General features: G+C 41.9%; 7 protein-coding genes across 7 annotated transcripts in view; 3 read left to right on the top strand and 4 right to left on the bottom strand.

Annotated features, from left to right (window-relative positions):
* The window catches only part of stxbp1b (syntaxin binding protein 1b), a 28,077-nt gene extending 3,740 nt beyond the window's left edge, over window positions 1-24,337 (bottom strand). The window contains exons 1-16 of the mRNA XM_086169914.1: window positions 24,247-24,337; window positions 13,037-13,086; window positions 12,884-12,965; window positions 12,223-12,299; window positions 12,009-12,087; window positions 10,928-11,031; window positions 7,934-8,082; window positions 7,143-7,227; window positions 6,860-6,990; window positions 4,687-4,794; window positions 4,488-4,548; window positions 3,375-3,440; window positions 3,217-3,297; window positions 2,831-2,969; window positions 2,582-2,691; window positions 874-975 (exon numbers count right to left, since the gene is read on the bottom strand). Coding sequence (XP_086026040.1) covers window positions 874-975; window positions 2,582-2,691; window positions 2,831-2,969; window positions 3,217-3,297; window positions 3,375-3,440; window positions 4,488-4,548; window positions 4,687-4,794; window positions 6,860-6,990; window positions 7,143-7,227; window positions 7,934-8,082; window positions 10,928-11,031; window positions 12,009-12,087; window positions 12,223-12,299; window positions 12,884-12,965; window positions 13,037-13,086; window positions 24,247-24,283 — 1,461 coding nt within the window. The 5' untranslated portion in view covers window positions 24,284-24,337. The remainder of the gene's footprint in view (window positions 1-873; window positions 976-2,581; window positions 2,692-2,830; window positions 2,970-3,216; window positions 3,298-3,374; window positions 3,441-4,487; window positions 4,549-4,686; window positions 4,795-6,859; window positions 6,991-7,142; window positions 7,228-7,933; window positions 8,083-10,927; window positions 11,032-12,008; window positions 12,088-12,222; window positions 12,300-12,883; window positions 12,966-13,036; window positions 13,087-24,246) is intronic.
* A 2,474-nt stretch (window positions 24,338-26,811) lies between these two features.
* On the top strand, window positions 26,812-52,267 carry niban2b (niban apoptosis regulator 2b). The gene is made up of 14 exons (XM_086169701.1): window positions 26,812-26,995; window positions 35,750-35,880; window positions 36,868-36,996; window positions 37,081-37,186; window positions 38,607-38,774; window positions 43,729-43,844; window positions 44,590-44,694; window positions 44,888-45,050; window positions 45,157-45,344; window positions 45,448-45,603; window positions 47,789-47,902; window positions 48,524-48,631; window positions 49,735-49,846; window positions 50,774-52,267. Exons 1-14 carry the CDS (start codon window positions 26,941-26,943, stop codon window positions 51,640-51,642), a joined length of 2,520 nt encoding a protein of 839 aa, XP_086025827.1. The 5' UTR covers window positions 26,812-26,940; the 3' UTR covers window positions 51,643-52,267.
* A 1,737-nt stretch (window positions 52,268-54,004) lies between these two features.
* Window positions 54,005-71,431, top strand: npdc1b (neural proliferation, differentiation and control, 1b). Its single transcript, XM_086169585.1, has 9 exons — window positions 54,005-54,321; window positions 62,760-62,927; window positions 64,307-64,390; window positions 64,483-64,692; window positions 65,831-65,897; window positions 66,836-66,917; window positions 69,203-69,282; window positions 69,388-69,487; window positions 69,836-71,431. Exons 1-9 carry the CDS (start codon window positions 54,252-54,254, stop codon window positions 69,905-69,907), a joined length of 933 nt encoding a protein of 310 aa, XP_086025711.1. The 5' UTR covers window positions 54,005-54,251; the 3' UTR covers window positions 69,908-71,431.
* A 2,605-nt stretch (window positions 71,432-74,036) lies between these two features.
* dhfr (dihydrofolate reductase) lies at window positions 74,037-79,999 on the bottom strand. Its single transcript, XM_086169912.1, has 6 exons — window positions 79,800-79,999; window positions 79,667-79,716; window positions 76,578-76,683; window positions 75,042-75,165; window positions 74,762-74,877; window positions 74,037-74,357 (listed from the first exon to the last, which is right to left on the bottom strand). The coding sequence occupies exons 1-6, from the start codon at window positions 79,889-79,891 to the stop codon at window positions 74,279-74,281; spliced, it is 567 nt and encodes a 188-aa protein (XP_086026038.1). The 5' UTR covers window positions 79,892-79,999; the 3' UTR covers window positions 74,037-74,278.
* Window positions 80,000-80,054: 55 nt separating this feature from the next.
* gtf2h2 (general transcription factor IIH, polypeptide 2) lies at window positions 80,055-87,777 on the bottom strand. The gene is made up of 15 exons (XM_086169911.1): window positions 87,758-87,777; window positions 87,294-87,378; window positions 87,126-87,203; window positions 85,707-85,743; window positions 85,191-85,277; window positions 84,932-84,982; window positions 84,739-84,793; window positions 83,841-83,946; window positions 83,654-83,744; window positions 83,199-83,394; window positions 82,857-82,920; window positions 82,674-82,777; window positions 82,483-82,585; window positions 82,369-82,408; window positions 80,055-81,911 (listed from the first exon to the last, which is right to left on the bottom strand). Exons 2-15 carry the CDS (start codon window positions 87,347-87,349, stop codon window positions 81,801-81,803), a joined length of 1,179 nt encoding a protein of 392 aa, XP_086026037.1. The 5' UTR covers window positions 87,350-87,378; window positions 87,758-87,777; the 3' UTR covers window positions 80,055-81,800.
* Window positions 87,778-89,251: 1,474 nt separating this feature from the next.
* On the bottom strand, window positions 89,252-105,897 carry LOC147221591 (uncharacterized). The gene is made up of 16 exons (XM_086169213.1): window positions 105,711-105,897; window positions 102,622-103,848; window positions 102,479-102,514; window positions 102,218-102,396; window positions 101,352-101,523; window positions 101,220-101,270; window positions 99,415-99,525; window positions 97,116-97,327; window positions 95,843-95,944; window positions 94,118-94,808; window positions 92,840-93,001; window positions 91,763-91,878; window positions 91,139-91,243; window positions 90,850-91,021; window positions 90,116-90,157; window positions 89,252-90,014 (listed from the first exon to the last, which is right to left on the bottom strand). Exons 2-16 carry the CDS (start codon window positions 103,819-103,821, stop codon window positions 89,916-89,918), a joined length of 3,450 nt encoding a protein of 1,149 aa, XP_086025339.1. The 5' UTR covers window positions 103,822-103,848; window positions 105,711-105,897; the 3' UTR covers window positions 89,252-89,915.
* A 4,799-nt stretch (window positions 105,898-110,696) lies between these two features.
* sdf2l1 (stromal cell-derived factor 2-like 1) lies at window positions 110,697-113,781 on the top strand. Its single transcript, XM_086169907.1, has 3 exons — window positions 110,697-110,910; window positions 111,845-112,041; window positions 112,153-113,781. The coding sequence occupies exons 1-3, from the start codon at window positions 110,733-110,735 to the stop codon at window positions 112,429-112,431; spliced, it is 654 nt and encodes a 217-aa protein (XP_086026033.1). The 5' UTR covers window positions 110,697-110,732; the 3' UTR covers window positions 112,432-113,781.
* The last annotated feature ends 30,398 nt before the right edge of the window (window positions 113,782-144,179 follow it).

Below are 144,179 nucleotides of genomic sequence, written 5' to 3'. Positions count from 1 at the left end.
CACAACAAGCAGGTCAAATATTGATGAATCCGATTTTGCGGTTAATCGACCGAATACTACATCAGTTCGTCCTTTCTTGCAAACCTTCCTCATCCTTATGTTTCACATGTCTGTCGGTCTTTGTTACACCAATGCCAAATTTTAATTGTCATTCCTTTATGGCTTTTACCTCAGAAGCTGAGGGGTTTTACCACTCTAAGCATGTCTGCAGTGCCAGAGGCGCAAAAGCCTTAATCCTGACCTTGCTGCACTATTGATGACGGAAGTGCCACAAACTTCTCCTCTAAGACAAGTATTTCAGGCACTGATGCATCCCTTCCTGGGAGTCCCCAGGTGAGGCCACTGTCATCTCTGGGGTCACCAGCAACAGAAACTGTGTTGCTGACCACCTCAGCTGCCTGTGTCTCCAGATCGCCCGACTCAGACCGGTTCTCTCGTGCCGGATTCACCGACAACACAATCCTCGTAATGCTACATTTCTGCTTTGGGTACTCATCTAATTTCGTGTTTTCAGGTGTTATTACTGTTGGGTTCGATTCGAGCAAATTCTTTCAAAAATATTGAAATGCTAGCACCCGGGTCAATAGATACAAACTGTTTAATGGATTGGAAAATACTTTTCTAAAGGTCAATCAAAAAGATTTTCGGCCTTATCCTACTAGTCCAAATACCCCTCCCTAAGGAGCATAAAGTACTTAATTCCCCTCAGATACTGTTGAGCACATCTAAATTGCAATTTAAGCTTTTTGACCTCATGTCTAAATCACCCTCATTTTACTGTGGCTACAGCCTGGGACTTTTAGATGTGAACCAGAGGTCACAATGACAGATATAACAAAACATGGACATTGCAGTAGCACTAAAACTGAGTACCTCTATGAGATCCTTGACAAGAGGAGTCCATCTGGAAAGCTGGTAGGTTTGCTCACTGATTCTTTCCTTACGATCAGGTTTCTTGGCTTTCTTGACAGTCCCCTAAAGAGAACCCATACATACCGTATCATTTATCATTTGTCTTACTTTCCTAAACAAATCATTTCCCCTCTGGAGTATCTTTTTTTAACTGTGATGCTCCCTTTATTAATTTTTCCCTGCTTGCGGAATGCCCCAAGATTCTGTTTGTTATAAGGCTTTATATATCAATAATGTCAAAGATGACTTATTAATACTTAAAAGTGATTGATAGTTTGGCAATCAACAACTGCTGCATGAAGAGATATAATTAGATTGTAACAATTTATATATACATTAGGGCTGCCACAATAGCATGCTGAATCTAGACTAATCAAATTGATTTGCATGATTAAAAGAAATTTAAAAAAATCAAATGCACAAAGACTCAAAATCCTACAATTCCACTCATAGCCACTGATTGGTTGATTGATTGTGGCGCTCCAATGTGATCTGATGGAAGAACCTGCTCAATCAAGACGGACGACGCTTAACAACTTATCAATGGGATGCTTGAGTCCAAAAAATCCACAGAGGGGCAAAATTGACCAACATAGAGTAGTTTGAACATTCTGCAGGAAGGGGTTTTTGTTTCACTGTGTGTATATATATATATATATATTTGTGTATATGTATGTAATTTTCCCCCACAAAATGAAGCACAGTTTATAATTAATTGGTATTTATTGGGAATTGACAGCAGCCCTGTGATCAATTTGATGACCCTCATATTGATTGGAGGAATATCGTGATTATGAACATTTATTTCATCGTAAAGGTTTCCTCATGTAATAATTGTGGAGTCTTAATTGGGTAAATGTAAGTTTTCCTGTAATTGATTTTATTAGAAAGTCACCGTTAGTGAAAGGGGCTAAAAAAAAAAAAAAGCAAAATCTGCAGTGATTGAAATTAAACTTTCGATGCGATGCTGCGCCAAATGTATTCATCCATATAAACTAACAAGGATATGAGCTGCTAAACGGTCAGGGTGACTCTTTTAAAAGTAACTTCTGGCCACAAAAAAGCAGGTTTACGAGCAGTTCTACATCCACCTTAAAACCCTCCGCCTACAATTGCTTTTTTTATTACAACATTAGGTGAAGTAAAAAAGATAAAACTAACTGTCGTAAGGACAGCTGTGGTAAACACTTATGGACCCTTGGGGGGTCACATGTTATTCTCCATTGGCAATGAAGCTAAGCTAATGAGCAAACTCAAAAAGGGAGTACCCTCTCTTTTCCTGTTTGCTAGCTCATGAGCTGACTTAAGGATGTTAACAACTTTTATATCCAGCATTCCTTGTTCCTGCACTCCAAAAATCGACTATAAACTCGCCTTCTTTTCTTTCAGCACAACCTTGATGTCCGATGGCCTCAAACCCTTGCACTTTCCATTATTATCAATCGCAAAGTAATTATTTTCGTTCTCTGTGACTCTTTAGAATGATATGAAGAGCGAGAACAAATTGAACCAGCAATGGTAGGGGTAGTTATAGTTGAGTTAGAAGAGGCAACTATGCTAACAACTACATCTGCTCCACTAACTTTGACTCATTCAGAGCGCGAAGTGCATTTCCCGATGTCACACCCGAGTTAGACGCAGTTTCGGGTTCCCGGCCGCGACGTCTCACCTCAGAGACGATGGGTACACCCATGTGGGCCATGTTGGAAATGATGTCACTGTCTTCTGGTGGGATGTTGGCGTGCTGGAGCAGCTTACAGAGGTTCTCCTCGGTCACACCTGAGACACATCCGTAAAATATTGGGGTGCGTTCGGTATGCAGAAGAACGAGTCAAAAAGGGAACTGGGTACACATTAGTGGTAGGAAAAAAACAACATATCGCATTGTAAATGTGATAAACGTGATGGATAATCTCACCGTTCTTAAGGAAGATATAGAGCAAGATGATGCGGATCTTGTCAGACACACTGACGTTGGCATCCAGTAAAATAGGAACAATCAGCCTCATGGGATCCTTGATCTTCTCTCCCTCGGCGTCCGTGCCCATGGCCAGGTCCTTCAAGGAAGGAGGTCAGACAGGTTGTGCTTTATGTCATCGCAGCTTTTCATCAAGAGGCGGTGAGGGGATTTTAAGTGAGTGCTCAACTCCAAGTACAGTTGAACCAGCATCAATTTTGAAGTTGACACCGCTTGAATCTGTCAATCCAGTGCTAGAGACACAGATGAAAACCTTTCTCTTGTTCTGATAGTGCTGGAGCACAACAGACTCCCAGCTTATGGTGGCAAGGAGAGTTCCGGCGTACCTGTTCTACACGGCAGAGCTTGTCCACAGTGCCCTGGTAGCGGTTCATACAGTCTTCGGCCAGGTGGAGGTGGGTTGAATACTGCGGTCGGAGAAAATTATTTTTCATGTCCGCTTGCAAATGTAAATTGTGAATTTTGCCAGCATGCAAGGTCCTACCTTACTCAGCTCTTTTTGGTACTGAGGCATCTTTTTCAGCATCTGAGACAGTTCCTTCATTGTGGTCTAATGAAGAGGGGAAAGATACACTTAGCAATAGTAGTGATAAATGTATCAGACAGATTGGTTGGTTGGTTGGTTGGTTGGTTGGTGTTTATAAATCTCGAGGATTTTTGAGGATATTTACTTGTTATAACAACCTATTACATTCACACATTATATGAGGTAGCATAATCAGAGTAAACAGAGTGGCATTAGCACAAGAATAAATATATATACAATATTTGATGGATATTATATATCCAGAATGAGATGGAAATGTGTCTATATTGATTCAGATGGATATAATACTTATAGAAGCGGTGTATATAAATATATATATATATATATATATATATATATACACACATAATGAAATGGTTAGATTATGAACAAAAAACAATTTGAAATATATTTGTGAGTTATTATATTTTCATTTTAATGAAAAATAAGAAATGAAAAAATATATATATATTTTTCTGATAACTGATATAAATTCCAATGGCCTGCATCATTTATTTAAACTCTGTCTTCATTTTTTCACATAAAAAATTCAATCATTCTTGTCATACGATCTGTTTTTTTTTTCATACTTGTTTTGAGTGGTTGGAAACAAGGTGCGATGAAACCATATTTTATTAATGCGTTCAGCAGGTATGTGATCTTATCTTGGTTGTGTTTTACAGACTTTTCTGTAATACATAAAAAAGGCTGGTGGCTGTCATACATAATATCAATATTATGTGAAATGATTGGCCAACTACTTAGTTATAAACTATCTGCTCAGCTTTTATAACGTGATTTTCTGCTCAGGGAAACACTTATCCCATATATGTTGTTATTTCACATTAAAATGTTTTTATTTATAGTTCACTGAAATCCTTCCCCGAGAGGTTCATTTTTCAATTTGGACTCAAGCGACCTCAGCTGGTTACTTTATGGGTACATTCAATTGTAATATAGTAGTTTCTCTTTGGAAACCTACTTAGGAACACAGGAACACAGTTCTGTGTGAGCATGTGAATATTGATGAATATTTGGCACACAGTTAAAGAATATGAGCACGTCCCCTACCTTTTCTCCGGTGTTCATCTTTTTACTGGCCGAAAATTCTTTCAGCGAGCGAGTCACAGCCCTGAGCAGACACAGGCAGAGCCAATGAAGTTAAAAACTTTTCAAAGCAGACTGAGTAGGTTTTGTGCATGACTCAGTTTCAGGCGGACAAATTTTTCAGACTTGTTGGCTTACGTGTGTGTGTGTGTGTGCTACTCACGTTGACACCTCAGCGATGTGTTTGTGTCTCAGGGTCAGCCACAGGTCATCGTCCTCATCCAGCAAGACCTCTTTCATCCTGGTCTCGCCCATTCCGCTTGTTTCAAAGCTGGACCGCGGAGGATAAGATAGGAACAAAATCAAATTGGAATTCAGTGGACAGTGATTCAGTGGTTGGCAATTCGTCATCAAAGTATGAAAAGTCCCTGGTTCAGTTCTGACACTACATTACATTACATTACATTACAGTCATTGGCAGACGCTTTTAACCAAAGCGACTTAAAAGAGGTACAATTCAGTCACAGAAGATCCGAAGTACCAGTGATCAGAAGTCAGAAGTGCCCACTCAACCAAAGAGCCGTCTCAGAACAGTAAACATACATATACTCATCTTTTTTTTTTTTTTTTTTTTGGGGGGGGGGGGGGGGGGGGGGGGGTTGTGCGATTAGTAGGGTAGTGCTTGGTGAAGAGGTATGTTTTCAGCTCACGGCGAATGATGGGCAAAGATTCCCCTGATCTGACCTTTTTCGGGAGTTTGTTCCACCACTGAGGAGCCAAGACCGAGAAGAGCCAAGACCGAGAAGAGCCGAGACCGGTTCGATCGGCAGCCTGGGGCTCTGAGTGACGGGGTGGACAGTCGCCAAGAGGTGGCAGATCGGAGGGGACGGGTAGGGACATGTGGCTTGACCATAACTTGGAGATAAGATGGGGCTGTCCCATTCACTGCCCGGTAGGCCAGCACTTGGGACTTGAACTTAATGCGGGCGGCTACCGGGAGCCAGTGTAGGGAGATAAGAAGGGGTGTTGTGTGAGACAATAACAAAAGGCCTTCCTCTGTGGAGACTGCATGTAAGTTGGGGGTACATTGGAATTGTATGTTTCTATATTTGGCCCTATGATGGTGGCGGGTCTGGAGTGTACCCCGCCTCTTGCCCAGCGACAGATGGGATATCGCCAGTCGTCTCGAGGACACGGCGATGCACGGTATGCTCGAGTGCGACCAGCGGGAGGGATAACGAAAAGACAGCACGCCATCGGTGAGAAGAATTCTCCATCCGCAATGTTTTTAATACCCACACAGACCGCCGCTGACTACCGCACCGCCTGTGTCTCATTCTTAGAACATTATCACCAGCTCATACGCCTTTTCCATTTTTATCATTGTGTGAAACAGGGCTCTGCACTGTCCTCTAGTGGATGTCAGTTGCTTAACAGCCAAAGCATTCGTGGGAAGTATTGTGGGAATACACAGTATGTGGGTATATTTGACAAAGTTTGAAAAGGACGTCCCTATTTAAGTACGCAACATGAGCATAAATAGGACCTGAGCGGTATAGATAGTGGATGAATGAATGAATGAATGAGTGAATGTATACATTTGCCTAGGCTTGTCTTCTTTTTCGACCTCATTTCCTGTTGTGATTGCACAATAAATACATCTGAATTGAATCTGAGGAACTTTTGAAAGGTAATTACTAGTAAAGATTGAAACTGAGAGTATTATTTCTGTTAAACAAAGGGTTGTTGAGCCTCCCCGGGACCATCCTGAAATATTTAATTTCAGTTGCAGAGCATGTTTCCGCTATCAGAATGTCAGATCGAATATCCTGCGCTCTACGACAACACCAACAAATTGACCGTTGAGGGAATCGGAATACTGGAAATTGAGCAAAATGAACACTGATATGTGCAGGATAATGAAGGACGGTGTGTTTAATTAGAATTTTTGCCTCCTGACAAAAGTGGTTGACGTCGTAGCAAGATCTTTGTTGATTTTGGACCGGCAGTTTGTTCGTTTGCCTTTGTTAGCTGAATCCCCCTTTGATAAGGCTTGTTATTTCTGACAGTCAGCTGTGACGTAACGTCCGCGTTCGTCGTCCTTGACAACGGAGAGTTCTAAAAATAAGATGCAACGTTATTATTACTGATTGGTGAACAGGGGGGTGACCTGGTTCGTCCTCTATCTGCCTAGATGTTTATCCAGCATGGATGATAAATGAATCAATACAGATCGGAAATGAATCTGTAAAACGACCTGATGCAGCACTTCCAGCTTACGCTCTTTTAAAAGCGTAAATTGTGTCAAATGAAAATATTTATTGTTTCTTCAAAGTCTGTTTACAGAAATGTTGCTTGTGTCCTCATAGAACTCCCGTCCCTTGGGTTTTTTTTACCTGTAGACGTCATTCTCTATCCCCAGCAGGTCGTAGGCCATGGCCTGCAGCGTGAGTTCGTGCAGGATAGGTGACACGGGATCAAACCCTCGGTCCAGGATGATCATTTGAGAGCGGGACTTATCCGGACCCTGGGGGAATAAGACACCAACAGCAACCAAATGCATCCTATGAGATTTTAAGAACAATTCTAATATGACATGGGTTTAAAGTTGCATTTTGTCAACTCATATGTACTAAAAAGCACAACACTCTACTTTGGACATTAGGTTTGGACTCCTACCTCTCCCATGGTAGGGTCATCGGCCTTGTAGCCGTCCAACTTCTCCTGAAGCATCTGGGCCAGGACCGCACAGTCTTTGTACTCCCTTGAGCAAAAAAAAACACACACTCACACGTCTCACTCCAAATGGGAAGTGAAATTGAACAAAACAGCTCCCAGCACTCCACTGCTATTTAATCATAAATTAACCTCAACTTAGATCTTTAGAGCAGATGTTATTATTCAATGTCGCACTCATCTTAGTTTAGTTAATTTTATCAGCACAGAAAAGGAGAGAGAGAATAATAATAATACAAAAATACACATGTTTTTTTGTATAAAATCAAAGTCAGCTTTATCGTCAATTTCTCCGCATGTACATGGGAATCGAGATGACGTTTCTCACAATCCCAAGATAAGTATAAAGTGCAGTTTGGGTTTGCAGTTGTGAGTCAGCAGCTGAAGAGCAGCGGACTGAGCGTGCAGTACTTGGGCGGCCAGGAAATGTAACTCAACCAATAGAAGAAATCCGTAAAACAGTACAAACCAAGAGCCACATTTTGGGATTTCAATGTTAACGAATTGTCATGATTTCTATTTACTGCCGCACATTATGCAGATCCCGTCATCACTTGCCGCTTTAAAAACAGACATTTCAAGCAACGCCGATGCTTCTACTAAAGCAGGTTTTTCCACGTGGTTTTTCTTCAATGATTTCTGAGTGGGGGGGGGGGGTGTTGACAAACTGCGCTATTATTACAGCACAGCCTGATGCGAAGGCGATGCACGCTCCATTAACGGAGGCCCCTCACCCTCTGTATCGGACCCCGGGGTACTCTTTGAGAGTGGCACAGAGGGTGGCGATCTGCTCGGCGCAGGCCTCCAGCATGTTGTTCTTGACGTCAGACTTGAAGGGGCTGTAGAAGTCCTGAAAGGCATCCACTCGGTCAAGGGAGAAGACCTGGACGCAAAGAAACAGCAGATAAGTCCTGTTTAGTAACCCAACCTTCACTAGTCCCCTGAATAACATATGATATTGTGAATATTATATCACACTTAGAATGTCTGTCATATCATATATTTGATATGATATTTGATTTATCATATAATGATATAAAATCTGATCCATGATCCATGTGAGTAATCGATCACAGCCAGATATTTAGATTCCTTTTTATGTTTTTATGATAATCTGCTGGTCATTTCTAGACAGTGTTGTTGAGCGAGACACTGAACCCCTAACTGCTCATGGTTAATCCATGATGGGTTAATTGCAGAGAATGAATGGGATTAATCAAGGATAAATTATTATCATTATTATTATTATTATTATTATTATTATTATTATTATTATTATTGTTGTTGTTGTTGTTATTGTTATTATTATTATCATTATCATATTATTGTCGTTATTTTTTCCTGGTGACTTCTTGTAGCCATGGACATTCATATCACATTTCAAAAACACTTATGTGATTTGCTGAGTCAAAATATGATTTGAAAATTGGCAAAAAAAATGACTCGTAACAATTAGAATTAGTGTTACTTGAAGGGGAAGACTAAGTTGAGAGCTTTATCTAAATACACCTTCACAGAGACCCCTATCCCACACCAGGGATTCTCATTTTTCTCTGTAATCTCTCATTTCGTTGATATTCACTTCACGGGCTCAGGGTTCAGTTTAACAAAGGTTAAATGGAATATCCTGAAAACTATAAAAGTAGATCAGTAGCTCAACGAGAAAACAGAGGTGCAGGGAAAGTGAAACTCAAATGCATTTGATCCAGTTTGCCTACAACCCTTAAGATTTTCATTAATCCAAAAAAAAAAATTGTAATCCCAGATAATCCCAGAAAAGTTAAAGTCTGCATGGCCATTTGGAGAAAGTGTAGGAAAAAAGGTTAAAACATGGAGTCATTGGAGTTTGACCCCTTAGAGGTTTGTCTTTAGATCCTTATTCAGCCTCTGAATATATTATCTTTTCTATACTTCAAAAAGATTATTGCTGGAGTCGACGGAATTACAGATTATTCTATTGTTCCACGGATCCTGCCAACAGGCCCAGTGTTTCCATACTACAGCATGACATGATACTGCGACCTCCATCAACAGGAACGCAGAGTTTACATTGGCTCCAGTAAGATATTCAGCCAGTATAATCCTGTTTTAATGCTGCTGCATTTAAATATTTAGATTTTTTTGCATGCTTTTTGTTGTTGTTTCTGTGACAGAATAGAAACATGCCACTTTGTGTCACAATCTGGAATAAATGATGGTTTCGGCAGTCGTCGCTGTTGACATGAACTTGTTTTATAGGTCTTACATCGAATCCTTTTTCACACGCATGCACTTACTGGTAAACACATACACACACATGCACCCATCTGTTCCCGACCTCCATCACATGATAACAATCCCTGGGCTTTCTCTTGTCGCGGATCTTATCTACGCTCCAATTGGCTGCAGAGTATGAGCATTGCTTCCAGCAGCCATTGAGGTGAGGGGATGAGTCTGGGGCCGCTGTGACGTGATTATGTCCCCTCGGGATTAAAACCCCGGGACAACGGCAGAGGATTGAAGGGCTGATACCACGCTCACAGTCAGCCTTGTTCTGCCCTTTGCCGTCACTCTGTCCTGACCAAAAAAGTTCCCATATGGCAGGAAGGGCGGGGGGGTGGGGAGGGTCAAAGAGTAAACCCATGGAACATATTGCTTCTGTGCAGAAAATAAACCAACTATCGCAAAAAAAAAAAATTAAAAAAGAAAAAAAAAGAAAAATAATATATATATATATATATATATACACTGCTCAAAAAAATAAATGGAACACTTAAAAAACACATCCTAGATCTAAATGAATGAAATATTCTTATGAAATACTTTGCTCTTTACACAGTTGAATGTGCTGACAACAACAAAATCACACAAAAATGATCAATGGAAATCAATTGTATCAACCCATGGAGGTCTGATTAGGAATCACACTCAAAATTAAAGTGTAAAAACAAACTCCAGGCTGATCCAACTTTGATGTAATGTCCTTAAAACAAGTCAAAATGAATCTGTGTTGCTTCCTGAGTGGACACTATGATTTCACAGATGTGTGATTGACTTGGAGTTACATTGTGTTGTTCAAGTGTTCCCTTTATTTTTTTTGAGCAGTATATATACATATATGTATAAAAGAATAAATAACACAGTTTAACGACATAACAGCCTCATCAAAGTGATACAAACCTAAGGGGAAATTAAAAAAAACAACAATATACCATAATGATGGGAAGTCAATGTCCCTTTAAGATTAGTTGTATAAACATGTGTGTTTATGGCTAATGGGGTAAAAACAGAACATGGACTTTCCAAGGCTTTTTGGATGCAAGGTGGTCCACACTGCACCTGCCATTGGGCTCGAGTGAGAAACTCACAGAAATGAGTAAGTAGAGTTTTTTTCTTTTTTCTTTTTTTTTGACAGAACCATAAACTGCCAATGCAAGCACTGATGAATAATTCAGAGTTCAGCCACACTGTGCTTTATTATATGTCAGTGTTTCAGCTGTAGGTTTGCTGCGTTGATCCTTTAGTGTTTCTGACAGTCTGCGGGAAGTTACTAGCATTAAATCTGAAAGGTAATGTTTCAGCTTTCCACATGTCCTTAACTGATTTAATGGATTCTGGCTGTGTATTGACTGTGGAATTCACATGACATTGATGGATTAAAAAAAAAAAAAAAAAAAAATTATATTTTTCACACTCTTCAAGATGACCCCTCTGTTCCAATCTGAAGCAGATGTGATATATGGTCTTACTTGAGATTCGTAGGGCAGAAAGGCGACGTGGATCTCAGTCAAGGCCTTCATGGCTTTGGAGGCGCGGGATTTGGTCAATAAGCCAAACAAAGAGTCTGGGATTGCTGCAGACAAACAGGTAAAAACTAATTTCAGGCAGCATAATGTCAGAATTGTTTTTTTCTCAATGTTCTGTCATGTTTGGAGGGTTTGGAATGCATTTGTAAAGCTGCGCATCATAGACTGGAAAAAAAAATAGAATAAGCTCGCGTTTAGAGATTTTAAACGTTGACTGGAGAACGTTATATTTGTGACATTTCATTTGAAATTTCAGACATATTTCAAACACTGTGAACATGTTTAAAGATCAAGCAAAAAACATCAGTGAGTAAAAAGTTACCAACTTAACCAATAATTTCTGTTAAAACTTATTTCAAACAAATTTCCTCTATGCTTTGTCTGTTAGCTTTCTAACATTTTATTGTTTTATTTTCATACTATTATTTTATTTTATGGTCTTCTTATTTGAATTCATGTACTTTGTCTGGGGTTACTCTGATAAAGATCATTGAAAGTGTTGAGAAAAGTCACATATCGATATAGTAGAATATTTGTGTTTATTATTAAGAATATCATAAAATCAGTCAGCAAAAATGTTCTTGAGGTATCTGATTAACCAATAATTTCTGTTAAAACTTATTTCAAACAAATGTCCTCTATGCTTTGTCTATTAGCTTTCTTAGATTTTATTATTTTATTTTCATACTATTTTATAGTTTTTGTTATTTTGTTTTATGGCCTTCTTATTTTAATTCATGTACTTGTCTGGGGTTACTTTGTCTGATAAAGATCATTGAAAGTGTTGAGAAAAGTCACATATCAATATAGTAGAATATTTGTGTTTATTATTAAGAATATCATAAAATCAGTCAGCAAAAATGTTCTTGAGGTATCTGATTAAAGTAAAGAACATCATCGTCCCGCTGTTACAGCAGGATCATTATTGGCCTTCAGCCTCTTCTCATGTCAAATCGCTCTTTGTGTGCGTCCCTAGATTAATGCGAGGGGGTTTATATATCAACCGTTGTTTGAAATAACTTACTGTCAGTAAAGAAGACATGGGCGGCTCTGTACCTTGGAGCCCGCGGGTCCCTGAAGTCATCAATGAGACCCTCAACAGACTGAGGGGGGGGACGGAGAACAGGGAGTTGAATTCCACAAACACTAAATTATAGCTTGGACTACTTGGACGACACTACTGAGCATAAACAAACGGCAAAATCGACAAATGAGATGATCTGTGTAGGCCGTTCTACCTCATCTGAGGGTGTGATCAGATAGATGGCCTCCATGCTGGGCAGGGGCTCGCGCCGCTTGCTGATGTCTTCTACAACTGGTCAACCAAGGAACAAAGAAATTGATGAGAATCGGGGTTTTGGAAGAACCCAAAATGCATCTTTCGAAATGATACCTCATGCCAGATGTTCCTGTGATTTCTGTGGTATACCATGTTCATACAATACTCTAGTGCCCCTGTAACACTTTGCGCCAAAGTGCGCCACAGAAGCTTGGAAATGCACGCACGTTACGTTTTACGATGAAATCCCATAAAAAGGAGCATAAATCCACTTTAAACATGCACTCTTTTGTCGATTCTGGTCAACTCAAAACTCAGAGAACATGACCTTTTCTGCGCATAAGTGGTGATATACTGTCACTGAGTACTTTTTTGTTAATGACACATATTTAGATATGGTGCTTCAGTGCTTGCTTGGAATGTTGGTATTCTACTTGATTATTTCTATTTTAAACCACAATTTGCTTTTTTGGGGGTTTGGAGTTCAAGGTTTAATGCGATACCTGCGTACATTTCATCCGACTGTATCCCCCTTTGCATATCACTTCCTTGCAGCCATTGCTATGAGTCGTCCGCCTCTCATTCCCCACTAAACTAAAGCGAGGTGACTCTTTACTCACTGGTGATTCCTTCCGACATGATGTCTGTCATCTTGCAGCAGGACGAGATCATCCTCATGCTCAGCTTGTCCACAACCAGCACCTGCCCAAACACAACTCAGGGTTCAAGTAGTCCACTAAAAGCAACAGAGAATAGGAAGTGCGACGCCGTACCTTCCACTTTCCTTTTTCTCTTGCTTTCTTGATGACATTGTTCATTATCTCTGTAAAGATATGCGTATTAGTTCAGCGTACATTATCATGCGTACATTATCTCCATCTTCACATTGTCTAGAATTGTATGACGTTCATTCATTCATTCCTGTCACATAAATTCCCCCTTAAATGAATTTAATTGCATCTCGGTCAGTGGGCTCCAAGGACATTTCCCTTTGTTCTAACACACTTCGTTCTGACTTGAAAGTGAATCTTCTTGTATGAGAGCTGAAACTTAATTAAGATGTAAAACAAAATGCAATGACTACAATAGGAATTATCAGTGACTGACCTGGAATGTATGTATAGTACATGTGGAGAAATTGACAATAAAGCTGACTTTGAACTTTGACCTTTGGAATAAGTTGGCTGAGTTGGCCATGCCTCCCTGTGGACCATCTGGATGTCACTCTTTTGTTATGTGCAGCAATTTTACGCATTCACCAAGGTTGGGCGTATTTTAATGATGGATGGCGCTTCAATTGCTTTGTTTGAGGCCTTGGTTTTTAGGATTCCTCTCAGTGTTGAGGCACTGGAGTGAGCGCAGTAATGTGATTGGCCGCTATCGCCTCTCCCATTTTCCCTCTTTCTTTGATACAACATGCAGCGTCCCTCTGAAGGGACAGTTCGGACACAAACATCCATGTTTGTCTGCAGACCACATAAACATGCGGCTGCATGTTGAGGGGCCAGAAGGCCCCTGGTTCAATTCTTGCTGTTTGCATGTTCTCCCCATGTTTGCACGGGCTCTCCAGTTTCCTCCCACAGTCCGGAAACATGCAGTCGGTTCATTGGAGGCCCAATATAATTCTGTAATACTTCTACTAAACAGGATTGGCGAGATCTGTGAATGACCAAGTTGTTTATCAACAGTTGTATATCTCTACATGAAGTGTGAATGAGTGGGTGAATGGTTGTACATCTCTAAATGCGGCGCTGTGCGACCAACTGGCCGGGGGGGAACCCTGCCTCTCATCCAATGACAGCTGGGATAGGAAACAGCAGTAATGATAATGGATGAGTGAATAGATAGATGGATGGATGGATGGATGGATGGATGGATGGATGGATGGATGGATGGATAGATGGATAGATGGATAGATAGATAGATAGATAGATAGATAGATAGATATTGAATATATTTTATACATATATACATCATAATTTCTGAACTATTAGCCAATACTTTTTTCACACTTCTTCAACACTGCGGCTTAAACAATGATGCGTCAAATTTATGGATTTTTATGGGCTAGCAAGCTTTACTCGTCACGTTTTAGCCTCGTCACATTGGACCGATCAAACTACATATAGACACAGTAGAACACGCATGTGGTTTATACATGTGGCATTGGGAACGACGACAAAAGAGAGACTACTGACGTGAGTGACAGGGATTCTTAGACTGTTTTAATTGTGACACTGAGGAAGACGACTTCAGTGGTTCCAGTGCGCAGGACAAAGATGAAGACAGCAATAAATGACTTTTCCTGGTAGGCTACTGTATTTTTTAGTAGGCGCTGTTCGGAAATAAGCATTTACGGTATGTATCTAATTAAAAGTATTTCTATGCAACGTGTTTCTGTGCAGAAAAACTCATGTTACAAATGGATAGTTACGGGTTATGGACAAGTGCCTATATACATTCTTTTCTTTTCAAATGTATTGGGTGCGGCTTATATTCAGGTGTGCTCAATAGTCCTGGTTAATAGTTATGATATATATACATTTATAAATGTATATATGTGTGTGTGTGTGTGTGTGTGGGTGTATAAGTGTATATGTATAGATATATGAATGCATGTATACGATATATGTATGTGTATCTACTGTAAATGTATGCATACATACATATATATATATATATATATATATATATATATATATATATATATATATACATATTTCCATCCATTCATTCATCCATCCATCCATCATCTGCTGGGAATGCGCAGGGGGTACACCCTAGACTGGTCACAAGTTAATCACAGGGCCACGTATACAGACATACGACCATTTTGCATGCATGTACACGCACACATATATATGTAGGATGTAGGAGCAACTACATGTTTTTTCAAAAATAAAAATAAATACAATATATGAGCATTGTTACAAGGGCTGGAGGGTAGGGGTTATTCTATACATAACTACCAACTGTTGCTGAAAATTGTATGTCTGTAAAGTAGTAAGCTATTGTGGTAGCAGGATAACCAGGCAGGATATGCAAATCTAGATATTTGGCAAGTTTCAAACAAACAAGACTTTAACTTTCCCAGGTTTTATTGTCTCCCTCCGATATATTCAATCTTGTTTGCTGGCAAAAAAGCTGGGAATTGTCCTGAAAATACCCAGAATGTTTTCACTTCACCAGGTAGAAGTTTCTTGTCACGGCGACCTTTGCATTCTCAGAGGAATTAAAGATACCATACACATATCAACATAAAATGGCAATTAAAATTAAAACAACTTAATTATGTAAGTCATGTTAATGATGGGCTATATGTAGCTATGTATCCACTTTCTTTTAGTCAGCTCGGGCCGTAATCAAGACATTAAAATTGTTCGGAAAATAGAGCAAAAAGTACCTTTAGTAAGTGAATCTTACTCTGCATAGGCTTGTTTTCAAAAGTATTAGTTTTAACACTTCAGAAATTTTTGAACACCAATTGCATGTAATCCAGGTAATCCTTTGTCATATTATTGGCAGGATTAATAGATCAAATGTGTGTGTTTATTATTTTCTTCCACCTCCTATGGGGAGTTCTCTATAAATATATATCTATTACTGTATCCTTTCATTCATTCATTCGTTCATCCATTCATTCTCTATAATGCTTATCCTGCAGTCAGGGTCTCTGGGGGTCTGGAGCCGATCCCAGCTGTCATTGCATAAGAAGGAAGGATTCACCCTGGATCGGTTGCCGGCCGATCACCACATATAGAAACATAGAATAATTCACTCTGTCATTCCCTCATTTGGGGTCTTCAAAGAGTCACTCAGGGCAGCGGAGTGGTGAAACAACATATGAATTACATTTTTTGTCTTCCCATATGTTTGGCATTTAACTTGAAATTCAGTCATTCAGTCATTTATTCATGATCTTCTATACCATAGGTGTCAAACTCTGGCCCGCGGGCCAAATTTGGCCCGCACTGTAATTATATTAGGCCCGCAAAGCCATACCAAATGACTATTAGAGCTAGCCCGCCAGTATAATCTACAGTGCATGTACTGCTTATTCTACAAATCACAGAATTTTCTGCAGGTGTTTTGGCACAAAAATCACAACAGGACCCATAAACACCTTCTCCTCTGTTTACAGTAGTCATAGCGACCTTATGCTAATACTGGTACCCTGCTTCTTAGGCAGAAAACAGGATTTTGCATGTGTGCAATATTAAGTTATATACTGTATAGTATTAAGCTATGCTTGTTCCATATTTCGTTTTTCAGAAAAATTTGTTTGGGTTCATTGTAATATCTGGGGGAAGATTTGTTTTCAATAAATATCAATGTTGGGGGTTTACCCTGGACCCGTCACCAGTCAATCAAAGGCCTTACATACAAACGTTTACTCGCTCATACTCACATCATGTAGAGATATGAAAAAAAAACAATAAACATCCTGCATGTTTTTGGCCTTTGGGAGGAAACCGGGGAGCCCACAGCAACCAAAGGTGTCAAACTATTCACTCTCTTGTTGCAAGGTGGAAGCGCCAACCACTGCGTCACCGGGCCGCCTTAATCATTACGTTAGAATTATCCTTTTTTTTTGTCTACTATCTTTTTTCTAAGCTATGTTTTTTAGCATTGTTTATTGGCACTCTTGCACTGTGATGCACAATGTATATGTTCATACACTTGTTATATAATATCCCACTCCATTAGCATTTGTGATGTTATGAATCAAGTAGTTCCGCCTTTTTAAACGAGACATCCAATAGGCTCACGGAAGAGTTTCCCTCTTGGTGGTCATGAGTCGTGTCCCAGTTTCTCTCGCTGGGGGTTTAAGCATCCAGCCCAGGGAGGGATGGGCCCTCTGCAATCAGTGCCACTAATCTGCTCACAATCCTCTTAGCCTGCAGAGCCTTCCACCCCACCCCTTGCCCCACCCTGCCGTTCTATTTCCGTTTTCTGTGTCAGCGGATGTGACGCCGCGGCAAAACAACAACATTCATGCAAAGATTGAAAACACGGGCGTGAACTTGTCTGAAGTGATGCTGGGAAATGGTGCAGTGACCGTTCATCCAATTAGGCCCCCGGGATTACGTGTCTGCGGAAAGCAGTGGACGACAATCCGGGGGCTCGAAACCGGCAGAACTAAGTGGATAAAATAACTGATTTGATTCATCTCTTTATTTAAAAAAAAAGTTTTGATATCAGAAACAATTTCCTGGATTATTTTTCCGATGCTTTTGTTTTTAAAAACCATTAATGCTCATATATCAACGTAGCCGGGTAGCTTCAGGACGAGGGATAGATTCCAAGAGTGGTTTTCTGCTGCAGATATGATAATATTGTGGCATCTGCTTAGGAATAACAAAAATTAAATTCAAAAATCTTCAATTCCCAATTTTCTCCCAAAAAACTCTATCTTGAATTTCTTGCTCATTTTTGCTTAATTTCTGTGCAATTTTCAGATAAAAACTTCAGTGTGTCTTGCTCTATCTTAGGTAGATTAATGATTCCTTGTACTTCTTGTTCACTTTAAAATGACTTGACTCTTGTTTTCAGGTAAATTATTACCGTTTTCTGACATTTTGTGTCCGTTTATCTCAGCTTCTGCTTCGTGTTCAGCTGCACCTGTGCGTTCTACAGCAGAGGGAATGTGATTTAAAGCCACGTCAATCTCATCCATCTCTATCTCGTCACCTGTCATTTATAGCGAGCCCTAGTTTGTGTACAGCACCATCGGTCTTTTCTACAACACCATTTATCTGGTCTTACAGTACAGTGGGGCAAGAAAGTATTTAGTCAGTCACCAATTGTGCAAAACATCCCACTTAAAAAGATGAGAGAGGCCTGTAATTTTTCATCATAGGTACACTTTAACTATGAGAGACAAAATGAGAAAAGAAATCAAGAAAAATCACATGAATTAATTTGCAAATTATGGCGGAAGTATTTGGTCACGAACAAAAGTTCATCTCAATACTTTGTTATATACCCTTTGTTGGCAATGACAGGGGTCAAACATTTTCTGTAAGTCTTCAGAAGGTTTTCACACACTGTTGCTGGATTTTTGGCCCATTCCTCCATGCAGATCTCCTCTAGAGCAGTGATGTTTTTGGTGCTGTCGCTTAGCAACACAGACCTTCAACTCCCTCCAAAGATTTTCTATGGGATTGAGCTCTGAGGACTGGCTAGGCCACTCCAGGACCTTGAAATGCTTCTTACGAAGCCACTCCTTCGCTGCCCGGGCGGTGTGTTTGGGATCATTATTGTGCTGAAAGACCCAGCCACGATCCATCTTCACCGCCCTCGCTGATGGAAGGAGGTTTTCACTCAAAATCTCACAATACATGACCCTATTCTTTCTTTCCTTTACACAGATCAGTCGCCCTGGTCCCTCTGCAGAAAAACAGCGCAAAAGCATGATGTTTCCACCACCATGCTTCACAGTAGGTACAGTGTTATTTGGATGCAACTTCGCATTCTTTCAAAACACGACAAGTTGACTTTGTACCAAAAAGTTCTATTTTGGTTTCATCTGACCATAGGACATTCTCCCAATCCTCTCCTGGATCATCCAAATGCTCTCTTCAGCAAACTTCAGACTGGACATGCACTGGCTTAAGCAGGGGGACACGTCTGGCACTGCAGGATTTGATTCCCTGGCGGTGTAGTGTGCTACTTATAGTAGCCTTTGTAACTTTGGTCCCAGCTCTCTGCAGGTCATTCCCTTGGTCCCTCCGTGTGCTTCTGGGATTTTTGCTCACCGTCCTTGTGATCATTTTGACCCCACGAGGTGAGACCTTGCGTTGAGCCCCAGATCGAGGGAGATTATCAATGGTCTTGTATGTCTTCCATTTTCTAATAATTGCTCCCACAGTTGACTTCTTCACATAAAAAAGCCGCTTAACTATGGGAGATTCAGTCTTCCCAGTGTGGTGCAGGTCTACAATTTTGTTTTTGGTGTTCTTTAACAGCTCTTTAGTCTTGGCCATAGTGGAGTTTGGAGTGTGGCTGTTTGAGGTTGTGGACAGTTTTTATTTTATACTGACAACCAGTTCAAACAGGTGCCATTAATACAGGTAACATGTAGAGGATAGAGGAGCCTCTTAAAGAAGAAGTTACAGGTCTGTGAGAGCCAGAAGTCTTGCTTGTTCGTAGGTAACCAAATACTTACTTTACAGAGAAATCTACCAATTAATTCGTTAAAAAATCCTACAATGTGATTTCCTGGATTCTTTCCCCCCATTCTGTCTCTCATAGTTGAAGTGTATCTATGATGAAAGTTACAGGTCTCTCTCATCTTTTTAAGTGGGAGAACTTGCACAATTGGTGGCTGACTAAATAATTTTTTTTGCCCCTCTATATGTGGCATCTATCTTTACTGTCTATTACAGCATCTGGTTTCATGTCTGCATCCATCTGGCGTAAAGCAGCATCAATCCCATCAAGAAACAACATGTATTTCATCAAAAGCTCTAAACTAGTCTACAGTCACTCTGGTTTGAATGTAGCCCGTTTATAACATTTCTAGCACTGACAATTGTTGCAGCATGTTCTTTATGTATAATGACACCTTTTTTCATCTTTGGCATCGTCAGTTTTGTCTCTTGCAGCATCGATCTCCATTTTCTCTCATCTATAACCACATCTGTCTATACACTTGCTTGTCTTTGGCAGCATCTATTCCATGTAAAGCAGAGTGTGTCTATTCCATGGCAGCTCTTTGTACTTAGAAGTTAGGGTCAACGGTTCAGAGTAATGGCAAGTGTGGAAAAGAGATGAAAAAATACGTTCAAGAAGGTTGGAACGGTTGGAGAAAAAGGTCTGGGGTAATGTGTGATAAAAAAGGATCATCCGGAATGAAGGGAAAGGTATACAAGACAGCGGTGGGACCAGTGATGCTGTTCAGTCCACAGCACTGAGGAAAAGACAGGAAACAGAGCTGGAGGTAGCAGAGATAAAGATGTTGAGGTTCTTTTTGGGAGAGACGAGGATGGACGGGATCGGGAATGAGTTCATCACGGTAGATACTTTGGAGATAAAGTCAGAGAAGCCAGACGGAGATGGTTCGGTCATGTACAGAGGAGGGGTGGCGAATAGATCGGGAGGCGGATGCTGTTTTTCTGAACTTCCAGGCAGGGGGCCTTCGGGAGGACTAATACGATTTATTGACGTAGTGAAAGAGAACATGAAGTTAGATGGTGTGAGAGAAAGGGCTTAGATGGAGAAAGTCGATTCCCTGGGACGACCAGCGAAGGGGAAAAGAAAAAGAGCAGCTCTATACCAAATTCACCATAAAACTAAGAATAATATCTGTCTTTATGAAAACAAAATGAAGGTGCACAGCAGCAACATTAGTCCGATAGTCAGCTCCGGTTCTTGTGAGAGAACAGAGTCCACGTCTGAGCCGGGCAGTTATGTCACCGATATGCCAGACCATCTGTGTAAGAGTGTAACGAGGATCACGGATCGTTCTGCCGCTGATCCAGAAGCAAAAGTCATTACTGTTGCGTGTCAAAATCTGTGTGAAAGGCACAGACGGAGCGGCTCATGATGTTTGTGTGTGTGTGTGTGTGTGTGTGTGTGTGTGGGAGCTAACAAGCTCTCTGCTCAGCCCTTGTTCTCCTGCTCTTTTGTTACCAGTTCATCTGTTCACTTTTCCTGCTTCTCCTAATTTAAGGATTTTGTTGATTAAATTGTTTTCACCAAGGCTTTGTTGGATTATATTTACTTGACATGCTTGTGGTGGTAAATAAACATGGAAAATAACCTGATGCTGTCACCGTTCGGTCTGCTCAACTCACGACCGCCACTCGTAACTGGACTCACGGCTGCTGCTCATCACTGGATGAACAGCTTGCAGACATTAACTAGTCCCACTAGTTAATGCAGACATTAACTAGTGGGACTTCAGTCCCACTAGTTAATGTTCAACTCGCTTGTCTGTCTCTCTTTCTTTTTTCTGTCTTTTCTCCGCCAGTGACAGGATGCCTTCCCTGCAAAGCAATACCCTCTAGCCATTCACCTGCCCGGCCTCCTGGTCCCGACCTTGCCTGTCTTCGAGTCCCCTGCCCCCGTCAGTACTCTTCTATTTCAAAAATATCACCTGCCGCCAGAACCTCTGTAATGCGAACTCTCTCTTTGCTGTTTGCAGAGACTTGATTTTGCATTTGGATCCGTACAACCCCCCCAACAGTCACAGGTACAGCACATCCAAATTTTCCACAATATGCACACAACTTTCACCGGTATTACCATAGAAGCGCTGCATACACAATGTGATAGAAATCATTTCTGGAAAATAAGAGTCATCAAATGAATAATAAAGCTCTTGATCTTTCCTGAGGTATATTTGTGAAAAAGCTGTTTCGGAAAAAAGTGAAGTTGAAACAAATGAGTACCAATCAAGACATTAGAAACATCACGGATACTGTAGATCAGGGGCGTCAAGCTCAAATACACAGTGGGCCAAAATTCAAAACTGGGACAAAGTCGCGGGCCAACGTTGACATTTATTGAAAAAATCTTCCTCCAAATATAACAATGAACCTTTTCATATGGACCCAAACAAGTTTTGCTTAAAAACTAAACATGGAACAAGCATAGCTTAATACTATACAATATATAACTTAATATTGCACACATGCAAAATCCTGTTTTCTGCCTAAGAGGGAGAGTGCCAGTATGGTCGCTTTGACTACCGTCAACAGAGGAGAGGGCATTTATAGGTCCTGTTATGATTTTCGTGCCAAAACACCAGCAGAAAATTCTGGGATTTGTAGAATTAGCAATACATGCACTTTAGACTATACTGGCAGGCCAGCTCTAACAATGGCTGCAATGACAACCGGGATAGACGTTAAACCCTATGTTCTGCTCTTAATATCGGTTCATTTTTAGGGACCAAAATGTACTTGCAGAAATAATGTTGAGCCTTAATTGCTATCCACTTACTAGCTTCTGATGCCAGAGATTGTGCATGTAACATGGAATGTCACTGTCAACTTCTGACCAAGTCGATTTCAAAGATTCACTTCAAATCCACAACATTAGAATAATATTCTGGATTTGAATAGGCTTTCCGAGACCTTATAGAATCACACTTACCATTTGAGGAAAGAGGATGTACAACAAGACTGTGTATGTGTGTATGTCTACATGTATATACAGGACAGTCGCAGAAAATTAGAATATTGTGATAAAGTTCTTTACCTTCTGTAATGCAATTAAAAAAACAAAAATTACTTTTTCATGATATTCTAATATTTTGAGATAGGATTTTTGAGTTTTTTTAAGATGTAAGCCATAATCAGCAATATTAAAATAATAAAAGGCTTGCAATATTTCAGCTGATTTGTAATGAATCCAGAATGTATGACATTTTTGTTTTTGTAATTGCATTACAGAAGATAAAGAACTTTATCACAATATTCTAATTTTCTGAGACAGTCCTGTAGCTGTATAATAAGGCCAAAGCAACTAAGTGAAACAATTTATCTGTTTCACTTGTGTATATTGATTATTTCCTATCTTTATATATTACCACGTGCCACTTACTGCTCTTCCACTATGATTTAAGGTGATATATGTAATGTGCTGTGATCTAAAGAGATGAATCCGCTCGAACAGTGCGACACATCCGGATAAGCGATATTATCTTACTAATTCATCTTTCATGTCCCACCATGACCGAGTCTTCCTTGACCTAGTGAGGTCATCTGACATAACAGGGTCAGCAACATCAGCCAGCAGTTAGTTCTTAGCATCTGCTACCATTTAATCCATTAAAATCAACAATAGCCAGTATATAATATAATATAATATAATATAATATAATATAATATAATATTAATTATAGTAACACAGTACATAACAATTGCTCCTATGCCCGCAGTTTAACTATTCTACACATGCAGTATATATGAATATAGTTGGATTTTTTTTCACCAAATCTAAGCCGAAAAGCCAAAATACATATTATCTTGTTGGTTGTGTTCAAACATTAAATTTGTGTCGCTTGTTCCCCCCCTTTTTCTGTCCCTCTCTCGCTCTTTCTCTCTTTCTATCCTGACCAATTGAGACAGAAGGCCACCCACATCAAGTTTGGATCTGTCTGCGGTCACTGCACTGAGAAAAAAAGGCAGCATTTCTGCGCAGCTGTCGCCAGATGCTTGCTCATGGGGTCATGTTGGGTTTCTGTCAATAACCACAAAGAATGTGGTCCAAACTTACACTACACGGGAAGCGTCAGGACACATCTGTGTAGGGATTTGGCACCATATTAATAACTTTTTGGACAATTTGTTTCTAGATATGCGTGTATGAAATGTCAACGGGCGTGAAATTAAAGGCCCGAGGGGGAGATATATCATCACTGATGCTTTCTTTATCAACCACTGAGCGGGATGTTAGGTTGCTAGGAGACATTTTAGCCATGAATGGAAACTAAGTGTATTAATTGCTGAGGAAAGTGCCTTATTGATAACAAATTGAGTCCTCTGCTATGGCGCCGTAATAACAGGTACTGACCGCTGCGCCTGTGCACCAGGCGCTTAATCCCAAGAGACAGAGATTATCGGCACGGGGTTTAAACCCAAACAGCATCGAATGCTCTTGCAGTTTAAACATTTATCAATAACCGATCGATAAAGGACGCCAACTTTCACAGGACACCCTCAAACCACGGTGCATTCAATTATGCTCAAGTTGTGCAAAAAACAAAACAAAAAAAAACGCGCGCACATCCACTCCTAATGGGATAACCAACCGCGGGTGCGTTTGTGTCAAGCTATTTCACACGAAATAAACTAAAATAAAAATAAAAATGAGAAATGACGGACCGTCGTGCTTATGTTTTGCTTTATGCATCTTATCATTAAATAATTAAATGAGTCTGAAATAAATATCATGTCTTTGCATATGTTAATGAAACACACACACATTACAATAAACAAAAACAAAAATGAAAATATTTTTCTGAGGTTCTTACTCTCTCCAACAATGGCTTTTAGTCCAAGCGGTGCCATAGCGAGCAGTCAGTTGCGCGTCCACTGTTCTTCGGCGATTACCTGGCACTAATGTGCAATACCGTTATCGTCAACACGCACGGGAGGATCATTTCCGGCCGGATTTGATTAAAAATAGAAGCCTCAACGCCGATTATTTCTATATCTCATTTGTAATTGGATGAAAAGCACTTTATAAATTTCTGTCAATAATAATTATATAAATAATGATTACAATGTTATTATGATAATAGCACGATCCAGTAGAATGGAAACAACACTTGAAATGTTTGTTTCGTGATATGCTTTTATTTTGAAAATCAAAACGGAACACACAAACGGCTGGATTCCAGTACGCTTTACAGAGAAAGTCCCACGGCGATATTTTGCACCTTTTGACATTGCATGAATAAAATGTCGCATAATATGACTGGTCTTCCATTGAAAGGAGTTCTATTCAACTAATGTTTGATTCACATTTATTTGAATAAATACAAATAAATGTAATACATTTAAATACATTCACACTATCTATCTATCTATCTATCTATCTATCTATCTATCTATCTATCTATCTATCTATCTATCTATCTATCTATCTATCTATCTATCTATCCATCTATCGTCGATCAAAAAAAAAGTAAACTTCAAATTGGTCTAGGATTATACTAGTGATATGTTACACTAGTCAACCATTAGAGGGCAGAAGACGCGAAGAAACAGAATTTCAGCTCAACAAGTGAGAGTTGGGGGAGGAAGAAAAGGTTTCTCTTTTTGAAAGGAATGCACTTGCACTTTTTAAGGCTCCTGTAATTTGAAACTAGTTTGAGGCACAGATAATTGACATCATTTGACGTGTTTTAGATCTGATATCCAAATGACTACTGCGATAGGAGTAAGGGTTTCCATATGCTTTGTCTACTTTATCCAGTAAATCACGTGATGCACTCAAGAAAAATACAATTAAACTCAATTATTACTGAATATGTTTTAGATTTGAGTTCCATAAAAGTGGTTTTATATTAGATTTGTTGCATTTAAATGCTTTTCAAAGTTATGTTAAATAGAGATTGCTGTCAGTAAAGTAGCTTCAAACATAATAGAATTCAGCAAATAGTCAATTTTTTTTATTGTACAGCTGCACAATGGAGCGTATTATGTCTCCCACAATGGTGCAAATTGGATGGATAAATCAATAAGTACATTTTAACCAGTCAGCACACAAAAAGAGTACACAAATATAAAGCTGTTTGTATCTTATTATTTAATTATCCCCGGCCTGGCTGGAGTGATACGGTCCATCACGTCGCAGTGTCCAAACAAAACCCGGTGGAATCTAGTTGAGAAAGACTTGTCCAGAACGGTCTTGCAGCATGCGAGGAGGGGGCGAAATGAATCTTCATTTAAAAAAACATTAAAACATTTCCATTGATGATAAGTGAGATGATTCTGTGCTTCGTCCCTGGTAAAATAAATAAAATAAAATGTGATTAAATGGAATTGGATTAAGTTTAAAAAATAGATTTATATGATCAAAGCAGGAGAAATGACGTGTGAATTTAACTTTCTTAAACTAATTTACTGGGGGCAGGGTAGATCAATTCAATAAAAGAAGAGGGCGAAGAAAGTTCACTAAAACAAGCAAAACAAGCTGAAAAACTAATCCAGCAAATTCATTCGGGGGGGCGAAGGAAAGAAAAGAAAAAGAGGAACAAGTTTTTTGAGTAAAAATCCCTTTATTCGACGTTGGGATTTGACAACAATACATCAGGGGGGAAAACAAAAAGATACTCAAGTTTAGCTGGCAGGGAGATCAATTTAAAATGAGAAAGTCGGTTCGCAGTTGTTAACAGAACACAAAATACCTTCTACCGTCCAAGAAGAAATAAAGTTCCCCAGGTTGTCGGTTAATAAAAAGAAATCAAACTCCCCCTTTAAAATTAATGCTTTTAAAACTGAGACCGCGTTCTCATTCCCTTTGTCCTGAGCCTTATTTTTCCAGCTAAGTCAAAAAGCAAATTTGGCAGAACCAGACAAAATGTTTACCCTCTTGTTACCCTCTGAATACTTGGGACCAAAAATAAACAAATGGAAAGTAATGATAACCCTCAGACAAAGAAAAACACCCTTCAAGAAACCAAACAGGGTCATTAGATAAACAAATGAGACAACATTTCAGGGTGTGGCCAGAACAAACAGAAAGAAAGAAAGAAATAAAAAAGAAAAAGAATTCCTAGGAAACATCTATGGATACATCTTCTTCCAGCTGACTGACGTTGACAGCAGCGTGGAGTCACGTGATTTGGTGCGTGTGCGCGTGCGCTCATCCCACGTGACTTTTCCGCACCCCGTTGAAAGGTGGGAGTTTTCTAAAGGAGGGCGTGTGTGTATATTTATGTATATATGTGTGCGTGAATGTGTGTGAGTGTGTGTCCGGCTCTTTCGCTTCTTCTCACTTCGCTCCCGAACTTCGCCTCCCTCTCGCCGGACCTTCGCGCTCTCACTCTCCCCCCCGGGCAGCCCCGGTTCTTACGGGAAGGAAAAGAAGGGAGTGGTGAGGCGGGGGGGAGCCCCGCGTTTTCCCCCCGAAGGTAGCGGCAGCGGCAGCGGCAGCGGAGGTCGCCCCGGCTAGGGGAGGTGGGGAGGAAGACGGTGCGGGACGTCGGCTTCCAACCACCATGGGGGACGTCATTTCCAGTCACCTGGATGAAGCCAAGCGGGAGATAGTTACAGGTGAGAGCGGTCGTTTGAGTCACTCGACGGGGTTACCGGGTTCCGTCCGGCACGAGGTCCGGTAAACAGGAAACAAAACCTCCCACTCCACCGACTATTTCTCCGCTTCTGCTACGGTTTTCAGATTCGCCACCCACCAAATCTTTTTTTTTAATTTATTTTTTTATTGAACATAAACAAATATACATATGTACAAATAAACATGGCAAGGTTGAATCGAGTGTCAATGAAACAACCGGGGATGAGGGAGCAAAGGACATAAGGACATTCGTTCTGTATGTAATCAGAAGTTAACAGCGTTAAAGGTTTGTGAGAAATGTTTGATGCTAGACAAAAAGAAAGTAAAAGAAAATAATTAGATAAATAGATGGATAAATAAAATAAAAAATGGATAGATACATTAAAAAAAACACACTTGCAAGGGGAATATAACATATATTTAACTTGGTGGTTCACAAGAAATCTCAGACATCAAACTGTATAGTTTTTGTTTTTTGGATTTTTCTATAAGCTTTAAGGATTTTTTATACAATTCAAAATCGTTTATAAAGAATGATAAGTTAGGGGAACACTTTTGCATTCTGTTTTTGTGAATGAAGAACTTGGCCAGGCCTAAAATAACATTGACACGTAGTTCATCTCTTTTGTTGCTTAAAAGTAAACCAAATATAATGTCATTTCTTGAGAAGGAAACTGGTGACGATGGAAAATTGTCTTTATCCCATTTTTGAGTTTTAGCCCAAAACCCCGGTACTTTTTCGCATGAGAAAAATATACGGTCAGTGGTTTCAATGTTGTCTTCACAAAAGGTGCAAATATTATGTCGCCCACCACATCACATCATATCACAACTCGGTGTGTCGGCAATTCACTTCTGGTTTAGGCAGAAGTTTCTGCTGCAGGAATCGTCACTAATCCTCAAAGGATTTAAGGATTATTATGGTTAATCCCGAGATGATACAGGAGAATTAACTTGAATTAGTTCTACATTTCTGCTGATCCACGTTGCCTTCTTGCTTTAGCAAGTTAAAAAAAAAAAAAAGTTATGTTTAACATTTTGTTTCTTCATAGGCCTGACAGCGTACACCACAGGGCCCCCCGAAGTTGTCCGGTTTATTTTCCTGAATTTGTGGCCAAAAAGACGATTTTTAAAATGATTTACAACCATTTAAGATTTTTTTTTCCACCTTCCACTCATAGCCGTACATCATGATAACAATAGTTTTTTTTTTAAGACTGATGTAAGGGTTTCTCTTGTTCAAGTATCTGATTCTCCCCTGTCATTCAGTGCTTTTGCATACTCCCTTGACAAGGTTGTGTGTTCTGCCTCAAGAAATGTGTCTCTTTATCACATCCAGAACAGGTCTGTCTCGCCTCAGTTGAAACCTTTTATAATGATAATGAAGATACAAACATCAAGTCAAAATCCATTACTCTCAAACGAATCAATGTTCAGAAACCTGTTGAATTCATTTCATATATGACGTCAATTGACAAACTGCTTGAGTTTGAATTTATGGTACCTAAGTCAGACCAATATTTGTGTTTATTTAAATGCTTATGAAAGGCAGTTCCTCCTCCAAAGTATAATTGACATTACCAGGGTGTGGTCCGTATTGCTAGTATAATCAGTTTTTGACTATTTGTATGCGTGGCGATTTTGAATAGTCGATCATTTTCATCCAAAGTTCATTAAATTCCGAGCCCCACCCACCCAAAACGAGGGGTGGGCGCTCTCACTGGGTTTCTCACTTTGGCTTGTCTGACCTGTACTCGACTACAAAAGACTGATGAGTCTACATTGCAAAGGAAAACCATAAATGAATAAATGTGCTGTTTTGGGCTTGACTTCACAGCATAAAGAAAGAAGTGACCGCAAGACACAGAAGTCTTCTTTCCAACGGTCTGCCCACTGCAACAAATTCTAGCTATCAGTTTCTGTCCTGGGAAAGAATGTGGATTTGGCATTGGGTAATATTTACACATTTGTCTGAAGAGTATCAACAGCTCAGCTTGAGCAACCGAACCGTCAGTTTAATCCGATGAATAAAACTAGCCCATCAGTCATTGTGTAACTCAAACTGTAGCCATTCTTTCGGTCTTGGAACCACAGAATAAAAGCCCTCAAGTCCCTGAGCCACCACTCCAAAGGAATAGCATGCAACTCTTTCTTCTTTCCTTTTCTGTGGCCTGCGGCAGCCTGTGTGCAGTTGAGAAGGGAGCAGTGTGTATGAGGATTTTACACAGAAAGAAAAAGACTTTTTGTTCTCGCTGGAGTCCTGTGACAGTACTAAATAGACTGTCACTTCTATTGGCATACCTGCCGTCGCTCCTTTTCTGCGAGCATATCACCTGTGTTTCGAGGCAGTCCCATTAAATTGTTTGTCGTGGGACACTCCCCAAGTTTGCATTTTCAAGGCCTGGAAACTTTGTTTGAAATAGTCACGTCAATCCGGGTATAAGAATTGTTTCAGTGTGTCCTGATATTGGTTACACATCAGTGATTCCTTGGCAGTGCAATTTTGTTGGTAAAGTTGATGTTTAAATATACTTAAAGTAGCATTTGCGGGATCCTACAATGTCTTAATAGGATTGAAAACTCTTCCAAAAGCCCTTCATTGGCAAAGGGTTGATTGTTATTCTCTGGCATTTCCAGTTCCATTTTATAAAGCTGCCAATGATCCCATTACTTTCCTCGCTAGTAAGTCAAGACAATTGCAACAAGGCAAGTTCACCTCTGGTTTCAAAGCTTTGAACCTAGGACTTGACAGATGTTTATTTTGCATGGTTTATGCAATGTTTCTCCCCCATTTTGAACCGAGCACTTTCATACCTAAATATCTGGCTCTTGGCAGTTCTTGGGCTGCCATTAAGAATTTAAACCATAGATTGTGAAATCAATCTTTTTCTTTTCTCCTATTTTTTTTTTCTTAAGGCTTCTCCTTAAGGTCTGGAGAGCAGGGGACTTATTGGTTTAGAGCTGGGGTTAGCGGCCAGAGCCGACCACCAAAATTACTTACGTTTCCACGCAGTTTCTATTCAACAAAGACAGTGTCCTCTGACTCTGAATTGAATGCTTTGCTAAACATTGTATATCAGTGTAGTCTAGACATTTCACATCATTTCCACCTCGAATCTGACTCACCCATTTCAATAAAGGAGGGGTTTTGGAAGATCCCTAACCAATTGCTGGTGTCCAACACACTGCTTGGATCTAGATCAATTTAAGATGACACTGATGCGGTTTGAGGGTTTTTCCAAGTAAAGACCTTCAAAGCTGAGTGCTGTTTAGGTTTCAAACTAATTTATATGTTTTAGGTGATTTAGGACTGCCTGGAACAGTGCCTTTTTTTTTTTTAAAGATCTCCTATCCTATACTCTAGATTCTGTCGTGTTTACTACTACTGCAGTCACCATCACTGCTATTATCCCTTGGATTCAGTGCACAGCTTGGCTGATCTTACGTCCAAACTCCAAAGCTTATTGGAAAACCTTTTTTTTTTTTAAATTAAGGAAGCCATAGTTCACCATACCAGCATGTGTGACCTGAACTTGGAGTGATTTCAGGATTGGACCCATAAAATGAATGGAGCTAATAGCGAAAGGTTTTATTCACAGCGGTCAGCAAAACTTTTATGGATCAAGAAAGTCTAAAAATTGACAATTTTACTATCTGAAAATATTGTGTTCATTTATCACTCCAGTTGACATTTTTCCAACGAGTTTATGCTCAGTGAAGAAGAAGTCGTCTTTGAATTTGCATGTTGTAAATTAAGCAGGGTGTGTTATAGGGAGTGGCTTCGTGGTGTTGAGTCATAAAGGTCTACTACCTCAGCCCATCTTTATCTTCATATTTCTCTTCCAGCCCCACCTTCTTATTTGAAATTGCCCCCATAATGCAAAAAGCCAAGATGCAGGCCATACCTAAGGTTTCAGTGCAGGAGTCTCCAGAAAGCCAATGTTGTGTGTCTGTCTTTAGGAGTCTATACATGCAAGTCAAGTTCTTGAGCTATGTCGTCATCTTTTCGTTTCTGCGGTAAGAGTAGCAAATTCAGAGCAAGGAACACTTGCATATATCTAATGAGGAATCTGAAGAATGCATGAAAAAAGTGCACTCGGCTGGATGGAAAGCCTCCAGTCCTTGGGCTGCACAGCCAGCAACACACACTCTCTGCCAAGACAAGCTTGCTGCCTTCAAGGGAATTGACTCCATTTGTCATGAACCTCAAGCATGAGGTCAGGGTTGGAGGTAGATAAGAGGGCACATAGGGCTGAAAATGACAGAGATTATATGGGTGGCCTTTAATTTCCTCTTTTAAACTGGCAGCTGTACATGTGTCACGCTCTTGTAGACATATGCAAATTGTTTGAAATAGAGAAGCTTTCCTCTAGGAATGGTTTTCACCTCAGTCAGGACTCTACAAAATCCTGTGAAGAGGTCATTTGATCAGGGTGCACAGTTTTCATAAGCGAATTTCAGTCCCACTCATTGGTTTGCTAGTTGAGTTTTCACACTCCTGACCCTGCTGTCTTGAGCCGGGAGTGTCATGATGGTTCACACACCACTCACTGTGCTGTGCTTTCACAGGCAATTGCTATTTCAGAGTAACGGGGAAAAATGGGCTTTGGTATGTAACATGTCAGCAATGTGTTTTCCATTGGAAAATCCCACCAATAACAAGGTCAACCAAAAACTGGACATAGCCTTTTTTTTACTTATATAATTTACAGTTAGACACACACAGTAGGTATGTGATATTGTTGTATATGTACACACATACATTGTGTGTGTGTGTGTGCGTGCGCGCATATTTGCACACATGTACATCATAGTTGCAGGGCAATAAAAAAAAAAAAAAAGTCCCACACAGCCCACATTGAAATTAGAGTCACATTGAAGGAGATAAGCTACTTTTGTTCCATTGTTCCCGAGAAGGGGATGCAATAAACTGGGGGGGGGGGGGGGGGGGGGGGGTGATTCAAATATTAAGTTAAAAATTGGGGTTTAATGTTAAAAGAAGCCAACTCCTTTTTAACAATGCCAAATCTGTACAAAACATGAAAATTGAGAACAATAAAGTTCATAATTCCAAGAAGTTTTCAATACTCTTAGAGAGGCCGCCATAAAAAATTATTGTTGAACTTTGTTTTGTTTTTTTTTAACTCATAGTCAAGTATAATAGCTTTTTGGATCTTTTTGTAGAAAAAAAAAATTGAAATCACTGATTATGTTTTGGACGACCTCAGAAGAAAAAGCTCCTCTAAACATTTTCATTCATATTTTCCCTGCTTTAGATGCCAGACATGTTATTGCACACTTTGCTTATGTATCTTGAATAGTCCTACACACAGTACGGTGAGGAGAGTCTGTTGTGCCAGGAAACAGGAAATCCTAATCTAGAGCTGCTGGAAACGGTTTGGGTGGTGAGAGTAAACCCAAAACATCCAAGCCCAGGGTTGTAAAATACAAACAATTGCCTCTAAGAAGCTCAACAACGGCAAAACTTGCTCCAGAGTTGCTCTTCCCAGGAAATTCTAATGCACATTAGTCATTATTAGTCACATTAGTCAAATTTTAAAATGCAGCATAGCGTCACACAAAGCCTTTCTAAAAATCCCCATTTTTCTCAATAATTGGCCATTTGTTTTTAATAGAATTATGTTGAACACTGAGACCCCCCCTCCCCCCCTCAAATCCAAACATCACTCAGTTTCCCTCTGTTTGACACATTTCTAGTTCTCATGTCTGTGAATCAGTCAGCAAGTGACTGTGTGTCATTTTGGTTAGCCATGCTGTATATTCTATGAATAATGGCCCTTATTATTATTTTTTTTTTTATTTTTATTTTTTTTCAGCAGAAGTCATAGTGCACCCTTTTAATTAACTCTATAAATGGTTAGGCACGCCTGGCTGACTCAGCTGATGTTTATGGTACTGCATCCTGACACAAGCACAGCCGTGGTCTAGGCCCTGATGGGAACACAGTCTAAATTTATGAGTCAGCCTATGGGTCTATCTCCCTGGAATGTTTTTGTTAAGGCACTGTGGAGGAAAGGGGAGGTGCGGGGGAGTGGAGACGTCGGGGGTGGGGGGTCTCTTGTAGGTCTGTCTGTGTTGCTTGAAATGAAAAGACTTTCAGACTAATGCGCCGTTGAATGTGTCATTGGCCGGAGTTGCCCCGCATCTGCGCAAGGGGTTGATGATGCAGGATACAGGATGTGACCCCAGTCACGTGATTGTGATGCTCAAGCGCACCCTTGTTGGTGTACGTAGTATAGAGCGTGTTTCTTTATTAAACGCTCATTGTGTGATGAATTCAATACACAGATTTAGACAAACACGCTTTCTGTCTATGAACGATGTGGCGAAAGCCCTGCTGCGTGGAGATCGGCAGTTACCCAAACTTAGCTGCACAAGGGAGCTCAGAGGCTAAATAACGCTGGACGTCCGATGCGGCCATCTCTGTCTTTTGCCTTCAGACACTCCGCTCTAAAATCTTTAGGTAATTTCCTGTTGACACTGCCTGTGTAAAAGGAGCTTCAGATTTTGCATTAAGATACAGTGGCACCAAAATGTGCGTTGCACTTTTAATATATGTACAGTGATACATTTGTGGTCCTGATATTATGTATGCTCTTTTGTCAAAATAATGGTTATTATAATGATAATAACAATAATGTCATGGTGAATATGTTTAAAATGTCAATTTGATGATGTAACAGTGTCATCTGTACCGTAGAGGTCCAGTTTGTACTTACTGCGCAGAGCAGGGCAAAAGCTATGTTCTTTTTTTGTCTATTTATGAATTTATCAACAGAATACTAGCAGGGCTGCGGATAAACAAGCAAAGCCTGTTTTTAGAAATACTGCCTCCTTGTAGCAGCGGTGACACTGGGCAGTCGCATGCTTTCTTTATGGATCAGTCAGCTCAACAGTGCTTCTGTGGTCCAGTCATAAAAACAATCAGTGCTAGCAGTGTGACACTGTGTACAAATATTTCTGGTTTTAAAGCAGGAAATTGTAGAGTTTCTTGCTCAATAGCTCTTTTTGGAAAAGCTCCACCTCTTGACTGCTGCATACTGCACATGTAGACAAGTTAAAAAAAAAAAAAAAAAACAACTGCACACACGTCTGCAGTGTTTTGTACTTTCACACGTCCGTTTAACACGCTCATTACTATACGGTGTGTGTTAGAGAGAGAGCATGCAGGAAAAAGATCATTATGTTGAAGCTGATGTTGAGGAGGTGCCATGAATAACATCATGCATCAGGCCAGCTCTGGTTGCACTGAGGTCATGTAGAAGGTAAACTCCTCAGCAGCTGGAAAGAGGAAATGAAGAAGCAGCCATGGCTGGCAATAGCCAGGTCCGTTGCTTGGTATTCTGGTGAATTGGTCATAGAATATATTGCACGGCTACCTAAATGTGACTCTACTTACGGGCGACCATGTGCATGGGATTGTTTGAGAGCTTGACTCGGCTTGGTGGGGATAGACCGAGGTTTTTCATACGCAATGAAAGAGCATCTGTAAGAAAGAAAATGGAACTGCTCTTCTCGTTGCCTTTTTGTGGATCTCGAAAGCTCTCAGTAGCCTAAACTAACGCGTTAAGCAAATGCTAGTTCTGAACTTGTGTATCTTTTTCTGTAGATCCAGTTTTTTGGCTTAATGAGTAGAATTCAAAAAGTCTGTAGACAAACTCAAATGAGTGTTTGCAGGCACGGTTTTGCAAGAGAAGAAGCCCATACAGACATTTCCAGGGAAATTAAAGCATAAATGTACCAGTATCATAGTATTAAGGTCTGATTAACCCCGCAGGTTTAAACCCTGCAGGTATAAAACATCGGGAAAACTAGAGATCAATAGAATTTGAGTATATCCGGCCCCCTAATCCGAGGGACTGAGAGATTATTCTCATTTGTCGTTAACTTTGACAGTCCTGTGCAGCTGAACAGCTTATGCGAGTTATTACTGGCAAATTGATACCAGTGGGGGCGTGTTCAAGTAGCATAATTTAAAGAACACCCTCCCTACCCCATTATCTAAAGATTGAATTTGGGGGTCTTTTCTCCCAGGTTTCACCACAATATGAAATATTTGGCATTTTATTAATGAGATCTGCAATAAAAGCAGACCTGAGCTTGGAAAGCTGGCGCTGTGTGTGATGTATGAAGTCAGAGCTGCTCGCTAAAGAGTGGAAAACCTATTGCTGGAGTTTCATTTAAACAAAGGTTCTGAGGTTTATGAGCCTTGTTTTTTTTTTTTTTTTCTTAAACTCCCCATTATCATTATTAAAGTCTAGGTGTCATGTAACCCAACCAGGACAGAAAGCTGAATGTCATAACTTCCAAATTTAAATGTCTTTAATGGACTCTAATGGATTTTTTTTTCCCCAAGGCTTCATGAGAGATGTTTGTAAAGGCTGGCGTATAAAAACTAAAATACTCATTGCATTTTGCTCTAAATGCTCCCGTTGTCTTGACAGGGTGGGTGCACTGCTCTCGTTGCACGTCCTGAACCGTGGGGTTGTACCATTCTTCATTAAATAAAGAACGGTACAACCGTTTAATTCATTAATTCATAAATATTTCATTAATAATTCACTTAATGTCAAGTTTCATTAAATGCTTACGACAGTTGTACATGCAAATCGAGACCCAAAAACTTGGCTTGTGGGGAGAAATAGCCGAAAATTGTCATGCCGAGAAGCTTCTGGAAAAGTGAAATGGCACATATTTGTTTGTGTTTTTTGCAGCTCGAACAGCCCAGGTGACAGGCGAGTTTGGCCGCTTGTATGAGCAGCAGTATGCGGTGGCTCTCTTCAACAAGATTCATTTTGACATCGAGGGAGGCGGGGGTCCACAGCCACAGCTGCTCCACCGCAAGGTTTCCACTAAGCATTTTCTATTAATCCATTTAACATGTCGGTTTCAAACAGAATTGTACCTTTGGATCCATTTTTTTTTTTTTTTCCATCCTTTTTGATTCTGTCAAGTTTTCCAGTCATAGAAGGTGTTTTTGTTGTTTTTTAACTTCACTAATGAATAGATGAATATCATTTGTCGTTGTTAGCTGACCTACTCGGTTCAGACATGGATCATGGTTTGATGAAAAATAGGGATTGGAACCATCCTGCTGAAGTAAATTCTCTGGATTAAACATGTCTTTGCCAATCTTGGCAAAGATGTTAACTGGCAGAGCGCAATAGGGATAATTCTCTCCATGAACTCACCATCAGCCACGCTAACTAACACCGAAGACTGCCGGCCTTCCAGTGCAGCAACACTGCAAGCCATTTTCCACATGGCTTCACGTGACCCTTAAACAAAACTGGAAAAAAAAAAAAATATTATAACGAGAATCCATGAACTGTACAAAGCAGAGATGAGCTCAGGCAGTGTTTTTTGATTGCTGGACATCACAATCAACCACAGCAGGACTTCTGGCCCGTGTTAGCTGCTCTCGCTGCTCTGTTAGAAGTGAGAAACAGACAAGGCGATTTCTTCACTTTCAGTGCAAATTCAAAATGTTTTTAAGTCATTATTTTTACATGTGGATGCCCTTGTGTTTACAATACATTTTCAATGCAAGGACATGATTAGTAATTTTCTTCCTGCTTCAGTACTCCTAAGTAAACGCCAAGAGCACATGGGCAACGTATTACCTTTGAAAAAAAGAAATACTGAAAGCTTTACATTCAAAAGAAAATAATGATAGTTTGTGAGATGAGTTTCATTTAAATGTTTAATTAAGCTTTATTAGTAAGTGGGGATATGGTTTTTCATCCCCCTGGTACTGGTACTTTTCAATGTTTTGATCTTTTATTTTTCTTTATTTTAAGAGTTCAATTTAAAATGTGTTTTTCTCCAACAGATTCCATTGGAGAACAAGTCCATTTTCTCGGGCTCCTTGTTTCAGTACATCGAGGAGAACAAAAAGTGGCGGAACCGCTTCCTTTTCATCCCAGACTCGTACAATATCAACCTGTACGACAACAAAGCGGTGAGTCAAAAAGAACACACTGGCGCTGCTGGAACCCAATTCTGAGTCTCACAGCCACACTCTTCTCCTCATCCTGGCTTCCAGTCCCATGACAGACACCTGAGCCCCAAGGGCACCGTCAACTGTGCCGGATACAAAGTGCTGACATCCATGGAGGACTACCTGGACCTGATCGGACGCAGCTTGCCAGGTGCCTCTTCCATTATTGACATTGAATCTGCATTTGATAATTAACATATTTGATTTGAAAAAGACCATTGCCAAGATTTAAAATTTAGAATCGTCACTGAATTGTGACTCCTGCAATCTGAAATGAGCCCGATATAGCTAGGCACATGATCAACTGCTTTCTGATCAGCAGCTTTCAGATTGGAGACAATATTTAGGGAAATAGTATGCAAATTATGAAATGTTATGAAATAAAATTACGTAATGATATATGCACTGAACTCTGCTCTAAATTAATTTGTGGAACATGAATTCAATAAAACAAAACATACACTTGCAGGCTGACGTACTGAGACCACAATATACGTAAAGGATATTAATAAACCCGGTCAATGCGAGAAAAACCTTGAAATGAAAATGTTTCCCGTCTCCCACCTCCTCACCTAACAGAAATACGCAGAAGCTTCCTGACAGTCAAGAACTGGCACAGTCATAAAGATACAACGACTTGTCACATTTGCGAATTGTAAAAATGTGAAAAACACGTTCCATCTCTTAAGTGACACACCATCATGTCTATAAAATAGCATTTTACGGAAACTCTGCTCCAAGACTTCATATTTCAGTTAATTTTGTGCATTTCGGGTTTGTCCTCGATCCTGAACTCACTTCAAATGAATATTTTCTAACAATGCTATAAAAAAATTTTTTTTGCAGAAGTTGGCGTTTTTGTTTTTTTTGTTTTTTTATGTCCTGTCACGTGTTTACTGACTCAGTGTATTCTTTTATTCTAAATCTCTAAGGAAACACTGTCATGGAGAACTGAAATATTTTGTGCAGTGTGACAAAGGTTAGAATTACGTCAGTCATTTGAGAAGACAGAAAAAAGGTTGCATCTACAACACTTAGTGTATATGATTTTCAGGGGCTGGAGGGAGCCGTCTATAGTGCCATAAAGGAAAAGTGAAACTGGATGTAAATGTTAGATAACATTAGTGAGCATTTAAGAAAATTCATGTCGGCACATTTAAATTAAGGCATGTTTGCACATTGTATTAATTCTATCGTATTTACAACAACGTTCCTGTTGTTTTCTTTTAAATATTGTGTTTGTCGGTCAGTCAGCTTTCAACAAAATCTCTATCTTGGTCTCAACTGAGTTAATCATGTCAAGCAAAGTCGTGGGAAATATGGCCCCAGCTAGTTAATCTGTAAGACATGTAAATATCAAGACTGATGTTATATGATAGCGACACACAAATTAGTGGGACGTTGATCCAAAGTCATTCTTGAGGCAACATTAATGTCAATGAGACTGTCTATTGTGTTATATATATATATATATTTTGTTGGTTTGTGAATGAAACCAGGTACATCTAAAAAACTTTTTACTCTTATCTCGATGAAATAACCATCAAAATAAATTTTTTTTTTTCTTCAAGATCTGAAAGCCAAGGAGGGAAGCTCACCGTTCTTAAAGTGCGCCACCCAGTTTCCCCTCATCCTCTGGCACCCATACGCCCGCCACTACTACTTCTGCGCGGTGACCCAGAACGAGCAGCAGAAATGGCTCGCTGTCCTTCAAGACTGCGTCAGACACGCGAATGACGGTGAGTCCCTAAAATACACGGTGACCCAAGGGGGTTAATCTTTGTGCCTTTTGCACAAAAAACTCCCAAGTCCAGATTCATGCTGAGAATTGGTCTTGGGTAGATTTCTGGTTCATAGTGACCTAATCCTGCCAACGTGGGTTAAGCTTGAGGAATAAGGAAATGAGCAGAAAAGAGCCCTTCATGATGAAATCTGTCGCAACGAAAAAAAAAAACTGCCTTATGATCAATGCCACTCACCTCCTTTATGAACGTGTCTGCTTTTTCAGAACTTAACTCAGCATACAGTGTGTGTCATTGTGGATTCATGGCAATTTGGTTTGTTTTTTCTATTGAGGTCGACCACTCAGTCCCCAGTCAAGTGAGTCAGGATATTGTTTCAGAACTCCGAGTTATGACAAAGCCAGGAAGTGTGTGTGTGTGTGTGTGTGTGTGCGCGCATGTGGATGGGTGGGGAGGGGGGGGCATTGGTGACGGACCTGAACTATTAGTCATACCAGTGGCAGGAAGTCTGAAGTCCTTCCCCAAGAGAGGTTATTATCTTGAGTGAGCCATGCAAAGATTTCAAATAAACCCCAAAATATAATTTCCACTTTCTCAATCCTCTTCCAGCAACTGTTGATCACACACATATTCTAGATTTAGTGGGACCATCTTCAAATAGTGTCTTAAGGTGACATTAACCTGCATTCATGTGCCAGCTGTGTTAGATTTATTTGTCAGCTACTCCTAGCTTCCAACGGATAAACAAATGAGTTCACACTCATTGCACTAAAATGCTCTTGTGTGCCTTACAATCAGGAAATAAAATTGCACTGTCAATACCAGACACTAAACTGTATTTTTCTAACATCGACAAACTGCATTCTCAGTGCGCTGAGGTGCGTTTCCTCAGAAATTAGAATAAATTAAAGCCAAACAAAGTTCACGACAAATAAGATAGGACTTGCTGTAATTCATAGCAAAACAATAGACCGCATATGAAAATACATGTGGTTGTTTCCTTCATGTTCCTGAAGTTGGAGGTTCACAGCAGAACAATATTGCATTCAATAGATGAGCTTTTGGAATTTTTTTCTTTGTCGTGTGTGTGTGTGTGTGATTACGTGTTAATGATTAACAGTCATAATTGTGACATTTTGCAGTGGAAAAATCTAGATGTGTTTCATTTTAATTCCCTTTAAACATTATAAAAATGTGTAATCTTTGCACATTTTTAGTGGTGTTTGTTCCTGGCCCGGTGTGATATGCAAGTGTCAGTCACATGTTTTGGGTTTTCATTTGTTCATTTGCACAACCACCTTGCAGGCGACTCACATTTCAGTACGAATCAGTAAAAGTGGTATTTAGACTAATAAGCCACATGAGACCATCTTTTCTATGGCAAGGCTTCGCTTTTTGTGATAAGGGTGCTATCAGAGAGTCTTTTGTTTTCAGATTAATCAGTGACACATTATACACAGCAAGCGCCAATCACACCCCTTACCGCAATAAGCTTTTTTATTTCTCCACCCGGACTCTCACCAGACCTCCTTTCTAGAAACATTTAAGCTGAGACGAGGAGATCCTTCAGGATTCCCAAATGTTCAGTCACGAGCGCTGAAAAATTGAGCTGATGGTGAAGACAAAAGGAAGGACTAAACCTAAACCTTTTTTTATTGTTTTGTAAAGTGTTTTGCAAGCACTTTAAAACAAATGCCAAAAAGATTACTGGCATATGAGGCTACTTGGTCAGAGCATTTAATTTAGTAAATGTTCAGGTCAGACCCACAAGGGGAACAAATAAGAGACTTAATTCACAAAGAGGAGGTGGTGGAATATGGTAGGGGGTCATCCAGCTTTCCCAGAGCTTTGAGTAGAGCCATTCATTACACTGGCACAGAACCCTCCTTGTGGAGAATATCTGGTTAGCTGGCTGAAATGAGGGATCCCCCCACCCCACCCTGCTTTTACAGTAGCCGCTGTTTCGGATCTGTAGTTCCTTCTCCGGGGAGGGTGAGGAGGTGAACACTGCCTCCAACCTTATCAAATTGTCAGGTTTTTTTTCTGTTTGTTTTTGTTTTTTTCCCTAGGAAACTGGCATGCGTGGTGGGCAAACAAGGAGCGCGGTACCCACTTAAAGTGCAGCTCTGACTCACTGCCAAAACCTCTACACGCTTTACACTTTGTTTGAGCCACACACTTGATTTATGAACCGCAGATGATGAAGTCCTGCCGTAGGTTAACAAAGGACTGAAGTAGTTGGCCTTAAAACCCAATTCGTCAGCAGGGAGTCTTTTGGCCCCAGGCGGGGCAAAGCCGATGTTGTCTGCTGCTTCTTTTTCACTTTCTCAAGAACGCATCTTTTGCATTCCATCTATTTTCAGAATGTTTGAAACTCCACCGAGCTCCCGTTCGTCATCATCCAGGCTGTATTCTCCGTTGTATCCACCGAATGCAAACTTGCCCATTCACAGAAAGCCAACCTTAATTTTATAGCGAGGGCACTTCCAGCTTAGGTTCGTCTGCTTTTGCCTTGGTGACGTTACAGCCCCGCAGCTTAAAAAAAAACAAAGTATTACCTTCTGATCAGGATTTATATTCTTTCTCTTACATCATACATACATTTCTGACAGGTGTTTTTGGCCCACAGTGTTTTCCATATGCTGAGTGAATATCTTTATCACCAGCAACTCCACAGCATTGTCTTGTATGATTACTTTGTCGCAGAGGTGGTCATTCCACGTTTCCTGATTCTGCGTGGCTTTTCATAACTGGTGCTATGTAAGTACCAAAACATAGCAGGGATAGCATAGGGCAGGTGTTGGGAACCTTAAAAAACATTTGGACCTGTTTCTCACGGAAACATCTAGAGCCACAAAACCCTTTTGACATCTAAAATGACAAAAAACATTGCCTGCATGATTGTTTTTTATCACCTTTTATGATGTATGTAAATATATATGATTATAGTGTGAAATCAATTAACTACTACAAAGAAAACAATTTTATTTCAACTCGCAGCAGGAAACATTTTGAACTCCATTAAAAGACACTCTGGGTTGAAAAATACTTCCAAACATAATACTCAACATCTATTTGAGTCCCAATGGTATCTAGGAAATAAAAACCCTAACTTAAATTATGCATCTGCAGCAAACCAAAACTGCCATCTGCTTCCATGTCCCACTGTTTTATCGCATGTGGTCCGCTGTCAACCTGAATAAAAAATGACTATATCACTCAACTAAGTGACATGTATTTTTGCAAAATAATAGCCAGTTTAAAATCTTTATTTTATCTTGTTAATATGGTTTTTGCTCCTGAATCTCTGCGCACAGAATCACTAGCTGGTGTCGCAGAGTGAGCAACAGAAAAATGAAACCCATTTTATTCGTATGTTCTTCCGTAATCTTCAAATCTACATACATCTATAGGGCATGAAAAAGAGACAGTGTACTCAAAACTAGAAATTGTGTGTTGTGACTCCAGGAACATGCAATGTAAATATCATTTGATGTGTCCCATTTTAAACCTTTTCATTGTCAAATATCATGAGATTGGAGGTACAGTCCTCCAGTATGCTCTGGAACATCAGCCATGTTTCCATTTAAAGCCATATAAATATTAATTCTCACAATAAAGATACGTTTCCATCAGTTTCCTCAGAGGCTTCGATAATTTACAATGTTGAATGTTGTCTACCATTGTCTATCAGTGTCCCTGAGCAATGATAGGAAAACGACCATTGGTGAAACCATATTCAATTCATGATTATTTTTTAATATACTGAAGGAAATGTTTTCAAATTAACTATTGGCGATTTTAGGTCACCAGTAAAGGCTGAAAACCAGGGGAGCGAGAGCTACTCCTTTTCATATATATATATATATATATATATATATATATATATATACACACGTTTGCATATCCCCCTCCATGAATTCACCCTCAACCCCAAAATACCTCTAGTTACAAGCACTGTTTATTTAATTCAGATCAGAAATCAGGGTTTGAGTTTCAGCCCCTCCTGATCGGAATTGTCAATGAAATTGTTTTGTCTGCACAATAGCTCACAGAACAACACTTCTTCCATTTTCATACTGCTCTGCTAGTTCAAGTCACACTGAAAAATGTATGTAAAATTTATAGAAAACAAATTAAAATAACATGCTTGTGAAGATACAGCAACGTCGGACCATGCGCCTTGATTTATAAGGAACGTTGATTGAAAGTTCGCTGAAATTCTACAACTTGACCTTCAGTTTGTTCAAAAAGTATTTAAAATAAAGTAGTATTGTCCTTGGAGAAATAGGCGTCCCTTTCTTGACATTTTCTCAAAAAAAAAAAAAAAAAAAGTAGCTTAGTTTTTTTTTTTTTTTCCATTGAATGATTCTATACAAGCACCTGAGATTGCTCGTACACAGTTGTACGAGCCTCACAACACAAGCTATTTGCACATTTCGTCCAGACAGTGACTCTGCGTCACTGGATCCCGACGCCTTGACCTTAATCGTAACCCATTAAATGAACGTGACGCAACATAGTTCTGTCTTAATTTGCATGCGGGTGACAAGATCCAGCTTTTTGCTTAAGTAGTAGCACTTAACTCCCAGAAACTTCTTTCTGTGACATTGAGCCCATTGCTGTGAAAGACGACAGTCCTGAAGAACCCAATCCAGAGTGTCTCCTACACAGCGGGTCTTCTCAAGCGTGTCCCTTACCATATTTGGTCAGGTTGTCTGTAAACATTCGAAACAGCCACTTGTTGGAATGTATCTCCACTTACTTACTTAAAAATATCAGGGTGGTGAGATCAAGAGCAGGAATTATGCGACAGTGTCTGAAAAATCAGCAAATCTCAAGCAGGGAAAAAAAAGGGGGTGGGGGGGACTCCTCAGAGTTGGTCGATCTAGTGTGCAGTAAATCAGTGGCTTGAAATATCAATCATGGCTCCATCGTGTTCCCGCTCCAGGTTTGCCGGAGGAGAACAAAGTTCAAACGCCTGCGTTTACGGATGCAGTGCGACTCTTCCGCCAAGCCAAAGGCGAGTACGGCACCTGGGAGATGATGTGTGGCACCCCTCATCAGGTAAGCATGCCCAACCTGTAACTTCCAACACCCCTGTTTAGCTCCAGAATACTGTAGCTGGTGCCTGGATGGAGATGCTGCCGTAATTAGAAAAAAAAAAAAAATTAATTTCAAAATTGTCGTTGTCTTAAATATTTTTCCGTCAAAATTTTGTTAAAAAAATAATAAAATAAACTTTAGATTAATCATCTCTTATGAGAAAGTTTAAAAGGGATGTTTTTTACACAAAAAAAGAATGAGCACCTGTCCTGACTCAAATGCATCTAGATCATTTTGAGTCATGTATACACTTTCTCTTCAAATAAGTATTGCAAGGGCATTTTTCTATTTTTTTTAGGGAAACACTTAAAGATTTTTGTTGCTGCTGCATTTATGTTAAAAGTCAGGGGTACCATTTTCACGAAAGGCCGCTGTGATGATTCTGCTCTGAAACTACCCTCAGACGCCCTGCTGAGTGAATTAGCTGTTGGACAAAACCAATTTGTTTTGTTCGCTAATTTGCTAGCCATTTTCTCTTGTTTAACCGCGTTAGTCACGGTTTAAGCACCATTGATCCCAGCCAATGAAAGTCGTGAGGTTGGGTGACAGGAAGGAGGGGTACACTGTCCCCCTATGTAGATGGTAGATAAAAGAAAAAAGAAAGTATTATACATTATACATCTCAAACAACTAATATTTTATATATATTATGCTCATCTCACTACTGACCGTTGTGTTGTATTCTTTTTTTTTTTTTTTTTAAAAGATCCTTTCCAACCTTGTGATGGAGGGTCTCCTCCCAGAACTGAGGGACCTGATCTGCCCTCGGCTCAAGGGCAAACTCCCGGAGAGGCAGAGGAACTGGATGCTGGTAAGAATGCCCTAGTTTTTGCTTTAGGGAAGAAAAAAAACATAGAAAATCCTGTTTTGAAGTAGGGTTTATAATAATTATTATCACAAACTCTGGGCTGTGACTAAAAGGGTGGACAAAAGATCCGAACCCTAGTGGCACAGCTTGCATTTTTGACTATTTCAAAGTGTCATGTCGGGCTGTGTGTGTGCAGATCAGTGCTGCGGTTTATAGCCTGGTGCAGGACCAGTGCAAAGCCCAGTATGAAGCGGCGGTGCGAAAGTGCGAGGCCAGCCTTCCCTCACTGGAGGCTCTGATACGAAAAGACATGGACCAGATCATCACCTCCAAGGACCACGTCACCAACAAGATCCGAGGTGGCGATCCACTCCCGCTCCCCCACTGTCGAAATAGCAACATTCCTATTGCACACAATGAATCTGTAGTCCTCACACGAGTTAACTTCACCACGGTCTTCCACAGCGGTGGTCCTGCCCAAAGCTGAGAAGCTCCTGAAGGTGAGCATCGAGCCGTACATCAGCTCCATCCTGGACGCGCTGATGGAGCCGACCAGCCGGGGTTTCACCGAGGTGCGGGACATCTTCTTCAGCGAGCTGGTGGACATGAGCAAGAACACGCTCAACGATGGCAGCAAGGAGACCATGGCACAGGTTACTTGTGATCCATCACACTGATTTGAGTCTTTGCTGTCAAAACCATTACAAATGCTGATAATCTTTCAACCTTTAATCACTCTACACTTCCCCCATCCAGCACATGGAGAAGATCTCAATGCTTGCCTTTCACCCGGTGAAGATGCAGAGTTGCTACGACAAGGTTGAGCAGCTGAGTCTGGAGGGACTACAGCAGAGGTTCGACGTCTCCAGCCCATCGGTGTTCATCCAGAGGGCCCAGATGCTGATGAGAGAGGTGACTGACATCCTTAGAAGTGCATGCGCGATTTTGAATTTGATCTGTATTTCTGAAAATTACATGTAAGTAACTTTCTGATGGAGATCGGGTCTGTTTTTACAATGATGAACAAACATTTGTTTTTTTTAATGCATCACATCTGCTAGATTTAGTTTCACAAACATTTCGTCTGTTTCTTAACCAAGTTTTCTTGGTTATTAGCCGCAGCTTGTCCTCAATCAACAATCTTTTTATGGAATGGAAGTAATATTCATTTGTTATCCCTGATGTCATGGTTTCAAGTTCTCATTGTGGATTTTTTTTTGAAAGCTTGATATTCAGTTCTTGATCTGAAACACTGTATGGTTTTCCTCCAGGGGCGGTACTGACATTAGCTCACCTCTCCAACTCAGGCTCTGTCTCCTGCAGCGACAACGGGAATATCAGATTCATTGTTATTCGGCATTAATTAGCCGTCTTTTCCAAAAGTGACTTACAGCACTGCCAAGCCTTTTGCAGTTCCCAGAATGCAGGAAAAATAGCGAACTATCCTAAAAGATAATTCTTTCTAATTGAATAACACTTTGCAAGATGCAATCTTGAGACCGTATATTTTTATACATTTAAACGTCCTAGACACCATCATCATTTTCAGAAAATGTTTAAACGCATTTCTCTGTTTCGAGAACCTCATTTCATAACACCTTCAACAAGTTTTGTTGTCGATTGAACATTTTATCATTTTACCATTCGGTAAAACTATACATTTTGATGCTTCTCCCCACTGCTGTGCTCAAGTCAAGGAATTTGTGGGCAAGTCAAAGTCTTAAAAAGCCTTTCAGCACCATAAAACATTTTTACATATTCAAGCAACCTTTCCTGAGGACTAACCGCAGACCCTCCGGTCTTTGGAGCTCCTCTCCATTCTTTACTCCAGATGGCTGTAACGCTTCCTGCTTTTTTTTCTGCCCGGAGGCTATTTCCTCCCCTCACGGCAGGTTGAGATTTGAAATATCTCAAAATCTCACCCTCCATCGCCCCTTTCGAATACCAATTCATGATATTGAAGCCCCCAAAACAGGATATTTTCTTTACCCTAACCAACCATGGATATCCATTTTAGCTTCTGGCCGCTCTGGTTCACACAGAAAGTCATTACATGGGGTTATCCAGCAAGGCATTCAGGCCCCCACTCATTTCCACAGAACTCCTCAGCAGGGAGCGACTGCACTTTAACTTGAGGTCGCTTAAAGTTCAGCTATTGTCCAGGAGCTGCGCATTTAACTCTGCGTTCCTTCAAATCCTCTCATACATCCGTCCTCATAGGGCACTTTACCACACTGATTCGACTGAATAAAGATGTTAAACGGGACAACAATAAATTCATCTTGCGGCACTGGAGTTGCTGTGATCTATTCTAAATAAAAAGTAGGAGATACTAAAATTTCCTTTTCAGGATGCATCTTGGCCTGAGGCAGTATTTCAACTTTAAAGTGGTTGAGAATAAATTAAAGTAACAAGAAATAAATTGACCTTATGGATTCAGTCAACCTAAATTGAGACGTGGGATGAAAATTAATTTTAGATATATTTAAAATTACAGGAAAGTTTCCACCTGATTATCAAGAAATATCTTCTTTTCCTTTCTGTTGCCCCCTTTAGGAGTTGCCACAGCCAATCATCTGCCTCCATCTAACACTCTTCTGCATCCAGTTTCTCACACACCAACTATCTAAAGAAATCGGGAAAATAATGTCTTTGGCAATTGAAAGAGAACCCATTTTTTCTTATCTTCGATTGATCCGCTCACAGGCTCGGCTGGCGATGCCGTTCCTGATTTCACATGTGTTCAGTGAACACGACAGCCTCCCAAAAAGTCCTATAATGCCAACTTTCATAAAAGTGGAATTAAATTATTCCCCCAATGAAACTCTTGAACCATTCTTTTTGAGCACTGGGACGGGCCCAACAAGTCACACTGACGATTTGGTTTCCTTCCAGTTGGGGTCTGGGAGGGATATTGTTGTGATCATGGGCCCAGGCACCATCTTGGAACAAGTTGTTTTGTTTAATTTTCAAAAATATAATTAATGCTATCATTTATTTAGTCCGCAGAGGATAATGTTGGAACCATTTGACTTGCAAAGTCTGGTTGGAAAAAAAAAAAAACACAAACTAATGAAAGTCCCCCCTACCCCCGCAGCAAATGGATGATGCCGTCTACACCTTCGAGCAGATCCTCCATCAGAGTTTAGAGTCCCAAGGTTCAGAGGAGCTCTGCAAGACCATCCAGCGCTGCCAGGAAAGGGTCATAAAGGTAAAGAACGCACAGGGGACATTGGATTGACTGACTGGAGTTGTTGCCATCAACACGAACTCGCAAATTCAGTCATCCCCCGGGTCTTACCACACACACGTGTGTGTCCGTGTCTGTGTGTGTATCCATGTGTGTGTCCATATCTGTGTATGTCCATGTCCAAACCGCCTACAGAGCTGTTTCATTTATTGCCATGACTTAGTCTGGAATGCTAACAATAATACTGGGTTCATCCAGCTTTCAAAACCCTGAAATAGCAACATGTTTTTGTATTACGGAATTCTTGTAGGCACTCTTGACACTTTGTGCGTGCGTGCGTGCGTGCGTGCGTGCGTGCGTGCGTGCGTGCGTGCGTGTGTAAGCACTCCTGTTTACTTGCTCACATGGTTTTACTTCCCCCACTTGGTTGCTCTCTCTCACATAAAATGGGGCACAGCGACAATTCAATTAAACCTCTGCTGACAAGATCACAATTTACTTGAGGGCCTTGAGAAGTGAAGAGAAATGGCTCAGAACACCCAGAAGTGGTGATCGCAAGTGCAACCCAGTGGATCTTCTGAAGTGCTCCGAAGACCTAATACTCCCGAGGCTGATCTCCACGCCATCCTCTCTCCTTGTCAGAAATTCGACTACGACAGCAGCACCGTGAGGAAGCGGTTCTTCCGCGAGGCCCTGCTCCAGATCTTCATCCCTTACATGCTGAAGCAGCTGAGCCCCTCCTGCTCCCCGGTGAGTGTCCAGAAAAAGCAGTCCTCCCTCGGCGCCGAGCAGATTTCCCCAAATAAGACGGCATAAAAGTCACGGATCTACCGCATTTGTTAAATAATCACAGTGTTTGGTCTCCTGAAGACAAGAAGTAGACTTTTGAAGTTGTTCTGGAAGAGCAGATGACATTGATTCTTGCAGATGATCCCAAACGTTGTTTCTATCATCTGCATATCTCTTCTACAGTTCTTCACGGCTGCTCCCTACAGGGGTCGCCGCAACCGATCATCTGCCTTCGTCTAACCCTCTCCTCTGCATCCTCGTCTCTCACACCAACTAACTTCATCTCCTCTTACATTCCATCCATAATTCTGTCTTGCTGTGGCTGGCTAACCTTCATTCCTCTCCTTTCCAGAGTAAACCTCCTAGACTTTGCTCCACCTGCTCTCTGCTCTCACCAGAGATCACATTATTGTCTGCGAAACATCAGAGTCCACAAATTCTTGTCTAATCTCATCCGTCAAACTATTCACAAATGAATTTCTGTCCCATAAATGAATATTAGATAGAACCGTAGTTTAATCTAAGTTCTAAATTTCAAATTTGAAATGTCAGATCAGTGAACCAATTTGATTTTAATAGTTTCTTTTAGTCGCCTTCCAAAACGTTGTTTAGCCAAGATAAGTTGATTAAATGGAAAAAAATCTTGATTCATAAATGTAAAGTCCACATGAAGTTCTAGACAATTCCCTATTTTATATTAGTTATATTAGTAATTATCCTTTTTATTTTTTTCACTTTTCCTACTCATAGATTCACTTTAGTTCTTAAATATCAACGAGAAACTTCAAATATTAAGAGAAAACTAGAAATATGACCATCAGAAGTTTTTGATATGAATTTTATTGTGAAATTGTCTGCAATTTTTCTGCTTAAAGTCTTGTGAACAAACAAGAACAGAGCCAAAATATCAACTTCTGAATATTATTAGCGATTTTTACATCTGCTAATTTTATACAGTGATTTTACTTTGGAGCAGTCATCCCTCAAATAGTAAAATGAAAATGAATGTTACTATTCAACTTTTATAACTCTATAATAACTAATCTATTGCTACTCAACCATAGGAGGTCCTGCAGTTCAAGGAGCTGATCTTCGAAGACTTCTCCCGCTTCATCCTGGTGGAAAACATATTTGAGGAGGTGGTTTTGCACTCTGTCATGAAGGACATCAGCATGAGTGAGTCTCCCTCCGATGAACATTCATCACTAGGCATGCAGAGTATAGAGCAGGTCTGCTGAAGAATGGTTCAAATCCCTAGAGTTCCCACGTGTTTATGCAAAAAAATAAAGTCCTTCCTCGGAATCATATTTAAGTTTGTCGACCTCCACAGATTTGGTTTGTTTTACTTTGGCTCACCATAGTTACATTCCCAAACCTCCGTCAGACATAACCGGCAGCCAATTCGGGGGAAATCCTGGGTCCTTGGAGATTTTCTCATGCTCAGCATGTGAATTTGGGGGCACAGGTTGGGGGTCGGAGAGCAGGAGGCTCAACCGGGCCAGAACGCCACAGCGCAGGGATCAGTGTTTTGGTTTTGCAGCCACTCAACCCCCACCCCCCCTTCCCACCCCCGGCCCAAGTTCCTTTTAGCTAGATATTTTTCCCACCATCGCCGCATCCCGCGGCTACTCTCATACAAATTGCTGTTATGTTTTAATACGTTTTAGATTTGGCTCTATGTGGTGCAATCAACTCGATTTATCACTCTGGAGCTTGGGGGTGCAAGAAAACGAAGTGTCAGCATTTTCCTTTGCAATCATTTGAGGTTGAAAAGTCCCTCTTGCAACACAACATACCACACTTCCATCCACTGCCCTGTTATTGCCAGACGCCTGTACTTTTCAAGTCTCCTCACAATGGAAGAAGTACGGCATGATGACCGTCAAGTAGCCGCCCTCCACGGATGCTATCTGCTTCCTCTTTTTTTTTTCAAATAACCAGCAGGCACACCCTCAATTCATTTTCACTGTGACTAGCTCACAATGGGTCAAAATAGAAAGTTAGTAAAACAGCTTGCAGTTTGGTTTTGTTTTGTTGTTTTTTTTACTTAAACTGCGGTTGTTTCACTTCTATCTAACAAACTGTCCTTGTTTCGACCCACAGCTCTGAAGGAGGCTGCGATCCAGAGGAGGCACAACCTGTACAGGGACAGCATCGTCCTCAGTAACAGTGACCCCAGTCTCCAGCTGCTCGGAGAGAAGGCCGCCATCAACTGGGCTGGCGAGTACAGGGGGGACGCCGATGGAAACGGCCAGGAGTCCCAGAAGGCCAGGCGGATGAAGCAGGTCGTGTCTGTGATCGAAGTGCCCGGTGTCACCGACGAGGATGATGTGAACACAGAGGACCTGCCAGACTTATCAACTAGCTCCGCCTCGAAGGAGGAGGATGAGGAGGAGGAGGTGGAGGATAAAGAAATAGTGGCGGTGGTGGAATCAGCTGGACAAAGTGTGTCACCCACAAAGGAAATGGCAGACAGAAGCCAGGTGGCGACAGAGCAACAGGCCCCCTCTGACCAGGAATCATCGGAGGAAGCAGTGCCTCCAGCTGAGGCGGAGCCCTCACCGCCGCCCTCTTCCGAGGCGGAGCCCTCACCGCCGCCCTCTTCCGAGGCGGAGGCCTCACCGCCGCCCTCTTCCGAGGCTGTGTCTCTGCAGCCCCCTCCGGAGGCAGCCCCGTCAGACAGGCCTCAAGGGCCGACGGCCACGTTCCCCCCGCCTCTGCACGACGACAGCGGTTTTCAGTCGCCCACCAGCGAAGAGACCGAGGAGGAGGAAGTGGCGGCGGCGGTAGCGGCGGCGGCGGTAGCGGCGGCGGCGGTAGCGGTGGTGGCGGCGGCGGCAGCGCTTCCAGACATACAGCCAGAGCAGGCCCAAGAGGAGCAGAAGGGGGAAGAGGTGGGGGTGGACCAGGGGCAGAGTGCCCACACAGCTCCAGAGGCGGCGAGCAATGACCGCAACGACACGTCCCACTGACTGACTGTGTAATGTTTTTGTGTTTTGTTTCTTTACCAGTTTCAGGCTTCACTGTCACTCGCCTGGCGGAGTTAAGCAGCTCTTAAACACCAGCTCTTAAGCAGCTCTTAAACACCTCCCTGCCACGGCCTCGCCAGAGTTAAATCCACTTTGATCACAAATCCTGTTTTCTAATCACTGGGTATCAGTCGGGCACAATGGTGACTTCATGGTGTATTACTGGTGTACTATGAAATACAAACCCTCCGTAATATGTCTCTTTTTCTTTCTTCAAGATTGGCTGGTGTAATATAGCTTGTAGGTTCTGAAACTCCCAAAATTCCAAAAGTCCTCAAAGGCCTGTCCTTTCCTGTCCACCCTTCCTCAACACTTCCATTTATCCGAGACACCGATCCAAGACGTGACAATTTCTTTTAAAGTGTTCTGGGACAAAAACGGCTTCGAGTTTAATCCCAGCACCAAGAAAGCTTTGTGTATATGATGTAAAAATACTTCCATGGGCCAGGGACCAGAGAACTGCTATTTTTTACAGATTTTTTTTATAAATATACATCCATTCTTCCTGATTTGACCCTGTACTTTTAGATTCACTTGACCTTATATTGAAAATAAATCATCTATTAAATATCTGTTTTATCCATGTGGTCTTTGGTCGTTAAAAGATCAGTTGTTGAAAGATCATTATTTGTTAATTTAAATATAAGAAAGAGGTACAATAGCAGAATGTGCACATTTGTCTCAAAGGTAGGTGGACAATGCATTAACAAACATCATATTGCACATCTTTTCAGTTTTAATTCAGTGTTAATTTTCAATCATGGTCATTGATAAGGCGACAATCACATGAAAAATAACTAACTTCAAGAAACAAGTGCCATCATAATCGTAAAAAGGTCACATCTTTCCATAATTTTACAAGAACAGAAGCCAATTGAAACACTACATTTAGGGTCTCATAATAACAAAGGCCAATTTTGAAAATGAATATATCGTGAACTATTTCTTTTGTTGTGCATTTTCGGAGTAATCCGTACGTTTGCGTCTCTCACCCACATATTGCGCTTGTACTGCAGCACAGGCATGACTGTAAATGTATCATCTATGTGGGACCCAAAACAAGCTTCTGCTGTGGCATTCAGGTACCACTGCATCAGTGGGAATTCTGATATGTTCTTGTTATTTAGGTCCATTGTCATACAGGGGAAGACCAAAGACGAGATTAGTGGATGTGGTGAAGGAGGATGAGCAAGCAAGTGGGTGTGACACATGAAGATGAGGACAAGATGGAGACAGATGATCTGCCATGTAATCCCTGGTTTCAGAGGAGCCGAAAGAAGAGGAGGAAGACGAATCGTCGAGAAGAAGCCTTACATAAATGTGACGTTGCAAAAGGTCTGGTTAAACCTGCGGTTTTCTTCCTTGACAGCGGTGAGCACACCCAAACGACACGCTGTGAGACCAGCGCTGTTTAGGACCATTCTCCAAATTACAAAAAAACACAAACATTCCCCATCCTCAGTGTTGCTGCCTTTTCAGCATTAAAAAGCCCCCAGGTGTTGACCTCTGACCTCAGTTCGTTCTTATTCGTTCATGGTTCACGCCATGGTCCAGGAGAAAACACAGCTGTGGTTGAAAGGGTGCTGGGAGGACATTTAAACATCATTAGCAATTCAACTTTTTCAAAGATTAATTTTCTGGGCTATTTAAGTTGTGTTTTTATAGATTTTAGCTTTTGTTTCCTTCCTCTTTTGACTGTCATTGCAAAGTCTATGCATTTATCCAGCATCACTGGTCCAATTAATGGGATCATATTCTTTTTAATTAAGTTTATCCTATAAAACTAAAAACTATACTACTGTTTTGTTTTTTTCTTTTTTTCAAATGGCTTCAACCCAGCCTAAGCCCATTCACAAACAGAAAGCTTTTTCATTTGATTTCATTCAAAGCATGGATACAGGACCTTAAATAAAATGACAAGAAATTATCAATTGTTTTTACTTAAAATGTTATATGAAAAAAAAATGTACACATTGATATGCTGTAATACAAATTATTTTTCTTGCATTGCTATTTCTAAAAATATTTCTCGTCACTTCCTGAAACTTCAACGCGGATTTTTTTTTCTTTACTCAAATTATTTTCGTGTTTTTCTATTAAATATGAACAAAAATTGTCGAAAAAAGGAACGGTGAAAGAAAATCACCTAAACGCATCTCTGTCCGCTGATCGACGCGCACGAAAAAAAAAAACGAAACTGTCCGATTATCATCTCGGTTCTTGAAGGCATCATGGAGGCAACGCCGCGCGATGACGTCACCGTGTCACGTTTCCACCACCAGCATCCCCGCCTCCAACGGTCAGCGGTTGTCCGTGGCGTGGGGATATCGCGGTCGCAGGTGCGCAACGACCGAACCGCCGGAACCGACCGAGTGCCCGTCGACCGCCGCACGACTTCCACCTACCGACACCCCCCCCTCCCACCTCTCACCTCACAACATCCCCATCCCCGGCGCCGTGACGGTATGGCGGAATGAACCGCCGCCTCCCCCGGTTGGATACCGTGTCCGCTGCCAGCCGCCGTCGCCGCCGCCGCCGCCGCCGAGGCCAGGATGCGGGCCCCGCCGCTCGGTCAGGCTGCGGTGCTCGCGGCTCTGCTGTCTCTGAGCTCCTGCTTGACAGGTAAGACTCCGGCGGATGAAGCCAGATCCTCCAGAGGATTCGCATCTCCATTGTTCTCCGGAAGCCACCTGCCTTTCCGGGCCGGGTTTCCCAGTCGGTGATGCTGAGGAGAGCAAACGTTAAAACAAACAAATAAGTTGTTGCGTTTGCAGGCCTCTTTGCGCGCTGGGATGAAGTGATGACATCCAAACAGCCGGTTTGGACTTTTCTAAGCATTTTGTGTCTTTGTTTTGGACATTGCATATCAAGACCTGCTAGAACAGCTCCTGATCCCTAACGCTACCGTGGATCTCTTTATCACTCCAAAGTGTCTTCACCCTTCTTGGTAGAAACTTGGATTTTGGGCGATGATGGTTGCGGACAATCGAGAATGACATTGTTGAGCATCGGTCGATTATCGATTGCTGTTCCTATTCGATTTAGAATCGAGTTTGGGTTGCAACTGTACGTATGCTGCTAGTGTTTTGACGGTTTAGGTGGTTAAGGCATCTGGTCGGGATGCCTCCTTTGACGCCCCCCTTGTTTTGGACACTGAAGATGGAGGTGTCCTTATCCCGAATGCTACCTTTGGATTTCTGCATCGATCCCCATCTCGTTTTCAGCGCCTTCACCCTCTTTGCTAGAAAGCTCAAATGTGACAATTGAGAATGTCATTTTTAGCTTTTATTCTTACTCAACCAGCTTGGTTGATTACTAGTTGCTGTTCCAGTTCAATCCTCATCCTTTAGAATGGAGTTTGGGATGCAACCGCCTCTATGTTGTCAGTGTTTAGGCACTTTCGCAAGGAGCCAGATGAGGTGGCTCGGTCCACTGGTCAGGATGCCTCTTTTGGAGAAGACCAAGAACAGCCCGGAGGAACTGTGTCTGTAAGATGGCCTGGGAACGCCTCTGGATTAGCAAGTCTCGGTCTGCCTGCTTCGGCCGATGCTTCCATAACCCGACCCCAGATAGGCGGAAGACGGATGTGATTAGATGCTGGTCTTGTCAGTGCAGGTGTAGGTTGTGGTACTTGATGTAACATCTTGTAGCATTTGAGCTTGTTCAGACTGACTGCGGGGGGGTAATCTCTAATTTGTTGATCTAATCAACATTCTGGTTGGGAAGCTTAATCTCACCGTTGAAGAGAAAAAGGCACTGCCATCACTTCGAGACAAGCTGACAAAGGTTGACACGCGGTAGTTCTGGACGGTGAGGATTACCGCTCAAAAATGGACATGGAAAGTTGCCAGGTTCTGACCAAAACTAGAAAACGGACACTAGACAAACTACTCTATAATCATCAACACGCAGGAGAAAACATGCCATTTATCTATGGTCTGCCAGAGATACAGAAGGACGGAGCCCTTCTAAGACTCAAGTCACTTGGAACATCTATACATTGCAGCAACATTGGCCTCTTTTCGTTGGAGATACCTAATGGCTACTGCTAAGGGAAAACATCCTGCCCAGCAAGATCAACCTCGTAGCATACGCCATTTTGTACCCTGTTGGATTCATTTGAATCAAACAGAACTCTCATCGGCCATCAAACAAAGAACATTCCCGCCTCTTGAGAGAAGGACAACAACGGCAAAGCACATTGGGGAGGCCTTAAAATCATGCGTCAAAACCCAAAAGCAACAGCAAAGGCAAGAATAAATGCAGGGACAGTATAAAGAGACAGAAATGACTGCAACCCAAGGATGAAATGCATAATGACAAGCTGTAAAATGAATATCTGCTGCAAAGTGCAAAGACTGCCATGGCCAAGGACCAAAACAACTTCTGCACAAACAGACAGACCAAAACAGGAGACAAGGGTCACCCCTTTGAGGGCAGCATTGTCAAACAGATGGTTTGAGAGAGGAGGCAAAAAGGCCATCTTTGTCAGAGAGACAGATCAACACCCTCTTCCCTGTTACCCCATCTGGACTCACAGTAGCCTAATGAACTCCAGTCAGCCGAGATCAGTGCCTGCCCTCGTCCTCCGTACTCGTATACCGAACACTTCCCAGACTCTTGAAGTGAAAAAGCCCCTCAATTGAGAGGCAAAAGGAAACCGAACAGATCCTGTTGCTATGGCAGGATTATACAACAGCAGCCTGACGACGCTGAATTAATTGTCATATATAATCAGGCTTTATCACAGAGGGTTGGGGAGATGTGGAAACTAATTAGAAATTAATTTAGAATATGGCATCAGCTGGTGAGGCACATGTAGACTGTAACTCTGCCATCAATCTGCAGAGTAACAATTTGCTTTGTTCATCCAGACATGGAGCGTTAGCAAAAGAAAAACTCTATGCATCTTTTTAATGCATTTTTCATTCATAGAATTAACTCTACCCTGTAAGCACATGTATCAAAGGTTTATCTAATCCCTCTTTACTCACCAGTTGTGATTAAAAAAAAAACAAAAAAAAAACAATGTTATAATTGCCAGTCCAGTAGGCGACAATGTGGCCTTGCTACTCTGTGTCCAAAGCTGTCCTGCATAGCAGTGCTAACACAGTTGTGAGGTGGGTGCCTTGTAAGACCTTCCTTTATGCCCCCATTTTGACATTTTACATTGTGCAGACCTGGAGTCAGAAGGTCTATGTTCTCACCCACCCAAAGTGCTGGTGTTATGAAAATGTAATGCCAAAACAAGATTAGTGCAGGAAGTGTTTTTGGATAATAAGTGACAGCCGTGATTCGGGGGTCATCTCTCACTTTGGCTGTGTGATTGCATCGGCCTTCGACCAATGTGTATTGTCCTGTTCTTGTTTTTGTTCTACAAAAACAAAGACAAAAGAAATGTTTGCGCCTGTATTGATGAAATTGCCGCATCCTGTGAATTCCAGGTTCATCCAGGCAGTTAATGTTCACACATACTCTTTTGGGATAGTCTAGTGCAGGGGTGGCCATCACGTTGCTCGCAAGCTGAACCCGTCTCATTGGCTCCCCTTGATTTACGGGGTCATCCCCATTAACACGAGTGTGCGTGGAGCATCAATTTGTCAATTGTGATGGTGTGGGACATTTTCAACCCTGGCCCACTAGTTTGAGGCCTCCAGCTGCCTCACGTCCATTTAACTTCGGTCATGTTGACAGTAGAGCTCGATTCTGTGTCACGCCGCTGCGTAAGCGCTAAGATGGTTTGTTATACCGTGAAGTACAGCAGAACCCGAATTAACGCCGGTGGGCACTGCAGCTTTCAGTTCTTGTTAAGCCGATAGAACAGGACGTTGCCCGGGCGCTCATCAGGTAGGCTATAGTAATGGAGGCAGAGCGGCCTGTTGGGTATCACATACACGTTCCGGCTGTCAGAACGGCCTTCTGACATCACGGTTTATTTTGAGGGTTCTCACTTGGCCTCCTGATTTTTGCCTTCAGACGTACCGTCGTCCTGTCACGGAGCATGCTCATATCTCTGAGACTGGCTGGACGGATTTCACATTCCCAAGCGGCTCTGCTGGTGTTATGGAATGTGTCATGTTATAATTTTGAATATCAAAAAATAGAAACAGACTTTTTAACAAATTTTTGCCCAGTTACTGAGCAAACTCAGTTACATATTTCTGTACCATATTTACCTAAAATTCACATGATATTATCTGAAATTAAAAAGCATATCTGATTTTGTCCTAAAGCACCCTACATGACCGGATCTGGTGATTGCCTGATGTGCCGGACTTTAATGCGACACAGTATATCAATACACTTTTGGTATTTTATTTCTACACAGTTTTATACTTACATATTGGGGCTGGTGCGTTCCAATTTCAGCATGTAAAAAAAATACACTAAAACTATTGTCAATTCGACATAATCGCCTGGCGTCTCCTATATTTCTGTTTCCTGTGGCTAATGCTACTGCTACTGCACAGTCAAGCTAGCAATGTCAAAAAAAGAGCGCGCTATTAGATTGTCAATTCCACAGTGAGTAGTTACCGGATGGCTTTTTGGAAAAGAAAAAGTTATCATTGTTGATATTATTATAATTATTATTATTTTATAGTAACTCCATAGCTTTATCCGAGTGCTTGAGCTCTCTCATTTCTCAGGTTCCTATGGGACGTGTCATAATCTTCTCTAGCGGTCTGACCGGGCATCCGCCATTACTATTATGACTATTAAAGTTATCATTTAATTTCAGCAATTGTTCTTGGTCGTAATAGTAATAGATCCTTCTGCATGTGTGCCTGTCCTTCCCAAAGCCATCCACATCGAGCAGGGATCTGTCCAAGGTACCTTGCTGCTGTCGACAAGGGTTCGATCATGGGGGAGTTTTGGACATTTGTTAATCATTTTTAGGAGGGCCGTCCAGAATTACTCTGTCATAAGACAATTCTGTTGTTAAATGGCTATATACACACATATGTGTCCCACCCTAAAGATAACTGCGGCCATTTTGGACAATGCAAGTCTCCATTTGGTCCAGAAATTCTTACTTGGCTAACAGTTCCTTTAAGTATGCGCTCCACAATACCTACTTTTAGCGGGTACTAGAACTGAATCAATCAAACATTAGCTTTAGTTTTGTCACTTTTTCTGATCCCATATTTTTGATGATTTTTGTCATTGCGAATCTTCCCTTTGATTCTCACTGTTTCCGTCTCTTTCAACCGTCTTTCAGTCGCATTAGCGGTGTTGTTCTGTACATTGTTCTGTTCTGTACATTTCCTGTGCATCGTGTATTTGCAAGTGTATTTGCAGTCCCTATGTCCTCTATTGTAAGTCGCTTTGGATAAAAGCATCTGCCAAATGCAATGTAATGTAATGTAATGTAATGTTGTGTAACAGAAATAGCCATACAGGTGGTACATCAATATCGTATTTGATGATTTGACAATTACTCAAGGTTTACATTGACTAACTGTAGTAATCGAATCACTCCATTTAATTGAGGAATCATTTTAAGCCATAGTAGGCTCTGACATTAGCACATCAGGGCATCCCGCAAGAAATGCAGTTTTTTATTCTTTGATTCTCTGCAGTAGATTATATGTTCCCCAGTGTTTTTCCTGCACTTCAGACTTACAGGAAAAAAAGGTTAACTTTCAATCTAAAAATAACCCAATCACTGTCAGGTGTCATGGTAAACAAGATGGCAGATGAGGTCGAGATTCTGCCAAGAGGTTCTTCCACAGTCTCGAGAGACTTACGAGAGCCTCCATCGGTCTGAGACCGATCGTTTTCTGTCATGACAGAAATCCACTAATTTTGCTTGATTGTGTTCTCCTGGGATGGAAGTTTTTTTTCTTCGATCTCACGTGACGCGTCTCACTCTGTTATGAAATACCTTCGGGTTCACTTCCATATATCCAGAAACTCTCAGTTTGGCATTCACTCCAGCAACATATGCTTTAGTTTTAGCTTAGCCCCAGCTTTGTTTCCAATTCAATTCATTTCAGATCTTCATTTCTTGCCAGTTTTCACACCTGTACTTACATAAATATAATTTTCTTTTTTGGGACGGAAACATTACTCTGGGAATGAAGTGGGTAAATAGAAGTACCGGCACTGAAGTGCTTCACACTGATGACCAAAACAGCGGCGAAACTGTTGTGCACAGAAGCCCCTTCTCTTGCAGCCTTGTGTGTACGCTTATGCGTGTTAATGAGGTGGGCTGTTTTGGCCGTGGCGCGAGCAGGCAGCGTTACATAAACACATTGCCTACATTGTGTTTTGCAAAGTTAAGAGTGATATAGTGTTGCAGAAATGCACCTTGTTTGATTTACCTTGTATCCCTGTTGCTGCAGACTTTTCAATGGGTGATAAAACAAGTGGACATAACAGAGCGGCATGTTCCAGATTTATTCAGAATGAATCCCTATCTGATCCTCCCCCTTGCTGGTTAGTGTTGTCTGCTAATATCTGATAATATATGCTGGTTGTCGTAATTCCTCCGTGCGATCCTCATCTGGGTGCCACAGCCTAAGACAAACCCGTTGCACTTGACTAATGTTTTTACGCGGTGACTCAACCCTCTGTTGATGTCATACCTCTGTTGCCAAGGCAGTTGTCATAGCAACCGCTGCCTAGGGTTTCTGTTGCAAGGATGAGAGCGACACTTTGAGGGGAGCTAAAGGGGTTAACGTTCAGGGCCGTGTCTAATAATTCCTCGCCTCAACCTTCTCTCGGCCACGCAAACGCTGTCACACGAGGACAAACTGTGTTCAGGGCCATCACCAAGCTTGCTAGTGACAAGGCTTGAAGGGTATTAATGATTTTTTTATAAAAACTCTTCTGTTCAATAATTAAAAACATATTTTAACAGTAGCTATGTTTTAAGAGGAAAACATTTTTAACTAACGCAATGTCCTTGTTCAGCAGTTTTAATGGATGAAAAGTTGCTTTCAATCATAAAGCAATTCTTTCTTACAGCCAATGTGTATCGCACTTTGAAATAATATTTAAATGTGATTGTGACTCAGATCACTTTTGCAAGCAGTCACCTCCATTTTAGAGTCTTTGATAGCCAGGTGTAATGTTAGTTCTACCAATCATCCCACCATGACACCCAATTTAAAATAGACAACATAGAATAGAATAGGCCATCATTTTCATTATTCATCTTTACCATGTACAGGAACAGAACTGCCACAGCCTAACTTACTAACCCAACCTAAAATGCTTTAAAGTCCTATGTATATATCACGAAACATTACTACGCCATACGAAAATGAAATTAACATAATTATAGTCCAGAAAAATGACAAAAAATGAAACAGTAAAAAAACATCGCCTGTACATTGATTCTTGTCTTCCAGCCAAAGAACTCAAAGCTTTTCCTTCGCAATCATGAGCCCCGTAGGTTTTTTTCACGGGCGTCGAACCTTTCTCATGTTCAATGTTGTGAACTATTGTTGGCACTTCTCCTTTCTGGCCCTTTTAATAACATCCGATTTTACTTGTAATGTAAGAGTCTGCCTCCCTGTTTGGGAGCCATATTTAAGGATAAAAAGTTTCAAAAAGAGTGACAGAGCAGGTATAAATAAAACACCACGTAACGGCATGTTCTCTCGCCGTGCCATCAAACACGTTTGCAGAGGATGTTCGAATTTTACGTCACACTGCTTCAAGTTGAAATTTATTTTTCATATATAAAGTAGCACTGCCATAAAGTCGAAAAGCCACAAGTCGAGGACATCGTAGGTTGAGGACCTCCTGTATAACAAATCATTGAAGGGCTGAAAAGTGTGATGATACATGTTGTCAAGTTGCACGTTGGCACATCCACATTACCTGGAATTTCCGATGATGATTGACCACTTTTGCAAATCATTTGTTTGCATACATCTTCATTACCATAATTGGTTATTTTGCTGAGCACATATTAGCTTGCAAATTAAAATGTGACTGTCTTTTAGTTGGCACTAAATGCAGCTGGCTTCCAACTGGCAAAATATTGTTGACTATTGCTTCTGATGTCAGAATGCCTATCGAACTGATTGAATGCTTTGATATTGCAAGTGTTTGGCAAACCAGTTAATTTCTACGTTGTCACTCATCGGGAAAGAGGAATGGCATCGGGGGGTGGAAACAATGGATGTGTGACGGTAAAGACAGAATCAGCCAAGGCTCTTGGAAGGGGAGGGTAGAATAGGAGCAAAATAAGTAGTCAGATTTTATTTAAGCAGCACAAAAGCTTGGACAGAATCAATCTCAATGTGGCCGGCCTGAGAAAGTGGCCCTGGGTGGCGCTGAGAAAGCGAGGAAGAAAGAGTGTGATAGAGACAGAGGGGGAGTATGAGGGTTGGGTGAGACAGGCACAAATGATCGATTACTATTAATACCAGTAGTGCTGACAGTTAAAAGGTAATAGCTGAAATGATATAATAATAGCCACAATAGTCATAAGAGAGATGACAATGTCGGATGCCTGGTGGGAGAAGCTCAAGCCATGCCTCCTGGGAACTTGTTAAATGAGAGAGCTAGTAAGTAAGGACGCCCACGGTAATGAGGCAAACCTCACTAACCTCATTAATTTTTCGTCAAGGGCATTCTATCAGAAGTATTGAGATCCATTGCTGGTTGTAATGGGAAGGGTGGCGCAATGAGGGAGGGGGTTAAAGATCTTAATTCAGAGTTGCTTGCAATTTAAGCAAAAAGGTGAGGAAACATGTTTTTCTTTTTTTTTTTAACCAAGGCTTTCTGAAAAAAAAAAAAAAAAAAGATGGATAAATATAGGCAATGTTTTGAAATATACAGACACCGTGGCAGCTATAACGGCAACAATGGTTGGCCAAGTAGTTTTTTTGTTCTTACTTTCCCATGTTTTGAACACTATCGGTTTAAAGCAAACAAACCAACCGCTCATATCTGATCAGTCTTTTTGCTGTCATTCTCCCCAGGTTGTGAATGTAAAATAAAGTAAATAAATGGGCCGTTATTGCAGTCAGGAGCAGACATTATCTGATAGAATATGTAGTTTTATTTCTACTGGCATTATTTCAAATATGTCCTCTTCACAGGATCCCATTTGTGCCCCCGGAGTTTGGACTGCGCCCGAGCAGGACGCCACTTCTGCCAGCCAGGCGGCTCCCACTGCGGCCCCTGCCTGCACCCCCTGGTGGAGGACTCCCGCGGCCGCTGCGTGGTCAAAAGAAGATACTCCTCGCACTCCACGCCCTCTTTTAATGGCAGGTGGCCTTTTATTCGCTCATGGACGGTGACTTTACACTCGTGCGTTCTCCACCCACCAGCTTTTCTTGGACGAGAACCATCAATGTCTCCGGGGGTTATTACTCATCCTTGCATGTATTATAAGCATGCTGGTCATCTAAAAGTCAACATTTTAAATATTCACTTTGGCAGTTATTTGCCGCCACCGGAGATCTTTTTTTTATGTGAAAAATGGTCTACAATCTACTCTTCTCCCTGCAGGACAAAATGTAGGCATTGATATTAAGTTGAACATTAGTCAGGACATCAGTACGAGGACATTTCATTTGAGAAATTTTGTCAAATCTTTAACATATATTCTTAACAAAAAATGAAAAGAGACATCAGTTGGTCAAGACAGTCAAATGCACTGCAGCATTTAGATACTGCCTAAATGTCCAATATATATCTACTCAGTGGATCACGAATTGGGACATATTGAAAAATGACTCATTGGATGCATTTTGAAAGTCATTATCATAATTACATCATAAATAGGAATTGAATTTCATCAAAATTTCAAAAAAATGTCCTGAAGTTTGCATAAATTTTTTTCAAGTCTAAAATACTAAATTTGATCACAATATCAAGCTGGCGATTGGCTTCTTCTACAAAAGGCAGAGACACTTGAAACCTGACAGAAAATATCAAAAAACAGGAAGGAATCACATCCAGTTGTGCATGAATTGACCGACAATCTGGTATTTTTAAAGAAAATGGCACACAATTTTTTTACAATAATTTTGACAAAACCTTAAATGTTTTGGTGTGTTTGAAGGCGGCACAGATTTCTAGGAAATGGATGTAACAACCAGGCGGCAGCATATGGCTCTGTTTCTCGGCTGCTATTGGTCGATCTTTGTAACAAGCATCCAACAACCCACCTTTTCATCAAAATCCATGGACAGTTTGCGTACAGTTTTCTGGTTTATGGGCTGAAAGTTAACTGGGAGGGCTGGGGAGAACAGCCAAGGTCCACACATTGTTCTAAGAACTTTATTGGTCCATTTCTTGCTGATTCTGTCCATTTTGTCACAGGAAACTAGTCAACCTGTGATTGCACTAGTTCTGAAGCGGTAACCGATCACCAAGCGTCATATGAATTCCTTTTGAACCGTAAGAAAAGACCCTGCCTCGTAACTACAAGGAACTGAGGTCCATGTTTAATAGGGTACCAAGAAATGCACCAGGTTCCTAAAAAGGTTACAGGTGCTGCAAAAAAAAAAAAAAAAAAAAAAGGGCTATCGAGCCCCAGGTTGGCTGGTGGCCACTCGACTTTGGACCAATCATTTTGTGGGTCGGAAAAGGGAACGGCTTCCTCTTAGGAGACAACCTGACCTATTCTTCGCTGTTCCAGGTAAGACAAGCAACTACCTTGAGCTGGATGAACAGATCGACTTCCTCTCCGCAGTCATCAGTGAGCAGAGGACCAGGCTGCCAGGTACTGCTGAGACCCGCAGCTTCCCCGCGTGGGTTTCCTGGCCGCGCCCCGACTTCCTGCTGACGAAGCTGACCCCTCCTCCTTCTTTTCAGCCCCACTTTCTCAGGATGAATCAGCACCCAAATCCGAGCAGCGCGGCGGGTCCGGTTACACCCTCGGAGCTACAACCGCAGTGCCACCCACCACCCAGAGCCTCTTGCCGACCAGCCTCGCTCCGCCCAACGCCTCTGCAAACAGCACCCCTGCTCTGCTCAGCGGACCCGTCATCCTCCCAGACCCTCCCAACGATCAGATCTTCATCAGTAAGTTTGGCTTTACCTTTTACCGTACCGCGTGGAGACGATCCAACCCCGAGTCTGCAGAGAGAATAAAAAGTGTGAAATGCTAAAGTTGTTCCACACGCCCAAGGTCAGCCAAGGTCCCGCCTTGGGCCTCCGTCCAGCTCACACTGCACCTCCGTGATAGATTGTTTTGGGTTTTTTTCTTTGCGTTTTAGGTGCTTGAATGCGATGCAGGATTCATTTTTTTTTGGCAATTTTATTAATTGCAATTGCTGTCCATGATTGTATTTTCATCGGTTTTCATGAGTATGAAAAAACTTAAAATGCATTTCTCATATTGACCCATACCTGTTTATTCCTTTAAAAGATCTTGCATATGGTAATGACCTCAACAAGTAAAAATGAATTTAAAAATATATGATTTACTTATATCACACATTTGTAAGCTAAAAAAAAAAAATATTTTAGAGCGACTTGCAGCATTGGTATTATGTTTATTATATAATGACAAGAACGTGGGTTATAATTTGTGCGGCGAATGTGTAACGCCAAGTTGTCAAGGCCTTTTGTCTGGAGACCCTTAGAATAAAAACTAGAATCTAGACTTGTATCCTGCACTTCAACCCTTTTCCCATTGCGTCTCGGATGTAACGTGCTACACACAATCGAATGGTGAGATCCACATGAATCGTCATCTCACCGGAGACCTCCGTCGGTCTGGGTTCCATTCACAGAAAAAAAAAAAAAAAGGAATAATGCGATTCCTTGATCGTAACAAAAGAAGGGTCCCTTTCGTTCTGTAAATTTTTAGTCCGTTTAGTTCGATAAGTGTTAATAAGCGAGCTGCTGCACTCTGCTCCTGATGAGTTTAAAATTGCCGTCTTTGTCCTCACAAGAAGTCAAGACCGCGCGTCCACATGTCTTGGGACAGACCACAAATTTAGTATGGCTGCTTGTAGAACAGAGCTCTATTGCCGTCAGTTTGTTCTGCCACGCCTCTTTGCTGGCAACATCAGCGTACTAGTGCTTTACGCTCCCAAAGGCTCCTGAGCCACCGACAGCCGTTCCTCACGCCGAGCTCCGACGATGTCTTCGTACGACCCTGTCCGATCCGCTCGGGACTCCGTGCTTCTGACCCTGTGCATGTATTTCTTCTCAGTAATGAGCAGCGTGTTCATCGTGGCGGGTTCACTGGCACTGATCATAACCGGGGCCTGCTGGGTGAGGTAAGACCTCTCTATAAACTCTTCTGTATTATGTAATGCGACAAATGAGTAGAAATAGTCCAAAGACTTTGATGGTTGAATAACCAAAAGCCATGATGTCCTGTGGGAGGTTGAATCAGGGAGGAATTTCCAGTCTTTTTCTCATGCAGGCTCATCACAGGGCCTTCCTTTCATGAATTGCCTAGTTTATATCAAAAGTAGTTGAGGCAAAAGTATTTCGCTTTATAATTTAAGTGATGAACTTTCCAGAAATGATGGGGAAGAACGCAGTTTGTTAAAAAATTCCCGAAGCCTGACATGAAGCCACTGCCGCTAAGATTTTGAAACTTCCTCATGATTTTATTGAATGTTGCTGCTCCTTTTGCATGTTGGCTTACACTCCCTGAAGCCTTATTTTATTTTATTTTATTTTATTTTATTTTATTTTATTTTATTTTATTTTATTTTATTTTATTTTATTTTATTGATGCACACATTCTACAAATTTTAAGAATATGTACATTGCAAATTATATGCGAGTGTCCTCATTGAAAGATGTATTTATTAATCTATGAAAGTTCTCAGCAACAGCTACTGTTTACTAACCGTTCTGCTCTAGAGCTTCATTATGTCAAGTGATACACAAATTCCCTATTATTTATTTTTTTGGCCGGTTAAATGACGAATGGCTGCTTTTTATAGATTCTAAAAGGTTATACAAGTGAGAACAATACCCTTTTTTTCCTCTCGTTCCTTTTTATATCAGTTCAAAAGCTTCCAAAAATATGTTCGTTATTTATTCATCAGTTCCATTAGGTATTTGATAAAGTTCAAAAAATGAAGAGTGATTGTTCTTTCTAAATCCAATATAACCAGTTCATCATCTGCGAAACAATCGAATCAGTCGTTCTTTTTCCCCGAGCAGAAAGAAAATAACGTCGTCGTGCTTTTCCACACAGGCTGCAGAAGAGCGTGCGTCTAACTCAGAAGGTAGATTACCCTGCATACGGCCTGATGAAAGCCCAAACCTTCGACAATGTGGTGAGTAAGAAAATTCGCTGCAATTCAAGCAACAATATAAATGGGGTCACCTAAGTGAAGTAGAAAAAAAAAAAAACAGGTCACTCCGAACTCCAGACAAAAAAGCGAGATGGAAAAACAAGGATGATTGGAATATTAAGGGACCCCTTTTTAAAAATCAATATCTGTCTAATTCTCTTAGTGTAAAAAAAAATATATAATTCAGTCAGTGCTGTGGGGTAATGAGAAACATCCATCCATCCAATTTACCCTCCGCTAATCTGGAGCCGGGTTGCAGACCGAGTAGGTCAACAAGGGGATCTTTGTCCCTAGCGAGAATATTCTAGCTCCTCCTGATGGACCCAAGGGTGGTCCAAGACGAGAGCGGACATATTGTGTCTCAAGTTTGGAGGTGAAGCTCTATCTACTTACACTGTCCCGATCCGCCGGTCTGGCTAAAGCTCCAACCAGGCCTGATTTATTCCTAAAATTCCTCAAACAGCGCAATCAATGGGCGGATTTCTAATGAGGAGTAATGAAGCTGGCAGTGGATGATTTGACAGAATGGTGCAAGGACAAAAGGCCTGGTCTAAGTTCAAGGAACAAGATCTCCCAATCCACATACATGGCGAGTAAGTGGGAAATTGCAGAGAGCGTCAAGTAACCAGGGAGCTGTGCACAGCTAGCGTGGTCCACTAGCATCTTCCAGGTGGTCAAGAAGGCACGACAGAGGCTCGTCGCGGTAGGCAAAACTTCCACAAAAAGTGAGTTTCTACTCCTCACCAATGGCTCGTCTTTGTGGTATGTCAACCGCACGTCCGCAGAGAGGACAGCTCTGCTCCTGGTGGTGGAAAACCGCAAAAAACACATCAGCAAAACATCCTGCACTGGTAGAGCGGGCGCCCCTCCAATCGGAAGGTTGTCGGTTTAATTCCCGCCTCCTCCTGTTTGCACGGTGAAGTGGAAAGACACCGAACCCTCAGTTGCTCTCAATGGTCAGGTTACTTTCTTGGAAGGCAGCTCTGCCACCATTGATGTGTGCTTAGTGTGAGGTGCTTTGGAAGTGCAAGGTATTAAAAACTTAAACAAGCACTAGCCGGTACTTCTTGTACTGCAATGTTTTCAACATCTTTTATGAAACAGCCTGTTCTCATTTACATGGTTTTTTTAGCGACCAAACAAGTATGTATTTAGCATGTCAATCAATATTCCTTTCTTCTCAACATACTTCTGTTGAAGGAAAATTGAATATACTGGTATGTTGAAACTCGAAGGACTGACAAAGGATCATTAGTTTGGTTTCTCCAAAAAAAAAAAAAAAAAAATCAGTGTTTTCTGTTCAGGAGACTGCAGGCATTGTTAGCATTTGTGTGGTATTTGAGGAGTAGCAGATGGTTGTATATGCGTATGCACATCTGGAGGAACTATGAGGCACTATGTGGCAGTCGCACGACGGCAAGAGCACTCTTGTTCGGTTCCGGGTAGAAAAAAAAATTTACTGTGATGGAAACGCATAAAAAGTCGAGTCGTGCAGGAACTGTCGTATTTGTCGCACGATTACTGACATGTGACCCGTCTGGGTTTAATCCTCCACCTTTTCACCCGTCAGCTGGGACATTGGGTGACAATCTACAGAGAGAGTATAGTTAAATAAATAATTCAAGTATCCCTATATGTGTGTGTGCTCATTAAAGCAGAAATCAATGTTTTTATACTGCATCGCTATGACAACCATCACCTCGTATTTGGTGTTTAAAAAAAAAAAAATCGAAATGGAAAGTCACTGCCCAGGGTTGCCTTGATCGCTTTCCAGGACCACAAATTTTGATCATTTTTATATTGAAAAGAGATATTTGAGAGGAATACACATATTTATAGATTTAACAACTTACTGGATTACCTCCTACATTCCGAGTAAATGATCCAAATGGATCTCCCAGTGTTGACAGACATAAATCTTGTCCGACGCCTGACACAGTCCACGGGTTTTTTAAAACCGGATCCGTTATTGCTTTAAAATTTGACTCTCACAATGTGCCTGAATACCTCTGTATTTGCATGTATTACGTATCAATTTTGAGATCGATGCATTACATTATATTCTATTCTTTTTACTGAGCACTTAAGCACAGTTTTTATCTTTACTAACTTCTTATCGATCCCCCAGGGCCCCGAAGGAGTCGTGTCCTTTACTGCGTATATCACGTGCCAGATGAACACATGCTGGAAAAAGGGAACGTCAACAGTCTGGATGTGGAGAGACACCCAGCTAACTGTCTTTTACCCCCCTCTGTTTCCCCCCCCAGCCCGGGGACAAGGGTCTGGTTCACAGTGCACAGATGTTCCACTACCAGCATCAGAAGCAGCAAATGCTATCCTTGGAAAAGTGAGTCATCTTGTGCCTTGACCTTCCTGCCCCTTTCTCCACCCCTTCACATTAGTGTTATTTATCCTCGCCGAACGGGTCCTGACCCCGTGTGTCCCCCGGCAGGAAACTGGAGAAGCAAAAAGTTCCTGACTCAGGCGCATCGACGGATGAGGAAAATGAGGACGGGGAGTTCACGGTGTACGAGTGTCCCGGATTGGCACCGGTGAGTGAAGACGACATTATCGCATATGAAAAATCCAATATGGCCGTCACAGACCTGAAACGCAGCAGATCCGGATACATTCAAACATTTTTTTTTTTTTTTTTTTTTTTTCACTCATTGAATTATGTTATTTTTCAACTTTTCTGACACATGCAAATGACATTGAGACGCAATGTTTATCTTGAAATAAAAATTTGGTAAATAATGAAAGCAGTACAAACAATAGCTTGTGGAATTCACTTCATGAAGTGTTGGCGATTCATGTTTTCCACACAAAAAAAAAAAAAAAAAAGGAAAATAATCATAATGAAAAAACTTTAGACTCCTTTTTTCCCGTTCTGTCTGCAGACTGGTGAGATGGAGGTGAAGAACCCACTATTTGACGATTCCACCCTCTACCTCCAGAGGTTCCACAAGTAAACTCAAGAGACTCGAACGTTTTGACGCAGTGAAATCACACCACTTGAGTGTGTGTCTGTGTTTGTGTGTGTGTGTGTGTGTGTGTGTGTGTGTGTGCACGCAGCGCAGGACTGACACGCATGCACCCTGAAACACACAAAACGCCACACACGACCCTTTGAATGACCGGGATGGAGCGAGGACACACACGGGAGGCTCCGCGGACGTCACAGGGCTGAAACTACCTGCCATGTGCTGCTTTTTGTTTTTTCGGTTGTTGTTGCTGTTTTATTTTTATTTTTTCCCTTATTTTCATCTACCTGAGCTGTGAGGTGACCTTTAACCTGTAGCAGTCAACACACCGTATCCCTCTGAGCAGAGCGGGGCGTCTCCATCGGCTCGTTTGTCGGTAACGTGACGCGACTCGCCGAGTTCTCACCTCCGGATTTGGGTTTTATTTGAAGTATTTTTAAAAAAACGTGTGTAATTTTAATATTTTCCGAGCACATGTATGATAAGCAGCACCGTGACCGTGATCAGTATGCTATGTAGCCTTTGTGCTCTGAGTCTCGTCCCTCTATGCATGAATTTAATGCTATATTATTAAATCCTCAAAGTCTATATATGCATTTACACCTCCGGGCAAGTTTCTTGCGCAGACTTGCCAAGGATGATTCTGTTAGTCATGTATAACTTGAAGACTTTCAAAGGAGCTAAAAATACTTTATCTAGAATTCTGGAGGAGAGGAAACCCAATGTATGTATGTGGTTACCTTGACAATTTGTATATAACTGCCTCTCACTCAGTGTGCATGTGTGTGAGTGTGTGTGTGTGTGTGAGTGTGGGTGGGTGTGGGTGTGCAACGCCTTCCTCTTTATACCCCAGTGCTGTGTCAAATATCGAACTTTTCTATGTTTCCTGACCGTCAACTACACTTACATGTTTTGAACGAGCCGGAGAATTTTTCGGTACGTGGTGATCTTCAGGTTTTGGAAAAATCCGTGCTTAAGACGTTTGATATTGGTTTTTGCGCATTATAACCTTTAATGAATGAAATGTAGCTCCTAGTTTGTTTTTTTTTTTGTTTCGTTTTTCTGAATAAATCAAGGAGAAATCTTTGTGCTGTGTCGTTGTCGGGGGAGACGCCGAGGGTTTCAATAGCGCCGCTCTTCATCCGGCAACGAAGAAAATCAATTGTTTTTTTTTTTGTTTTTTTTTACTTTGAAGTTGGGGATTTTGATGTACTGCACTGGCACAGCTACTGCCCCACCTTCTTTATAGAAGTCACAGAAGTCCGTTATTGTATCAATGTGCTTGGAGGACCGACTGGGGAGGGAAAAAGGCCTTTTCTTTTCCAGATATCTTTGCTTTATCTTGACTTAACACTCCATTCCCTCAGATGAACGTGACGTGTCAAAGGAGCTCCAGAACGATTAAGTGACTGGACCTATAAAACCATAATGATTATCTAATTGCCATGTTCAGCATGTATGTAAATATACCTGAACCGATAGAATAAATATTTGTATCGTAAGTAAAATGTCCTACGTTGTTGGTTATTTTTCTAAAATCAGCAGCTGATCCCCGGTCATGCCGTCTACTCCCGTGTTTTTTCCTGATCATCAGTTAACAAAAGTACTCGATTGAGAAGTAAATTTTTTCAATTTCCCAGGAGAACCAGCGCAAATAGGTGAGTCCTGTTCTGATCAAGTGTTTTCTTGTTACACTTTTCGTGAAAATGCAGAGCAGGTCTACCTGCTTATGCCTTTAAGATCAACAGAAACCCAACATTCCCGGGATTTTGCTGTAACACATCTCAGCTCAATGTGGGCAGCCTTCTGTCTCGACCGGTAAAGAGAGGATGTAGATAAGAAAACAAGAGCGCAAGGTGCAAATGATCTATTACTACTAATATCAGTAGTGTCGAGTCATGGTAATAGCTAAAATTATAGAATTTTATGTCTTTTGACATGCTTCCGTGTGTGGTGACTGGATCACAACTATCCCTTCCGAGGATACGCAAGTACTCTTCAGTGAATCTTATCTGAACTATGTGGAGGGTTTTAAGGGCTTTCTGTGACGTGGGGACGAGCGTCAGACCGTTCCACTTCAAGTACCTCTGTGACTACTGACTTTTAAAGACTGTTGGTGTGGCCTGTCCAAAACAACACACATCCACTCCTCTTTGGATACCAGATACTTTCATCTAAATGACTAGACTTCAAGGATTATTGAAGGACTTGCGGAACAGATGAAGAAACCCACCCCAAATAAGTGGCCCTGTGGAAACTTCCACTGACAGATTATATATTACAGTAATTTTGATGGAAGCTGAGTAGCAAGGCTAACCTTGGTGCTGAAATTAGAATTTGTGCTTTTCTGACGGCTGAGATCGTAAAGTCATAGCTGACTAGCTGAAGTTTTCTGGAAGAGTCCCCGACCAAAGATTTTTTGAATATATAACCATAAATAAAAAAAAAGTGCTCAACGAAAAACTAACGCACTGTTGACGAGTTCGAAAATAAAAACACACTCACACATCAGCTCCCCAATTAGGGATGGGTGCTGGTTAAAAAAAAAAAAACAACAACTTAGTAGAGATTTGAAAAAATCCGCACACCAAAGAAAGCAGATATGATGCCGGTAAGCATCTGAGGAAGAGACAATGTTTGCTCAAAACGTCAAGCATGCAAGAATAAGTTATATGTGAAATAAATCATCTTTTCTTTTTGGGGAATTTTTCAAAACTCTATTAAATTGCACTGTTGACCCCAATGGTTTCTTCAGCCACCCTGCAACTCCATGGTTTTGCTTTTGAGATTGTTCTTTGTAAGCTTGGTTCGAGGGCCGCAGACAGGCTGTCAGACAACCCCAAAATGCTGAATTCAAGCCACAATCCACTCTAAGGACAGCAAAGTATGGCGATGTGAGCATCATGATATGAGGATGTATATCTTACTTTAGTGTAGGGCCATTATATTGCTTACAAGAGAAGCAATAAAATAATTTGCTGAAGAGGACATGTCCTTCAAGTGGGTGTTTCAATAATACAACGACCCGAAACACATGAATAAGCAAGCAGCTTCTTCGTTTCAAATCCGCAAAATTAAAGTTACTGAGCCGCCAGCCCAATCTATGGATATATATCCCAAAGAAAAAAATCCCCAAAACAGTTTCTAAGGCAGAACGTAAAAAATGCAGAGGAATTGTGGAATGCAGTCAAATTGTTTTTATCTGGAATACTTGTTCACAGGTGCCGGCAGTTGTTCAACTCCATACAACACAGATGTGAAGCAGCTGTCAGAAAGTGTTTACCAAACTAAATATTAGTTTACTGATTCACAAGAAAGCTAATGATTTGTTCAGTTTATACATAAATATTTGAGTTTGTAAAGCAAAATGCAGACACACTGCTAATTTTTGAACAGCCCAATATATATTTTCTGTAAATGAAGAAATTGATACATTTTTCATGTTTTGATTTGATGCAATATAATGTCCAAAAGATTTTAAGAGAGTGGATGAAGACCTGCATGCTTCAGCCTGTGCCTTTCAGAGTCGGTTCTCCCCCTCTCACAAACCCATGCTGGTATAATTTACAATTAGTTGAGAAGCCATCTTGAGAGGTTCCGAACGTCACCTTGGATTCGTCAGCCAACGCATCAACTCGCAAATCTGTGAAGGACATTTTGCCCTTCTCTGCGTGCCTTGCTTTCCATGATTCCTCCTCCTCGGACTCTGCAACCCCGATGTGTTACAGGAGCTTTTCAGTTGCAAGTATCCATGCAGCGTCACAGTCTGGTCTTCCTGATAGTTTTCATTTGATGTCACTAGATTTCTTATATCTTCCAAAGTAACTTTTTTCCATTTGGGATGAAAAGGTCTTGGTTTTTGAGCATTTTTTAGCATTTCTCTCCCGATTTGGATGTGAGTAGAAATGTCTGCAACATGACCTGCATCACAAGAATTTTTTTTTTTTTTTTTAAATAGAACTTTTAATGACAGTAGACTGACTTAATATCCTTCAAAAGCAGAACAGGAGTGTATTCATGAGATGGTTCGCAAATGGCCAGGAAAATACCAAATATGACAAGTTAAATGTATCTTACAAAGCATGAATTTCAGATCAATGACAGTGGGTCAAATGTTGAGCATAAATGCTGTTTATTAAGAACCGGCTCTTCACAGCTGCATTGGTTGCACATTAGAAAATGGACGGCGGCGATGGTGGTTGGGGGAGGAAGTGAAATTAAGGCCCCTCCGTGCTTAAAACCAGTGTTCGTTTTTAATAGCATGATATCCTTGTGCTGCACAGACTCACATGGAGAATGTGAACCGTAGTGTTTATAAGAATCTGGTCTACAGCTCCACAGTCGGCGACTGGAAACCGATCACTGGATGCTCTCGTAGACCTGGAACCGGTACTGGATGCCGTTCTCCTCCTGCAGCTCCCCGGAAACACCAGGAAACCTGAAAGACGCATTTGGCAATAAAACACCAAAGGCAATTGTTTTTTCTATACATAAAATAATCAGTTTGTCATCAATGTCAATTTATTTGACATTTGGAATTCATCATCAAATAACCAGACATTACCAAAGGTATTATCTATTGAATATTCTGTGACAGCAGCAGACAAGCATGTTTACTTAATGGAGGATGATTATTTCACGTGGACTGATTTTGGATAATCCCACCCAAATAAAAATAAAGGCCGCCTCTCACTAGTAATAATTTCACTCACAAAATCAAAAATATAAAGGAAACTAGGCAATTGCAAATTATTTAATTTCATGGGACTTTCCCACTGAAATAAGTGGAATTTTCTTGCGAAAACAAAAAAAACAAAAGTGAGAGCAACGCAGCTGTCTTACTCAGGCAGGAGGCGATATTTGTCCAGGCTGATTTCGGGGAGGAAGGTGTCACAGTCAAACTGCTTCAGGACCTGTGTGACGAACAGTCTCCTGGTACCCGGGCTCTCCATCATCTCCTGTGGAGCCCACAGGCACAAAAATAGAGCAACACAAAATGAAGGCCGGTAATCCAACAATATTTCAGCAGGTAGATTGTAGAATCCAATACTGAACAAAGGAAAAAAAAAGGCATTTTCAATATTCAGATATTTGTTGGAATGACACTATCACAGTCCTTCACCTTGTAAAGCGAGCTGCCTCCGATGACCCACACCTGGTCCGCCTGCTCGCGCAGCTCCGTGTCCACCAGCCGCAGGGCCGAGGCAAAATCTGTAGCGAGGTGGTGAGCGCCAGCAGGGGGCGCCCTGGGTGAGAGACAGTGGTTCCCGTGAGTTGGTGGGCCAACACTATTTAGCATGTGAATTCTGCTGTTCTGCCTTTGGATTTGTTATCGGCTAATGCTGGAGTGATGCCGTAAGAAAATAAGGCCGCGGAACTCCACCATCAATTTGTCTTGGAATTACAATTTAGCCATTTTACATTGTCTATTTAGATTCAATTTCATCCACAAAAATGTGATTTCTCGTGATTTCTGCTGCAATAATTTCATTAAGATTTTTATTGTTTAGTTTTTCATTTTATTTTCTATTTTTTCCTGACACTTTGTATGCTACTACACTAAACAAGTATCAGTCTGTATCTGCGTGCACTTTATACGTCATACCTCATAGTTTGTTTACTGCAACAGTGACCATCACAGCTAATTTGCATTTGATTACTATTATATTGTTAATTTCATGACACCGTGGGATTGTGAGAAACGTCTTCGATTCCTCAGTATGTCCAGTACATGGGGAGAAACTGACAATAAAGCTGACTTGAACTTTGAGCATTGTTTTTAAACTTGTAATATCTATAACCTAACTACTTCTACTGCGCTGTCCACATTCTGCTGTTCAAGTTGAAAATTCCACATTGTCATACATACATACATACATACATACATACATACATACATACATACATACATACATACATACATACATACATACATACATACATACATACATACATACATACATACATACATACATACATACATACATACATACATACATACATACATACATACATACATACATACATACATACATACATACATACATACATACATACATACATACATACATACATACATACATACATACATACATACATACATACATACATACATACATACATACATACATACATACATACATACATACATACATACATACATACATACATACATACATACATACATACATACATACATACATACATACATACATACATACATACATACATACATACATACATACATACATACATACATACATACATACATACATACATACATACATACATACATACATACATACATACATACATACATACATACATACATACATACATACATACATACATACATACATACATACATACATACATACATACATACATACATACATACATACATACATACATACATACATACATACATACATACATACATACATACATACATACATACATACATACATACATACATACATACATACATACATACATACATACATACATACATACATACATACATACATACATACATACATACATACATACATACATACATACATACATACATACATACATACATACATACATACATACATACATACATACATACATACATACATACATAACTCATGTGTCTGTGTGTGTGCGCACGCACTTTAGCTCCCTGCTGAGAATGATGTTGATCCTCTTGTTCAAAGGCCTGTTCTTCTCAGGGATGGAGAACCAGGTTTTCCTGCCCATGATGACCACGTTCTGTTTACCTGTGGGACACCAGGTCAAACGCGCACACACACCTTAGGGTAAATACATGCACAAGATATCTTTGACTGTTGGTCAGAAGGCTGATTTACGTGAATGAACCCATAATATTAGCAAGGCAGAACGGGGATGGCCTTCATCCCCACAACCAACCCGTCTTGAGCTCCAACTGTGACCCTGTCTTTAAAAAAAAAAATGGAAAGAAATGTATATCAGAGCATTTTCGTGAATGTTTTGTTCTGCATTACCTGACACTCTTCTAAGTTTGCACATTTCTTATACCGTAAAATAAAGATGTGATAAGACTTTATTGATCCCACAACAGGGAAAATAACAACATTACAGGCTACAAAAGTGTGCAAATTGTAATAAAGAACATTCAAATACAGGATATAGATACAAATGAGCATAAACATTATAATGAGCATTGTAGCAGAAACAATAAAAAAAAACAGAAAAAATATGAAAAGAATAATGGCTTGTGCAAAGAATGTTTAAAGAAATATCTGCTATAAAGTGGGAGATATGGATAGTAAAAAAGGAAATGATAATGAGTAAGGTGTCCTACAGAATGTATAAATATAATAAAAATATAAATATTACATGTATAAGAATGGTGAAATGCAAAATAAGGATGATGTAGAGGGGTAGTGCAAAAAAAAAGGCGTTTTGGGATGCTGTGAGCTGCATCGGGACTATGCTTCATGCAGAAACAGTGTAATGTGTACTTCATGCGCTAATCTGCAAAATGTGGAGATTTAAAATTGCAATGATACTATTGTATTGATAATTAGTACAAATCTTGTTGGCTTTGTGTTTGTGTGTGGTCCATTGCACTCTAAGATTATGCACTCTTTCTTTTATGTTACAGCAAACAATGCAGCCTCAGGGTGGCACGGGCCCGTGTCTCCCTGAGTCGGTCCCAAACCAGGATAAATGCAGACGGTTGCGTCAGGAAAGCCATCCAGCGTACAATTTTGTAAAGTCTCACAGACATGCACACTTTTTCCTTTTAACTTTACTTTTGATGTTCACAACTTTGATGCTCCCCCCCATTGCCTCTAGGGGACAAATGAAGTTTTTCTGATTGTGACCACAAATTAGCAGAGATTAGTAGGTGAAGTAAGTGAAGAGAGGAAGGCATTGAAGAGGATGAAGAGTGGAGAGGCAGTTGGTCCTGATGATATACCTGTGGAGGAATAGAAGTGTCTAGGAGAGGCAGTGGTAGAGTTTCTGGCTAGATTATTCAACAGGATCTTAGAGAGTAAGAAGATGCCTGAGGAATGAACACGAAGTGTGATGGTGCCCATTTTTAAGAATCAGGGGGATTTGCAGAATTGCAGTAACTATAGAGGGATAAAGTTGATGAGCCATACAATGAAGTTATGGGAAAGAGTAGTGGAAACTAGACTGAGAGCAGAAGTCAGCATTTGTGAACAGCAGTATGGCTTCATGCCTACAAAGAGTACTACAGATGCAGTACTTGACTTTGAGAATTCTAATGGAGAAGTAAAGAGAAGGCCAGAGGGAGTTGCATTGCATTTTGGTAGACCAAGAAAAAGCATATGACAGGGTGCAAAGAGAGGAGCTCTGGTACTGTATGAGAAAGTCTGGAGTGTCAGAGATGAGTATGCACTGGAAAGGAGAGGAATGAAGGTTAGTCGCAGCAAGACCGAGTATATGTGTGTGAATGTGAGGAACTCAGGTGGAATGGTGAGGCTACAGGGAGTGGAGATAAAGAAATTGGGAGGACTTCATGTACTTGGGGTCAACAGTCCGAAGCAGCAGAGAGTGGGGAAAAGAGGTGAAGGGACAGATTCAAGCAGGTTAGAATGGGTGGAGAAAAGTGTAAGGGGTACTATGCAATAGAAGACGATCAGCCAGAATGAAAGGAAAGGTGTACAAGACAGTGGTGAGACCAGTGACGTTGTATGGACTAGAAACTGTTACAATAATGAAAAGACAGGAGGCAGAGCTAAAGGTTGCAGAGATGAAGATGCTAAGATTCTCTTTGGGAGTGACGAGGATGGAGGATCAGGAATGAGTCTATCAGAGGGACGGCTCATGTTAGATGTTTTGGAGAAGGTCAGAGAAGCCAGACTGAGATGGTTCAGTCATGTACAGAGGAGGGAAAGTGAATATATTAGTTGACGAATGCTGGAATTGGAGGTCTAGAAGAAGACCAAAGAGAAGATCTATGGGCGTAGTGAGAGAGGATATGAAGGTAGTTAGTGTGAGAGAGGATACAGAGAATAGGGTTAGATTGGGAGTCGGCAACCTTTAACACCCAAAGAGCCATTAGGACCCGGTTTCCACGGAAAAGAAAACACTGAAGAAAACACTGAAGAAAACACCGCACTTACTTTATGACGTCTAAAATAAAGCTACCACTGTCTACATTACTTTTTCTTACCTTTAAACTTTGTATAAACAACTATATTTTGCCTACCAGGGGTTGAAAGTCTCGACAAATTGACGGCGTTTAGGCGGGTATATCGGCTTCCACGAGTGTGACGTTTATTATGAGCGTCGAAAAATAATATAATTTGATTTCAATATTACAAATCACAATAATCTTCCAATTTAGAATTGAAATTTTGAAAAGGAACTAACAAAAATAAAGTACACTTAAATTAAATACTTATAATTTATTTCCCCAGGCCACTCGGCAGTGTAAGGATGAAAGAGCCGTGGGTTGCCGACCCCTGGGTTAGATGGAGAAGGTGGATTCGCTGTGGGGACCCTCGAAGGGAAAGCCGAAAGGAAAAGATGATTTGGCGGTATAGCAAACATATATGCGGCTGTTTGAGTCTCTTCTATATAAACAAAATAACTGTGGAATAAATGGAGGAAACGTTAAGAGTATCGACTGTGGTCTGTTTAACATTCTATGGGACTAAGACTCAGCAACAGGGCTGCTCGGAACCGTTGCAAATGTGACCGGCCGCGGGTTTAGAAGGTTCTAGAAAGAAAGACGACACTGACCTTCCACGGAGGGGGTCGACGTCAGGGTCCGAAAATGCTTGAACTCGTTGCTGTGGGGAGAAAAATAAATAAAACGGTAGATCGATGCCAGGGGTGGAAACACGTCTACCATGTCGACTTCCGTTACACTTACTGAAGTCTGATCGGGTGCCACGGCAGGTCGCCGTTCCTGCCGATGCCCCAGTCGGGACACACCGCCACGATAGCGTTCAGCACACGGGACATTTTCACAGGTGGAGCCGTTGTGTTTTGCTAGTTCCTCACGTCTCCGGTCATCTACGGCCGCGTCTCAAACCGAACTCCCGCCAGCCATCCCTGTAAAAGCGCACAGGAAGTGACGACAGCGTTGGCACACTGCGCATGCGTAAAGTAGGTCGGCGCTCTGTCAGGAAAACTTTTTATTAGAATATAATTCACATTAAATTCATAAACTTTATGTAATGAACCAGATGTGGATAAGGACAGAATGAGAGGGGGGATCCCATATCTACATTGGTGTATGAAGATTCGCAAAATCTAAATTGATGAATTGAATTACTGGCAACTGAAGGATATTTCACACACAAGTCAATTTAGACAATCAATGGCAATGCCAGAAAAAACTAACTTTCACAATCCTGTGCGCTCTCTGAATTGTTATTGACTTCATCCAAATGCTTATTTCTTCGTTGCTTAAGTCCCAATATCATCCTAGGTCATTGTACATCAAACCACTACCAAAGGGCCCAGAAATTACCATCAGCTAATCACCATTTATTGACATTCATCATCTATCAGGGCTTTTGATTTTGCTCATCATTACAGTGGAAAGTTGTGAGCTTTGCCCCATAGGACAGGGGATCTGCATTTCACAGGGAAATTGTGTATTTTCCTCTCGCCTCCGAGAAACATCGGTTGTTGCACTATGACTCCCTTGATGGCAAACATGTGAAACATGTGAGTCCTGGACCCACCCAATAGTCAGGGTGGGTCATTAACACCTTGAGTGGAGGGTGGGCATGTGTCACCTGAGCAGCTGCATGAATGGGAGTCCAGGGTCACACACAGGTAATTGATTCAACCCTGTAAGCATGTGAGTTATTAAGCTCATGAGTCTCGAGGTAAAAGGGTGCTGGGAGTAATCTAAGAGCCGAACTGTATGCAGTCAATGGTTCAGCCCTCTGTCTTCCAGGTTGACAAAACCAGTTTCTGTAGTTCCCCTGATGTGACCAATAAAGAACTTTGATGAAATGCAGACAACAGTTGATAGACCAGCCCACCCAGCAAAGGTGGGCGCATGTAGATTCTGAACACTAAGACAACCAAGTCAACAGTCACTTAATAAAAATAAAATTTTAAAAATCTGAGAAAAAAAAAAAAAAATTTTAAGGTACAGACCTACCACTGGTCAGCTGCCTACAAAAACTTGAAAGGGACACAGCTGTGGGTTAGTCACACTGAAATGCAATTACCTGGACATTTGGACTTGTTAACATTTACAATACCCATAAAGTCAAAGAGATAAAAATGAGCCTGGTTCATGCACTCAGCCAATCCACCAACTGTCAGGATAGAAAAGTTACAAGCTTTTTTTTTTTTTTTTTTTTACAGTGGGAAAATCACAATTACTAAAAATGAAATAATATAGGATGCTAATCTTTTACTCCAACAAGCTGGGCTTTGCTCTAACTAGGTAAGTTGTTTAACTTAACCTCTATATGCAGCACCATGAAATTAGCCAATGACAGAATCTGTACGATACAAGCTCTGTGAAATGACAAAAAGCTGCCGACGGCAACAATCCTGTTCGGGTTTTATTTGTCACTGGTTTGTCATAAGGATATGAAAACATGTAAACAAGACTGCTAAATCCTGGTTGGATACGCATTCCAGTGGAAAACCATGGGTTTTGGTCAAACTCAGTCAGGATGATTTGAGTAAAAAAAGTCACTTCAAATATCACATGATACAATTAAAAAATTCAGTATCTTGTGATCATTCTCCACACCTGAATACTGTTTGATTGACTGTGTTTAAACATCCGCCATATCAGGGGCAGAGGTGACTCCCTGGGTGAAGGCCTGGTTGCAGCACTCAGGTCGAACCCTCAGGGTGAATGAGGACAGGATAGATTGTCTGTATAGGACAGCGTCCATCAGGGGGCGCTCTGAGTGTGACTACAGCAAGGGCAGAAGTGTAGGCAGTCATGGATGAAAAGGTCACAATCCACACAGAACACACAGTGACAGGATGAGCAGGTGAATACCTGAAAACAGAGAAAGGGGACGCTAACATTTAAAATAACAAAAGGCTGCATTCACTGTTTCAGTAATCGAGAATTCAACAGATGGTTGTCTGATTGAAAATGACAATTTGGTTTAGATGGAATACAAAAAATACAGAATGGATAACCTTAAGTTCCTTAACATGACCACCTGACTGGTTTCAATACCAAAAAGCTCCATAAATGATCAATGACATTAAGAGTTGGGAAATTGAATATGAATAGGAACCAGTGGTTTGTTCATTTTGAAAGACTCCAGTTAACAGATAAACCACAGTCAAAATCGAAGTATAAATACACAATAAAAGCAATTTTGAAAATGCAGCATGTGAAAATTCAATAGAAATATAAAACTATTCAGAAAAGTAAGCTATGCAGTTATAGCTATGTACCACTTTGACGACTGTGTAATGGTCAGCAATGAAGCAGCAACACTTACACTTTTATCCTTTAGTGCTCCTTGACAAGCTTGACAAAACCTAAAAGTAAATAAAAGTGTTGAAACACACATATTATGTGTTAGTGAGAGAGTAAAAGAGGGAGAGAGGGGTACCTTTCTCCTTGGACCTCCTCCAGATGGTTCTCTACAAAGGGTTCGAGCGGGAAGAGATGATGGAAGGACCTGGCAAGATGGGGGGCTGACACCAGAGTCAAACCTTTGAGGACCAGGAGACACATCAGACACCGTGTGTTAGTGAAATATTCCAAGCATTAAACGTGACTGAAGTGTGGAGTAAGTCTCACCACAGACTTTACACTCCACGGGAAGCTCTGTGTACTTGGCATGGCACTGTGGACACAAGTATCCGCTGAGAGACAGACCCGGGCCGCTATTGCTGTCCAGATGCCTGGGAGACATACACCAGTGTCAGTGTAACACATGTTGGCCCTGACTACACGGTTTAATTACTCTCAGCCGCGACTTACGACATGCTGAAGGAAGGCTTGGCGTCCTGGTCCATCAGAGAGGCGATGGTGTGCTGAGGGAAACCTGACCAAACACAGGTCTCAGTCAATTACACACACATATTTAGTGGATCTGGGTCAAGATCAAGTAGGATCAAATGAATAACTACTGGTGATCAGTTTTGGCAAAATTAGCAGAGACCTGCCAAAAACACATAAATGTTTTATATCACTCTGACAACTCAGAGGGTTAGAGGCAGGAACAGTCTGAGATGTTAAATACGGCAAATGCAGCAGGATTGAAAAGGGCCATTAATTGCTGCTGAATGAACCAGTCACAACAGAGGCAGGACACGTGCTGACCCATGCGTATTAAAGAGCATTCGGACGAGGAGCTGGCAGGCGGGGGTTTCACGTGCAGCAACAGCAGCTCCTTGAAGTGACTCTCATCCAAGATGACGTGGTATGAGCCGCCGGTCTCCCTGGTCAACACGGTGCACACCCGGACCTCGGCGGACAGGCCGATCACTGACACCCGTACTTTCAGAGACTTCAGGGTCTGACAGAAGGACGGCAGGGCAGCAACAACACAACAGATAAATGTCAGAAAAACAAAGAATCTTGAAATCTGGGTTTGATTTCTCCCATTCCTACTTTGAAATGAAATTACAACAGAACTGCGTCCCACTATATTCAGATGTAGACACTGTCTCGTTCTAACAAATCTTTTGATAACTCAAGATTAGCTGACAAACTAGCACATAAGAGCCTAGAATCTGTGTGGATGACATAACTGAGTATGTTCTACAGCGATTCACCTTGATCAGTTCGTAGATGTTGGCAGGGTCGCATGTGGTGAGGCTGCTGAAAATGACGAGGACTTCCCTACTTGTGTGTCCAGGCATGTGTCTTCAGAAAGCAACAGATCAGAGAGTGCATTTCTGTCCATCCCAAGAGTCCATCCTAGATATGTATAGTCGTGCACACCCACACAGTGGAACCTACTTGAGAGACTGTAGGGCCAGGTTCAGGGAATTGTACAAGGATGGCTCTCCTGCACACGCTGTGTCTGAGGCCTTCTTAAGAGCAGTTGTATGCTGCTTTGGATTTCCTGATGGTGACAGGCACACATGCAAGCATACAAAATCCAGTTGAATACGGAACTCGACAGCCTCTTCAGTAACAGTCCACAAACTAGGGGAAATTTTTTCTGCCCCACTTAAGAGTCAGTCCAACTTTTATGATGATGGAAGTTGGTGGTGTGTGTTATACGTCAGTGTCCAAATAGAAATAGAGACTGTGGTTGGAAGGAGACTCCATCTGTGGCTTGAAGGCTTATTTGCGAACAAACCAAAGGGGTCCCCGCTTTCAATGCAAGCAGGCAATTAAATTTCTGTGAGACGGAGGACAGCACCACTTTGGCTCAGAGTCGATTGTTGTTGTGTCCGATCACTAAGTAAAGTGGTCTGAAAACAGATGTTTTGCTGTTTTTTCAAAATACCTGATGTGAATTTTTCTGCTGCCTGGAGGCTCTCAGTGTTTTTCTGAACCAGAGTCCAATTCTTACAACTTCTGTTAAAGCTACAAAAGCTACTGGATCTAGCAGTCCATCAAGATGAAAGACTCAACACACTGACCAGGCTGCTTTTCATTTCATATGCTATGATGTCCATGACTTCTACATGGGAAATATGTTTCCAGATTTTTCAGGGATGTGTGCAAACCCTTTTCATCTGTGTCATGAAGAAACAGGAATGTTTCATTGTCACCAGAAAATATCAGGTTTAATGGGGCATTTCTCTGACAGTCTACTCCACCAATTAAAAAAGATCTGTTGAATGTGTGAGTCATAGCTGAGGAACAGCTAATATATACCTCCAAGGCTAGTTTTTGTTTTGTTTACCTGCCAGGTCAGTCAGTTTCTCTGCTCTTTTATTCTTTGTAGTGATGATGCCCACCTGAGGATTCAAAAGCACATGTTGCTGGTTAACTTGAGAACCGCTGGTAGCTGGCGGGAGGCCCATGGTGCTCTTACTGCTACAGGGAACCTACAAATCCCAGTGCCATATCCCACAAAATTGAAATTGTTGACTTACTTGACTGATAGGGTTTTGGTCAAAGTACTCTTCAACAAAAGCCTCCATCAACTGGAAAGAAAGACAGAACATGAGTCTTCAAAAAGAACAAAAAACAATATTACGGCGTTCGTAATACTATTTTTCAATGTTGTTTGATATCTAATTAGCTACTGGGTCTAGTTTAAAACATATTTCAGATATTTTTTCAAATTAATATAAACTAACACAAAAAATGACAAAGATTTTAACCTCCTGGACATGATGCAGCTAATCTTACCTTTAGAGTTGCGGTGAGGCGGTTTGGCTTCAGGTCTTGATCTTCCATACTTCTTGAACAGTCAATAACCACATACAGATGACGCATCTGCAGATGAGTACGTCAGATATGCTCATTAAATTGATTGAGAGTGAGGCAGTTCCAGAATGTATGAGTATGTGTGTGTGTGTGTGTGTGTGTGTGTGTGTGTGTGTGTGTGTGTGTGTTGATATATGGAGGAAAGGATCTGATCTGAAATTGTCAGACGCAAATCCACAGCTGTCTAGGTTTAAGGCATCATTCTTGGCAGTTCTGCCATCTGCAGATGATTCCACCTAATTTTGCTTTTAACAGTTCGTCACTCAACTATTGAGTGGTTTACAAGTGGTTTATTAACATCTCCTTCGAAGTCACGTGACAACAGGCTATCCTCTCTCAGCCCGGTTTGCTATTTAGACATTTGGCATTGAATTTAAACAAGATCTTGCAGAGTAGGTCTAAAATGTTGGCTTTAGTAAACAGGAGAAATTCACTCACCATCCCAAGCCTCACTTGTCCATGGCTCTCTACTACCCTGTGGGGGAAGAAATAAGAAACTTTATTAGAAACAAATACACTTGGAGAAATGTCAGAAATTCCAGTGCTATCTACAAAAATCTAATGAAATAATTAATATGGAACATGAAAGGACAAATATCCAGTTCAATATATGACCTATATAAATATCATGAACAAACAGTTACACACAACCAAATCAAACCAATCTTATCTAATGCCGCAACTGGCAGTTATAGATAAATCAGTAAATTTGTTTTTTGGTTTTTTTTTTTGTTTACCATTTTCAACCTTAAGAGAACAATTAAATATCAAGAACACACATATATGACCAAAACCAACAGAGCCCATTGTCAGAGTGTAATCGTATTTGATCTTCCACTCCTTTGGGCTACGGGGTTGCGACAGTCAATCATTTGCCTCCATCTAACTCTATTCACCGCATATTCTTCTCTCACACCAATTTCATGTTCCTCTTAAAAAAAATTCATCCATGTAATGCCTCTTCTTTCTTGCTCTCGACTTCCTGCCAGGCAGATTCAGCCTATGCATTCTTCTACTAAGATCTTCACTATCCCTCCTGTCTCTCCCTCATACATGTCCAAACCATCTTAGCCTGACCAGAACATCTATCATGTGCTGTCCCTCCGATGGTGTCATTCCTGATCCTATCCACCCTTGTCTCTCCCAAAGAGAACATCAACATCTTCATCTCTGCTACCTCCAGCTCTGCCTCCTATCTCTTCCTCAATGCCACTAGCTCTACACCAGACATCCCTAATCTCACCGCTGTCGTCTACGCCTCTATTTTCATTCTGGCTAATAACATCTTTTGTCCACAACTCACACGCTTCTCCAACTGCTTAAACCTTCAAACACATGTCTTCACTTCTTTTCTGTACTTTCAGTTGCTATGTCCTGTTGATCGTCAGTACTTGAAATCCTCCAACTTCTTTATCTCCACTCCCTCCAGCCTCACAGTTCTACTTGGGTTGATGTAATTCAAACATATGTATTCCATCTTGCTGCGGCTACGTTCACTCCTCTCCTTACCAAGGCGTACCTCCACCTCTCTAGATTTTCTTCCACTTGCTCCTTGTGTGTTTGATAAGGTGGAAAAAAAAATTGACTTCTGCTACTTCAAGAGCAACTCTTACTGATTAATTGGTAATCACAATAGTTGTTGAACATATGTAACGTACCATTTTATTGTGAATCAAATTTAACCAACAGCAGGTTGTGGATGGAGTAAAAGACGACATGAAGTTAGTGTGACAGGATGAGGAGGAGAGGAGTGAGATGGAGGAAGATTATGGGGGCAGCCAAAAAGAAGATGTGTAAAAGAGCAATGGTAATCTAAGACATCTGGAAATTACCCATGTACTTCCTAGAAACACCAACCTTTTCCTTTTGGATTGAAAGAGTATCTCCTCCACTGTGGCTTTCAGGGAGCCTGACTCGTCCTCCTTCAGAACCTCCCTGTGATGAACATAGAGTAAAATTTCAGTTCCGTTCGACTCAAATTTTATTTAATCCAGTTTCAATCTCGGAATCGAGAAAAAACCTCACCATGTCCTTTCGTAGCCTCCTTCCCAGCGCTTAGCCCGCTCCGGTTCCTCATCCATCTCTACGTTTGGCCAGACACTTCAATGAACTAGCCAAAAACAGGAAAATCAGTGGATTATTTACTTCTAGTCGACAATTTAATGTCAACAAAACTCGAGGACCCCAAAAAAACACAGGATATTTCAAAACTCTCACTACATGTTTGTCCAAATACACTACTTTAAACGGCCAATTCGTGCCTTTCTGTGCGTGTCAAAACACCGCACACCTGGCTAATTAAGTGCAAGCTAACTCTCCAAAGAGAGACCGACTTGGACGGCAAGCTAACAGCGGTGCTAATTATGAAACGACCATGGGCCCAACCAAATACATATATTTTTAAATTTCTCTCTCACTAGAGTTCGTTTGTAAACAAAAAGAAGGGTTCATTAAAACTTTGTTTAATGAATAAGAGAGGGCATCTTTACCTACGACAGTTTCATTCAGCTCCGAGGAGAGCACTGGATTTATCTTCCGTAGAGAAAAATTTCCTGTGAGAAATGGTCCGGCCCAGGAAACCAACAATACGGCAGAACAACGTCATCTACTGTTGAAAAGCAGAAAGGGCCACATTCGGCCCGCAAAACTACTTTCGTTAAATATTTTAATAAGTATTTTCAATCAATATTGAATTTAGAAACTCCCTTTTTTACCCTTTGTTTAATTTTGAATGGATTATTACATGCAAAATAGTGTCAGGACATTTCTATGATCATTAATGATTTTAAAGTTGAAATAAAATGCCCAAAAAATTAAATATTGACATTGCAATTTTCATGTTGTTCAATTTACATGATACCGAGTTGGCCCACGCATAAAAATCAAAAAAGAAATGTGGCCCGCCAGCCAAAACAATTGACCATCCCTGGATTAAATAGATAAATTGCGGTCCAGATGTCCCATATTTTGTCAGAATTTGTATATGTGGGGGGCAGAGTTATTGCACATGTAAAAGTTGCAGAATTTTTACAGATCTGGTTGTGGAATTATTGCACGTTTGGTATTTTGCAGTGTGTTATTGCACTTTTAGGCCGTGCAGTGGCCTTATGGCCCAGGGGTAAGTTGCAATTTGACACCCCGATTGTCTGGGCTTTGAGGCAGCAGGTCAAACAGGCACAGGGCTGGACTGGAGGAGTCGGATAGGGTGGAGTCGACTCTTTTGAGGCAGGTGTTGATCTGTTTCCAGGTGGGGAGCAACAGATGATGGTTTTTACCGTCCTTTATTACCTGTAGACAGTTCCACCAATGCAGCTGCGTCATCCATTGACAACAACTCTCTGCACTTCCGTTAATGGTGTTTCATTTACGGCTGTACATAAAATTTCAACCCTTCCTGTGTTTAATCTTTGAGTGAAGAGTACATTTCTAGCAGCAGCTGTCACACTGATTTTCATTTTTTTCATAATTCATTAGTCGCAATTCAGTTTCAGAATCCACAGTGATGTAATTTAAGTATGTAACAATGTAGGTCCTAAATTTTTTCCAGACCGTTAAATGCCATTTACAGACATCCATTGTGGGAATTTCTGAAATACCACAAAATGCATCCTGCCCTTCTTTGTGACCTGTAGGGTGTCAATTGAATAGGCATGCACTCATTCATTGCCATTTTTTGGATATCACTCTATATGGATGCCTCAGTCAAAACTGCATCATCAGTCCACAACAAGTTAATGGAAATGAAAGTAGAAACTATTGAGTGTTGCATGTTAAAAAAGGTGACAAAAACCAATGCAAGATGGTTGATGGCCAACTAATCTTATGTTTGAAGCTTGCTACAGCAAGGTTACTCTTGCTGCAGTATCCCTAGACAAACAGGAAAGGCATTGATAATGTTTGCACATAAGCTAATCCTAACCTTGTAGCATCAATATATATCCATTTTATGAAATACACAATTCAATATGGTCTTTTTCTATCTCTTGAGTAATTTTATTAAAAGTTTACATCCCTGTTGTATGCAGAATGTGTCCAATTCAGACATGAACATCTTGCTGAAAAAGATTTTCTTTCCTCAAGAACTCGTGTAAAATGCCAAAGGTGCTGGAAAATCATCAATCGACATTAAAAATGAAATCGATATGCTTTGATAGTGGCATTTAAGGCTATTTCTTATTGATCTGGTCCATTAAAACTAGGATGTTATTTCAATGTACATCCTGTAAAAAGGTCAGTCTTGGGAACTCGCAATAACTGAGTTGTGGCAATTTCATCATTTACATTATGACATAGACACCATACATACAACTTGGCAATTTTAAATGGTATTTAAAAGTTAAAACAGCGCTATTTACAAGGAAAAATATGTGAGTTTAAAAAAAAAAAAAAAAAAAACAATTATCCTAATCTTACAAGTAAAAACCATCTCATTTAGGCATCTGTCATTGCTGGAGAAGATGGCGATTGTATACATTCTTTACATCCTGAGCTTGAGTTCGTTGAAGTCTATAATAGAAAACAAACAAATTACTCTATTACCCTTCTGTGAAAAAAATAAAACAAAAAGGATTGGACTTGATTATTTAGAATTATTCCTGTACATGTTCACGATTCATTAAAACACAGCTGGGTGGAACTCCTTAGGGCTCATGGTCGACGGTCATACTCGCTGATCTTCCTCTTGATGTGAGACAGTTTGGACCGAAGGTATTTGCTCCGCCTTTTCTTAATCTGGTAGTCTGTGGACTACATGAGGCAGAAAAACAAATCAACAACAACACATCTTTCACCAACCACTGTGCACGTGATTGAAGAACAACAGAACATTGCCAACGGCTGTGCTTTACCTTCTTGAGGTTCTTCAGTTTGTTGAATTCATCCATGGCGTCCTGAGATTAGAAAGAGCACCGTCAGTCAGAGGAGGGAAAATTGCGGAGGTCTACACTGCTACCTTACAAGCGCACTAGTCCATAAGAAGGCGAATGTTTGGTTTGCATCAAAATAAAAAAAATATAGGCTTAGGCAGTGATTAGCGCTTCAGCTTCACACCAAGAAGATCCCTGGTTCAATTGTGATGGGGGGAGGGGGGGGGCTTCTTTGTGGACCCAGTCAATTGCACCATTCCCACTCTCATTCACAGAGCTGTAAAAAAATTCCAGTTTATTCAAATTAATCCCTCATCTCAAGAGATTCTAGAGGAAATCCACATCGACACAGGGGAGAACATGCAAACTCCACATCGGAGTCGGAGTTGAAGCAGGGACTTTTGTGCTGTGTGGCAGAAGCGCTAACCACTGCATCATGTGCACATGCACAAAATAAAATATTGTAAATAAGTGAATAAATAATAATAATAGATTATACATACAGCAAGGGGTCACGTCAATAAATGTGCTTGGTATGTGATTTCACGTTTTTTTTTTTTTCTTTTAAAGGCATTAATACATACCATTCCTTACCCCTTGTCTAAAGCAATGCTTACTTTGAGTATCATCCTCACAACTAAAAGATTGGAGGCAGCCTCGACTTGCTGCTCTGAGTCCCTTTCACATCTGAAGACTTCATTCGCATCTTCACTCACCAGAAACTGGGGGCTACCCTCAGTGTGGTGTTTCATGTCTCTGTCCAGGTCCGCCATGTCCTGGTTGATCCTGTCCAGATCAGTCTGAAGCTTTTTGTACTCCTGGTGGTCTCGATCGAACTCCCGTTTGTAAGTCAGACGCTCCTGTTCGTCCATTATGGGAGGAAACAAACTACAGGGGAGAACAGAACACAATTAAAATTTAAGGATTCGTTACCTGCAAAGCAGCCAGTGATGACAACAGCCCGTGGAGAAAAAAAAAGTCAAATACATCATTCTCAGCACTTACGCACTGAAGTCTTCCTCCTCAAGGTCATCGCCGGACTCCATTCCGGCATCATTGTCCTTCAACCTGGACTTCAGGGCGTCCACAGAGCTGCTGATATCGGAGTCGCTGCAAAATATGACACCATTTTTCTAAGAGCCTTCTTAAATTTTTGGACTTGAAATTCGGTAACGTGGTCTGTGAATTGCGCTTCATAGTCGAGAACATGCTCAAAAAGTTAAAACAAAAATTAACCATGTTAACCATGATGTAACCAATCTTCACCTCAACTCAGAGGTTTTAAACCTCTGAGTTGAGGTGAAGATTGGACTAAGCTAACACTCACTCCCAGTGCCTCCGATCAGTTTCCTAAAAGCAGGAGAGCCATATCATGACAGCCAAACAGGCACGCCTAAACTCAACAATACCATAAATGGAAATTCCAAGTGACCCAAATCTGCCAAGTTTCCTTCACTACCGTTTACACATTCAACAGTCAAGTATTATATAACTTACTGCAGATTCATCGCGACACTATCGCTGTGCCTATGTAAACACAGTGAGGTTTGAGAACTCCCTGGGATATTTGAAAGGAATAGTATTCATGATTATGATGTTAGCGCCTTCCATTGGACATGAAGTTCTTACCCTGGCAGGTAGATTGGTTTGCTTGAGGACAACCCGCTATAATAGTCCTTGGAGCCCCCGACTTGGTCATTGTAGTCGTTCACCAACGCCTCTGGTTCACCTGAGACATTGGTAACCTGAGGGGAGAGAAAAGAGAAGACTGTTTACATAAGTGTTAAACAGCCTGCATGTATCTGAGTCTCTAATACAGTCATTTGATGATGTGTCACATTTTGAGGGAACTCCCATAAATGTCACTGTTGATGTACTACAGTACTGTTTAAACACTATCTCATGGAATATTCAGCTGAAAATCTATAAAATAGCATGCGAGTCTGGAGAAGCACTGTTTCATTGACCCAGGATTCAGTAATGGTTGTTCTCCCTTGTATTTGCATTGGTTTAAGTTAGAACAGCCATTCCTTTCTATCCAGTAAACAGTAGTTGAACACACCGCTCAGCAGGTCTGACAGGTTCAGCTACTTCTCGCCAGCATTTTTTTGATGCCATCGATACTGTCGTCAGTATCAACAGTAGGTATGACACAGTGGTATCTGGGTCAACTGCTGTATGCCATACTAGAATGATCTTACATAGATGTTTTTTGTTGTCCTATCGTAGCCGCTGGATTGTGATTTTGTGAAGAAACCTCACAAGTGCATCTTAGTATGTCACTGTACAACTTCAAGAAAGTGCACCGCACCGTAACCCAGAAGCAGCAGAATGATAACGCCTTGCCACGCATGGCAGCAAAAACACACAGGCGGAGCTAACCTGCAGCTCAGGTGTACAGGAATATTTTTTGTTAGTTTGTGAGCGGGCGTACATGTCCAAGTTACAGCCTTGGGAATTTATGAAGTGCCTTTCAAACAGCTTAAAAAACAGTTTATTTAAGTGGTCTCCATCGGCAACCACTTTAAAATGTTAACAACAAATAGATCGTGTCAAAGTTGGCGCTGACACAATTCTTTGAAAAAAAAAAAAGAGACGAAACTCTCAGCTCTCCAAAGCGTTATCGTAACATTTCTATCCTTTTTTTAAGTTCCACCATGTGACCAAGCGAGCTATTCCGATGCACGGCCGCACAAACAGACTCACCCACTCTCCGACACTGTGGTGATGACCGTTGATGATCTTGACCTCCTCCCAGAGGACACGCTGCGGGCCATAGCGCCTGATACCGGCGCGAGTCTTGACGGCGAATGCCAGCAGGATGATGAGGGCAACAAACACCAGGAAGCCCAGGACAATCGCTATAGCCTGCATGGTTGGGAAAGGCAAATGGTAGCCAAGGTTGCCATTAATCCATCTGCATCAGGGTCTGCTACAGTGCCAAAATCTTCTATCACAATGATTACTCTTGTGCTTTTATGATAATGCTGATTATGATTGTCTTTAAATTTTCAATACAATGTCAAAATTTTTTCAAAATAATGATTAATATGTCTTGTTTTTTCTCATATATGGAACTTAGTAACAAACAACACACATGCAATAATGTCCCCTGGGTGGTAGATTTGGAGTATATGTAATGATATACTTCTTCAATTACTTTTCACTGTAGTCCCTTTTCTTATCACTCTTATTTTAATAAATAGATTGACTTTTAAACCTGTTGAGTTGATTTAGAGTATGTTGTTCATCATTTCATGTTAATCCTGAATGCATTTTCTGGAATTTTCTAATTTCAATTATTTTTAACTGATTTGTCAAAGGTGACTAATCCTTAAAGAAAGCAGTTGCAGGTCAGTTCAATTTTAAAATGGATGTAATAAAACCTACTTCAGAAATGTTTAGAACCCAAAGTAAACAGCGGTAGTAATATTACCATGATGAAAAAAAATGAACATCTATGATAAAATAGTACCTCCTTACAGAAGTACAATATACACTGCTCAAAAAAATAAAGGGAACACTTAAAAAACACATCCTAGATCTAAATGAATGAAATATTCTTATGAAATACTTTGCTCTTTACACAGTTGAATGTGCTGACAACAAAATCACACAAAAATGATCAATGGAAATCAATTGTATCAACCCATGGAGGTCTGATTAGGAATCACACTCAAAATTAAAGAGTAAAAACAAACTCCAGGCTGATCCAACTTTGATGTAATGTCCTTAAAACAAGTCAAAATGAATCTGTGTTGCTTCCTGAGTGGACACTATGATTTCACAGAGGTGTGATTGACTTAGAGTTACATTGTGTTGTTCAAGTGTTCCCTTTAATTTTTTGAGCAGTATATATTGATATAATGCCCTGCTCTGATCAAATGATATCCTCATGATATACTCTTAGTTCAGATTAACAGTAAATATACTGTGTTTCAATACAACCCTGACAGACATTCATCAAAAACAAGCCCATCTCACCTCTTGGGTCTCCACCACGCAGTAATGGTAGAGGTACTGGTTGATGAAGAGGCCCTGGGCCTGGTTCTGGTTCTGGTTTTGGACCTGAGTGCACAGCTGGCGAATCTGGCTGTAGTACATGGAGCCTGTGGACTGTGCGGTTGGGTTCACTGCCACCAAGTACACAATGGTGGCAATGATCATCAGGAAGGCCAGGATGGCGCTGATGATGATGACGGCCAGGTAGAACTTGGCCGAGCGAGCCGCCGTCTGCCTCGACACGACGAACACGAAAATGATGAGCACTGCGATGAAGGTGATGCCCGCGATGGCGATGATGAAGCCCTTGCCAGCTTTGGGATCCATTTGCCCTCCGCCATAGCCGTAGGACCCGCCGATGCCGGTGCCGGCCCCACCTCCGTACGAACTTCCGAATCCACCCGTGCCATACCCGCCGCCATACCCGCCGCCATACCCGGCGCCCGGCAAGATGCCGCCGCCGCCCAATCCCATGAGGCTCGCATCATAATCCCATGCCAGGGTGGAGGCCACACATGCGAACACAGCCACACACATGATGATGATTATAATGCTCATGATCTTCATCACTCCCGGTGGGGAAGTCCAGCGATAGTAGTGCAGCAGCTTCTCTTCAGGGTGATAGAACACCGGGTTGGACATGACCTCACTGTGCCGGTGCCTACTGCTGTGGCTGCAACACAGGATGACACAAAATAAAGAATTATCCAATTTTACTCTTTTCAGTGAATATTACATAGACCTGTGTGGAAAAGAATACCCCTCATCCGAAGGATCAAAAAGACTTGATCAGAGGGAGGCTGCTGGTAACAATACCAGGAACACATTTTTTCCTAAAGGGGTCTAAAATGTCAGAATGTCATAGTCTTGGATCCCAATCTAATTTTTTTATGATTCAAGAGAAAAATTCAAAGCTTTTACATGACAAAAAAAGAAAAAGATTCAAAATCACTATTCCCCTCTTACTCATTCAATTGATCCTGATTTCCACATCACTTCTGGTTTACTTTCAGTTATATATTTCAATTGTAATTTCCAATTCACATTATGCTAATCTGAAGGTTATTTCTTCCTTATCATAAAAATAAAATGCTCATAACACAGACATCTGTAAGTAATTTCTCACTAAAATCAGTTGCTTATGCTCTCATATGTTTTGCAATTGATTTAGTCTAATAGGTTTGGATAACACGTTACCATTCCTGAAACGTTCAATCGTATCCTTGGCTGTGTAATTTTTTAAACTTTTTCCAATTTTTTAAGATTTTCCAGAATGTAAGAAATGTGAAAACATTTAACAAGCACGTGCCTGTAAATCTGTCAAATTTTGATACCATGTTCATGCAAAGCTCTTCCCCTGGGAAGTTTCCGCTGCATTAATTTCACTTTAAGCTAATTATTAGCGACCGCCACGTTGGTTTGTATGAATTAAACAAAGCTTCACCGCTTAATCGAAAATCGGGGAGGAGGGGGTGTATTTTATCTGTTTAGACCTAAATCTTCTCAGCATCAAACTTCGGAAGAGCCAAAACATAAGCTTATTTTAATAACAGTGCCAACAGTGAGTGCTCAAAAAATCTGTAATATGCTTAGGAAAGTTGAAGGAATTCAACTCGTAGCTGATATTATCACTATCCCGTCCGGTTACACAGGTACATTCTAACGAGAGGTCGGCTCGTGAGTGAGAGGTGGACAAGGCAAACTCACGGCTTGCTGCCGCTGGACTGGTATGGCCTGGACATCGGCATGCTGAAATCTGCCCGGAGCTCAGCTTCACGTGAAAACTCCCTCTGGTTGCTGTTGTCAAAACTGGAAAAGGAAGGATTTCGTTTACTCCTAGAGGTCAAAATGTCTATCAGCCACCGTCATACAAAGGTTTTTTCTTTTTTTACATTTTCCCATTTAATATAAGGTTTTCTATCAGATTTAGATTATCATAATACCGTACAGAACAAGGGAGAACTGTTGCGACGTTGAAAGTATACGAAACAAATGCACTCACGGAATCAACAGAAACCATTCCATTTTTATGACATTCGCCAATTTTGGTTTGATTTTCTTCTTCTTCATCAGGGGTTACCAGAGCCTATCATCGGCCTGAGTTAAACCATGTTCTTTGTATCCATTTCCTGTCCGGTCTTCCTCCAGACCTTCTGCCTGTTTAGTTCCAACCTCAGCATCCTTCAAACCAGATCGTCTCCATCTCCCCACTGTACATGTCCTAACCATCTCAGAATGACTTTATCTCCAAAACATCTGCTGTCCCCTGTTCCTGATCCTGTCCATTGTCCTCACCTCCAAGGAGAACCTCGACATCTTCATCTCTGCCTCCTATCTCTAAACCAGCACATATGGCTGATCGTGTACTTCTTCACCCCACTCTCTCACACAGTATCATGTAAATGTTCATATTACATTTTTAATCCTTAAGTTGAAACAAACGCCACGATGGCTTTCCACAGCAGCTACATGTGAGTATGTCACGATTGGTTCTCTGTTTCAGCTTCTTCTCTGAGAACACAATGGATCACAGAGGACTAATCTTCGACGGTTCACCTTGGTCTAAAAGCCTCCTCGAGGCCTTTGGCCCACTTTGTTTGTGGTGAAGCACAGGGGTCAACACAAGCGGCAAAGAACCACTGTTCTCTCACACACACACACACACACACACACACACACACACACACACACACACACACACACACACACTTTCACAGTGTGAAACCGTTTCTGAATGGAGGTTAATTATCTTTAACATGGTTTTTTTTTTCAGCACAAAAACACCGGATAAAAGATTGTAATTTGAATTTAAATTTAACATGAACAAACAACAACAACAACAACAACAACAAAAAAAACAGGAGTGAGAGAAAAAAAAAATTCACGGAACCGGAGGAGCGATCTCGCTCCGGTGGTCTCAAGTTCTCTCGAGAGTTCGGACGAGATTTCGCGTCGGTTCGGCGGTCGGGTCCGCACCTACCTGTCGGATGGACTCGCAGATCCGTGGACGTGGGTGAGAGGAAGATGAAGATGGGGGAAATACACCTGCGTGGCCGTGCACTGATCGTGCTCGCGGGGGGACACGCCCTCTGCCGCGCGTACGTGCGTGCGTGTGTACAGGACTAACCAGTCCCTGCGGGTTTCAGTCCAAATAACTGGTGTAAAATGCAGACGGGTTTTTGTTGTTGGTGTGTTTAAAGTTCAGTTTCCGGGACAGAGCGCCCAACACCTCGTCCTAGGATGGCCAGGGACTGCTTACACAGAATTAACGCTGGCCTCCTTCAGATAACCCCAGTGGGAGATCCATTCAAACACCACCTAGGATTTCTCATGATGTCACTTTCAAAGAAGGAAATTGAGTTTTTTTTTTACTTCCTGGCTCTCAATTCATAGAGCGCTTTCACACCTTGCGCTTCCACATTACAATAGCTATCACTCATCAGTTCACACAGAAACATAAACACTCAGCTGCCATTCAAGGTGCTAACCGCCAAATCGAACCACCAACCCTTTTTTGAAGGCGACCACGATACCGACGACTAAACGACTGGGTCGCAGCGGCCGACCGCTTGGGTAACAGATACCATACCGGCCACGTAAGGCCCCGCAGGCTTTTCAGCTCGAGCTTCTCAAATTGCCGTCAACACACCTTTTCTGTGAAATCCACGGCGTTGGCAGGGCCACCATTAGATGCAACCCAATCCTTCGGGAGAAACCCAGTAATAATCTCCCCAGGGTGTGAGATGTGCAGGCTACACTTCAGCAGTTGTTTCACAGTCTTCGGGCCGATGGAGGAAGATGCTTTTTTTTCTTTTCATTTCTCTTACAATAAATCTATAAAACCAAATACTGTTAATGGGACACGAGACAGGACAAACTGTTTTTACAAAAAAAAAAAAAAATCATTTATTATCTACACTGCTTATCCTTCAGTCAGGGGGAGACACGGAGACTCCCCACAGAAGCGTCGGAATCAAACGTGGACCTTCTTGCTGTGAGGGGGAAGCGCTGACCGATGCGCCACTGTACCACCAGTAAATAAATTAAGGGACAAATACATTTTTAATGCACAGCTGTAAGGATGTGGGTAGTGGCAGGGTTTCCTGCAATGTTAAATTCCTTAGTTTAATTGCAAATTTTACATCTTCTTCACATCCCAAAAAAGCAACAACATTCCTTCAGATAAAGAAAAAAATAATGCTGTTTTTCTTATTCATTAAGACTTGTTAGTGACAGCTTAAACATCAGTTGTGTATATATAGTACATTGCATTTGGTTCAAAAGTAAAAAAGAAAGAAATTTGATACTCAGATACTGTAACAGATAAATAAGATTCACGTTTCTATGAAATAAGACTTTTGAAGAGTGACATCGATAAAAACTGCCTTTACTGCACTCGAGAAAAGAAATCATGGGGATCATGCAAAAGATGCGTCACTCACTCCAAAATGTGATTTTTTTTTTTAATAATAAATAAATACAGAACAAAATAAGGCTGTTGCGAGAATTTAAATCACGTTCCTTGAGGATTTTCCAGGACAGTGATTACTTTTGGTCTACTGCCATGCTATACAGGGATTTCAACTCTAACACATTATCACGTCAATACAGCAATAAAAAATATATATAAAGACGTCTATGCACAGATAATTAGCTCTAATAGGACGAGTCTAGACAAACAAAATATCTCATCCGCTTTATTCAACAATGTACATCAGAGACAAGGCTGACAAAAACAGGACATCACTCAAGTTATTGTTGAAAGCTATGAGTAAATTGTCAAAATTCCAAACAACGTCGGTAAAGCACATCGGCTGCTTTTTCCACATCCAGCTCAGGTAAAAAAATCACCGATTCACCAAAGGGTGTTCTCACATGAGTAAATAGACCAAGAGGTCGACTGCTGAAGAGGCCGATTGGATGCATCTGCATTCCGGACAAGAGTCAGCACCTTGAACACACCGGCACAGGCATCTGGTGGGTCCGTGAAACGTTCTGGTGTTCCCCTTTTGAAAGTCGTCTTGTTAGGTCAAGATGTCCGAAGCAGTCAAAATTAAGGTTTGAGGGCGAATCCCGTCCTGCCTTTGGTTTACGCCTGATCATTTTTGTCTTTTCCCAGACCACATTTCCGCGACGCTCGCTTCCCTGACGTTCTGAGCAGACATCCGCCATGATTATTTCCTTGCTTCTTTCTTAACTCTGTGACCGAAGCATGTCGTACTTTTCACTGTGGAAGATTTCACCATCGTGGTGCGCTTGCGGGAGTCTCCGTCCTAGGCAGCATCGTTCAAATCCATGTTCTTGTTGTACTCCTGAATCTTCTGCTTGATGTGAGAGAGCTTGTTCTTCAGGTACTCGCACCGGTCCCTTTTCTCGACGTATGCCGGGTCCTGGTGCAAAACAGAAGAGAGGTAAACTAGTCGCCGTCTCATACTGGCGGCCACTGCCAGTAAAACTATCGGAGACAACACTGATATAAACAGTTAAGAGATTTTACAGGAAATATTGTATTTATGCAGAAACATGGATTAGGTTGTCTGAGTGAATGTCCAAATAAACGTATCCAATGTACACGCGACACCGGAGCATGAAGGAGACGACTGTCATCGGACAGGGACGGTGCGATGAAGCCCGACTCCTTCTGTTGATGTTTCTGCCCCTGCTGACCTACGTCTGCTCACAAAGCTGCATCAAGCGGTCGGTGCATCTGTCACGTTTTGGCGGTGATTCAGAAGTCGGCGGCCAATTGCGGCGGCTCACTGACAGTACATGCTTGTTTTATCGCCCAAGGCTTTATAATTTCTGCAGCGTCAATTAATTTTTCTCAAGTAGATGCTTATGTGCTTTAGCGTCTAGTTGGCGAGTACCAACTGCAGCTGGCAAGGGCAACCACCTGGTGCATAATAGATGACTCAGCAACTTGCTTATGCTCATTTTCAGAAATAATGATGTTGCGAGATACGGCTGTGAAAATGGATGGGTAACAGTTTGTACAAGGCTCTAAGGGCTTTCTGGGAAAAGGATTTAGTTAAACCATAGGAGGAAATGGCATTAACAAGAAACCAACAGGAGAATTACAGTGTTTATCTGCCCATATTTTCCCCCATCTGCTTGATATCCATTCATTTACTCATTATCTATGCCACTTATCCTGCAGTAGGGGTCACAGACTAGAGGGGGGGGGATACATATAGACATACAACCACTCTCCCTCTCATTCAAACATCTTATAGAGACCTACAACTACCGGTACTCACTCTGTCATTTACATATCTGGCCAATTGAGGGTCTCCTATGAACCTACAGCATGTTTTTGGACTTTGGGAGGAAACATTCATGCACACTCACGAACCTAAACTCCATGCAAACCGGTCAGAATCCAACCATGGACATTCTTGCTGTGAGGTGGAGGCGCTAACAACTACGCTACCAAATCGTCATGATGGGTCCAGACAGACCCAATTTCAGGATTCACTTTTGGATATGCATGCCTAAAACATTGTTTTCTTACTGCACAAATATGAGGTATTATTCATTAACCATATTCATTAACCATACTGGGGTATGCTTAGGGGTTAGAGACTATCCAAGCTGTCCTTCAGAGAAAGGCAGGGTTCATTATGGACAACATCATTTATACTAGTGTAATTTTGGTCTAATTCTGTCACAATGGGTCACGACAGACATGGCTATGGGATCTACTCTTGGACGTATATGCTGACAATATTGTCTTCTTACTTTACAAATATGGAGAATAATCACTACTATTTATTATATTATGTTTTTGTTTGGTGTAAACCAGACTGGAGCCTAATTCTCTATCTGTCCACGCTTCCTTGATGAAGATGTGACTCTGTCCAGTGGGTGTAGCCATAGATATTGAGTCAAAGGCAGTGACATTTGCTGGAAACATCAATAGTTGGGATATTTAGCATAAAAATGGACGGGGTTCAGACAAGCCAGTGTGAGGTAGCTGGTCTTGTATTGAGCAAATACAGCTCAATATGAAAATGTTGAGTTCCCAATTTCATCCCAAAGTCATCAAACCGACAGTCGACAAAGGATTGCCGTGGGTTTTACTCACATTTTTCTTTCTCTGATATTCCACCATAATCAGATGGATCCTCTCCTTCTCCTAAAAAGACAAGTGGGGGAAGGTTAAATCATGTAGCACACCCGCTGTACACGAAGAACACTGACGCGTGTGGGGCGGTACCATTTGGCTTGATGGCTGAAGGGCCATGTTCTGCATCATTTCATCCATCTCTTCAAATCGCCTGGCCATGGCCTGAACCTCTGCGTGCAGCTCCTTGTACTCAGCGTACTGATCGTTGAAAACTGCTTTGTACTGGTCCCTCTGCTCCTCAGAGCGGATAGCCGCGTACTTCCTGTGGAAATCGTAATTGGCATTTGCGTTGCCTTATATTACAAGTGACTTTATATTTATTTTTTAAAAAAATGCATTTTTCTGTGTATACCTCGAATGTTAACTATGTGTCCGATGTGTTTACGGTAATGTAGTACATAGCAGTATTTGGCAGGTGGCAAATTTATCAACAACTTTTAAATAATATAGGAAGTTTGGGAATTGATTCACTAATCAAAATCACATTTCGCAAGTCAAAAGTCAGACTTCCCTAATCCTAGCTCATTATATATTGCTCAAAAAAATAAAGGGAACACTTGAACAACACAATGTAACTCCAAGTCAATCACACTTCTGTGAAATCATAGTGTCCACTCAGGAAGCAACACAGATTCATTTTGACTTGTTTTAAGGACATTACATCAAAGTTGGATCAGCCTGGAGTTTGTTTTTACACTTTAATTTTGAGTGTGATTCCTAATCCAGACCTCCATGGGTTGATACAATTGATTTCCATTGATCATTTTTGTGTGATTTTGTTGTCAGCACATTCAACTGTGTAAAGAGCAAAGTATTTCATAAGAATATTTCATTCATTTAGATCTAGGATGTGTTTTTTAAGTGTTCCCTCTATTTTTTTGAGCAGTGTATATAGCTAGACTTCTTCCTGGTTTGTTCCCTTTCCCAAGTCACAAGGTCTGAGGACTAGTACTCACGCCACGTAGTCGGCTATTACAACGGGTTTGGGGATGTGCCCGGCTGGGATGTGACCCCGGATGATCTCCGGCTCCAGCATTATCGGGGGAGCCGCTGCCATTTTGACTGACGCGTCCATAATATCCGGTTGCACGGTGGGGAGAGGCGTGTTCTCCGAGCCCCTGGAGCCTGGACCCAGCTGCAGATCGAGGACGTGCAGAGCTGCGTTTAATGCGTGCTACATTAAAGCATAGCTGCTACAATAAACACATGAAACTTACTATAGATAAAGGTATGGAAGATCCAGTTGTTTTCATCTGAAATTGTGTCGGAGAGAAACGTGTCAATTACAACATTACAGTTGGCATGCACTTTCATGTCGTGTGTGTGTGTGTGTGTGTTTGTGTCGGCGAAAGTCCCGTACCTCGAGCGCCAGTCCCTCCCTCCTCATCCTTGCTGCTTCATGCCTCCACAGCTTCAGGCACACCGCCGCGCCGATTAGGTAGAGCACCATAGTGATGAAGAGGAAGACCATGGCTGCGTTCTGGCCGCTCTCGGCACGGCAAAACGCGCCGTTAATTGGATTGTTGAACACCGGTGAGTTGCACAGCCCTCCGCGTGTGATGTCCCGGACGTATACTATCCCAGCCGCTAGGTAGAGCACCGCCAACACCAGGTTGATGACACATTCTGTGAGTGGCCACCAGGACGAGTCCAGAAGGATGGCGCGGTAGTATAAAGTCATCCCGAGGACCAAAAGGATCACGGTCACGATCCACGCCAGACCGGCAACGACGAGTACAAATGGCGTCTTGGGTCCCGTGTAGGGGGACCCTCCCATCCCGGCGTACAACTGCTGCTGAGAGTACCCGTACATGTTGAACCATTCGTTGTCCTTGTGAACGTAAGCGCAGACGCAGGCGAACACGGCCGCCCCAAGCAGCAGCTCAACGCAGCCCAGGATTCGCAGGAGGCCGGCCCATGACTTCATGTAGGCATAACGCATGTGGTACTCCTCCACACGTTCCTGGTAGGTTTGAGCCGAGAGGTTGGTGGGGACGGCGGATACGGAGTCGATGGCCTCGGCGCCCAAAAGCAAGCCGTCCCGCTCTTTCTCCGACGTGTAGCTGCCACCGGAGCCGCCGTAGGGATCGCGGTAGGAACCGTGGAGGACGGGAGACGGAGGGGCGGAATTTGGGGGCGAACAAGGGATCCCCATCGTTGTATGGCCGTTACCGCTCTTCGTCGATGAAGGTGCAGGTGAGTGAGCCACTGGAGGGGGGATGGACCAACCCTTACTGCCACGGTTGCCGCTGTTGCCACGGAAGAAGTTCTTGACGGAGTCGGGGATGAAGCGGTGGACCGGCTTGATGTCCATAGCGTCGCAGTCGACTTCCCCTTCGCCGTCATGACCGAGGGGGCGGAGGGAGTCTGCCCCGATCGCGGGTAGGTTAGGCAGGGGGGGAGGGGGGAGTGGATCCAGGCTGATCGCCGGCACCATTCCCTCCAGGTGTGCTGGGGGAGGAGGAAAATCTTGATCCCGCGGCAGGGTTCCCATGGGAACCTGGTCATAGTGTGGCATCTCCCGGATCCGGTCGAACCTTGTGGCATATTCTGATGACATCGAGACCTGTTCTTAGAGCTCCCTACGCTGAAAAAGAGAGAGAAGGGGTTTAAAAATGAAGGTGAATCACTTGGGCCGTGTGATGAAGAGGAATGTCTACAGATTTGCTGGAGTGCAACACAGCGGACAGGCCGCTGGTCCAGTTTGAAATTCCCATTGCGCTCTGATTTCTCGTCCTGTTCCGGGGGGGGGGGGGGGGGGTTGGAATCAGAACAGGCTGGACTAGTTTGCAGGGGAGCGTCATTGCAGATGAAGAGGGCAAGTGCAGATAAATGATCCAAATGCCTCCTTCAACGCTGGACGTCCCCTGAGAAAGAGAAAGACTTCCAGAACTGCTTACTTTTTTATTTAGTTTCATCTACAGTAAACTGTGGGGGGTACGTCTCATTGACATTTGAGCTAATGTGTATTAGAATTACTTTAGAAGGGGACCTCAGGTTCAAGGAAGGATTTTCAGATTCACACAGTTCAATAAAAAATATTAGACTTTCTTTCGATGTTAAAAAAATAAAAATAAACCAATCAAAGATATAATCCAATTAGTTTTGTTTGTTTGTTTGTTTTTTACAAGCAAACCAAATCAATCAAGAATAGCAATAATAAAAAAAGAATGACCGTGATATCTTATTTGACTTTTTTATTTCCTGTGTTTAGAATGTTTCAATTCATCAAGAAATCTCCTTATAAAGAAAAATATAAATTAAATATATTCAAAAAAATTTTTTTTTTCCAAATGTTTTAAAAATAAGCTCTGTTTCAGGTGTCTTACCAACGTCTCAAAAAGCATCAGTGATCCCCTGAATAAAATCTAGAGAGGTGGAGGTTTGCCCCCTGAGAGGAATGAACGTCAGCTGCAGCAAGACAGCATACATGTGTGTGAAAGAGAGGGAACCACGTGGAACGGTGAGGTTATGTGGAGTGGAGACAAAGAAGGTGGAGGATTACAAGTATTTGGGGTCGACGGGCCAGAGCCATGGAGGGTGTGGAGAGGGGGTGAAGAAACGTGCGCAACCAGGTTGGAACGGATGGACAAAAAAAACAGGTGTATCAGCCAGAGTGAAAGAAAAAGTATAGAAAATGATGATGAGACCTGAGAGAAGAGGATGCAGACGGAGGCAGATGATTGGTTGTAGCGATCAATAAAGGGAGCAGCCCAAAGGAAAAGGTAAATAACACTACATCTTACTTTAAATAGAAAAACAACTTAATGGGTTTCCAATAAGAAATCTGTTTCAAGCTCCCTGGGGTTAAGTTAGACATGCACTTTTTGATTTCTGTTACCCTTCCCCCAGCTAATACATTATATTAGAATGAAATGGACGGAAAGATTGTCTCATAATTGTGCAAAATATATTCAACACCAGCGTGGTTGGTTGAGGATCATGAACCGAAATGTCACCAGTGAGAATGTCATTCTTTCCAGTTAACTGCTGTTTGTTTCCTTTCTTTTTTTAAAAAAAGAGCATAATAAAGAATTAGATTGTTCAGATAGAAGGCCAGCATCTAGCTCCCTCATATCAGAGAAAAGTCACACCTGAATAAATCAGATATATTGATGGCAGTGAGATCAAGAAGAAGGGGACAGTTTGGTTCGTCGCCTTCATAAAATAATCACCCGAGTCTATTTTTTCAAGTTTTTCAGAAAATCCAAAAAACTGAAACTTTTGTTGAACAAGAATTGATGTCGGCAAAAAAAAAAAAAATCTGTCAAATAATAATTTTAAGAAGATGATAATACTCAACTTCCATTAATAATAATACATCACAATGAAGACATCAAACATTAAAAAACATATTTTCGCTGTCTTAGTTTTGGTTAAATTGGATGAAAATAACAGAGTAGTTTAGTTACCTTTAAAATCTAGAAGAAAACCCAGAATCTGTCTTACCAATGAGAAGCCTTTCCTTCACAGCTCTGCCACCTGCAGAGTCTCAGGTGTGTCAGATCAGATCGGAAAACCAAAAAATGGCACCGGGGATGAATCTTCAGACTTAACCTGTTGTGTTTTTCTTCTTCGTCGATTTTTTTTTCTTCTTCTTCTTTTTCTAGCGAGCAGTTTTCTAACATCCCCGCCCTGATCTCAGATCAGCCCCCGGGCTCCGGCAACTCGGATGGCTGGAAAGAGCAGCCGGGCGTAAACTGTCGATGGATCAGGACCCTGGATCGACTCTTCTCTCCTCATCCTCCAACCCTCCTCCCTCCATTCCTTCCTTCCTCCCACACCCGGTGCTGAAACTCACCTGGCTCGTCCGACCGGCCACATGCTGCGTTCACTGCCTCTCCTCCCGCCTCCGACGTTTCATACCCTATGATTACTGAGAACGAACAAACCGGCCGGTGCGGCTGATAGGACATAAAAACTTTTTACAAAAGTTTATTCCCTTTAAAAATGTCGCTTTTTTTTTTTTTTGGTAGTATGGAGTTTCAACCTTCCCCAGCTGGCTTGAGTGACGCAAATATTCCTACAAGACGGCGTGAATCCGATTTCCCACGCAGGAGACTAGTTTTTCCGATTGTTATGACGCCGGTGAATGCAGCATCAACAGGGCGCATACGTAAAGGCGGACGAAATCCAGTTGAGAAAGCGTGAAAGAAAATCGCAAATACAACATTTAACAGAAGAAATTAAGTATCATGTTGGGTTAACTTTGCTGGGGAATATAGGAGAGGGGTAATTGTGAGTCAAGCAAATAAAGGGACAGAAAAAGGTAACTAAATTGACAATATAGTAGATTAAGATTGAGCCACAGAACAAAGGTAGATACGTACTGGACTTGGAATATAGTGTATGTGTTTATTTACATGGACCAAACAATAATAAAGTGATTAATATGAATTATGAATTGTACTTGTTATTTTTAATAATTTTTCAACAAGATCTTAGAGAGTGAGAAGATGCCTGAAGAATGGAGACAAAGTATGATGGTGCCTATTTTTAAGATTAAAGGGGGTGTGCAGAATTTTGGCAACGTTAGAAGGATAAAGTTGATGAGCCATACAATGAAGATATGGGAAAGAGTAGTGGAAATTGAGCAGAAGTCAGCATTTGTGAACAGGAGTATGGCTTCATGCCTTGAAAGAATACTACAGATGCAGTATTTGCTTTGACAATGCTAATAGAGAAGTGCAGAGAAGGCCAGAGGGAGCTGCATTGTGCTTTTGTAGACCTAGAAAAAGCATATGATAGGGTGCCATGAGAGAAAGTCTGGTATTGTATGACGAGGTCTGGAGTGGCAGAGAAATATGTTAGACTGGTGCAGAACATGTATGCTTGCTGTGAGACAGTGGTGCGATGTGCTGTAGGGGTAACAGAAAAGTTCAAGGTGGAGGTGGGACTCCATCAAGGATCAGCTCTGAGCCCCTTTTTGTTTGCAATGGGAATGGCCAGGCTGACAGATGAGGTTAGATAGGAATCTCCATAGACCATGATGTTTGCAGATGACATTGTAATCTGTAGTGAAAGCAGAAAACAGGTAGAGGAAAAATCTTGAGAGGTGGAGGTATGCTCTGGAAAGGAGAGGAATGAAAGTTAGTCGCAGCAAGACAGAATATATTTGTGTCAATGAGAGGAACTCGGGTGGAACGGTGAGGCTACAGGTAGTGGAGATCAAGAAATTGCGAGGATTTCATGTACTTGGGATCAACAATTGTGGAAAAGAGGTGAAGAAATGGGTTCAAGCAGGCTGGAATGGGTGAAGAAAAGTGTCAGGGGTACTATGTGATAGGAGACTATCAGCCAGAATGAAAGGAAAGGTGTACAAGACAGTGGTGAAACCAGCGATGCTGTATGGCCGAGAAACCGTTACAATGACCAAAAGACAGGAGACAAAGCTAGAGGTCACAGAGATGAAGATGTTGAGGTTCTCTTTGGGAGTGACCAGGATGGACAGAATCAGGAATGAGTCTATCAGAGGAACAGCACATGTTAGATGTTTTGGAGAGTAGGTCAGAGAAGCCAGACTGGGATGGTTGGGTCATGTACAGAGGAGGGATAGTGAATATAATGGTAGACGGATGCTGCAATTGTAGTTGCCAGGCAGGAGATCTTAAGGAAGACCAAGGAGAAGATTTATGGACGTATTGAGAGAGAATATGAAGATAATTGGTGTGAGAGAGGAGGATACAGAAAATAGGGTTAGATGAAGAAAACTTATTCGCTGTGGCGACCCCTGAAGGAAAAAGCCAAAAGAGGAAGAAGATTTTTTATAATTCATTAGAATATAATAGCCTTTAATTGTCATTGCCTTTCAAAAACACAATGATATAGTAATGCCACTCCATGGTGTATGAAACAATAACAAAAGGAGAAGGTAAAATACGCTACACAATAATATAAAAAAAATGAAATGAAAGCGATACAATAAAGTGGAATGTGCAAATAGGGCAGGCGGTAATATTCTTGTAAACAGAGGCCTGTGTAAACATGCTGAGATGAGGAATATTGCACTTGTCGACTACATGCTTGACTAAGCATGCGGATATATATAAAAACAAATTGTACACTGCGATTTATTGCACTTGAGGGATGTTGGAAAAAAGAGTCTGGAGGTGGGTGGCCTGGTAGGTTATGTTGGGATTTGTTTGTGGTGATGGCTTTGGAAAAGAGGCTGTCTCTGAGTCTGTTCATGCGTTTTTTTGCGTGCTCTGCAGCACCGGCCGGAGACCAGAAGTTCGAACAGGTTGTTGCCGCGGTTGGAAATTGTCCTTGATGATGTTTGTCACTCTGCTGAGAGCTGACAATGTCCTCTAGACTGGGTTAGACAATGGCCTAAGATCTTTCTGGCTGAGTTCGCCCCCTCTCCTGAATACCAGGATGATTTCTTTTGTTTTTGTGGTGTTCAGTATGAGGTGGACACTGATGGCGTCCTTAGTGGAGCGGTTTGCTCCACTATGGTCCAGAGTTTTGTCCTCTCTAATCACACATATCATGTGGATGGGCGAGCTGTTGTTTATTGACGTGCTACCGTTAGCATCCGGTGGTATGTAAACAGCTGTCTCACTGACTACTGTTAGCTCCCTCAGGAGATAAATAGGTCACCATGATACTGCCAGAACTGAACCCTCTTCAGTGTGTTTGGACTGAGATATTTAAAAGTTAGATAGTGGAATACATAACACAAGAAAAAAATGCACATGTAATTGAGTTTTAAATTATCGTGGTCATTCATTGCTGCTATCATTTATCTGTCCTTGGGATTCTATTTCCGCATCAATGGACCAGACTACAATAGGATATTCTTTTCATTTTCGAAGATAAGAATCTTTTAATTGCCAGATTCAGATAGATACGGCTGTGTTCAGGTCATTAGTAGTTGTCGTAATAGTAGAAGTAGCGTCACACTTCTGTGCGGCTTCTCAGCAACATGTACAGCAACTTGTGATTTAGTGTTCTGATGGTTAAATGTGTCTTATGAGCCCTCATTGAAAATTATTTTTTAAAACCATCACCTTTCCTGGTTAATACTCATATGTCTTTCACTGCAACTCGGGAGAAAAAAAATCATAAATATCAAAAATTTTAATCATGGCAGATGTTGCTATTTGTATTTCTATTTATATATGTATAAAATTTGCTTAATATTCCATTAATTCGATTACCCTTTGTTTGTATTTTTTTCCATTTCACCATTGACCAACTGGTACACTATTGTACACTAATAGTTGTACAATGTTGTCCTCGATGTGTGACACAAACCTGCACTGTTAGTTGACGTAATGAGGTGCGCACCCTTGCTTGATTTCCCAGTTTCCACTATTTATTGTTGTTGGATTACAACCCTCTTCTGAAGTGCATTATCTTGAGAGCAATTCATCCTTGACTCAGTATGTTCCTTTGTGAAACCCCAGCTCGCCACAGTATGTTTTTCTGTATTTCAGGTTGACATTTAGCTCATCTTAATATTCTTCTACTTTTTGTTTGTGTTTGTTCATAACTGTTTGTCATTTTTATTTTAATCACTGCGCCCTGATGTCATATTGTCTCCTCTCTGTCATTTCACTGCCTCTCCCCATGTGACCAGTCACAATCTATTGCAGTGTTTCCCAGCCGCGATCCTGCTGCACATTAGTGTGCCATAAGAGATCATTAGGTGTGCAGTAGAAAGATGACCGCTTTCACCTGACTGGATCAAAAATGATTTATTCAACGCAAATAATGTGTCTTTGTGGGTCGATCTATGTGGGCAGCATGCAGTGACAGGCAGAACAATTAAATGCTCTTCCACTAGATGGGAACATGTAGTGAATTAACCTGTCCAGCTGTTTGAGCAGCAGCAGGTAGATACACCTGGCTGACTGTTTCTAAGGAGTTACACATTCTGGCAAATAGAGCTATTTCAGCTCTGCTCCCTTTCTCCACAGCATACCTATATAAGCTGGGCTTTTCAAGCATGGGTGTAATAAAGACTTTAAAAAAGAGACTCACAACAGTTGAAGGAGATCTTCATGTGTGTCTCTCCTCAGTTCATGCAAGAATATCAGTTTTATGTTCAACCAAACGGGGACAGAGTTAACACCGAGTTAGTAAATTGAGACTACAGTTTTATTATATTTGATTAAAAACGTTTTGGACATATTCATTTGGTACTGTGCCGTGGCTCAAAAAAGATTGGAAAACATTGATCTATTGAAAATGATCGAGTGTTGCGATGTTATTGAAAAACAAGACATTTTTTAGACCAATGCAAGTTATTCTGTCTAAATAGGTTCGCGTGTACGCACTTGATTCAAAAAGAAACGATCACGATTCACGAATAGTTTCTTTAAATTCAAACAAATAAACAAATACAAAAAGGAGACCGTCACTTCCGCGTTTTAGGACTTGTCAAGCTGTGATTGGCTGGAGCGCCTCTGACGATGCAAAGCCCGTCGCGGCTTATTGCCGGTTAGCAGCGCGACAACGACCGCAGAGATGGAGTTCGTCCGCCGGTTTCACATTCTGGTTAAAATCCTGGTGTTGGTTCTCCTGCGGTCCTATTGTGAGGGGAAGGAGTCGGACCCGAACCGCGTCACCTGCGGCTCGCTGGTTAAACTACTGAACACCAGACACAACGTCCGCCTACATTCCCACGACGTCAAGTACGGCTCAGGTAACGTCGTGCCCCCGCCGTCTCCGTGGTCGTGGTGGATGCGACCGAGCCGTCTCCGTTACCCCTCCCTGTCACCGGAAAACGGGGAAAGGTCTCCGTGCAGCCTGCCGGTGGTTTGTCGGAAACCTATATATAAATTGACACAAGGTGCAACTCGAATTTTGTTTTGAAAGACCCGGTCTTTCCCATTTCCGTGTTGGCTCAGTGACCTGCTGGAGTCCCGCTTTTGTTTTGAAATGCCGGCTCAGATCATCCCTTCCATAAGTCCGGCTTTTATTTTGAAATACTGGATTAGCTCGTCTGGCTATTAATTTGAAATGTCCCGATCCCACTTCAGTGTAGCCCCCTGACTAAATTTATTCAAATTAAACTACCTCTAAAAAGGGCACTGGTGAATTATGTTGCTTCAGAGATTGAACCCTCTTATGAAATTTACACAACCACCCTTAAAAGTAATAGACAACTATAGAATGTGCCTAAAAAAGGAGAAATCTACCCTGCAACGTGTACTACTCACTCTGTATTATTTATCCATCTGTGGTGTGAGTTGCTGAGTAATGTCAATGTGGCTTGATTTTACAGTGGTTAGGCTGAAGACAGATCGGAAACACAGGTCCAAATAGCCACCTAATGGGTTTCCCTAATTTTCACAAGCCCCCCAGAACATTATCCGAAATCTCAGGATACAAGACTTACTCTTTAAAATTTAAATTGCAAAATTCTTTGTGTGGTGTAAAAAAAGCTTTGATTAAAAATACTCAATCCCTTGAGCTGATCAAGATAAGATGACAGATGCCATCATTTGACAGTTTGAGGTTTTTGCATGGAAACCAACCCAAAGTCAGTTGAGTTGGACTGAACAACACAGACAGCATAAACATATTTAAGAAAGAAATAGTATTATCCAAACCTTCATCATCATGTGTGTCTATAGGAAGTGGACAGCAATCTGTAACCGGAGTGGATAGCGCCGATGATGCCAACAGCTACTGGCAGATACGGGGAAAGCCTGACCGTCCGTGTCAGCGGGGGGTGGCCATCAAGTGTGGTCAGGCAATCCGTATCACACACATGAAGACTGGCCGAAACCTTCACACACACCACTTTAGCTCACCCTTGTCCAGTAACCAGGTTAGTTTTTTGTTTGACATACACGCTCACTGTCGCTTGCTAATAAATAAATACTCATCAGGAGAATTAACAAATATCTGTTCCTGTATCTGCTTGACCTCCACTGTCCAGGAGGTCAGCGCGTTCGGGGAAAACGGCGAGGGCGACGATCTGGATGTGTGGTCGGTGCAGTGCGACGGCATCCACTGGGAGCGCGATGAGGCCGTGCGCTTCAAGCACGTCGGCACAGATGTTTTCCTGAGCGTGACGGGAGAGCAATACGGTCACCCCATCCGGGGCCAGCGAGAGGTGCACGGCATGAGCTCCCCCAACCAGCACAACTGGTGGCGCACCATGGAGGGCGTCTTCATCCTGCCCAGCCAGCAGCCACTCTACCACGATGAGCTCTGACAAGAGTCAGCGGGGTTGACATGAAGCGCGGGGCTGTGCGCGGGACCAAAATATTTGGAGATTTGTCTTTGTGAAGAATTCTGGGGGTAGGGGCGATGGTAAAATAGTGACGCTGAATTTTTGAAGAGACAGTACGCCGCGTTTTTGGAAGTGAACACCGGACACCACGACGAAAAGAAACCCGAAAGCCTGTCTGCCACATGCAGTTCAGTTCATTTTTGTACAGAAGTGCACACAGTTCTGATCAGCGTAAATGTTACAGTGTCTTGTGATTCTTGTTTTTTTTTCCCCCCCGATGTCTTGAATAATAAAATGTGAAATGGCAGAAAAGTAGGCTCCCAAAATGCACTATGAATAACTGAATAATAATTTCAGACAGGCATGTAAGTGAATCTTTGAACATTTTTTGTAACTTTTATGTAGCTGGGATTTGAAGTGGACCAATGTCTTTTACACCCTACCACAGAATCCGCAGCTGCCTGTTTCTTAAACAAACCAAAACCCGCTGCAACTCCACTCTGATACGCTCAGTTTGTTTTTCCGTAGAAAAGATAGCATGCTAGTTGGTTCTATTCTGACAGCCTGAATTTCCTCCCACAGTCCCAAAAACATGCAGTGGATTCATTGGAAACCCTAAATTGCTCATACTTGTGAGTGGTTGGTTGTCTCTATATGTGGGTCTATGATCCCCACCTTTGGCCCAGTGACAGCTGGGAAAGGCTCCAGCAACCCTGAGTGCAGGATAAGGGGTATAAATAATGAATGAATGAAGTTAAAAATAATGGACTCAAGGGAAAACCAACAAGACTATTTCAAGGGTTTATGATATGACCTCTGCCTGTCTGGTTTAAATGGTTTTGTTAACACATGACCTCATAGAGCCGCGATATTCAAGGCACTTCATCGAAAGAAGGATGTGATTTCATATAACAATAACAACCAAAAAAAGCATTTGCTCTCCCTCTGGTGAGAAAAAGGCAGTGGGTCAGATTTTATCATTTGTTGAATGACGGTGACGTTGCATTTGAAGGTGTGTTGACAAATCCGCTGGGAAAAAACTGCACGTGCGTCTCAGGGTACAAACACCCGGTATGTAGTTTTTAACACTGTTCCCTCAAAAAAAAAAAAAAAAAAAACACTGGTTGCTGTTTTCATGTTATTAGCACGTTAATTCTATTCATCTGCGTGTCCTGTTTTACCACTGTAGCCTTAAAGGCATTTTGACAGCGTTCCATGTTGTTGCCCACCCCAATTTGAATTAGTTCTTTTCAATCCTGTAGAAATGTATTGAGAGCAAAAGCACCTTTCAATTGCTCCGAGCAAATTTTACAATAAAGTTAGTCTAAGGAATAAGAATCACGTTCCTTCGGTTTTTCCACTGACATTTTCACTCTACACCACCACCAGCAATAAAAGGGAACAGTAGACCACAGTTAAAAGCAATAAAAAAACAAACCATCTACTCTTGGCTTCTCGCTGATGTATATTCAACAAAGTGCTATACTTTTTTGTCTCCGGCAGACACCCATCACACTGGATATTTTCATCAAGGCATGCAAACAGGTGGCTTAATAATGCATTGAAAGGTTACAATCAACCCGCGATTGCTGTCTGTCGATGTAAAGGTCAGCTAGGGGTCATTGTTCAGAAGAAACTGGCAGTTTTTGACACAAAATGTTCTAGATAATACCGACCACTTGACACTACTCCGCAGACTCTCTCTCTATATTTATGTTCATATTAGCCTGTCAAAAGTTCATTTAAGAGTTCAAGAGAAATGCGTCTTTGAAAAGTTAAGATTATTTCTTTTGTCGGAACATCTTAAAAAACATTTTTGAAATGTTTCTGTTCTAAATCAATATTATTATCAACATTGTTAAAATATAATCTGAAGAATTTAAAAGTAATTCTTAGAACGTAGTTTATGTTCCATATATGGTGGGGGAAACCGGTGGGAAAAAGTCAGAAATCAGTAATACAAAAAAAGCTATAAATGTTATTTTTTTCAACTGCTTTACAAATTTTCAACTGTTTGTCTTATCCACTTAAAGTCGGTGTCATTTTGCTAATAATTCGGTTAAAGCTCTAAATTTGAGTGTCTGTGACTAGACTTCCGTTTCCTGTCGTTCTGCAAACTGTCCAGCAGGTGGAGACAAATACGACAATAAAACACGGTCTCTACTTTGCTGCTGCTGCTGCTGAATCGCGCGGTTTCGAGTGAAAACCAAATTTTTCTGTATTTACATATGTAAAACGAACATCAATTAGTTAACTTTTATCCATAAATTACACTGGAGGAGTCAATATCTTTCAGGATGGCAAAGTCTCACCCTGTAATAACATATCAACCAGACTAAAGTGGGTAAGAATTATAATAAAACAAGCAATATATGCTCAGCTATACTGATGACATAGACTTGACTGCATAGAAATAATATCTCATGGACCAAAAGTTTAACGGAAGTTGATTTATGACTAGTTTTTTATACAATCAGCTAAAGTTGGGATTTATTTAAATTACCCACAACAGAGAGAGAGAGGAGGTCATAATTTTACATCAAAAAGGGAAATGGTACAGTCATCTTTTGTTTGTATTTAGAGCTCGCAGGCACATTGTGAGTTATTAGAAGCAAATTAAAAAACGTAGTGTCTCCCTTGCCTAAAGTGGAAGTTCTTATGAGTCGGCTTAAATTGAACCCAAAAAATGATTTGTAATAAAGTTTCACTGTTTTTGATTTGTACCAATTAGCATTTCTATTCTCCACTTACATTTGAATCAAAATCAGAAAATCTTTTTTCACAAGATATTTTTTCAAATACAAGGAATTTACTATGGTTAGAGCATTTTATGACAACATTTCCGTCAATCCATTGGCGTGGAAAGCTGGAGACTCGCTTTGTCAGGCATTACTTCATGAAGCCGAAACCCGACTGTGTGCCTTTACCGTGCTGATATCAGACAGTAAATTAGCACTTGCGATTTACCTTAAAGACACCTTGATGAAAATATTAACAACAAAAAAAAAGGCTCTTAATGTTAAATTTGCATTAATTTCAAGTTTTTCGCTTTCATTTTCTGTAGTCGTTCAAAGAGCTGTCGCATATTTATGAGGAGAAAGTCAACAACAAAGCTCTATAAGCTAACAGAAGAGTAAGCTTCAAAACAACAATCCTAAAAAGTGGTGTACAATCTCTCGGCAGGCACGTAGTCATCTTGGTATAAATTGGCTGGTATAAATGTGTACTTTCTTTACAGTGAAAGGAGCTTCAAAATGCAGTTCTCTTTGTATTCACTACAAACACACCCTGTGATATAATCCCAGCTATATGCAATATTTAAGCCTCTGCACAGTGGGATGCAGCGTAGATTTATCATCTACAGTAATGTATGTGTGCATGGAGAAAATTAAATGCTTGCTCCAAAAACAGTGAGGTGTAATAAAGCCAGACCCGAACTTGTCGAGATGTAAGAAAGTGAGGCCGAATGGTATCTCTGTACCTGGCAAGAGTTTACCCTGCCTCTCGCCCGATGACAGCTAAGTTAGGCTACTGCACTCCCGCAACCGAGTCCAGGATAAGCGGTGTAGATAATGGATGGCTCGATGTAAATAGGATATTTATACCGAGGTGAACTTCTCTGTCAACTGTGTGATATTTTTTTCAATGTAACTTCTACCACAGAAATGTATTCGACGGATTCTGAGAGGATCTTTAAGAAGTCAATAACGCAAATTTAAACACACAGTTAAATGGAGGTGATAAACGGATTGATTAAGATGCAAAGAAACATGCAAAAAGTGGAAGCTGACGCTTTGCTTCCTTGTGAGGTGAACGTGCTGGGAGAAAGGTAATGGGGAATTTGGGTCTTTGACAGTCTTTTAGAATGATACGTTAGTGTTGAGCCCTTAGAAGACGGCTGGGAGGTCGACATCCCTCTTCTCCTCTGACGCATTTTAGAAATCAAATACATCCAAGCCCCAATTCAGCCACAAGCCAGTGTCTTCCTTGTGCCGATCCCACGTCCAAATAAATGCAGAGGGTTGTGTGAGGAAGGGCAGTCAACGTAAACCCTACGCCAGGCTAAATACACAAATCAAATCCATGACTTTCATACCAAATCAGCCGAGGCACAATCCAACAACAACCTCGATGGGTGCTGATAACCATCGCGGTAACGGTGGAAATTGGACTACTGTGGGCTGAAGGAGAGAAGGGAGGCATGTCTGTAGACAAAGAGAGAAGAGGAAAAGGAAGCGTCTGGGACTGAGAGTAAGGACTTTGATATCGGGCAGGAAAAGGTGGATATACGCTGTGTCCGGGAGAACAGGTGGAAAGGTGGCAGGGCTATAAGCTGAGGAGGAAGTTTTAACTTCTTCTATCGTGGTTATTGATGAGAAAAGAAATGGTGCGGGAGTTATCTTGAAGGAGGAGTTTGTTAGGAATGTTCTGGAGGTGAAAAGGATGTCAGATAGACTTATGAATCTGAAGCTGGAAATTGAAGGTGTGATGCTCAATGTAGTTAGTGGCTATGCCCTGCAAGTGGGAATGGGAGTTAAAGGAGAAGGAGAAGTTCTACTGTGAGTTGGGTGAAGTGATGAAGAGTTGAGATTGGTGCAGACTTCAATGGACATGTTGGTGCAGAAAACAGAGGTGATGAAGAAGTGATGGGCAAGTTTGGTATCTAGGACAGGAACACAGGGAGACAGATGGTAGTCGACTTTGCAAAAAGGATGGAATGGCTGTTGGGAATTCTTTCTTCGAGAAGAGGCAGGAACATAGAATAACTTAAAAGAGCGGAGGTAGGATTGCACAGATGGGCTACATATTGTAGAGACAATGTAATCTGGAGAAAATCAGGGACCGTAAAGTAGTGTAGGAGGAAAGACTGGATCGAGGATAAACTCTGAGTACCTTCTTGTTCGCTATGAAGATGGACGGTCTGGTAGATTGGATTCAACAGAATCTCCATGGACTATGACGACACTCTTTCAGTCGTGAGAGCAGGGAGCAGGTGGGGGGAAATCGAGAAACTTGATGGTATGCTCTGGAAAGGAAAGAATACATGTGTATAAGTACTTTGGGTCAACTGTCAAGAGCAATGGGGGGTGTGGAAAGAGGTGAAGGGACGTGAGCAAGTAGGTTGGAAAGTGTCAGGTTATCAGCCCAAATGATAGGAAAGGTCCAGACGACCAGTGATGTTGTTGTGTTTAGAGACAGTGGCACTGAGGAAAAGACAGGAAGCGGTGCTGGAGCTGGAAGAGATGAAGTCATTGAGAATCTCTTTGGGAGTGAGGTAGATAGATAGGGTCAAAAATGAGTCCATCCGAGGGATAGCACATGTTAGATAGTCTGGAGATAAAGTTTGATTATTTGGTCATGTACAGAGGAGGGATAGTGACGATCTGGGTTGAAGGGCGGAGAAGTTGGAACTTCCAGGGAAGAGATCTAGAGGCCAAGTAAAAGAGGTAAGGGAGAGGGTTATATGGAGGCAGATGATTGGCTGTGGCGATTCCTGAAGGGAGCAAAAGAAGAAATAAAAAGTTATCCCAAACCCTCAAATGTATTCATTAGGAAGACTTCAATACTGAACAGCAAACTCCAACTTATGAGACTTGCTCGAGGTGTTTGTCAGATCCAAAAAAACAGGTGGTAACAGGACTGAATATAGATGGTTTCAGAGAAATCAGGACTGGAAGTGAATGGAAGCACAACATAATCCTGAATTGTACTTTTTTTTTAACCCTACTAAAAGACTGACTTCTGTTCTGACACCAGCAGGTGTTGTAGAGATGTGTGTAGATAGCGGTGGAAGGCAACATTGAAGCTAGCCACATCATTACAGGGGGATACAGTTTAAATCTTTTTCTTCACTTTGTCTTTCAAACCCCGTAATGACTGGATAATTTCTGTGCAACGCTTGAACGCCTTGAGATGCAACTTGTCGAATGCATGATCAAGGCTGTGCCTCCCTTGAAGATGCTATCTGATTTGACAAGAGCCCGAGCAGCACGCGTTTAACATCTCACATTAAAACGTGTGTGAAGGGGCCACTTGTGATCAGATGTAGCTTGGGTTCTTTTCATAATTACAAATAGGTCTAAATGACATTCCACTCTTCTGTTAGCTTCACTTTTTATTTCCCTTGTATACAGCAACAGCAGCAGCGTGTCTTTTTTCACAGTATTTACTTACTGCTATTTTTTTTTTTTTATCTACAAACCAATCACAGCTCTCCCGCATTGACCCATTTTGGCCATTGTGGGTTGAGGTTGTTACACAAACCGCCAACTCAACTGTCACATTCACACAGTTTAGCCTGCTATGTATTTTCACTGACCGGCTAATGCTTCATGATCCACCCTCTAGGAGGCAGCAAATCCCAAGTCTGCAGACAAAGCATCGACTACACTAGTTAGCTCTATAGCATGGGAGACCTCAATGTATCTCTCGATTTTTGTGCACAGGTGAGGGTCAGCTGAAATGTGAAGCGGGTGGGTGGATTGCCGTGGCAGCCACATTAGCGCGGCAGAAAGGAAAAATTTCAGCTAATGCGTTCTGCGTTTATATTGTAGCGTTTTAGTCAGGGAAACACCGGGGTGACGGTAAAACGTCCGTTTAATGAGCAATAGCCGTTGTCGGCCACAGCCACGCCACGCAAGCCTGCAATATAACTAACTGTTCCCGATCAAATCCAGGTAACAAAAAAAAAAACAGAATTCATTGCACCCCAAACCACACGCACATAATTCCCAGCAACCCCAAAATCACACAGAAAACAAGCATTGACATAAACACCAATATTCGTGAGTCGCTACAATATTATCTTGGGTCAAATGGTCACAGAGACAAACTTCTCCCCGAGACAAACAGAGAAATTATTTATAGAAATGCTTTGTAAGCGTAGCTCAAATGCAAATGAATTGATCATCCATGAAAAAGTTTAGCTTGCATTATTTGCCAGTACGCACACTGAGCTAAGACTCGCCAATTTTACTTTGACTTTCTATCTTTTAAAATGATCAGTGTTTATGCTCAGCTGACCCCATGACACAGTTATCTGCCTACAACTAGGCATGAAGAAGCTCTTGGTGCCAAAGAAGAAGTACTTTACTTTTACTAGTTTCCAAGGCTGAAAGCGTCAGACAGGTGAGGGGAACACACATGAGTCCCAGCCTGGCTATGCCTGAACAAGATAGCCAACCTTCTTTTAACAGCATCTTTCAGGAGGAATCCTCTGACTGACGTTTGTAATCGTGCAACTCATGGTGGTTTCCTAACCTTCTCCTCTTTTGAAGAACTTCTGTGCTTCACCTTCAGCTGTTTTGTTTTGGGGCTTTGGTGTAAACAAAGCTGAACAATAACGACTAAATATATCCAACTGCGGGATAGTTAGTAAGTTTCCTTGGTAACCAGAAGAAGGTGGCCATCGTGCACTGCCAATTAACTGTTATCACAGCAGCTAACAATACTGCCAAGCATCTGTTCACTCAAGCTGTTTGCGTGCGTGCTCGCGTGTGTGCCATTACTTAAATGTAAATGATGTTACCGCCGGTCACAATTCATCACCTCCCTGACATTTTAGTTACCAATGTTTACTTAATTATACAGCCATGCCAGTGGGGGTGAGACCAATCCATGCATTTGTCAACCGAGTTGAAAACTAAAGAGATAGTTCTGAAGTTGTAAATACAGTATAAATTGTATGTTGGCATTGTGAAAATGTTCTGGCTGACAATTCAAAGTTGAAGTGGGAAAAAGGTTAGAACTACAACATCTGGAGGATGAGTTTCTTATATGAAGGGCTGAATTATTTTAATTTCAGTTGGTAATCATTTTGTATTTCTTCAGTTTTTTTTGGACAAGTTTATCTCCATAGTCACATGATTAACAATTCTATATGACGACATGCAAAAGCTAGTCTTCGTAGAGAAATGTCAGTGACAAGATATACGGCATGTCGCTGCTTCACGCTGAAAAACAAAAATGCAAAATAAGTAATTGTTCCCTGGTAACTTAAGAGGGGATTTACGACGCCAGTTTTTCTTGGATGTGTCGAACAATTTCCAAGTGAACCGACTATGATTGGGATCTGAATGCATCTGGTGAGAGATCCAGCGATTTGACCTCAAACCTATGGACGACACTGGAACTTCAGCTGAACACCTCCAACCCTCAACACGTGGGTGTCGGACACATGCATCATCCACTTTCTGTCTCTGGAGCTGCTGATAATTTGAATCTACACTGGAATAATCCGGTCTTTTCTGTGGGGCCCCAAACACAACCTTGTTTAAACAGGCTACTGGGCAAGACACGTCCAGAGTCAGCAAACAAGTGGGAGGCATCATGTCGGATCTGTTCCACCCAGGACACACCCTGTTCTGTTTCCTCCCTCTGGGAGGCGCTGCGTGCACCGCGGGCCAAAATCAACGTGATACATGGCGTTTATTACCGCTTGTGAACGTTTTGTCGATTTGTTGGAATGTCTAACACGATTGCAATAGTGAAAAACAAAAGAAACCAAATCGATCACCGCCTTTGAAAAAAGAAACAAAAAAAAAACAAACACATGTTTCGCTATCGGAAAGCCCCGCCCACGCAACGCTTCCCCATAAATTAAAAGAAGCGCTTCCTTCTGAAGTGTTCAACCAATCAGAGCCTTCCGCTGCAGGGCGCAACTTCCCCTTTAATGCAGCTGGAAATAACGTCAATGTTTAAATATAAACGTTCAAAAATAAAAATGAAAAACTTTATTGACCGTCTTCGATTCGCACGATGAGTGAAAGCAAGGCGAATTTGGACGTCTTTTTTTTTTTTTTTTTTTTAAAAAAACGTCAGGGTGCGTTCGGCAGAGTCCGCGCGGTCGACGCGACCGATGCGGACACGTCACCTCACTGGAGAGATCGGCCGTCCGTGAGAGCGAGTGTGATATCACCTGGACAGAAATCCATCCAATAATAACCCAAAACTTTTGGATGAGCAGATTGCAGGAAGTGAAAGTGACAAGAGGGGTGAGGTGCTTGTTTCACACCTGCGTGGGCCCCCCAACACTCCGTACAATGAGTGGATTTCACGTCACGCCCATTAGCTGTGGCCCCTCTGAGCGTTCAGGGCCTCCCTAATTATTTCTTTTTACCTGCAATCTGTTCATATATGTAGAGAAATCCATGCAAAGACTTAAAATTAGAGTCCGTGACACATTTCTTGAAAAGTAATCAGAACCGCCTTTCTGACACCCCTTCCGAGTAAAGAACCTTTCTTTACCTAATCCCGGATAATCGTTTTAGCTATAATTGCACACTCACAATAACTAAATAGCTAATAACAACAACAATTATTATTTTGATTATTATCATTATATACAATTTTCATCTCAGCGGCCTTTCACTCTGAGCCACTGTCCATTAACTTATGATTCGCCTATGAAAGTTGTTGTATACTGTAGCATTTTGTTTAATCACAAATAATTATAATTTGAGAATATTTAACTAAATTATATATGTATATAAAGCGTGAAATCTTTTTATGTGCATGTCTGTAAGAAAGAAAGGCACATTAAAATAAAATGCATTATTATTATGATCATTGTTTACATATATACATACATACATATACATACATACATTCATATATATATGTGTGTGTGTGTGTGTGTGTTTGTATATAACCTTTAAATTTTAAATAATAATTTACTTTGTTCAGCTGTATCCACATATCTGTACATTCTTAATCTGCCTCTTTTATTCACACTACATATTTTCAAACTGTCAAGCCCATTGATTTCTGATCGGCTCTTTTGAAAGCACCGTGCACACTGTAATGGTGTGCGCACACGTGACGTGGGTGCGATGCTAATTTACCCGGCGTCCCCATTACAGTGCACACGGCCAAGCATGCACGTCGTGCTCCTTGCTTTTAGTCCAAGCATGGCGTGCATTTGTGTGTCACTCATCTGTTATCTCTACATTTCATCCATTTAAACTACAGTATTTTGCAGTTGTGTTTTCTTGTGTGCTAGGCGTGTATGTGTGTGTTTGTGTGTGTGTGTGTGTGTGTGTGTGTGTGTGTGTGTGTGCGCGTCAATAAATCCTAGGGGAATCAGGCCAATCACAATGAAATCCTATATGTTAATATTCAGCCCGGCAGGGGGTCCTCCTCCACACTCGGCAGACCTACAGCCTCCAAAATGTGGAAGGAGTGGGTGCGGGAGGGAGAGGGGTGCAGAATGAGAGGGGAAAAAATGATATGAGGAAACACTGAAGGTGAGGAGATGAAACCGACAGATTTGAGCACGGTGCCATCGCATGCAGACGCAAGACGCAAGACATGTAATGTTTGAAGCTCTCTTGGTTGAAGACTGCAGCTCAGTTTGTGTGTGTGTGTGTGTGTGTGTGTGTGTGTGCGCGTGTGTGTGTGTGTGTGTGTGTGTGTGTGTGTGTGTGTGCAAAGGACAATCTGCTGTTTCAGAGGAGGCGCGTGGCCGTTTTGCACCGGCTCTGTGCACACCACCTTAAATCCCAACTACTTCATGTTCTTGTCGTTTCACATTTGCTCTCAACAGAAAGCGGCATTTCATTCCTGATTTCCTCCGCAGTTTCTGTAATTCAGTTATTTTTCACATATGTGTAAACTCTGTTTATGATCACGTTTTATTGTATAAAATTTACGTTACAAATAGAGTTCATCATTATTGCTGTTTCCCAGCAGAAAATGTATGTCAGATGTAATCACACAATAATTCACTGACTTGATCCCATTGTGTATCCCCACCTTACAGTTTATATATTAATTTCTTGACCATTTGTTGTACATATATATATATGTACCTATATACACACACATTATACAATATAGGTCTTTTTCCTTCTGTCCTTTCTATTCTATTCTATTCTATTCTATTCTATTCTATTCTATTCTATTCTATTCTAATACTCAAAACGGGATCTACTAGTGTGCAAATCTCGGTGAAAATTATATGAACGAGTTGATCTGGTTCCCGTCCTGGTTAATTCTGTGTTATTACTGTTGATATTTTTGTTTATGCATTGTTTGTCACTTTTAATCAAGGGCCCTAATACAGCTGAGATACATAAGAAAAAAAATTGGGTGACATCAAGAAAATGATAAACTGTTTAACGTGACCTGCCGATGCACAGTTGATGGACAATTTCTTGAAATGGGAAATAGGGGGAGGTGGATCTCAGTTGACAATAATACTGAATACTAAGTTGAATTTATTTGGACACAAGTAATAGGAGTGTATTTATCTTTTAACAGGGACGTCATGTACAATGCATGGGAGCTAAGGTAATGGTGGAGTACTGAGTGAAAGGAGCTGCGCTGCTTAAAGCTGCTGATTCAGACATCGACAAAGGGTGAGTCACAATACGGTCTGACATTTTCGTTTTGAGGATTCGTTCAATGTGATTGTTGTCAGCTGTGAACGAAGGTAAAAAAATAAAAAGCAAAAAAATCTCTCAAAAAATCTTCCGTCGAAACTCGTTACCTCATGCCTTAAACTAGACAAGATTTGCCTCCATCGAGTCAAATAAAAAGAATCCTGGCATAACCTTCTGACGGTTGGTATACGTGACGACTAAACTTAGAAGTCTTGTTGCTGGCATGAATAGAGGTTAAAAAAAAACAAAACGAAAAAGGCCGTCAGTCTTCTGACGGCTCTTTGCAGAACTATTGATTACTCAAATTAAAAACCGATCAGTTTGGCCAGCAGCAGCTGTGGTGAGGAATCAATGATGATTGTCAAAAGAGGAAATGTAAGAAATGAATGTGTGTATCTGTGAGAGAAATGTTTTCCTGAGAATAAGAAGAGGATGGCTATTTTGTTAGATAAATGTGTTAGGGATGCCTGAATAAAAAGACAAAAAAAAAGGATGTCTGAGGTGTGGGTGCTCTCAAAGCACCCATGTTTGTCACACATCCACTGTGACAGCCTGCCTTTTCTTGCGTCACTCTATTGATTTTTTTGCTAATCACACTGGACCCGATCAAAAAAACGCACGGAAAAGTGTTTAGTGTGCTGTTTACATCAGCTGCCCAAGCACAGCTCGAGCGCGTCGTGTCACCTGTACACCCCCCATAGTCGCTACAAGGTTAAAAGGGGGACTCTGTTCACGTGCAAGAAAATGCATTTCTTCTGCGTTCTCGGAGGCTCAAGAGAGCACGGCCAGGGCGCCGATCTTCTGGGTTGCACACCAATGACTAAAGCCTGCTCAGCATGTGCGGTGCGGCGGCCACGTTTTGCTACAGAAGACAAGAAACGTCCCGGGGATGCTGCTTCTGCTCGTCACGCCCTCCTGAAGATTTCCCAGACGCGCCGTCGTCGCGGCTAAGAGTCGCCAACCTTTGCAAACCGAGCGTACATTTGCAACTCCTCTCTGTATACAATATGAATGTCTGTGGCAGACGGCGTTGCTATGGCAACACACTCCCATTTTACTTCCCCCGATGCGGAATCCATCCGGAAGGGTGCTGAAATCACAAGCTCGGATCCAGAGCTGCAGGAGGATGGGAGTATCATGGTATGGATCCTGTAGTGACGGCGCAGTGCAGACAGGCAGGCAGTGATTTCTATGCGACATATGTTCTCATGCTGGGGTTATTTGCCAATGGCAGCACGGAAGCACAACACACGCTGCACATGCACACACACGCACACACACACGCACGCCTGCGCGCACACACACACACACATGCACACACACACACACACACACACACATCAGTCTTTCATGTGACAGGTTGTTTTTTTTTGAGCAAATTAAAATATAGGGGCATTTTAAGATTTTTGTTAAATGATGACCCAAAATGACAATATTTAACAGCATATGTCCTGGTTGTAGCTGAACACTAGAACACCTTTTTTCAATTTTTGCGTCTCATCATCTTTTATTGTAATGACCTGAAAAAAATAAATAAATCAGAAAACAATCCCTTTGTGTGTCTGTTTCTTCTGGTTCCGCTATCTATTCTCTCTACCCTCTGCTAATGCATTTAATTTGAGCGCGCAAATGGCTGTAATTAAAAAGTGGTTATTTTAATCGGGAGTTATGACGTGTTCCGTGGTTTTGTAGTGCCGGGGTAAGGAAGATTTAGAACCCTTTGTTTTGTCCTCGTGTTGCTTACACACACAGGAAGTTTGACCTCCACGTTTAACCCATTAATCATGTGAACACACACACACACACATACACACACTGGGAGTAATGAGTGCACACACAAGGACCAGTGAGCAAGCTGCTGGATGGGCTGTCTGCAGTGGTTCAGAGCCTCTTTTGCCATTCATAGACATGATCTCCATCCCCTCTTCCAGAAATCTCCATGTGGAGTACCAGTTTCATCTTCACCCAGCCGGCGGAGGTGCATTTTACAGATCACAACGTAGCAATCCTCGCCGTTGGAAGGTTGCGGCGGATGGTCCACGGCGCTATGGAGCTTTTCTGGTCCGATGACCACGCGGCGTACTGTCATAACACCGTCGCGCTCGCATTCCTTGTGCACATACGTGAACTGACGGCGGGGATCAAACCACCCCCTCTGTGCGGCAGATGAGGCGCTCCGCCTGCCGGACCCACTAGTATTGCTTCAGTATCAGCCAAGTGATCAGCTTTGATTATTATCTTGTATTGTAACCTTTCACCCCGAGCTGAAAAACAGGCGGTAATTTTTGCATCTGGATCAGAAGCTACTCCAGTTCAGACGCAGTGTGTCTGCTCCTCCTGTGAGGTCCAGCGTGCATGTCTGCATGTCCTCCCGAACACAATGGGGAAAAAAAACGACTTTTCCCTCATGAATCGCACTTAAATAGATGTTCTTCGTTACAACAAACTGCTGCCTGCTATTAAACCACCACGATCATTTCAACGTACAGGATTTGTGCTACGGTTTTCTTTGGAACGGCTAGGTGCAACCCCCCCCCCCCCCCCAAGTTTTTCAAAACATGTCATCTTTGCAACGATATATCTCAAATCTGTAGTTTCCGTGGCCATGAACTTTTGGTTTGCACTGTTGAGTCAAGAAAGGGACAATAAAATCTTCTTTTTTTAGATGGACTCATAGATACAAATATTCGATTGTAATGACAGCAAATCTCAGGGTTCGGAGGTGATGCAAAACGGCTACTCAGTGCTTTTAGTTCCACTGGAATTAATTTCACAATGAAGACACATCGTTTTCTATGTGCTGGCAGAGAGCTGGAGCTGCAGAATGTAAGCAGCGTGGCCGGTACGTGACAGGAGAGTATAAATGGGGCCGGTTTTATTTACCGTCCACACAGGGTGAAGTCCACAGTGGAGAGAGAAAGAGAGAGAGAGACAGAGTAAGAGAGGGCTGCCCCGGCAATTTGTGCGTCGCACTATTAGGGAGAGACACTCATGAAAAAACAAGGCCCAAGTCAGGACGCGGGGACCCTCAGGTGTCGGTGTTGCCACCACGTGGCACCCTCAGGGCAACTCCGCTTGCTGCTGTCCGGCCACCTTCTTGTGAAGAACTGACATTTCCCGAGTTTCCTAACACCTGTGAGATGCTTTTGAATAATTGTAATCATTTTGTTAACCGTTTCTTTCTGATTTCCCGGCCCATTTCTGGAAGATTCCGGATTTCTTCAGATTTTGCTGTTTTTTTTTCCTCTTAACTTGACGTTATTTTTGAAAGTTATCGATTTACCCCTTCGTTTTCTGGGCTGATTTCTTTGATTTTTTTTTTTCCTTCCTCTTTTTTCTGGAATTTGTGCCCCCGGAGGGTAAAGTGGAGGGGGAGCTCTTGCATTCCTTGCTCCTGTTCAAACACCTGGTCACATCTCTTCTTGTAAAAACGTCTAAAGAAACTATGACAAATATTTGCGAGGTTTTAGCCCACGCCTTAATCACTTGGTTCTTCCCATTGGCTGGTGCCCCTGGGCGCTCTCCTGAAGCCATACGTGGGTAATTGGATCCAGCGCCGCCGGCTCAGATTACCCATTTATATTCCCCTTCTGCGAAATGGGGTTATCTCAAATTTAGCAATACAGTGTGTGTGTGTGTGTGTGTGTGTGTGTGTGTGTGTGTGTGTGTGTGTGTTTATGTTTATGTTTGTGTGTCAGCGCAGGGGTGTTGGGCCAGTCACATCACTGTATAGAAATTAGTTTAACGTGCTTTTCTCACGTGCAGCAGTCACTGCCCACAGTGAACGTGTCAAACGGTGATACACAGACCTGTGTGAGTCCAGTTTGTCGCTGACTGTGCGAAAATTCCTCAGGGCCCAAACCAAGTTCCAGTGAGTGAACGGGGCTGGGGGGTTGAGGGGTGGGGGGTTGCTGGGGGGGCTGCAAAGCCAGCAGCCGCTTCAGACAGGGCTTGATGTGGCCTTAAACTGGATCTCTCGTTCGGAGACGAGCCTTTATTTTGCTGTGTGCAAAATTGAAGAATAAAAAGGAACACTGTCTTAATTAAATTACATCAGCATATTGGAAAAAAAAATCAAACTCACTTATTACTCTTTTATAAATTAGTGGTGATTATAAATAATATCTATTTAGATGAGTAATTAAGTACAAAAAGGCTATTCAACTATGAAGTTTAATTTAATAAATGACAAAAATTTGTACCATTCAATAAATTTACACCTTACAGCCGGTTCATTGTACTCTTAGATCAGATCCTATTAAACATGTAACTAGAGATTTCAAAGAGACGCTCTGGTTTCTCTGCAAATTCAGTGCCACAGGAATCAGACTGGTTGGTGTAGCTTGATGTGAAAATTTCCGAAAATTTGAATTATTTTATAAAATTATTTTAGAAGTGGCTTCCCTGTCGGATCTTTTATTTCAGTTCTGTGCTAAGATTTATTTTCTGAATTCAGGCTCTGGATTTTCAGGGTTTTGCTGAGCAAGGGCCTCCGTGTAAATCTCCTGCACATTGAGACATATTTGTTTTGCACTTTGTTTTCTCTCTTGATTCTTTTTATCACCCAACTGTTTCAAAGATTCTACATTTTAAAAGAAATTGACTGAGTTGCCTCATCAATATTCAGTTGAATTATTAATTAGCTGCCAGGACCGCCTTTGACATATTGATCCCTCTGGTAGATTCTTCAATATGTGTATCATCTTATTTATGTTTATTTGTCTACATCACCGTCTTTGAAATGTACAATTTTGTCCCCCAAAATGCTTCCCGACGAGTGTATTTCTGAAATACTGCAAATGCAAAGTTTTCAAAGTCTGCGTAAGTCACTTGATTTGAAAGCATCGCACTGCAAAAAGGAAATCCATGACTTACAAAATACACATTTATATTCATCACTGGCTTCCTGGGTTAACGTGAAGGTATCACAGTATCACCTCTGATATTACGGAGGGTCAGGGACAATCCCTGAAGGACATCGAGGATTTTGAAAATGATTTTGTTTTGTGGATTCTGAAATGAAAACGTTTTATTTATTTATTTATTCCGTTAAACAAACCTTTTCCCTCTTCTGATAAGAGTTGTTAACCCTTACCGTTTCATGATTTTGAGATTTCTCAGGCATGGTGTATTATCTGTATTTTTATAATTGAAAGCTGGGTTTCACGGCTCTAGCTGTATTTATTATCTGCCTAGCTTTTCACTTAATTTACTTTTTAAAGAATTAGAAGAGGACAGAAGGAGCTTGGTAGAAACGTGCAGGAAAATTATTTTGAAAGAATTGTCCTGCAAAAGCAAAACAACAGTTGAGGCCGCTTGATTCAACTCCATCCCTAAACAACACTTGTTTGCTGAGGTGAAGGTGAAGGGTTTTTTTTTCACAAAAAATTCTGGTCCCTTATTTCAGTCCATCTAATTCACATTTATAATAATTTGTTTAGTTTGGTGGGTTTTTTCGGCTAGTTGAATCTAATACACGCACAAATAAGCAACAAAATGTACACATATGATTTGAACATGAATGAACAAGAAAACACTAATTCATATGGAAATCATGAAAAAAAAAAAAAAAACTTTACCATGACCAAAAGGGAGTAGGCTGAAGCTTTGGCTCATTTATCCTGCCCTTCTTACATAAAGCCTTTTCAGAAATTAAGAGAAGATTAAAAATGTCTATATTATACATAAAATGAGCAGGGTTTCATAAGTCACTTTGATATTGATTGGTAATATTATATTCTCAATGTATTTTTAATCTATTCAGTGTGTAATGTGTTTTCATTTTTGATTTGATGTAAGGGAAATAACAATAACAATTTAATTAAAGATATTGAAATTAAAAATGTAATTTCTGAATTGAATTGGATTGAGTGAAAGTGTAGTCTCCTTGCTGGTAGGCCTTCCTTCAGTGACGTTCACCGCTCACCGCTTTAAACCTAGGGCTCCCTTTGCTAACATATTAGTGTTAGCCGTTTTAAAATAAAACTATTTTCTCAAATAAAAATGATAATAGTAGAGAAATAAAAAAGGAGGGAGACTCCTAAAATCTGGGAGCTGAAAAATATTTGTGTTATTGTTTTTGGGGGTTATTTTTGGAACCTGTGGGAGCAGGTTCTCGGGTGTTTTCGAATTCGTTGGAGCTAATTCGATGGGACGCGCTGACAATGAAGCCCCCCCGCTGCGGAAAGTGTATAGGAATTATTTTTGACCTTTTATGGTTTGATTCGGGGCGATAATCCTGTCAGCTCCATTAGCCCGGCCCGTCCGCGGCGGACTGCTGCCCCGCTGGAGGGAAACTGAGACCCGGGCTCCTTCCAGCACGTGTGGTCCGGTAGCAGCACCACTTTTAACCCTTTCACCGGCGGCCGGGGCTCCGCCTCCGTTGACGGAGAAGAAAAAGAAAAAAAAAAAACAAACAAACAAACAAACACCGGCGAGCGGCGGGACCTCCACCCCGACACACACACACACACACACCTCCACCCCGCGCCCCCTCCCCGGTTAGCCTCGCTTGGCGTTCGACCGCGAAGCGAATCCATCGCTTTGCCGCGGGGGGCTCGCTCGGAGCATTAGCATATCACTCCGCGGAAAAATCTAGTCCCCGCGGCGTCACACGGGAAGAGGGAAATTTTGGTGCGTCTCCATGGCAACGCCGTTCCTATACGTTTGTAATGACCTAGAATGTAAGCATCGCGGACGGATCTGGTCGCCGGGTCTCCGTGGGTTAATGTTGCATTCAGGTGAAGGAGAACCAAGCAGACAGAAACAAAGTTAGGCCTCCTGCTTGACCCGATGCTATTATTCTACAAAGAGTTTGTCCTCGCTGCGTTTTTAAAACAACCGGCCATTTTATACCACTACAAAAAAGAACCCTCAAAGAAGCATTGCTGCCTTTTTTTTTTTAAACTGCTTTAATTTTTTTAGTCATTTTAATAATGGCACAATTACAGAGGCGTTGAGCCGAGACGGGAGAATTTTCCGGACCGTCTGCTCTCGACCTTAACTAAACAGAGTCAACGCTTGATCCCAATAAAAACGAACAGCCCGTCGTACAGAGTACGACAACATTCTTGAACAGCCTTGTGGTCAAAGACAAGACCGTCGTGTCCAGAATAGAGGAGGATGATGTGGAAACTGTGGTTCTGAGGCTTGGATCCAATGCGTGCCTCGCATTTCAGGACAAGACAAATATAATTCACGCTTTTATCACCATTTCACCAAGCTGTTTTTTTTTAGTAGTTAATCACATCTGTTATTGTTGCTTATCTTAACAGTGGCGCTATTTTATTGTATTATTTACACAATGGTGTGGGGTATTTTTTCTCTTTATTGGAGGGTTTCTAAACCTGCAGCTGGCGGTTAACACCATCGACACAAACTAGGGGTAAAAACAAACGCACACACCTGAAATCCGCTTCAAAAAACAGTTCAACCAGTGGAAACCGAGTCGTCCCCGGGAGTTTCCTTCTTTCCGATGCGCCGCGAACGCATCACGGCTCCACCGCGAAGCCACGCCTTCTGGAATGCGAGCAGGCAGAGCGCTTCCCCCCTGCAGGAGAGCAGGGCCATTCACAAACACTCAAATGTGGCTGGGGGACACAAGGAGGGCTGATCAGCCATGAGCACAGACAAATGAAGTCAGGATTCGTGTTTATTAGAGGAGGGGGGGCTGATTGCTAAAAAAAAAAAAAAAAAAGAGCCCGGTCTCATCAACCTGCCTGACACGTTTTTCCAAGTTTAGACACAATCGGATGTATATTTTCGACCCAAATGAATGCAACCTGAAGCTTTTGTGTTTTATTGCTGACAAGAAAAGGTTGATGAACACATGATTCTTACAGTTATAATTACCATTTTATTGATTGTTGACTGGCTCTGATACTGGATCTGATTGCCTCTCCGGGATTTCAAAAACCTGAGAGCGTATCTTGAATACAAATGTATTTGTTATCTCTAAATCTCATCGAATTAATATTTTAAGACTGATTGAGAGTTTGAAGTTTAGGGTGCAGAACATATTTAAAAGACAGTTGAAAAGCCCCGAGTAATTTTTCATGACAATACATTATTTTTCTACCAATCATTTCCTTTTGATCTGAGAATTTGTAATATTTCCGGTTTCTCCAAACAAACACAACATTTCACTTACTTTACCCCAAACCAGCTACCGACTTTAGTGATAATACTTATATTATTTTTCATTTAGGTCTTCTGATTACTCAAAAACACTTTGGTTTGGAAAATAATCACAGCATTGAATAAACGCAGATCATCATTCGACATTGATTTTGATAATAAAGCGCATTCATGACAGCATCTTAATCATCATTTAGCTGCATTTAGATATGTAAACCTGGATATAGTTTTCCAGTGTGACCACAAACAGTTTTTCTCTTATTTTATTTCCTAAACAAACAAATAAGACCAATAATAATACTACTACTAATAACAAAAATAATAATGATAATACTAACAAGAAGAATAACCTAACCAAAAAGCTTCAAAATCATTTGTGATCCCCATTTCTTCCTTCCTGCTTTTATTGAGATTTCGCTTGTAGGAAATGTCTTTAGCAATGTAATGGATATGCAGTTTGAGAGACACGATCTTATTTCAAGCAAGTAAAATTAGCTAGATTTTACATATGTTTCTATCTATGTATGTATGTACTTGCGTACACAAAAATACAAATGTATACAGTATGTGCCTGTAATCATTGTTATATGTATGTATATTAATACGCATGTGTGTGTGCATGTATATACATATACATTTATATATACATGGAGAAATCAGCCAGCTTCTTCAAAGTGAACAAGATCATTTTTTTATTTGAACAATTTCTGCAAAACTGGTATTTTCCTACGTCCACCTTTCTTGCCAGTGTAGCCGGGACATCCACCTGGACATCCAGGGGCCAAACAAGGTGGAAGGCAGAGGCGGGGACTTTATTCATCACGATATCGGCATGTAGCGTTGAGCTTTGACTTCGAAACTGATTCTAGGTGACATTTTTACAAGCTGCAATTTATGTTTACAATGCCCTTAGTTTAACAACCCTCCCCGTCTTAAACAGAGCCGGTCCCATTCACATCCTCACACACATGCGGACAATTCGGCTGATCCTTCATTTCCGGAAGTCTATTTTCAACCATCCGAAAAACTAACCTGATCTTGAATACGTTTGTTTTGATTATTTAATGAATGCATTACAATGGATTCTCGAAGTCTGGGTCAGATCGAGAAAGCACAAATGAATTATTTCTCCGCGTATTTGTTCGGATGCCAGTCATGAAGTGTTTATTTGGTATTGTGCTTGTTGTTTGTTTATCACCGGCTCAGTGAAACGGTGATAATTCATAAGATAGCAGCGACTGAATGAAGAGCTGGTCAGGTGTTACATTACTGTCTCAAATCCAATATTTGTTAAATATCGCTACTGATAAATTCCCTTGATTCCACAGCTCCCCTAACGATAAAACAAAAACGAGAAAACTAAAACCAGTGAGAGAATATTGACCTTTCCCTGAATTTTCTGTTGACCTGTATCATCGCCATGGATCTTTATCACCGGATAGGACTAGAGAAGAATCGCCAATGGAGATTTTAAACCAATCAGATTTCATGGTTTGTGAGCGAATAAAGACGCGTATCTTCGACGAGGGAACAATAGCCTTTCCTTTTGCTTGGCAAAATGAATCCAGCGACGCAGGTTAGAGGCATGAAAAGTTGATCTGAAATTCTGTATTATTAAAAAAACAACATCTTATTTAGGGTTGAAAACGATCGAATTTATTTGCAATTTTTTAACCCTAACCCTAACCCTACCTGGAGCTGAACATCCAGGTATCTACGCCTGGTGGAAGCACAGCAACGAAGCACGACCACTGATAAAACACTCGGATCTGCGTCAAGCCGCCCCGGGTAACCCGAGTCGGCCAGCGCTCACTCCCACATCCTGACATCTGGCTTCTCTGTGGCTGCTGACCCCTGGGTGTCACAGGTCGCGGCTGGTGTGGGGATGGGAGGGCGGGGGGATGGGGGAACCGGCATGCAGCTTCTCCCTCTCTCCGCTCACAGCCGTCGGTTTGGGGACCGAGGGAGAGGCGCTTAAAAAACGAGGAGTTACGGACAGACGTCGATGACAATGAATGGATTCCCTCATCTTTTCTTTCACTATAATCACAGGAAAAGTCAAAATAATCACGGGGACCTAAGGGTTTAATGGTTATGTGTTTCTTTGTGCTTCCCGTGTGATTGATGGAGAGCCGTCCAGGTTAAACCTAGCCCCTCGCCCAGCGTCAGCAGGACGAGCGGAATAGATAATGAGTGAATAAATTACACGCGTCGCAAAAGAAAAAAGGGGAAACTCATTTTGCCTTATGAGAGCTTTAAAACGTGACGGCATTGTCGCTTAAGACTATCTAAAAAAAAAAAAAACAGTGGTGTTACATTGTAAAACATAGCACTCGCATTTTGAGATGGATATTTTACAAGAATGGCAAAAATCACGTTATTAAATTCTGGAATTATTTGAGAAATCACACACAAAATGTGATTTAGCATTACTTGTCATGCAGTTCAATGGGAATACATTTTTACACACATTTATAGCAAAGGTTTCGTGTAATTACTGAGGTCTTACAGAAAGGGTCTGTAGGCGTTTATAAAGCAGGCGCTTGATGTGTAACAGCGAGAAAGCTTTAGCCCCAGGTGTGGGCGGCTGTCTGCCTCGACCGGCTTGCTTATAAAAAGTGGAGGAGGGGAGACAGCCGGAGGTAAAACGAAAAAGATTTTAACTTTTCATAGCAGTTGTCTCCAAACACTCCGAACTCTGCGTGCACACCATGAAGAGACAGCTTGTGCAAAGCTGTCAGGTCACCTGCTAGACCTGCGATCGGGAGCTAGCGGCCACATTCTGCAACGAAAATGTTTTTCGGTGCAAGACATGGACCCCCTGCACCACCGGAGTGTTAATATGTTAACAAGCTGGCACTTTGTGTGCCCTGCCCCTGCCGGCAGAGTGCAAATACGTGTGTGAGGATGTATTTTGTATTAAATACTACAATGAAAAATCATATTCCTGAGGCTGCTTTGTGCTCACATTTGGGTGAAAAAAATGTACAAACACTATTCTTCATGTGCATTCAGAAAACGGGTCATTCTGGAAAAAAAACGTGTTGTTTTTTTAACAGAATTAAAGTGGATTGGAATGGGCTTTGACTGAAGGCACGTTTAAACACACCGCCACAGGAAACAGATTTGTGAATCTCCAAAATGAAATTATTATGATTATTTTTATTTATTTAAATGTTTTTGCTGTTGTTGTTTCTGCTGTTATTACTACAAATTCAGGGTAAACTACATTTCCTTTACAGCTGTTTTCACTGTCTTATTACACAATTAAATCTAATTAGCAGTTCAGCCACGTAAACTATGTTTGGTACATTTGTGCATTCTCAGCATTCTAATAACAGCGTCATGTACTTTCCAACACCTTTCACAGAGATTACGAGTTTATTTTTCTTTTCTTTTCTTTTCTTTTTTTTTTTTCAACGGCCCATTCCACGAAAGTTTCTTCTAAGAAACAAGTGTTTGAAAAAGTGAGCGAGCTCATCCGAGCTCTCCAACATCTGCCTTTGATTGCGAGCGTCTGTGGAACTAAACTCCCGGTTCCAGCGGGCCACTGCTAAAGCAAATAACTGCAAACGGCATTGTTTCCTGTCATATCTGGAGGTGTGTGTGCTGCCGTTGCAGCTAACTGGTCACAGGGTCTGCCTGGGGGAGGGGGTTGGGGTGGTGGTGGGGACGGGCGGGGGTGGGGACTTGATTAGCATTCCATAGGCTGTCTGTCTGAATTCTTTCACCTGTGATTGGCTCAGAGACACAATGTGACACATTGGCGCCTGACAGTCAACATTGTTGAGTTTTTTTTTCTTCCGCTTCTTCTTCTTCTTCTTCTTCTTCTTTCTTCTTCTTCCTCTTACTCCACGATGCATAAACTCTCGGAACGCCTCGCAAGACCAACGCATGCATTGAATCCAGGAACCATAACTGCCAATTCTGTAAAAACTCAAACCTCACGTGTGAACAATTAAAATAATAGTAATTACACCTTAATAACTACAGGATTTTTTTTTACGTGTGATTGCCTCAAAATTGACCCCGGTCGAGGTGCGAGGAGCTGCTTTCCGTCGCTGCTAGTTTTTGGATTTTTGTTCTCATATCAGGCGTGTTAATAATGTCTTTTTTTTTCTCTGACATATTGCATTTCTTAGGAAACCCTGGCTGATGTTGCCAGAGCGCCGACCTGAGTTTTCTCCACATTTCGAAACATCACAACCAGGCTACGCCATACATTGTGAGATTTGTGTGTGTGTGTGTGTGTGTGTGTGAGTACGTGGCACACATCGAAATCACTGTGTTTTTATGACACAGCAATCTCCCCCGCATGTTTAAATCATCCACCTGTGAGAGAAGCGTCCTCCGTCCTTAAAAAATCCCTGTAACCGACATCAAAACCTTCCCATGCGGTGACTGTGCAGGAATTAGTCGATGGAAGTGAACCGCCTGGAAGTCAATCTCCGTCTGAACCAGAGTGAAACTGCCTCTAACACGCCCCTGTCCGTGTCGACCCCCTGATCCTGGCCATTTTGGCTCAATTTTCACTAAACATTAACTGATTTAAGCCTGAGCCTGGCTGTGTGCTTAGCTTGCGACCCGTCGGCCGCAGCCACCCACAATCGTGGAGCCACGAGGGAGTCTTTGAAACAGCTCCGCCGAAACCGCCTTGTGTTTAACGTTTGGGTTCTACCGCTCGATACGTGTCACGGGAACGGGTGTATATTACGTAACGTGGACGTCATCGATTTGTGAACCTCTTTACGAATTTACGTGGATTCCTTGACATTGCGAAAGACTGCAAAAACAATAAACTCCAAGATAATCACCAGTCTGACTTTTCCAAATATATTCATTTGTTAATTATCTCTGACGCTTAACCTGCACATAGGGTCGCGGGTTAGCTGGAGCCTATTCCCGCTGCTGTTGGGCAAGAGGCGGGGTTCACCCCGGATCGATCATGGGGCCACATATAGAGACATACAACCAGTAAACCTCTCATTCAAATAGAAGAATAGAATTGAATATTCTTTTAATCATCCGGCAGTGGGGAAATTTCAATTTCACACACCACAAGAAAGTGCAGTAGAAATCAGAAGAAATAAAAAAACAATTAAATAAAAAAGAATTAAAGAATAAAAAGAATATATTATCATTATAAACATATGCAAAAAGTGGCAACCACCAGCGTAAAATGTTAAAAAAGGGACAGCTGGCAGTGTCTGTTGTGTAAATGTGTAAAAAAAAAAAAAAAAGCATAATGTTAGGTAGAAACATACAAGCATTCAACCTTTTCTTTACACCTCATATAGGGACATACAAGCATTCAATCCCTCTTGCATGCATCTTATACAGAGAAACAAATAATTACTCTTATTCACACGTCTGGGCAATTTAGTCTGCCCAGTGAACCTCCCGCGTGATTTTGGACTGTGCCCTTTTTACAAATAGAATTTATGATTTTAAAGATATAATTTGAATGCTCACTCCCCAAAAAATCTCCTGTTCTGTGTAATTCTTAGTCTTTCTCTCTTAATTCCGGGAACTTCATAACCTCATATTTTAACGCCTTTGTGAGAGATCAAGTAAAATGGCTCAACATTTTTTTTCCGCGCTTACAACTTTTTCGGAAATTTTGTTTTAGAGGCACGATCTTGGGTCGCCGTTGCCTCAGATTGTCGCGGATTCCTGCTTGATGAAAACACGTCATTTTAATTTCACATCTCCCCTTTCGCCTCCCACGGAGTCAAACACAAGATAATATCACGGCGAGTAAAACAATATAAAACTCCTCTTAGCAGAGACACACCAAGAACTATGCGGTCATGTTTTGCAACGCGTCGAAAAACATGTGTTGTGAGTTACCCCAGACTCGCTGCGTGTCCTTTACACACAATATTCACGGCAAACTGGACCAAAAAAAATAAAAATAAAAAAGGTATGGGACTCTTCAGCTCAGCCAGCATGTCAACTTGATCAGTCAGCCGTCCCGACTAAATATGGGCATAGGGCTTCCTGCGGCCCCACATACTTCACTTGGCACTGCTACTTAACGCACGAGCGCGGGGCGTGCACGCAGCACGACACACAGGCGGAAAAGGGGCGCGCTTGCGCATTCCTCACATAGCATCTGACGCACGTCATGGCAGACAGGTTTCTTCTCAAAAACTCGGGGGCAAAGCAGCAGAGGAGAGAGCAGGCTTGCAGCTCACAGCGACGTGTTCTCGGATAGTGCCCGCCGCCTCCTCCTCCATGTTTGTTTCTTTTCAGGCCCCGATTTCCCCCCCTGCAGAGTTAAGACAGGGCGTCCGCAGTTGACAAAATAAAAAAAAAACAAAAACGAGTTAGTTCTGGCCGGGGCGGCTTTTGGCCACGGAAAGCTTCCCTCTGCGTGGACTGATACAGACGAGCGGGACCCTTTCTCTCCGGGCTTTGGCGGGGTCAGATGACCCCGAAAGAGCTCTCAGGGTTCTCACCCGGGGGCCCTAAGAGCTTAATTTCTTCCATTTTTCCAAATTCATGTGACAAATAGCATTTTAAATATCAGACACAATGCAACTCAACATGTGCAGCACTTACGCGTCGGTGTTGACGTGGATGCGGAATTGCAACGTGATTTCACGTCACATTGAACTTCGGACGTCACATGTTTTCTTTTGCTAGTTCCAGAGGGAGAGAGAAAAAAATCCCTTTGAGTTTCATCAATTTATTTATGCTTTTTTTTTCTCTTCATCTGATTTTCCCCTTTGTGCTGGGTTTTAATTCATATGTATATGTAAGTGCATGTATAAATGCATTTGCAGCATATTCTATTTGCACAAGGTAGTATATAAGTACTGTACGTCAGTCAGTGAACTCTGCTTATTAAATCCTGTTTTCTGTTTTTTAATACAGCAAAACGCAGCTTCTCCCTTTGACGCTGGCTGGATGGTGCGTCTCCATGTTCTCCATCCAGAGCTGAGCCTGGGATCAGCTTTGAAATTCTTATGTTTAATATTGGGCACATTTCATCATAAGAACCAGAATAGGATGCTAAAATGTAAAACTAATAATAATAATAATAATAACAGCAACAACAATAATGATAAAATAATTAAAAAGAACCGGAGGGCTTGCTTGGATATATACTGGTATTTTATACACCGGCTTACTTTTGCAACATTCACACGAAAAAGTGCTTTGCAAAAATGTCCTTTTTTAATTATGACTTCTTACTGGATCCTGGTCACGTGACGCCACATCGTACGTTCACACTGTAGTCCCCGGGTGAGGACACTGGTGTGGGAGGTGTAGTTTTTACTACAAAAAATAAAAAATAACCACCTTTATTTTATTGGGTTTAAAAATATTCCCTTCACCCACGCCCCATAGGAAACATCTTAATAAAAAATTCCAAAAAACAAGATACTTTAAAAACTAAAATGCAAATCTTTTATTTGGAGACCTGTAACTCCAAATTCCCTTTATTTCTCTAGGCCAGGACAAGCTTCTGATCCGGGACCTTTTTCTATTCATAGAGCACTGATGTGTTATAACGTATTGCGTTACTGACACCGGGGTCCGCACATCACGCACGTCATCCCCCACCCTTCCCCGGGTCGCCCCCTCCCCCGGACCGGGAGGGCGGTTCTTTTCCACCGGACAATGCAATTATTTCGGCTCCATTGATCAGGAATGCCGGATTTCACAGGCTGCTGCCCCCCCCAACCCACTCCCACTCCCACTCCCACTCCCACCACCTTCCCCCCAGTCCGCGCGTCGAACGCGGCACCTCCGCGCCGTAGCCCCGTCGCCTTTAACCTTTTCCCACCCCCCCGCCCACCACCACCTTCACCGGGGCCCCGCGGATTCCCGCGACGCACCGCGAGAACCGGGGGGCACCGCAACCCACCCACCCCCCCCCCGTCCCGCCCTCCCCTCCCAATTCCACGCGGACCACATGTTGCTGCTAAAAAACTCTGGGTGGTCCACGGTGCGGACCGGATTCGGGGATCCCGGTGGACGCGTGTGCGCGACGCGAACCGGAACCGACACCCTCCACCCCCCCACACACATCCACACCCGCACCCACCCACCTACCCACGAACGTTTCGGTCACGGTAAGCGGAGAGAGAGAGAGAGAGAGTCGCCACAAAGGCGGGATGGTGGGAAATTTGTGAATGGAAGAGAGAATTTGTATTCATTGTTAAAATTAAACTATCCCGTGACGTCGCCGCGGCTGCGGACCAATCGCGGCCGTGATGAGATAAGATTTCAACCAATGGGGTTCGAGACAGAGGCGGGAGGCAGCCAATGGCGGCCCGGCATGTAAATAAGGAATTTGTCTCGGCAAGAGCTGAATGTCAACTAGTCAAAGATGGAGTCCGGAGCGGGGAGGCCGTGAGGTTGCCCGTGGACGGACTAACCCTCCAATCACCGCCGAGTCCCGGCGCCACGCGTGGATGGACGTACGCGCGCCGTGGATGGCGACCGCCAAGACGTTTTTTTTTGCTTTTTCTTTTTTCTTTTTCACCCTCTAAAGTGGCCAACTTGGTTCCGTTCGCTCTCTCTCTCCCCCTCTCGCTCTCTCTCTCTCTCTCTCTTCTCCCGACCGCCACCTCTCTACCGTGTGCGTGTGCGCGTGCGGATCCCGCACGGACCGGCCCTGCCTCCCGCCAGCCGCCGCCACAAGGAGAAGGTCCGGCGTGCGCGTTGCCCCGGACGCGGATGACGGTGGGTCCAAACCGGAGATCCGGTGAAGGGGGGGGGAGGGAGGGAGGAAAAAAAGCTGTATGGCGGCGTGTGCGCGACAGAGAAAGAGAGGTACGCGTGAACGAGGGTGTGATTGACAGGTGGTGCGCAGGATTAATTCGTGGCAACAAACTTGCGGGGGGGGGGGGGGTGCGTGGAACGGGTAAAAAAAACAGGGGGGGGGGGGGGGCTCCGGTGTCGATGATCCCCCCCCCCTCCTCCCCCCGTGGGGGTTGGGGGGGGTTACTCCCGTGGGGTCCGCCGGCGGTGGGGTGTCCGTGAACGCACCACGGCTACAGCCGAGAGCAGCTGAGCGGATTCGGCGGGAGAGACATCCGGTTCCAACGGAGAACACACAGGAGAAAACACACCGGGATCCGCTTCCAACCCCCCCCCCCACCTTTCCGTCTGCTCCGTGAAAGTGCGTGTTTCGCTGTGTGTGTGTGTGTGTGTGTGTGTGTGTGTAAGGGGGGGGGCTCTAGGAAAATGCTGCAGCGAAATAGGCTCCCAGGCTGTCCTGCAACACCATCATATGGACTCCACAAGTTCAGAAGGGGGGGGGGAGGACAGTGGAGGGGGAAGTTGCATTCCCCCCCACCCCCCCACGCTTTCCCTCTGTAATTATCAATATTATTATTATTGTTTTATAATTGCTTTTGGAAATGAAAAGTTGCAGCGCTCAAAACAAAACAAAAAAAAAGTGATCCCAAACACAGTGTTTTTTTGGGGAGGGGAGAAAATGAGCTGCTTGAATCTTGAACACACACACACACACACACACACACACACACACACACACACACACACACGGTTGCTTTTCCTAAAGGGGGGGTGTTCAAGTTGCCACTTTGGCCGTAGGGACAGTAATAGTAGGTATTAAATGATGGTTTCTGGTATTGTATCCAGAATGTGCTCTTTGCCCTATATAGGCTGTGTTTTCTCCACCCTCGTTTCCTCCAGGCGAAGTCCAACCCCTCCTCCTCTTCCTCCTCCTCCTCCTCCTCCTCTGCCGCGATTATTCTCAGGCAGCTTTACATTTCAGCGGCACCGCAAATAGTGGGGTGGGTGCTTGGGCGCGGGGGGGTGGGGTTACTTTCAGAAAGGTGTCACGTTAAGTTACGGCCATTTATGCAGGAACCCATCCTGGTTTTTGTATGTGTTGCCGTCCGCACGCCTTGTTAGAAGAAGCCCCCCCTCCCACCCCCGCCACCACCACCACCACCACCGCCGCCACCATCCTCCACCTCCTCCTGTGTTTTGTAACCCCTTCCCCATGCCCCTCTAAGCCTCCTCGGTTGTTTTCACGCTTGCTGGTTTTACACGCGGACTCCCAACACGTCGATTGTTGTGGATTCATATCTAATCCCCGCCACTGTCTCCGTGGATTGGCATGGTGGAGGGCTGATGCTTCTTTGGAAATCGGTGGAGCGGCGGTGGCGAAAGAAGCAGACGTGTCGTCCAAAGCCCTTTTTCTGTTGTACTACTGTGAAATCAGATGAGCAGTGCAATATTAAAAGGGCATTGGCTGACAACCCCTACCCCCAACCCCCCCACCCAGACCCCACCAACCCACCCACACAGCCACCCCCCCCTCCTTCCTCCACGCCAGATCCTTCCACCGCCGCCTCCCCAAGTGACATGCACCCCCTCCACACGAGAAAAAAAGCTCGCGCGGCGTCAGTATGCGTGTCGTTCCGCAAGCGCGCACGTGTGTGTGTCAGCATGCAGAGGTCAGCTGCTCTGACGATGTTGCACTACTGTACCATCCGCTAAAGCAGTGCAATAGTATTGTCATAGCATCCGGCGTTCCGCCTGGACTACTGCGGAAGGACAGCTGTTGCTACGGACGAGCCCCGTGGGTTCTTATAGGAAGGGCCGCCCCCGACCCCCGACCCCAACCCCCCAGCGGCCCCACCCTTTCCCTACAAATACATGCATGCGAATAGGTTTGACCCAGTCGTGGTAACATGGCGGTATCGGGTAAAGAAAGCTGTTATAATCATGTGATAGCATGGTAAATACAAAGGGCAGAAATCACCTTTTAATTTAAATTGCAAATTTTTTTCATGTGAACACGCGTTCCACAAATTATTATTTTTTTCTATTTCTGCCTTCTTGAATATTGAATGTGGGCCTTTTTCGCAGCACAAAACTGACTTCTGGATGCGCGACGGGTCAGTGTGACTGCTCCGTTAGCCGGGCGCTACAAATTAACATGCGGTCAGTCCCGTTGGCTTCATTTTTTTACACGTTTTTTTTTCATTTTTTGTTTTTTTCGACACCGACTCGGAAAAATGGGTGACAGCGTGGGCACGCGTCAGCTGGGTCTTTTAAGGCCGATTCTTCCATTTACGGTGACGCTCACAGAAACAGCGGTTTCGTTTCGAGAAACATTTCCAGACAAAACAGAGCCACATTTTTAGCACTTTTTTCGGGGGGGGGGGATGAAAGAAACAAACAAACACTTAATACTAATTGTGGATTCAATTCAAGCGGAGATCTGCGTGCATGTCTTCTAATTTTAAATCTATTGCAGATTAATCCCATGTTGTTGGGTGAAATGCAAAGGTGTGCCTGTTTTTGGTTTGTCGGTCTGCGCCGCTCTTGTCACCCTGAAGGCCTCCCTCCCCTTCCCGGCCACGAGGAGTCCACCGCTTCTCCTTTTTGAACCTTCCCGGATTATTAGCCTATATATTTTTTTTTTTTTACCCTGGACACACAAGCCTCCTGGACCACGCCCCCTGGGGGAGAAAAAAAAAAGAACATTTTGTTCAAAGAACTTCAGGGGCCGTCTTTAGTTTGCGTTGCAGACCACGTGTTGGATTAAGTAACATGCTTCGGGGTCAACGTCTCACAGAATTGTTACATATTTTTCCCGGCGACGCAACTTGTTGGTAAATTCCCTTCCCCAGAGGTGGATTCTTCCTCGGGGCCTTTTATGAGTTTCTCCTGTTTAAACCTTAACGCTGATAAAATCACATGCCACCGGCTAAACCGTGCAATCAGTGCCTTTTGTAAATCCCTTTTGTTGCCAAAAAAACCCCAAACAAACCTAAAACCAAACTTTAATAACATAGAAGTGGAAAAAGTGGCTGAAGTGACGGTTTATTTTAAAAAAGCCGTAGATGTTACTGCGCTGTTGTTGTTTTTAATTCAGCTTTGATTAGGAGAAAGATCTTAATGATTATAAATAATGGCAGTTTATGAATTAAAAAAAAACAAACATATATTATAGCATCATATAATGCAAAAAAAAAAAAAAGCAGCTGATTGCGACATCACTACACGGGACCATGCAATCCAGTCGGTTCACACTGCAGTCATTTTCTCTATGTGTGTGTGTGTGTGTGCATGTGTGTGTGTGTGTACCGCATGGCTGTTTTTTCCCCCTTTTCTCTCAGTCAGCTTTTGAAAGCATAATTGGAGTGTGCAGGCTTGAAGAAGTCACGGTGTGGGTGGGAAAAAGGGGGTAAGTTTCCTATTTGGGGCAGGTCGTGG

Source organism: Fistularia commersonii, chromosome 22 (assembly GCF_037954325.1).
Source record: "Fistularia commersonii isolate RoL2024-O1a breed Wild chromosome 22, RoL_Fcom_v1.0, whole genome shotgun sequence".
NCBI classification, from domain to species: Eukaryota; Metazoa; Chordata; class Actinopteri; order Syngnathiformes; family Fistulariidae; genus Fistularia; species Fistularia commersonii.
The sequence above is the reverse complement of the archived record's forward strand: the minus strand, read 5'-3'. Positions and strand labels throughout refer to the sequence as shown.

Coding starts and splice junctions, on each gene's coding strand:
- npdc1b (XM_086169585.1), top strand. CDS start 54,252: ATGCGGGCCCCGCCGCTCGGTCAGGCTGCGGTGCTCGCGGCTCTGCTG. Junction 64,391..64,482: donor GCAGAGGACCAGGCTGCCAG/GTACTGCTGAGA, acceptor CCTTCTTTTCAG/CCCCACTTTCTCAGGATGAA. Junction 69,488..69,835: donor AGTGTCCCGGATTGGCACCG/GTGAGTGAAGAC, acceptor TTCTGTCTGCAG/ACTGGTGAGATGGAGGTGAA.
- LOC147221591 (XM_086169213.1), bottom strand. CDS start 103,821: ATGTCATCAGAATATGCCACAAGGTTCGACCGGATCCGGGAGATGCCA. Junction 93,002..94,117: donor GCGTGGTGGAGACCCAAGAG/GTGAGATGGGCT, acceptor CCAACCATGCAG/GCTATAGCGATTGTCCTGGG. Junction 91,879..92,839: donor ACCACAGTGTCGGAGAGTGG/GTGAGTCTGTTT, acceptor CTCTCCCCTCAG/GTTACCAATGTCTCAGGTGA.
- gtf2h2 (XM_086169911.1), bottom strand. CDS start 87,349: ATGGATGAGGAACCGGAGCGGGCTAAGCGCTGGGAAGGAGGCTACGAA. Junction 85,278..85,706: donor GACAAGTGAGGCTTGGGATG/GTGAGTGAATTT, acceptor ACTCATCTGCAG/ATGCGTCATCTGTATGTGGT. Junction 82,409..82,482: donor GAGGAGGTCCAAGGAGAAAG/GTACCCCTCTCT, acceptor ATTTACTTTTAG/GTTTTGTCAAGCTTGTCAAG.
- dhfr (XM_086169912.1), bottom strand. CDS start 79,891: ATGTCCCGTGTGCTGAACGCTATCGTGGCGGTGTGTCCCGACTGGGGC. Junction 75,166..76,577: donor ATTCTCAGCAGGGAGCTAAA/GTGCGTGCGCAC, acceptor TCTCTCACCCAG/GGCGCCCCCTGCTGGCGCTC. Junction 74,878..75,041: donor GAGGCAGCTCGCTTTACAAG/GTGAAGGACTGT, acceptor TGGGCTCCACAG/GAGATGATGGAGAGCCCGGG.
- sdf2l1 (XM_086169907.1), top strand. CDS start 110,733: ATGGAGTTCGTCCGCCGGTTTCACATTCTGGTTAAAATCCTGGTGTTG. Junction 110,911..111,844: donor CGACGTCAAGTACGGCTCAG/GTAACGTCGTGC, acceptor GTGTGTCTATAG/GAAGTGGACAGCAATCTGTA. Junction 112,042..112,152: donor CACCCTTGTCCAGTAACCAG/GTTAGTTTTTTG, acceptor TCCACTGTCCAG/GAGGTCAGCGCGTTCGGGGA.
- niban2b (XM_086169701.1), top strand. CDS start 26,941: ATGGGGGACGTCATTTCCAGTCACCTGGATGAAGCCAAGCGGGAGATA. Junction 44,695..44,887: donor GGCAGAGGAACTGGATGCTG/GTAAGAATGCCC, acceptor GTGTGTGTGCAG/ATCAGTGCTGCGGTTTATAG. Junction 45,345..45,447: donor GCAAGGAGACCATGGCACAG/GTTACTTGTGAT, acceptor TCCCCCATCCAG/CACATGGAGAAGATCTCAAT.